The sequence below is a fragment of the Pipistrellus kuhlii genome, unplaced genomic scaffold (genome assembly GCF_014108245.1).
Source record: "Pipistrellus kuhlii isolate mPipKuh1 unplaced genomic scaffold, mPipKuh1.p scaffold_m20_p_17, whole genome shotgun sequence".
Lineage (NCBI taxonomy): Eukaryota > Metazoa > Chordata > Mammalia > Chiroptera > Vespertilionidae > Pipistrellus > Pipistrellus kuhlii.
In genome coordinates, this window is record NW_023425482.1 from 29,626,980 (window position 1) to 29,762,774 (window position 135,795).

General features: G+C 62.4%; 3 protein-coding genes across 6 annotated transcripts; 1 reads left to right on the forward strand and 2 right to left on the reverse strand.

Annotated features, from left to right (window-relative positions):
- Window positions 1-5,885: 5,885 nt before the first annotated feature.
- Window positions 5,886-20,674, reverse strand: NOD2 (nucleotide binding oligomerization domain containing 2). Its single transcript, XM_036441243.2, has 11 exons — window positions 20,174-20,674; window positions 19,215-19,320; window positions 16,307-18,155; window positions 12,725-12,808; window positions 12,454-12,537; window positions 11,302-11,385; window positions 10,327-10,410; window positions 9,692-9,775; window positions 8,774-8,857; window positions 8,241-8,324; window positions 5,886-6,347 (listed from the first exon to the last, which is right to left on the reverse strand). Exons 1-11 carry the CDS (start codon window positions 20,672-20,674, stop codon window positions 6,275-6,277), a joined length of 3,117 nt encoding a protein of 1,038 aa, XP_036297136.1. The 3' UTR covers window positions 5,886-6,274.
- Window positions 20,675-31,313: 10,639 nt separating this feature from the next.
- On the forward strand, window positions 31,314-33,898 carry SNX20 (sorting nexin 20). Of its 2 annotated transcripts, XM_036441213.2 has the most exons (3): window positions 31,314-31,473; window positions 31,931-32,088; window positions 33,053-33,896. In XM_036441213.2, the coding sequence occupies exons 1-3, from the start codon at window positions 31,344-31,346 to the stop codon at window positions 33,713-33,715; spliced, it is 951 nt and encodes a 316-aa protein (XP_036297106.1). In that variant the 5' UTR covers window positions 31,314-31,343; the 3' UTR covers window positions 33,716-33,896. The 2 variants fall into 2 exon arrangements, with proteins under 2 accessions (XP_036297106.1, XP_036297105.1); XM_036441212.2 differs by lacking the exon at window positions 31,314-31,473 and having other exon boundaries at window positions 31,725-32,088; window positions 33,053-33,898.
- Window positions 33,614-93,509, reverse strand: NKD1 (NKD inhibitor of WNT signaling pathway 1). 3 transcript variants are annotated; one of them, XR_006741887.1, is made up of 12 exons: window positions 93,282-93,508; window positions 93,095-93,127; window positions 92,378-92,511; window positions 64,308-64,386; window positions 55,989-56,095; window positions 53,362-53,457; window positions 52,978-53,125; window positions 52,521-52,605; window positions 51,672-51,799; window positions 50,430-51,219; window positions 42,833-42,837; window positions 33,614-33,719 (listed from the first exon to the last, which is right to left on the reverse strand). XR_006741887.1 is itself a non-coding variant. In XM_036441004.2 (11 exons), the coding sequence occupies exons 2-11, from the start codon at window positions 93,304-93,306 to the stop codon at window positions 50,648-50,650; spliced, it is 1,407 nt and encodes a 468-aa protein (XP_036296897.1). In that variant the 5' UTR covers window positions 93,307-93,390; window positions 93,427-93,509; the 3' UTR covers window positions 50,367-50,647. The 3 variants fall into 3 exon arrangements, 2 of the variants coding, with proteins under 2 accessions (XP_036296897.1, XP_045438837.1); XM_036441004.2 differs by lacking the exons at window positions 33,614-33,719; window positions 42,833-42,837 and having other exon boundaries at window positions 50,367-51,219; window positions 93,282-93,390; window positions 93,427-93,509; XM_045582881.1 differs by lacking the exons at window positions 33,614-33,719; window positions 42,833-42,837 and having other exon boundaries at window positions 50,367-51,219.
- Between the last annotated feature and the right edge of the window lie 42,286 nt (window positions 93,510-135,795).

A 135,795-nucleotide genomic window follows, 5' to 3' on the forward strand; every position in this document is an offset into this window, starting at 1 on the left:
AAGGAAATGCTTTTTATAATCAGCCCCAGAGCCTTGCAGCATGCTTTTGCTGCACTGGATAGTCCTGTTAATTAATTCCTTCTCCTTTGACATTCTGAGTACCAATTACAGGAGAAGGTGATTAACGGTGAGGAAGGAAGAGGGGTCTGTGTGTGTGTGTGTGTGTGTGTGTGTGTCTGTGTGTATTTAATCGTGAGAGGGGAAATTTCCCCCGTGGAAAGTGATATCTCGGAAGATCTAAGGGACTTAAACCAATGAGTACACAAAAGAAGTCACACGAGTGATTACTAACAGTCCCAGTCCACAGGCCACCCGTGTCCCTTGACATAAGCACCGAAAATGAAATGGACATCTTTTGAAAAACCTAGGCCTCAATCCACGCTCCTGCCTCCCGAATCCATCCTTATCCTGTTTCCCAAGCTTCATGACCACACTGCATAGACAGCAATGCCATGGGAAGCCACAGTCCTGGCTTGCAGTGTGGCCTTAGGCGTCACCACGCCCCTTGCAGATCCAGGTTCTCCCGGAGGAGTCAGAGGTCACGGTCTGGCTGTCTACGAGAGACATTCTGCTGGGCCCGGCCGGTGTGGCTTAGTGGTTGAGCATCAACCTATGAACCAGGAGGTTGCAATTCGATGCCCATCAGGGCACATGCCTGGGTTTTGTGCTCGATCCTCAGTTGGGGATGTGCAGGAGGCAGCCCATCCATGATTCTCATCATTAATGTTTCTCCTCCTCTCTCTCTCTCTCTCTCTCTCTCTCTCTCTCTCTCTCTCTCTCTCTCTCTCCCTTCCTCTCTGACATCAATAAATATTTTTTTAAAAAGAAGAAGAAAAATTCTGCCTGAAGACCTTTGTTGCCTGACCCAAACAGTGAGGGCAGAGAGGCCGTGGAGTGGGAGAGAAAGATGCTCAGACCCTTTAGACAGGGCCCACACTCCCCCTTCTCCCTTTGCCGCACTCCTCACCCCTCCCTACTGCTCCTCCGGCACACTTCTGTCATTTACACTGGTGACTGGCTTCGAGGCACTTGAGTTTGCCACCCCTGCACCAGGGCATCTCGCGTCCCCAGTGATGGTGGTGCTCGGTGCCACCGCTAAGCTTCCTGCCCACCACAGCGTCAGTCCTCCAGTCCCACGTTCCCTGAACCACATGGTGTCAGGCCTTGGCTCCAGCCGGGAGAGAGTCTTCCCAGCCAGGCCTGATAACGGGCTTATCTCCGTCACCATCTCCTCCCCACTGGGCACGGCTGCCTGGAACTCGGGCTGCAAACATGTCTGAACCGGTGTCCCGCGCCCGGGGAACAGTGAGGCCCGCCAGGGGAGGCGGGGCAGGGCATCCTGGCTCTGTCCTGGGCAGCCCTCGCCAAGCCAGCCTCTCCTTTCCCCGAGGGGAGATCGGGTCCGGAGCGTGGGAAAGACGCTGTCCCCATCGCCCGGGAGCGGAGCGGGAACCTGCTTCTCCGGATGGCAAGCCAGGCTCTCTCGGCCTCTGTGCGCAGGAATCCTGCAAGTGACGTGCCGTCCTCCCTGCCTTCCAAACCCTCCTTGGTCCGGCCAACGGCCGCCGTCTTCGGAGGCTCCTACCACTGCCCAGGCCGGTCCCCAATGTCCTTCAGGACCTTGCCCCTCCCCTGGGACCTGCCAGCCAGGCCGGAGGCTCTGCGTTCGCGGGTGTGCGGGCTGGCCAGGTGCGTGCCCTGATGTCCCGCGTGGGGAGGGAGGCTCCCGAGGACGTGTTGGTGCGATAGTGAGCTGCGGCCTCAACTCAACCCTCAACTCAACGCAGCTCGGAACCGATGCTGCGCCCACACTCCCGGGGGAGTGTGCATCGCGGTGGCATCTGTTTTTGGTGCTGTTGGCGGGCGGAGGAGACACTCAGATTCACTCCCCCCCGCCCCCCAGCTCTAAGATGATGGTGAATATGATTAAAGGCTAAAGCTCTTTTTAAAAATTCTCCATCTTGGCCGGCGTGGCTCAGGGGCTGGGCATCAACCTATGAGCCAGGAGGTCCCGGTTTGATTCCCGCTCAGGGCACGTGCCCGGTTGGAGACTGGATCCCCAGTCTGAGGAGTGCAGGAGGCAGCCGATCCATGATTCTCTCTCATCATGGATGTTTCTGTCTCTCTCTCCTGCTCTCTTCCTCTCTGAAATCAATAAAAATATGTGTTTTATTTTAAAATATATGTTTAAAACACGCTCCTGCTCTGATACCTCCTTTTCTACCTGTAAGAATGGTGCCTCCTCAGCCACCAGGAGGAGTCTGCCTGCCTCTGGGTACGCCACTGGCCCCCAGCACCTTCCTTTCAAGTAACCTCCCCGTCCGAGAACTCTGAGGCGGGCAGTCCTCGCTCCTGCGTCACCTGCGCAGGCCTAGAACGCTGGGCGTGGAGCCGGGTTTTTCAGTTAGGGACCTTCTCCTCTGAGCCCCGACAGCAGTCTCACGCCCGGTTCTCAGGACCCCTTACCTGAGCCCCTCTTCCTCCTGGGTCACACCCTCCAGGCCCACAGACCCCTCTCCCTCTCTATCTGCACCCCGAGGCAGTTCCCCTTGGCGGTGACCTCTCCCACAGGGTCCACGCCTGCTCCGGACTTGAGGTCTTCACCTGCCTACCCCGTAGGTGTTTCTGACTGGACCGTTCCAAACGGAAGTCCCGCCTACTTCCACGTTTGCTTCCTACCTGTGGCCTCCTGTCTCCGGGTCCAACACCTAGGAGCCATCCCCGGTTCTTCCCTTTCCCTCCTCCTCCTCCAGTCCTTTTGTGAACCCTGTGGCCATCTACCGCTGACATCCCTCCCCTCTCCATCCCCACAGAAGCCTCCTGGGAGCCAAGCACCCCTCACCCGGAATAGCTCCCAGCTGGTGTCCCCACTCCTCTCCCCTCACGCCCAGCCCATGCAGCCCAGCCCCTTCCCCACCGCAGGGGCTAAGAGGGCTTCTGTAAATACCACGGGGTCCGCTCTGCCCCGCTGAGGACTCTCCAACAGCCTGCCGTTATCCTAAGACCAAGCCCAAGCTCTTGACCTTGGCCAACCAGGTCCTTCTCGACCGGTCCTACCCACCTCTTCAGCCCCGTCTGGCTACCCTGTGCCCTTAGCTCATCTCAGACACGTGGTATGAGTTTCCTCTGGCTGCTGCAACCGATTGCCTCAAACCCATCGGTGGCTCCATACGGCACAGGTTCCTTCTCTTACCGTGCCAAATGGCTGCAGCCAAGAGGGCGGGAGGGGTGGCCATGCCCCCGTGATGCCAGGGACACGTGTGTCCTGGCCTTTTCCAGCTTCCAGAGCCGCGTTCCTCGGCCCAGGGTCCCTCCCTCCCGCTCCAGGCCCGCAGTGCAGCACCTGGCGCCTGCGGCCTCCCTGCTTTGTCCTCCTGCTCAGACTCCCCGGCCTCTCTCTCTCTCTCTGGCTGCAGCAGGGTCTGTCCGGATCACCCAAGAGGCTCTCCTCATCGCAAGACCTCTGACCTCATCGCATCTTACGGCCCCCTGCGCGTCCCAGGATGAGGACCATCAGGGGCCGTTCCTCAGCCAACCACGCATGCCCAGCTCCTTCCCCAACAGGTCTCTGTGCTGTTGTGCTGCTTATTGCCTGGTCACCCGTTTCCTGCCTCTCCTCACACACACACACACACACATACACACACACACTCAGTTGCCTGCGAGACAGGAGCCATCTCTTTTGTTCACCCACCGATCGTCCATCCCAACATGCCTGGCTGATATGGCTGCAGACTGAAATGAAGGAAGATGCGTTTAGCTCTGCTCTCCCTCTCTGGGCGAGGAGGGGAGGGAGAGACACTCAGATTCACCGTTGTCGCTCAGTGGTTAGAGCACCGGCTCACACACCAAAAGGTCATGGGCTCAATTCCAGGTCAGGGGCCTACACCTCCGTGCCAGGCCCTGGGTGGGGTGTGTGCAGGAGGCAACCAATCGATGTGTCTCTCTCCCACGAGCGTTTCTCTCTCCCTCCCTCCCTCCCCCCCTGCCTCTCTCCGCTCCCTCCACTCCCTCTGAAAAAACAATCCGTGGAAAAAATAGCCTCAGGTGGGGATTAACAACAAAGGAAAAGGGGAAGATGCATTTACGATCCAAGCTGCTGTGTGCGCTGGCCGAGAGGAAGCAGGCCCACCTTCTCTCCCTCTGGGTGTCCGTCAGCAGCAACGGTCTGACGGGAGAGAACCCGCAGGCACACACACACACACACACACACACACGCACATGCATGCACACGCACACACACACTCACACACACACCCCCGCAGGAGCGCACAGGGTGCACCGCTAACGAGCCGGGCACACAGAGCTGTTCAGAGGGGCGGTCTCCCCTCGGAGAGCAGCCACCTGCGCCCGCTCATTAGAGCCGCTAAGAATCCTCCCCACGCGGCCCACCGGGCGGGCCGGCTGAGGACTGCTGTTCCCAGGCCTTCTCCATCCTCCTCCGTTAAAAGGCGCCCGGAGCCACGGGGAGGGCACGGAGGCGGCCTGGGGCCTTGGCCGGGGCCCCGGAGGGTCCAGGCAGCTCAGCAGTCACGCCGGCTCAGACTCTGCCAGCCGGAGCCGGTTGGTTTGGGCGGCAGGGCTGTGTCTAAGGCTCGCTTCCGCCTCCAGCAGTAACTAACTGATCGGTCAGTCAGAAACAGTGCTGCTGTAATCCTCGGCCAGCTGCAGGGACAGGACAAAAAACCCATGGTCACCACGAACACAGCGTGGGGGAAGCCAGAGATTTCTCATGCTTTGTCTTTTTTTAATAAAAGTATAAACTTGGGAGGGTAACACAAAGCGGTCTATAAATAGCTTCCACGAGCAACACTGCTGAGCGTAATGACCCGCTCATGGCACCTGGGGCTTACAGAGGCATGGCCTCCTTCGGAAAACCCAGGGGAGTGCGGCTGGATGAGGAAGGGGCTCCGATGGTGCCCTGTAAACTTTTAATCCGCGACTTTACATCCCGGAGCATTCTGGCAAAAATCAATGGTCTCGCCCAGCCGGGTGGCTCAGCGGTTGAGCACTCCCAGGAACCTAGAGGTCACCAGTTCCATCCCCTGGCAGGGCACGTGTCCCATTGCGCTGTACGCCCAGTAGGGGGCGTGCAAGAGGCAGCCGATGGATGATTTTCTTTCATCATTGATGCTTCTCTCTCTCTCTCTCTCTCTCTCTCTCTCTCTCTCTCTCTCTCTCTGTGTCTCCCTCTTCCTTCCTCTCTGAAATCAATAATATACTTTAAAAACCAATCGTCTCTTAGGAGGATATTTGGGCGTTTGATGTCCGAGTCCAGCTCATAGCTTCCCCCTGAGGATTCTGTCAAAGCTGCATGCAGATGGTGAGTGGATACCGCAGGCTTCTCTGATGAGGAATGGACGTCACAGGCACTAAAAGTCCACGTGTGACACCAGCTGCTGTGTGGGCACAGTCTTCTCGCGAATCTAGACAATCCTGGGGACTCAGTCGCCGTGATGTGCCCCCTCCACTCACGTCTGAAGGACCAGAAAGGAGAGCAGGGCCAGTGGCGGGGGCCGGGGAGTGTGGACAACACTGGTCTCCGCCACCCTCCACCCCGAGGACACGCCATGTGCGGCGTCCATGGTGCGCAGAGGGGCCGGGTGTGGGGCGGCCTGGGTGGTTGACCCTCGGCAGAAAGTTCCTTCCTGCCCGGCCGGCGTGGCTCAGGGATTGAGCATCGACCTATGACCCAGGAGGTCAGGGTTCGATTCCCGGTCAGGGCACAGGCCCGGGTGGCAGGCTCCATCCCCATGGGGGGCGTGCCGGAGGCAGCCGATCCATGGTTCTCTCTCATCACTGACGTTCCTCTCTCCCTCTCTCTTCCTCTCTGTAAAAAAATCAATAAAATATGTTTTTAAAAATAAATAAAAACATTTACCAAAAAAAGAGAGTGTCTCCCTGCACGCCCCCCGCCCTCCATCGTGAGAGGCGTGGAAAGGGGTTTCTCACAGGGACCCAGACCCCACGCCAATAGGCTCCCAGTGGCCTCGTGGGCCCCTGTGCTCTGCACCCGCCGGAGGCCGCCCCGCCACGGAGGGCTGCTCCTCTGTGCAGCGTGACGCGTGGGAAGAACTGGGATGCCCACGCACGCCCTGGACACGTCCACGTGAGGCACTGCTGTCCCCCTGGGCCAGAGCCACGGCCGCTGCCGAGCTGGCCCGGGCAGGCCTGGGCTCCGTCCAGACGGGTGGGTCGGCGGGCGCAGGTGTCACCCAGCCCCCGGCCCCCCTGCTGCTCTCACGCACCCCGAGGGGACCCCCGGGCGGAGCCATCACAGCAGGAGCCGGGCGTCCCTGCGGCCCAGCGCCTCCATGTCCTCTGTGGAGAGGGCGTTTCCGCGGAGCCTGTGGGACGGAGCAGAGAGGGCGGAGTGAGGACGGAGCCGGCCCTGCTCGCCCACGAGGGAAGCGGGACCCCCAAAGCCATGGCCTGGCCCGGGCCCCACTGCGGCCCCCCTTACACCAGCCGCCCGGCGGGCACCCTCTCCCGCTGCCCAGCATCACGCCAGGGCGCGTGCCACAGCCGGCCCTGGAGGTCACATTCAAAGTGCGGCCGCCACTCCCGCCTGTCGCGTTTGCGCCAACGTGAAGTCGGAAAAATCATGTCGAACCGTGGTGATGGGGCAGGGGGGAGCAGGGAGATTCTGTCCATATTTTAAAACTGGGAGATTCCCTCAGAAAAAATCTATACTTCCGCCCTAGCCGGTGTGGCTCCGTGGCTGGAGTGTCAGCACGAGGACTGGAAGGCTCTGGGTTCGATTCCGGTTAAGGGCCCGCCCCTCGGTGGCAGGCTCGATCCCCAGCCCCGGTTGGGACGCGTATGGGAGGCAATCCATCGACATGTCTCTCTCCCATCGATGTTTCTCTCTGTCTCTCCCCCTCTCTTCCGCTCTCTCTAAAAAGCAATGGGGAAAATATCCTCAGGTGAGGACGAACAAACATATCTATACTTCATGTTTTCTCAAAAAAATTTAAAAAAATAAAAATATAAGCTGGTAGGTACCTCTGAACCCCGGGGAAAGTGCCCAGAATGAAGCAGTAGTGGAAGGACGGAGACCACCACCCGCTGCCCGCTGCCCACTGCCCCAGGCCCAGGCCTGCAGTCCTTCACCCGCCTCCTCCCAGGAGCCCAAGGCCCTGCTCTCTCCCCGCAGACTCCCCTCCCTCGAAGCCCAGGTCAAGGCGGCAGCCACCGGGGATATCGAATGGCGAAGCTAAAAATAACGGTTCTCAAAGCGGCCAGTGACGGAGAGCGTGCCTGTCCGCCGTGTCACCCCGGGCCCAGGAGGTCCGGGGGCCGGGGCCCACGCGAGGAGGGCTGCTGGTTGTCTTTCTGTTAAGTCATTGCACAGCCCTCAGGAATGTCATGCTCCGTGTCCGGTGTGTCCGGGGCGAGCAGGCCAGCGTCAGGCTGGTATTTTAAGGGTTCTGATGCAATGTGCTTCCTGTTGGTGCCTGGGAGGGTGGGGAAAGTCAGGGCTGGGGACGTGCTCACTGTGATCTGGGCGGATCTGTTACTGCCTTACAAAGAGTGGCCACTGGCTGGGTCCCACGGGGACTCAGAACAGGCCCCGAGCCCCGTGCCATCACGCCCAGGGACCTGTGAGCTGCCCCGGCCGACACGGGGCAAAATCAGCAGCCTTCCCTCCTGGGGAGCCGGAGTTACCAGCTTTTTAAAACGTGTCTTTTATTTAAAAGAGTGTGCCCACCTGGAGGCTAACGTAAGCGCCCTGAGCATGTTTAAGGCGGGCTGCACTGAGCTGTCATGGTCAGCGTACTCCACGCACTTTTTTAAAAAAATGTATGTTTTTATTGATTTCAGAGGAGAAGAGAGATGAAGAGAGAGACAGAAATGTCAGCGATGAGAGAGGATCATTGATCGGCTGCCTCCTCAAACTGGGGATTGAGGCTGCCACCCAGGCATGGGACCCAACCGGGAATTGAACCCTGACCTCCTGGTTCATAGGTAGATGCTCAACCACTGAGCCACACCAGCCTGACTCCTCTGTTGCTCTTCCCATACTCCTGCCTACAGCACAGCTGTTCCGAATAAATACTCGTGATCTTGGGACGGGAGGGAGGGTGGGGAATGGGTCCCTCTTCAGAGACAGGACGGCATCTCTCCCGGACAAAGAACTACACCCACTGCACCCAGGAAGCCACCGAATGCCACCGCTCTCCCCTTGCCCCACTTTACAGGTTGGAAAACCGAGGCTCAGAGAGGAAGAGGGGCCTTACCAGACTTCCTGGATGGTGGCGTTCCTTTCAAGGGCCTGCAGGAGGGCCTCCGCCCCTCGGCAGGTGACGCTGTTGTTGGACAGCCTGCAGAGGGAGAGGCCGCCGTGAGCTCCCAGGGTGCCCGGCTGTCCCCAGGGGCCTGTCCAGTCACAGGAGGCCCCGGCCCCGCCAGAGGCCCTGCTCCTGACCGCGGGAGCATGCTCACGTCAGCATAAGAAGGACAGGCATCGCCCCGCGGCCTGGCCCGCGAATGGAGCCCCAGACGCCTCAGTGACAGGGACCGGGGGACACACCGTCCCCGGTTAGCATCCCTGCCCTGCCCCGCCTCCCCTCACGGCTCTGTCACCCGGGTTTCCTGGGCCCCTCTGGCCTTGCATTTTGGGGACCTGCCTTTTGGGGAAGCCCCCCGCCCCACTCCCAAGCAATACCAGTGGGTCCCACCAGGCCCCCTGCTGGGAGGCAGCCAGGGGCCCCTGCCCAGGCCTCTGGCTCGGAAGCCCCCCCACGCCGCTCCCGGCCTGCCGGCCCCTTACTTGAGGACCTTCAAGCTCGAGTTTCTCCAGAGCGCTTCGGCGAGAGAACAGACGCCCTCGTCCCCAAGCTGGTTCTCCTCCAGGCTGCGGGGAAGGAGAGAGGGCGCTGCCGAGGCGGGAACGGTCCTCACGGGAGAGGAGGGCGATGGAGAGAGCCGAGGCCCCCCCTCAGAAAGTCCAACCCCCCAAATCCATGCTCACAGGTAAAGTAAGAGCAGAGGAGGCAGGTGTGAGGCTCCCTCCCAGGGACATCTCGGAGAGAGAATTTACCCAAATTCTCCGCATGTCCTAGGGACTCAATATCCATTTCCTCTTTCTTTTCTTTTTTCTTTTTTTTTAAATATATTTTTACTGATTTCAGAGAGGAAGTGAGAAGTATATAGAGAGAAACATCAATGATGAGAGAGAATCATGGACCAGCTGCCTCCTGCACGCCCCACACTGGGGATCAAGCTGGCAACCCGGGCCTGTGCCCTGACCGGGAATCGAACCATGATCTCCTGGTTCATAGGTCGACGCTCAACCACTGAACCACACCGTGCCAGGCCTGTGTGGCTCAGTGGTTGAGCGTCGACCTATGAACCAGGAGGTCACAGTTCAATTCCCAGGTTGCAGGCTCAATCCCCAGAAGTGGGGTGAATGGGCGGCAGCAGGTTGATGGTTCTCTCTTATCACCGATGTTTCTATTCTCTCTCCCTCTCTGAAATCAATAAAAATATATTTAAATGTAAAGGGGGTGAGGGGACACCTCTATGCGGACTCTGTAAGCTTCCTTCGCCAGGACATTGAGAGGGGAGTGCAATCAAGCAATCACTCAGTCATGCGCCTTTGTCTCATCCGCACCCCTGCTTCCCAACGAGGCCGGGGGTGAGGAGAGGCTGATGTCTGCCCCCAGAGCAGGGGCTCCCCCAAACTCACCAGAGTTCCTCCAGGGCCACGTTCTTCTCCAGCATCGAGGCTAAGGCTCGGGCGCCCACACTGCCAATGCGGTTCCCCACCAGGCTGGATGCGATCGGGAACAAGACCAGGTCAGAGCAGGGAGGGGCCTCGGAGACAAGCTAAGCCAGGATGCCTGGCACACACAGCCCCACTTCCTGCTCTGCTCCATTCCAGACACCAATAACCGATTGCTGCATTCTTTTCCATCGAGCCCAGGCAACCAATCGATGTGTCTCTCTCACATCAATGTTTCTCTCTCTCCCTCTCTCTCTCTCTCTCTCTCTCTCTCTCTCTCTCTCTCTCTCTCTCTCTCTCTCTCTCAATGAAAAAAATATCCTCTGGTGAGAATTTTTTTTTTTAAGTATTTAGTCCACCCCAAGATCTTCAACTCACAGATAGGGAAGCAAGACCCTGAGAGGAGAAGGGACCTCGCCAAAGTCACCCAGAAAGACTCCAGTGTCCTGACTCCAAACCCTATGGCATCTCCCTCTCACCCCACTGCCTGGGGGGGTCGGGGGGGAGCAAAATGAAGTCCGAGACCTTCAGAACTGGCCCATCCCTCACCACCCCATCATGCCGGCTCCCCGGACAGCGGGACAGACACAGAGGCTTACCTGAGCCACCTCAAGCTCTGGTGGTCGCCCAGGGCTTCCGCCAGGGCCTGCGCCCCCGTGTCCCCCACCTCGTTGCCCCAGAACCTGAAAGGCCAGCAGAGGCAACAGACAGTGTCAGGGAGGCCGCGCCTTCTGCTCTAGACAGGCTGTGAGTGCTCCAGCGGGTCCTCCCTCCAGGGCCCGCCGAGGGCAGCACCCCCCACCCCCCAATCCCCACCCCCGGTCTCAGAGAGGCTCCGTGGGGCTCCGGCTCCCAGCCAGGCGGCTGTCCCCATGGTCCCGGAGGGATGGCCAAACCTTCCCCTCTGACTTTGTGGCCGCTTCACGCCCGACTTACAGGACGGAGAGGCCCACCCCTCGCATGCCCTCCGGGATGGGGAACTCACTCCCCATGGCTGTGCCATCTTTCAGACATTTAGGTCAGATCAGCTTCCTGGGAGCGGTGCCCACGGGCGCCTGGGCCTGCTGGGGGTGTCGCCTTGGGGGAGCCGTCTCCCCACACACAGGAGGCTCCCCTCGGGGCTGCCCATTCCCTACTTCCCATCCCCGCCCCCAGCCTGTCAGATGCCCCTCCCCTCGCTGGCAGGAACTTTGAAGGACCTGGTCCAGCCGCCAGCTCCCCCATGTCCTTCTCTTCCCAGGTGGGAGCTTTGGGACACGACTGATGCTGGGCGCTGTCCTCAGCGGGCCCCTTAGCTGGTCTGGGAGGGGCCCGGGCCACGGCTGCCTCAGAGCCCCCGTGGTTCCCACATACAGACAGAGGTGAGGAGCAAGGACCCGGACTTCCTGCCACCGTGCGGGCACTGCCCTCCCCCAGCCCTGCCATCCTCCACTTCCTGTTTGCTGGGGGGAAGCAGGTGCCAGGTGGCCACGGGCCGCCCACTGGCTCCCCGCCTCACCCTCCCCAGGAGCTCCCCCTGCCCCACAGCCCTCCCACAACCCCCCCCCCAGCCCCAAGCCCAGAACCCCACCTACCCCAGGAACTGCAGCGAGGAGTTGTCCCTGAGCCCCCGGGCCAGCACCTGAGCCCCCGCCGCTGTGATGCGGTTGTTCCCCAGCCTGGAGGGAAGGAGAGGAGGCTGGGAGGACATGGCGGGGACCGGGGCTGCTGGGACAGTGCAGCCGGGACAGAGGGGCCTGGGCAGACGCCTTGGGCACCTGCCTGCAGGATGTGTGTGCTATCAGTGCTGGTGCTGCCCTGCCTGCAGGATGTGTGTGCTATCCGTGTGGGGCCTGCCCTGCCTGCAGGATGTGTGTGCTATGTGTGCTGGGGCTGCCCTGCCTGCAGGATGTGTGTGCTATGTGTGCTGGGGCTGCCCTGCCTGCAGGATGTGTGTGCTATGTGTGCTGGGGCTGCCCTGCCTGCAGGATGTGTGTGCTATGTGTGCTGGGGCTGCCCTGCCTGCAGGATGTGTGTGCTATGTGTGCTGGGGCTGCCCTGCCTGCAGGATGTGTGTGCTATGTGTGCTGGGGCTGCCCTGCATGCAGGATGTGTGTGCTATGTGTGCTGGGGCTGCCCTGCCTGCAGGATGTGTGTTCTAGGATGTGTGTGCTATGTGTGCTGGGGCTGCCCTGCCTGCAGGATGTGTGTGCTATGTGTGCTGGGGCTGCCCTGCCTGCAGGATGTGTGTGCTATGTGTGCTGGGGCTGCCCTGCCTGCAGGATGTGTGTTCTAGGATGTGTGTGCTATGTGTGCTGGGGCTGCCCTGCCCGCAGGATGTGTGTGCTATGTGTGCTGGGGCTGCCCTGCCCGCAGGATGTGTGTGCTATGTGTGCTGGGGCTGCCCTGCCTGCAGGATGTGTGTTCTGGGATGTGTGTGCGATCCGTGCTGGGGTCTGCCTATGGCTTCTGAGACTCCCTTCCCCACAGCACAGGGACAGGAGAGGCAGGGGTGGGGGGACAGGCACAGGCAGGAGCCCCGGGAGGCAGAGGTCCTGAAAGGTGGATCCCCTCCCCTCCCGGGTAGCCCTCAGCCCAGCAGGTCCAGGGCTGGCTGGCGAGGTCACAGCGTTAGCCAAACCCTCTCCCCTCCCTCTGCGTTCGGCAGGAATCGCCCACCCAGCAGAGGCCAAGCCAGGGAGAAGGGAGCTGGGGGGAGCCAGCGCCCAGGACAGGGGACAGCTCACCTCAGCGCCAGGAAGTTCTGTCGGCACTTCAGGAGCCGCGCCAGGGCCTGGGCACAGCCGTCCGTCAGCTTGTTGTTGAATAAACTGGAAAGTTAGAGAGACATGGAGACCAGACACAGCGAACAGCGACCCCCCTCCTCCCCCCGAAAACCCAGGGCAGCCCGTCCCCCCAGGATGGGAGGCACCCGCACCCTTCAGCCACGCAAACGCCCGCCCAGCCCGTCCCAGCCCGTCCCGGGACCCGGCCCAGCCGCGGCCCAGCCCGACTCACGCCAGCTTCTGCAGCTCCTCACAGCGCAGGGCGTGCTCGGCGAGCGTGCAGACGCCGCGGTCCGAGAGGTTGTTGTCTCGCAGGCTGCAAACACCAAGCAAACCAGCTGGAAACGGAGCTCCGGAAAGGGGGGAATGAACCGGACCTCAACAGGGATGTTCGCTCAGCCCCAAAGCGCCAGCATCTGTGCTTCGGGAAATGCCGCCGCGATGGGGCCCCCAGGAGGCCAGGCCCCCCATCCCTGGTCAGGGCTGATGTCCTGCACGGTGTGGGGGACGGCCCAGGAACTGGGGGCCCAGCGCTCCTGCTGAACAGCACAGGGCCCCTCGGGGAGGCACAGACCATGGGGGAGGCATCCTTTCCAGCGGTGGGCAAGGGAAACGGCCGTCAGAGAGGCCTCCTAGGAGGTTCCGAGGTTGAAAAACAATAATAATCTATATATATAAAAGGCTAAGTGACCGACCATACGACCATACGACCGACCAGCCAGTGCAATATGATGCACACCGGCAATTTAAAAATCCACGTTGACTTGGGCATATAAAGCTCTCGCTGGCGCCCATCGTAAGGGTGTGTTTCGATCTGTCATCGTCGATTGTGAATTTGGTTGACACTTCTATCATAGAGCAAGGGCAAACAGCAATATTAATATTAATTCCTTCTAACTAATTTCCTTTCCAGGTGCAGGAATCCGTGCACTGGGCCACTAGTAATAATAATAAAAGGGAAGGTCAGGGCACAGGCCCCGGTTGCTGGCTCCATCCCCAGTGGGGGGCGTGCAAGAGGCAGCCGATCCATGATTCTCTCTCATCACTGATGTTTCTCTCTCCCTCTCCCTCTCTCCCTTCCTCTCTGAAATTAATACAAATACATTTTTTAAAAGAAAGAAAAAGAAGTCTCTGCTTCGGCCGAGGTGGTGTGGCTCCCCATGTGCCCCAGGAGAGGTGGCCCCTTGATGGGGGCCCAGTAAACCCCCTGGGAGGCCAAGTGTGGAGGATGGTGCTGAGACACAGCGTCCGCTTTCTGAGAGGCTGCGAATGGGAGCAGGACAGCCCCTCCCGAGGCAGGAAGGGAGGCTGGGGCTGGCATCATGCTGGCCGCCAGGCAGGGGCACGCCCTCCGTGCTCACCCGGCCGAGACGGGGGAGGCCCCGGTGCCAGCGCAGTGACCTTCCAAAGGGGAACTCACGCCCTCAGAGGGCAGAGGCAGTGAGGGTGACGCCAGAGCCGCCTCCAGAGCCAGCCTGACATGAGGAACAAAAGCGCAGGCGGCCCAGCGGGCAGGGCTCGGTGGTTGAGCACTGACCTGTGAACCAGGTGGTCACAGTGTGATTCCCGGTCGGGCACAGGCCTGGGCTGTGGGCTCCATCGCCCATGTGGGGCATGCAGGAGGCGGCCGGTCCATGACTCTCTCTCATCATTGGTGTTTCTATCTCTCTCTCCCTTCCTCTCTGACATCAGTAAAAATATGTATAGATATATACGTAGATCCTACATGATAAAGAGCTAATATGCTAATTAGACCGAACAGCAGGTGACTGTCCGGATGACCTTCCAGACAAAGCCAGGGCCGTGAGGGGCTGCGAGGGCCGAGCCCCTTGCATGAATTTGGGGTGTCGGGCCTCTAGCACAGTGTTTCCCACACTTCTGACATATGTGTACCCCTTCTATAATTTCCGTAACGCTGAGTACCCCTCGTACTCATGAGAACGTAGAATTAGGCGCAGCTAAGCACAGTGCAGTGCACATCCCCACCAAACTCCGGTGCAACGCGCACCCCCACCAGACTCTTCCCGTGTCCCTGGGGGGACGCGGACCACACTTTGGGAAACACTGCTCTAGCAGAATATAAAAAGCTCAGGCAGAGTCCCACAGCCACGGGGGCCCCAGCATTCCCGTCTTGCCGGGATTTTACAGTTTCTGATGGGGCACAATCGCCCTTGGTTTGAGCAGCTCCCGACACTGGCACCGACAGTGAACAATGTTGCCAGTGGCGCCCAGGTGGTCAGGGGGCCTCTCGAGTCGTCCACCCACAGACAGGCTGCCAGGAGGGAACGGGGACTCGTAACCACGGAAGGGGGGGGGCGGTGGTTAGGGCTTGTGTCTCCCAGCTCCGCCATTGCCCACGTGAACTCAGTCATGTCACATCACGCCTCTGAGCCCCAGTGCAGACTGATGAGGATGAGAGTGTCCCTGTGATGGTCAGGGGCGGCTGTGCGGGTCCCAGGGGTTGCTCTGGGGCGGGCGGGGCACACCCATCACTGGGCTGTCCTGCGGGTTAGGGCGGGGATCATTGTCCTAGATTTAAACAGAGGCCCGGGCCCAGCAGGAAAGCTATGCAATACATGCAAATTATACGCAAACAGTGTAACGTATGCAAATTAATTATACAAGTGTCTAACCACGTTGCTGTGCACCTGAAATAAACGTAAAAAATAAAACAGCCGGGCCGGCGTGGCTCAGATGAACCAGCGTCGGTCTATGAACCAGGCATCACTGTTCCATTCCCTGTTAGGACACAGGCCCGGGGTGCGGGCTCGGTCCCCGGTGAGGGGCGTGCAACCCATGATCCTCTCCCATCCTTGACGTTTCCATCTCTCTCTCTCTCTCCCTTCCTCTCTGAAACCCATCCTATATAATAAAAGGCTAATATGCAAATAGACCAAATGGTGGGAAGACTGGTTGTTATTAAATGCACTGACCACCAGGGGGCAGATGCCCAACACAGGAGCTGTCCCATGGTGGTCAGAGCGCACCCCAGGGGAGCACTGCTCAGCCAGAAACCAGCTCAAGGCGAGGAGTGCAGCAGCCGTGGCGGGAGCCTCTCTGCCTCCGTGACAGTCAGACATCCCCCCAAGGGCTCCCGGATTGCAAGAGGGCACAGGCTGGGCTGAGGGAACCCCCCATCCCGAATGCACTAATTTCTATTAAAAATATCTTTTAAAATAATAAAATAGCTGAAACCGGTGTGGCTCAGTGGATAGAGCGTCGGCCTGCAGACTCAAGAGTCCCAGGTCCGATTCCAGTCAAGGGCATGTACCTCGGTTGCGGGCACATCCCCAGTGGGGGGCGTGCAGGAGGCAGCTGATGGATGTTTCTCTCTCGTTAGTTTCTAGCTCTCTATCCCTCTTCCTTCCTCTCTGTAAAAAATTCAATAAAACATATATTTTTAAAAAAATAAAATAATAAAATAAACGAAGGCGCAGACTGGGGAAGGGACCCGGCCGGGCTGTACAGAGAGGCTGCAGGCTGGGCCTGGGCCTGATCCCCTGGGCCCCTACAGGGGTCCCCACACCCACACCTGCCCCTGCCCCTGCCCCCTGAACCTGCCCCTGTCCCTGCCCCTGCCCCTGCCCCTGCCCCTGCCCCCGGCCCCTGCCCCCTGCCCCTGCCCCCTGCCCCTGTCCCTGCCCCTGCCCCTGCCCCTGCCCTCTGCCCCTGCCCCTGCCCCTGCCCCCTGCCCCTGTCCCTGCCCCTGCCCCCTGCCCCTGCCCCTGCCCCTGCCCCTGCCCCTGCCCCTGCCCCCGCCCCCGCACAGGGACGCCGCCCTCACCTCACCCCCAGCACCGCCCGCGACACTCACTACAGAGCCTTGCAGACCGCCAGGCAGGGCAGCAGCTGCTCCACGCCCACGTCGCCCACGGCGTTGTGGTCCAGCTGCAGGGCCACGGGCCGCCGCAGGTGGCGCAGCACGAAGGCCAGGGCGGCGCACTCGGCGGGGCCCACGCCGCAGAAGGTCAGCTTGAGGTGGCCCACGTCCAGGCCCCGCGCGGCCCGGCGCGCCAGCCGCTCCTCCCGCAGCTCGTGCAGGCTGCGCACCAGCCAGAGGAAGCCGGGCAGGGCGTGCACGCTCTTGGCCTCGCCGGGCAGGGCGGGCGGGATGGCGCAGAAGTGCCTGCGGAGGCTGCGGGCCAGGCACCGGCGGGCGCAGGCCCGGCGCCGCAGCAGGGCCTTCTGGGACGCCTGGCAGGCGGCCAGCAGGCCCCGGTGCTCCCCGGACAGCAGCCCCGCCAGGAAGGCGGCCGTCATCTGCAGGTTGTGCGGCTCGGCCCGCCGCAGCCAGGCCTCCACGCCGCCCTCCTCCTCCTCCTCTCCCTCCTCCTCCTCCTCCTCCTCGCCCGGCGGGCCCCGCACACACAGCGCAGGCAGCAGCCGGGCCAGCAGCGAGCTGCCTGTCGGCGGGCGGCCGTTAAAGAGGTGCCGGAGCCAGGACGGCCTCACGTCGGCGCCCAGCACCAGGTAGAAGGCGGCGAAGAAGCACTGGAAGGTGATATGCAGGAACTCCAGGGGCGGCGGGCCGGCGGGCGCCACGCTGCTCTTGGCGGGCACCAGGAAGCCGAGGGAGACGTCCGCCCCGTCCACGCCCGCCGCCTGCAGCTGCGCGGCCGAGAACACGTAGCAGCTGGCGCCCAGGCCCCGGAGCGCCAGGCGGCCCAGGTGCAGGAGGGCGGGCAGCCTGGCCCGGAGCAGGCCGGGCCCCGGGCCGTGGGGGGCGGCGTCCGGCGGGCCGGCGCGGAGCAGGAAGTGCTGCAGGATCAGCAGGTACATGTCCGTGGTGGTCCGCGGCGAGCCCCCGGCCTGCAGCAGCAGCTCCCGGTGGCACTTGGACACCATCCAGGCGAAGACGGGCCGGTGGCACAGGCCATGCAGGGCGGAGGCGGCCCGGAGCAGGCGCACCAGGCGGTCGGCCACGCCCGGCTCCCGGTGGCGCTTCCGCAGGTACCGCTCGATGCCGTCCTCGGAGAAGCCGCGGAGGAGGAGCTCGGCCCGCAGGTGCCGGCGGAGGGCGGCGGACACGGCGTCCGGGCGGCTGGTCAGCAGCTTGCGGGCGTCCTTGAGCAGGTTGCCCTGCAGGAGGTTGAAGAGCAGGCTCTGCACGGACGTGGGGTCGGTCGGGGAGCAGTGCCGCTCGGCGGCCGCCTCGTCCGTGAAGCGGTGCGGGAACTCGTCGAAGCCGTCGAAGGTGAGGAGCACGCGGTGGGGGTGGGCGAGGAGGAACTGGAAGACGGCCTGCCGGCCCAGGTCCGGCCAGCAGCAGTGCTCGAAGAGCAGGGCGCGCACGGACAGGGGCCCGGCCAGGCGCTGCAGCTGCCGGCAGCTGAAGGGGAAGACCAGCAGGAACTCCCGGAAGGCCCGCCCCGAGGCCCACAGCAGGTGCAGCCGCTGCAGGAGCGTGGTCTTGCCGCTGCCCGCCTCGCCCACCACCAGCACGGTGTCCGCGTCGGCGTTGCGGGAGGCGCCGGCGCTGAAGAGGGCCTCCAGGCCCAGGGTGGCCGCGCCGGGCCCGCCCGCCTCCGCCCCCAGCTCCAGCGCGGTCTCCGTGTACACGTCCTCCAGGCACAGGCTCTCCGCCCCGTCGTAGGAGCTCAGGAAGCGCGCCTGGGCCGACACCGTGGACCGCAGCTTGGCCGTGAACTTCTGGCACGCGGCGTCTGGAAGGCAGAGGAGGGGGGGAGGCTGACTGGGGGCACCTGGGCGGAGGGAGGGCCGCCTGGGGCACGGCAGCCTCACCGGGGAGGCATCACACGTGGGAGGCAGGAGCCGTGGACTTTGAGGAGGACGGTCCCCAGCGTCCTCACCCTCCGTTACTTCCCCGGGGCCGCTGACTCCTGGGGTGTTTACGTGGATCCGTCCAGACACTTCAGGCCCAGCCCTTCACTCGGCGCTCGGCACAAAACAAGTGCCCAGGAGGCCTGAGCCGGCGCCCTCACGGCCAGTGGCATCGGTAATGAGAGCGGCCGATGAGAAGGAGCACTGGGCTGGGTCAGAAGGCCAGGCCTGCGTTGTGCCCTGGCCTGTGTGGCTCAGGGGTTAGAGCCTAGGCCCAAGCACCAAGTGGTCAGAGGTTCGATTCCTGGTCATGGGCATGTTAGATCCCTGATTGGGTTCATACAGGAGGCCATCAATCGATGTGTCTCTCTCGCATCAATGTTTCTCTCTATCTCTCCCCCTCCCGCCTCTCTCTCTCTCTCTCTCTAAAAAGCAATGGGGAACATATCCTAGGGTAAGGATTAAAAAGAGGAGAAAGAGAAGAAGGAGGAGGAGCTGGGGGGAGAGGGAGGACCTGCATTCAACCCCAAGCAGCCGAGGTGAGTCCCTGCACCACCCAGCTCAGCAGAGTGACTCGGCTCTGGGGGATCTTTCTAAAGGGAAGCAGCAGAAGGCGTGCAGGAAGCAGCTGGACAATGATTCTCTCTCATCACGGATGTTTCCATCTCTCTCTCTCCCTCTCGATTCCTCTCTGAGATCAATAAAGTAATAACAATAAGAGCGAATACTATAATAGTGATATCACCCACATCGATCCTGTGGGTCCCCCCAAGAGCCCGAGGCGAGTGGAGGAGTTACCCCCAAGCGGAGGGAGGACACTGCTTCTTAGGGAGCCCCCCTCCCCCACCCGCCAGGAGGTGGGGTTCACGCTTTGGCTCTCCTCCACGCCCCTGCACGGCTCGGCTCTCCTCGGCGGAGGGGCCCGAGGAGCAGGCGTGTACCTTCGACAGAGAGGGCCAGCGGAGCGGGCAGCGCCTCCGCGTGCTGGAGGAGGAAGGCGGCCAGCCCGTTGGCCTTCACCGCGGCCAGGTCCAGGAGCCGCCGTGCCTGCGGGAAGCGAAAGTCAGGGCGTGGGAGGCCTGCCGACCACGGCCGCGTCACAGCAGCCCTCCCGCCCGCGCGGGGCCAGGAAGGCAGCCGGGCGGCAAGGCGGGTTTCACGGGGGCCACATGGCATCGGCACCGGCATCGGGCGGCCAGCTGCAGGCTTCCGCGCACCCCCCCCACCGGTCCCCTCTCCAACAATGAAGTGTCCACTCGACCCAGACAGCCACTCCAAGAGTGGATAACTCCAAAATAAACAGACAAACAAAATAGGTTAAAAAAAAAAAGTAAATAAACAACAAAGTAAGTCCAGCCCTGGCCGGTGTTGCTCAGTGGTTAGAGCTCACCAAAAGGTTGCGGGTTCGATTTCCAGCTCCGGTCAGGACACATGTGGGAGGCAACCAATCAATGTGTCTCTCTCTCTCCCATTGATGTTTCTCTCCCCCGCCCCCTCTCTCCCTTCCTCTCTGACATCAATAAAAACATTTTTTAGCTGAAACCGGTGTGGCTCAGTGGATAGAGCATTGGCCTGCGGACTGAAAGGTCCCAGGTTCGATTCCGGTCAAGGGCATGTACCTTGGTTGCGGGCACATCCCCAGTAGGGAGTGTACAAGAGGCAGCTGATGGATGATTCTCTCTCATCGATGTTTCTAACTCTCTGTCCCTCTCTCTTCCTCTCTGTGAAAAATCAATAAAAACATTTTTTTAAAAAAAATGCAACAACTTCTACCCGCCTGGCTCCCTTCTCAGGGGAACCCCCGCCCATGGCCCCCCGGGCCCGGCTGCCGGAGACCAGGAAGTCCGGTGACGAGGCCCCCCCTCCCAGAGAAGGCGACCGCGCCCGGAGGGAGCCTCACCCGCTGGGCCGCGGTGAAGATGGGCAGCCGGATCTCGTCACACTCATACGGGCTGACCAGGCCCCGGGCCTGCGCCAGGTCCAGCGCGCCCTCCACGTGGCCGTGGAGCCTGCGGACCAGGGCCGGCCGGTGGCACCGCAGCTCCCGGGCCGGCTGGGGCGCGCGGGGGTCCCAGCGGCCACGCGGCTCAGGGGCCCGGCCGTCGGCCTGCGCCTCCCGCACGGCCGCCAGCAGCTGCTCGCAGCCCCAGGCGCCCTTGCTCCCCACGGTGTCCAGGAGGCGCCGGGCGGCGTGCGAGAGGGGCTGCCCCGGGCCGCGCAGGCCCTCATAGTCCTCCCAGGACAGCACGTCGTGGGCCAGCAGCCGGTCCAGGACCTGCTCGAAGCCCTCCTGGGACCCTGCGCCCAGCAGCCCCACCAGCCGGCTCCTCTGGGCTCGGAAGGCTTCCTGCGGGCACTCCTGCGGGCACTCCTGCGGGCATTCTTGCGTGCACTCCTGCATGCACTCCTGCGGGCACTCCTGCGGGCACTCCTGCGGGCACTCCTGCGGGCACTCCTGCAGGCACTCCTGCATGCACTCCTGCGGGCACTCCTGCAGGCACTCCTGTGTGCACTCCTGCGGGCACTCCTGCGGGCACTCCTGCGTGCACTCCTGCAGGCATTCTTGCGTGCACTCCTGCAGGCACTCCTGTGTGCACTCCTGCGGGCACTCCTGCATGCACTCCTGCGGGCACTCCTGCGTGCACTCCTGCGGGCATTCCTGCGGGCACTCCTGCAGGCACTCCTGCAGGCACTCCTGTGTGCATTTTTGCGTGCACTCCTGCGGGCACTCCTGAGTGCACTCCTGCGGGCACTCCTGCAGGCACTCCTGTGTGCACTCCTGCGGGCACTCCTGCGGGCACTCCTGCGGGCACTCCTGAGTGCACTCCTGCGGGCACTCCTGAGTGCACTCCTGCGGGCACTCCTGTGTGCACTCCTGCGGGCACTCCTGCGGGCACTCCTGCGGGCACTCCTGAGTGCACTCCTGCGGGCACTCCTGCGTGCACTCCTGCGTGCACTCCTGCGGGCACTCCTGCGGGCACTCCTGAGTGCACTCCTGCGGGCACTCCTGAGTGCACTCCTGCGGGCACTCCTGCGTGCACTCCTGCGGGCACTCCTGCGGGCACTCCTGCGGGCACTCCTGAGTGCACTCCTGCGGGCACTCCTGTGTGCACTCCTGCGGGCACTCCTGCGGGCACTCCTGCGGGCACTCCTGAGTGCACTCCTGCGGGCACTCCTGCAGGCACTCCTGTGTGCATTTTTGCGTGCACTCCTGCGGGCACTCCTGCGGGCACTCCTGCGGGCACTCCTGCAGGCACTCCTGCATGCACTCCTGCGGGCACTCCTGCAGGCACTCCTGTGTGCATTTTTGCGTGCACTCCTGCGGGCATTCTTGCGTGCACTCCTGCATGCACTCCTGCGGGCACTCCTGCGGGCACTCCTGCGGGCACTCCTGCGGGCACTCCTGCAGGCACTCCTGCATGCACTCCTGCGGGCACTCCTGCAGGCACTCCTGTGTGCACTCCTGCGGGCACTCCTGCGGGCACTCCTGCGTGCACTCCTGCAGGCATTCTTGCGTGCACTCCTGCAGGCACTCCTGTGTGCACTCCTGCGGGCACTCCTGCATGCACTCCTGCGGGCACTCCTGCGTGCACTCCTGCGGGCATTCCTGCGGGCACTCCTGCAGGCACTCCTGCAGGCACTCCTGTGTGCATTTTTGCGTGCACTCCTGCGGGCACTCCTGAGTGCACTCCTGCGGGCACTCCTGCAGGCACTCCTGTGTGCACTCCTGCGTGCACTCCTGCGGGCACTCCTGCGGGCACTCCTGAGTGCACTCCTGCGGGCACTCCTGAGTGCACTCCTGCGGGCACTCCTGTGTGCACTCCTGCGGGCACTCCTGCGGGCACTCCTGCGGGCACTCCTGAGTGCACTCCTGCGGGCACTCCTGTGTGCACTCCTGCGGGCACTCCTGCGGGCACTCCTGCGGGCACTCCTGAGTGCACTCCTGCGGGCACTCCTGCAGGCACTCCTGTGTGCATTTTTGCGTGCACTCCTGCGGGCACTCCTGCGGGCACTCCTGCGGGCACTCCTGTGGGCATTCCTGTGTGCACTCCTGCGTGCACGGGTCCCGGCCTGGGGAGGAGAGGGGGTCAACAGGCAGGCATGCAGGGCTGGGGCAGGGGCGGGGGCCAGGAAGGGGCCAGTCAGCCCTCTGGAGGCCAAGCCTGCCATGGTCCTGCCCTCGGACACTCCTAGTCCAAGGCCCCCATTGTACAGATGCACAGACTGAGGCCAGAGAAGGCCAGAAAGGGATTGGAGTCGGTGGGAGTTCAATCAGGCTCCCGGACCCATGCTCCATCGGAGCCAGTCATAAGAACAATGGCCCCCGAGGAATCCAGAAATGAATCCTCTCTGAGGCGCGTCCGAGGGCCCCTCCATGCCGGTGGGTTTGGGCCACAGCAGTGCTCCCTGCAATAACGGCTGCTGGCTGAAACCAGGGTGGCTCAGTGGATAGAGCGCCGGCCTGCAGACTCAAGGGTCCCAGGTTCGATTCCCGTCAAGGGCATGTACCTTGATTGCAGGCACATCCCCAGTGGGAGCTGTGCAAGAGGCAGCTGATCGATGTTTCTCTCTCATCGATGTTTCTAACTCTCTATCCCTCTCTCTTCCTCTCTGTAAAAAATCAATAAAATATATATTTTTTAAAAATAATAATAATGGCTGCTGTTTATCAGCACCTACAAGGGACCAGGCGCCCCCACAGGCCATTTCCTGTGGGAATTCCTTCACCCCTTCTATCCCCTCTGGAGCCGGTGCTGTGGGCAGCCCCATTTCACAGACGGCAAAACTGAGGCACGGAGCGGCTGGGCGGCCTGCACAAGGGTTCCAGAAGCATGCCTTTCATTCCCTTAGAGCTGGGGTCCCCAGCCACCCACCCACCCCGTGACCCCACGCCTGTGCAGATAGCCCTCTGCTCCCCCGAGAGGCGGAGCCAGGACACTGCTATGAAGACCCCAAACCCAGCGAAGCAAAAAGTCGGGGTGCAAACAAAGTGGTGCAGGGAGCACGGAGCCCCTCCCTGCTGCCCCGGGGCCTCACTGCCCGCGCCATGAGCATCGCGTGCTGCCACCCCTGTCCCCGGCTGGCCCTGGGCTCAGCCCTCGGCTCTGGGGTCTGGGAGCTGAGCAGAAGTGACTTCTCAGAGATCCGTGCCCTGGGAGGCCCCCGAGCAGCGGAGAGAATCTCAGAGGGCACGGGGTCCTGGGGCGCGGGCTGGTGAAAGCGAGAGCGAAAGGGCAGCACCCTGGGCAAGGGGAGGGGTGCCCAGGCCTTTCTAAATCAGGGGCCTCCCAGGCGCTCAGGCGGCGGGCATGGGGGCCTGTGGGCTGTGGGCTGTGTGTGTGCCCTGTCCCTCTTGGCCCAGGTCGAAGCCCGGGCTGGCACACCTTAGCATCGGAGCCCTGAGAGCACGGTGGGGGTGAATCAGAAACCCGCACGGAGAGGGGCACACGCCTGCCCAGTAAGGGGAGGGGAACCCTCCGGCTAGAAGCCCGTGCCGCCGGCACACGCCCGCTGCGGTAAGGGCACCCCCCATGCAGGGGGTACAGCAAACCGGGACCCCAACCTGCTCTCCCTGGCCACACAGGCGCCCCCGTTCCCCGCGCTGAGCAGAGGTGCGGAGAGGGTGGAGGCGGAGAGGGCACAGCGAGAACAGGAGGCACAGGAAGAGTGTGGGGCTCAGCCCTGGAGCGGCCCTCGGCTGTGGAAACACCAGCCCTCGGACCCGTGCCCAGGGCCGGGGTATAACCACCCCCTCCCTCGGGGAACAGCCCGGAAATGGGGCGGGCGCTCTGCCTCCGACCAGCACCTGGAGGCACGTGGGCAGCTGGGAATTAGCGAAGTTCACAACATGGCACAGGCAGTGCCCGCTTCTCCCCCGGGGTGGACAGCGGCTCTCTCCTCCGCGTCCCGAGAGCCGGGACCACCGCTCCCTCATCAGAGCTCCCTGGGCTTGCCCTGGCCGGTGTGGCTCAGTGGCTAGAGTGTTGACCTGTGGACTGAACGGTCCTGGGATCCATTCTGGTCAAGGGCATGCACCTCAGCTGCAGGCTCCGTCCCCGGCCCTGGTTTGGGCACATGCAGGAGGCAGCCCATCAACGCGTCTCTCTCACACGGCTGTTTCTCTCTGTCATCCCCGTCCCTCTCACTCCACTCTCTAAAAAAGCCAGTGGGGAAATATCCTGGGGTGATAACCACACACACACACACACACACACACACACACACGCACGCACGCATGCATGCAGCTCGGCAGGCGTGGGCAGGGGCAGGGCCCAGCAGCCCGGGCAGGCCCTGAGCAGGAACCGCCGGGCCGGGCGACACAGGGCGGGCAGGTCGAGAGTCACTAGGGGAAACCCCAAAAGGAAAGGGCGGAAGCCAGGGCTGGCCGGCCAGTTGTGCAGAACGAGGTAACGCCGGCAGTTCTGGCAGAGAGCCTTGTGCACCCACGTGGCCCACGTGGCTCGCAGGGAGAGACCCCGGGGACCTGTGACACGCCCACAGACACGCCCACAGCCACCGGGGCGGCGGGCAGGGCCCTTCCCGGACACACCGAGGCTGGGGCAGCGGACAGACGGACACTCGAGCCACACACGTCCAACTAGCGATGGCAGGGCCCTGGGCATGGCGGGGAGGGAGGGGAGAGGAGGCAGGGCTAGGCCATCGCATTTGTCACTCTGCCCTCCTACCAGCAGCCGGAAAGTCCCATCTCTGCCCAGGCCCTGTTCCAGAAACATCCACCGAGCAGGGAGATTCCCGAGGACCCACTCGGCCAGTTCCCTGTCTGCAAGCAGGCATGGCTGTTCCATCTGAACCCTCCAGGAGGGAGGACTGGCCTGGCTGCTGTCCTCACTAAGCAGCTCAGGAAGTCCCTCTCGAGGTCTAGCTTAAGTCTCTCCTGCCCCACTGTAAATGGGGAGAGGGAAACAAACAAACACACAGATCTCTGCTCATCACCTATTTGGTAAAAACTCTCCCCAAATCCCTGCCTCCTGCCCTGTTGCCACCTGCCCGGCGTCCCCGCTGCAGGCTAAACCCAGCTGGGAGTCATCATTGACTCCGCTTCAGAGGAAGGGGCGCTTGGGCGCTGAAACAGGGCCGAGGGGCAGGACAGCCCACCAAGACCCTCCCTAGTCCCCAGGCCCAGGCCCAGGCCCTGCCGCTGCCTCCTTCCCGGAACCGCAGCCGGCCTGGGTCCCTGGGGCCTGGGCAGCTGATCTGCTTCAGGGTGAAACCCCAGCCGCGGGGCCTGGGGGACAGGACAGGGAGGCAGGTCCGGACCTCAGCTGGGTCCCTCCTCCCCGGGGCACTGGCTCGGTCCCTTCCCCTCCCCAGCCATGTCCCCTCCCGGTCCCCCCTTCACCGGCTCCTCTCTAGGACAGTGTCTGCCTCCGCCTGCAAACAGACCCTGACTCCACCCCTTCACGGCCAGTCCCATCTCCCAGGACTCCTGTCTGCTGTCCTGACCAGCCGCTCCAGCCCTTCCCATTGGGTCTCCCCTGTCCTCCCCACAGCAAAATTGCTTTTGACCTCAGGGCGAGCCCCATATGGCCTGGCCCTCAGCCCTCATCCTGCTCGCTCCTCCAAAGGCACGCATCCTCACGGCTCCCCCTCCTGGGCGCCCCCACCTCGAGGCCCCGGGGCGCCCCAACGCTCTGAATTCCCTCCCTGCCCTCCTACCGGCAGCTGAATTTCCTCTCTGTCCGCTTGACTGGGTCCTATTCGGGGAGCCCCCCAGCTCCCTGCTCATCACCTATTTGATAAAAACTGTCCCTAAAACCCTCCTCTCCGCATCACTCTCTCCCTAGCGGAAAGCACTCACAGGCGGGTGGGACAGATGGGGAAACTAAGGCTGGGAGAGAGGGGCGAGGAGCCCCCGTGGGCCCTGAAGCCTGGCCTCCTCATGCCCAGGGCGCCTAAGCCTCAGGACTTCACATCCCAGGCCCCCCCCACACACACACACACACATACACACACACACACATACACACACACACACACACACGTACCCACACACACACACACAGACCCCGCCCCCAGGTCCCCGCCCCTCGCTGCACATCGTGGAGCCCTGTCCCCAAGCCCCCTCTTCTTCAGGAGTCACAGCCCCCCAGGGGGCTCCCCCACCTCCGGATGCCCCCTTTCCAGCTCCCTACCTTCCATTAGATCCGGGGACCCTCCGGGGAAACCGGGGAGCCCGTCCTCTGCCCAGGGGGCGGCCAGACGGGCTCAGGAGCCGGTGTCTGCGTCCTGCGGGCCAGACCCTGGGCGCCCGCCCTCTCCCGGCACCGGGCCTGGAGTACCGCAGCTGGGGCGGGGGGGGGGGGGGCGCCCCGATTCCTCCTCTACGTGGTCGGGGCCACGTCTGGAGGATCTCGAGGCTCCTGCATTCAGCCCTTCCCCGCCCGCCCCGCCTGCCACGCCTCCCTGCACCCCGGCCCGAGCTAGCCACGCCCACCCGCCCGCGCCGACCACGCCCCTCCCGTCCGGAGCCTCCAGCTCCCTCCCTGCCTGCAGCGCTGGCCACCTGGGTGCTGACCCCGGCCCGTGTGTGTGACCCCGTCCGTCCTGGGCCACCTTCCAGCTGGAGGCGACCAGAGTCTCCCAGGACAAGCCCCCCTCCCGTCCTCCCTCTCTCTCTCTCCCTCTCTCCCTCTCTCCCTCTCTCTTCTCTCTCACGCACACGCACACGCACACGCACACGCACGCTGCCTCCAGGTGAATTCCTCGCAGGCAGCACTCCGCAGGTTAGAAGGACTGACGCTGCCCCGTGAAAAGCCGGAGCCTCCTCCATGCCCCGCCATAGGAGGTGGCCTAAGAGAACGGACCGGTGCCTGCCGGCCTGGCTCAGGGGTGGAGCATCCACCTAGGAACCAGGACGTCACGGTTCGATTCCCAGTCAGGGCACAGGCCCGGGCTGCGGGCTCCATCCCCAGTGTGGGGCGTCATTTACTCCCCCCCCAAAAAAGTGTGTGAGTGTTGGGCTTCCCAGCTGTGGGACAGACACCTGGGGCGGTGGGGAGCGGGGGTGCAGTTCCCCATTGCTTGCTCAATGGTGGGGGAGGATCCTGGATGAGCTCATGTTGCAATTCCGGAAGCTGGCATCCAGAGAGGGGCGGTGGCTTCCCCCGGGCACCCCGTGAGTCAGGGCTGAGCTGGAGCCCAGCCCGATCACCACCCTCTGCACCACCCACTCCTGCATGCATTCATTCATTCATTCACCCACTCATGCATTCATTCATTCACTCATTCATCCGCCCAAGGGCTCCTTCCTTCGTGCCCACACCAGGGCACCGAGGCAGGTCCTGCCACAGGAAAAAACCGCCAACAGAGTCCCCGCCATCCTGGTGTGTGTGGGAGACCGGCAATGAGAGAGCAAACACATAAGCCACGTGACGCAGGTCTGGACAGAGGGGCCAGGGGAGGCCACAAAGTGGGGGACCAGCACGCTGCACCCTGAAAGGGAGAGAGGAAGCAAGGGAGGGCACCCTGGCTGAAGGCAGGGCCGGGGGAGGGCCGGGCGTGTCTGAGGACAGAGCAGGCCCACACCCCTCAGTGTGATGCTCAGCGGGGACCCCATGCAGTGTGGGGGGCAGGGCGCAGGCACGGGCGGGGTCCGGAGAAGGAGAAGCCACAGAGGGTCCAGTTTGAATTCCGTAAGAGTAAGGTGACATCCCGCGGCATTTTTTAAAAGTCCAGAAAATCTTTTTTAAAATGCCGAGGGATGCGGGACAAATTGTTAAAAATCAGGACCGTCCCGCCAAAAGCGGAACGTCTGGTCACCTTACGTAAGAGCCCCCGGGACCCCTCAGTGCCCCCTTCTCACCGTCCGGCCCGGGCACTCCAGGGGGTCCCCCCCAGTCCTCACCCCCCATCAGGGCGGCGGGGCCTTGCCTGCCTCGGAGGCACCTGGAGCTCCTCACCCCACCTGGGCTGCCGAGAAGCCAGCTCCTGGCGGCCCCCTGGCCAGCTGGGCTCCCGCTGCCCGGCCAGACGCCCTGCATCCAGGGTTCCCACAGAGCGCCCCTGCCCCCCCCCCCCCCCGGGAGCAGTGACTCCCGCTCTCTGCCGGGGCTGCTGGCTGCGGGTGCGAGGCTGGCAGGATGGCAGAGGAGGGCTGTCCATCGCCCTGGCGTCTTGCAGCTTCAGTCCAGGAAGGAGGGGAGAGCATGCTCAGCCTCCCTCCACACCACGCCGAAGAAAATGATCCGACCAAAAGGTGAGCCACAGCCCGGCACCAAAGGGTCTCGGGTTCGATTCCCGGTCCAGGGAACGTATCTGAGTTGTAGGTTGGACCCCTGGCCCTGGACGGGGCACCTGCAGGAGGCAACTGATGGATGTGTCTCTCTCACATCGATGTTTCACTCTCTCTCCCTCTCCCTCCTTCCCTTCTACTCTCTCTAAAAATAAATGGAAAAATAAATGGAAAGAAATACCCTCAGGTGAGGATTTACAAAACAAAGGGAGCTACGGACTCGAACAGACGCCTCGCCAAAAAGAACAGGAAGGTGGCAACAGCCCTGGCCAGTGTGGCTCAGTGGGTAGAGGACCAAAGGGACCCGGGTTCGATTCCAGCCAAGGTACGTGACCTCCGTTGCAGACTCCTCCCCAGCCCGGGTACCGGTCAGGGCTGGTGCAGAGGCAACCCATCGATGTGTTTTCTCTCACATCGACGTTTCGCCCTGTCTCTCCCCATCCCTCCCACTCTCCCTGAGAATCAATGGGAAAACATCCTTGGGTGAGGATTTTTAAAAAACGGAGTTGTGGGAGCTGAGGTTCGGAGGCCACAGGGTGTCCGGGACCCGGGAGGACAGCCAGGCCACTGGTTTCTGCCCCCCTGCCTGGCGCCCCGCTAGACCCTCCTCGGCAGCCAATGGGCTGGGCGCCCGGAGCAGGCCGCACGGCCTAGTTCCTGTTTTCAAACGGGGAACTGAGCGCGGCCGCGGCCGGAGCCTGAGTGCAGCGCTCAGGGGGCCCATGACCCCGCTCCCGGACCCCTGGACTCCCACAGGGCCAGCAGCCGCAGGTCAGAGGTCAGTGCCCGATCCCAAGCCCAGTGCCCCCCTCCCTCCCCGCCCGGGGCCTGAGCCCGGCAGCCGGGACCCACCCTCAGCACCTGCTGGAGGAAGGGTGGGCCCCAGGAGGGCGGGCGGCCGCCTCGGTGCACCCTGGGACGGCCCAGCGAGCCGCTCCCCAGCCCTCCGCGGCCTCGGTTCCTGTGGAGGTTCCTTCCACAGCCCCTCCCGGACCTGGGGTTCGGCGCCACACCTGTGTTTCCCAAACAGTGGTGCCAGGGAACCCCTGCACCGGCCTGGTCCTCGGCGACTTGTGTACCATGGGGAGTCCGGGGCCCAGCCTCAGACCTGCTGGGCTGGACTCTGGTGCCGGGAGCCAGGGACTGCCCTCTCCAAGCCCTCACCCTCCACCTAGGATGCTCTGGTGGCATCGGGGGCTGTTCCGGCAGCAAAACACCTCCCCAACCCCCTCCCCCCCCCCACACACACACACACACCCGTCCACGCCACAGGAGCACAGGGTGCAGACCGGGCCTGGAGTCGGACAGGCCAGCGTTCACGCCCAGCCCCACCCCGGGCCCCTCCTGCAGACCCAGCCGCTGCACCCTTCGTGTTCTGAGCTCCTGCCCGTGTGTTCTCTGCCCGCCTTTCCGATCCGTCTCGGACGCTGACAGTGCTGCTCCAGCTGCCACCTTGGTTTAGAGCTTTTATTTCTCACTTAGTTCTCGGAGCATCTATCGTATGTCCGATAAAGAGCAGGACTGTTAGACAGTGCGGGGGGGGGGTGGGGGGGGGTCTGGGCGATGCTGCCCATGGACGCCAGCCTCAGGGAGTGCGTTCTGCTTGCATAAAAGAAACTGAGGCACAGAGAAGGCAAGCAACGTGCCAGGCACCGGGCAGCTCCTTCACAGGGTCACCGCCCCCACCGCCCCGTCCCTCCCCGTCCCTCCCCGCCCCCCCACCCCTCCCCGCCCCCCCCGCCCCGCCCCGCCCCGCCCCCCCCCCCCCCCCCGTCCCTCCCCGCCCCCGCCCCAGCAGGTGGAAGGACCCTGCAGACAGACAGGCTACCTTCTGTCCCACCCCATGCCCGCCCGCCACCGCCCGCTCTAAGTCTCGGTTCCTAGCACAAAGCGGGGGATTCCCGCGGAGGGAGGGAGGGAGCGGGCACTGCGGGCTGAGGCCTGGAGGGCTCACAGCTCTGGCTCGGCTGGTGGGGCACACACTCCCCAGCCCTGGGCCCTGGGCCCGCCTCCTCTGCTCCGGGAGTCCGGACAGGCCTGGGGGGGGGGGGGGGGGGGGGGGTGAAGAAGACAGCGGGTGTGAAGAACCTGGGGGACCAGGAAGTGGGGGAAGAAGTGGTGGGTGGCCCCGGCCGGTGTGTCTCAATGGGTTGGAGTGTTGTCCTGGGCATGAAAGGGTTGCAGGTTCGATTCCCGGTCAGGGCACAGGCCTGGGTTGCAGGCTCCATCCCCAGTAGGGGGCATGCAGGAGGCAGCCAATCTGTGATTTTCTCTCATCACTGATATCTCTTTCCCTCTCCCTCTTCCTTCCTCTCTGAAATCAATAAAAATATATTGAAAAAAATAAATTAAATTAAATAAGAAATTCAGAGCATAAACTGGCAACGTAAGGATCCTAACAAGGAAGGACCTGCTCGGCTGTGGGCCCTGGTTTAGCACCGACAGGGAGGCAGGCAGCTGGTGGGCAAGGCGGCCCAGCAGTGGGGACCAGGAGTCAGGTCCCAGGCCTCCCAGGACCCACCAGCGCCCACCCCCACCCCAAAGGCACTCACTATTCTCTCTCTCTCTTTTTTAAATATATTTTTTTGATTTTTTACAGAGAGGAAGAGAGAGGGATAGAGAGTTAGAAACATCGATGAGAGAATCATCCATCAGCTGCCTCCTGCACACCCCCTCCTGGGGATGTGCCCGCAACCAAGGTACATGCCCCTGACTGGAATCGAACCTGGGACCTTTCAGTCCGCAGACCAACAGTCTACCCACTGAACCACACCGGTTTCAGCTCACTGTTCTCTCTGTCCCCCTGGCAGCCCAGAGCATGGCCAGTGCCCAGCAGCCCTGGAGCCCCGAATGGGCGGGACTCACCGCCCCGAGCGAGGCAGGGGCCGGGCAGGAAATGTCCGCCGCTGGCCCTGGCCTCCCCGCTCCAGGACCTGACGGGGACCCGGGTGAGTGGGGGCAGGGGGCGTGGTCGGGGGAACGGAGGTGGGAGGACATCTGAAACACCAGTGGGCACCTCAGCAGATGCCACGCGACAGCCGGGGGCCTCTCTTAGCCGGCTCAGCCCCAAGGAGCCGCGGAGCCGGGCGCGGGCCCACCCGCAGGCGGGAAGAGGAGCGGGCGATTCACGTTGCATTTGCAACCGCAGCCGCTTGGGGAGGAGGGGCCACGTCAGGCCATCCGTCCGTCCGTCCGCCCGCCGGTCCATCCAGGGCAGGATGGGTTCAGCAGGTGGGGCCCAGGGTCGGGCTGATGCCCGGCTGGCCCCGTTCTTGGGGGGACGGGGGCGGGGGAGTCACAGCTCCTCTGGGAGCCCCGTGGCCCATCCCAGGCAGACCCGGCCGCCCCCCAGGCCTGGCCCTGCGTGCACGGGCCCGGTCCTAGGCCGCGGTGCTGTTCTCGCAGCCGCCGCCGGCACCGGCAGCCCGGGCGCCCACTCCGGCATGACCACGCGGGAGCTGCAGGAGTACTGGAGGGGCGAGAAGGGCGACCGCAAGCCCGTGAGGCTGATCTTCGACATCGCCTCGGCCCGCATCGAGGAGGGGACGCCGTGCAGGTTTGTGGTAAGCACCGCTCCCCCTGCCCGGGGTCAGGGGTCGGGGGTCAGGGGCCAAGTCCGCGGGCCTCGGCTTCCCAGCCTGGACGGGCTCACCCACGTTCACGGTTCTGCGGGAGAGGAGGCTGGGGAACGGGGTGCCGCGGGGGCCGGAGATCTGTGGGCCACAGTCCCCCATCCCCACGAGGAACCAGCTCTTATCCCACATCTTCTGGGGTTGGTCATCTGTCCCCTCACACAGAGCAGCCCACCCTGGCCGGTTTTGCTCAGTGGCTAGAGCGTCAGCCCGCCGACCAAAGGGTCCCCATTGGATTCCTGTCAAGGGCAAGTCCCTTGGTTGCAGGCTCCTCTGGACATCCATGTTTCTCCCTCTTCCCCTCCCTCTTCCATGCTGCCTCAGAGATCAGTGGGACCATAGCCTCCGGTTGAAGATGAACGTATTACCAAAAAAAAAAAAAAAAAAAAAATTAAAAAGCCCATTTTCAGGGAGGGCTTTAACTCCCCACATCATTCTTTTCATCGCCAGTCCCCAGGCTCACTCTATCCATTCAGACCCTCCTTGGAATGTGCTCCAATGCTCGCTTGCTCTCTCCATATCTCCACCTCTCTCTCCATCTCTCTCTCTTTCTCCATCTCTTCCCCCCTCCACTTCTCTCTCTCCATCTCTCTCTCTCTCGCTCTCTCCATCTCTCCATCTCTCTCTCTCCATCTCTCCCCCCCTCTCCATTTCTCTCTCCATCTCTCTCTTTCTTCATCTCTCTCTCTCCATCTCTCTCTCTCTCTCCATCCCTCTCTCTCTCTCCATCTCTCTCTCTCTCCATCCCTCTCTCTCTCTCTCCATCTCTCCCCCCCTCCACTTCTCTCTCTCCATTTCTCTCTCCATCTCTCTCTCTCTCCATCTCTCTCTCTCTCCATCTCTCTCTCGCTCGCTCTCTCCATCTCTCCACCTCTCTCTCTCTCCCCCTCCGCAGATGTACCAGGTGGTGGTCATCCAGACGGGCAGCTACGACAGCACGAAGGCGGTGCTGGAGCGGCGCTACTCGGACTTCGAGGCGCTGCAGCGCGGCCTGCTGCGCGCCTTCCCGGAGGAGATGGAGGACGTGGCCTTCCCCGGGAAGCGGCTGCTGGGCAACCTGGCGCCCGCGCTGATCGCCGCGCGCTCGCGGGCGCTGGCCGAGTACCTGCGGCAGCTGGCGGGCCTGCGCTGCGCGCGCCGCTCGCGGGAGCTGCTGGACTTCCTGACGCGGCCCGAGCTGCGCGAGGCCTTCGGCTGCCTGCGCGCCGGCCAGTACGCGCGGGCGCTGGGCGCGCTGGGCCGCGCGGGGCCGCTGCAGGCGCGGCTGACGGCGCACCGGCCGGCCGCCGCCGCCCCCGCGCTCTGCGCCGCGCTGCTCTGCCTGCGCGAGCTCGAGCGCCCCCTGGAGGCCTTCGCGGCGGGCGAGCGCGCGCTGGCGCGGCTGCGGGACGGGCACCGCTACCTGGAGCCGCTGCTGGACGCCATGGTGCGCCTGGCCCGCGCGCTGGGCCGGGACTGCGCGCCCCTGCAGCGGCGCCTGGAGGACTGCCAGCTGCGCAGGCCCGGCCCGCGGGGCCTCACGCTCAAGGAGCTGGCCGTGCGCGAGTACCTGGACTGAGCCGCTGCAAGCTGCAGGCCCGGGGTCCCCGGGGCTGTCCTTGGGGCGCCTCCTGGATGCAACAGCCACGTGGGGCCGCTTAGAGTCCCCCATTTCCCCAGCTGCGTCCAGCGGAGCCCCCGCCCCTGGCCCCCAACTTCTCCTCCTCCCCCCCTCTCCCTGTGTCCCTTAGATGCCAGGCACCCCTGCTCTAAAACCACAAACCCAGCCTAAACTAGTGTGGCTCAGTGGATAGAGCATCAGCCGGCGGACTGAAGGGTCCCAGGTTCGATTCCGGTCAAGGGCATGTGCCTTGGTTGCGGGCACATACCTAGTAGGGGGTGTGCAGGAGGCAGCTGATTGATGTTTCGCTCTCATCGATGTTTCTAGCTCTCTATCCCTCTCCCTTCCTCTCTGTAAAAAAAAATAAAATATATACTTAAAAAAATAAATAAATAAAACCACAAACCCAGCCCCGGCTGGTGTGGCTCAGTGGCGAGCGTGGACCTATGAAAACCGGGAGGTCAGGGTTTGATTCCCGGTCAGGGCATAGGCCCCGGTGGCAGACTCGATCCCCAGGGTGGGGCGTGCAAGAGGCGGCCGGTCCATGATTCTCTCTAATCACTGATGTTTCTATCTCTCTCTCCCTCACCCTTCCTCTCTGACATCAATGAAAATACGTTCTTTAGAAAGAAAGAAAGTCCAGCAGGAGGCGGGGGAGTTTAGTAGAAGATTCGGGCAGCCAGCGGGGTGAGCTAAGAGTGGGCCCCGGATGTCAGGCTTCACGTGGCACCAGCCTGCTGGGTGCAGAGGGACACTGGAGTCTAATGGGGCGCCGGTGGGGGTGGGGATCGCCTAGAATCTGCACTGCGGGGTTGGGGTCTGGGTACGCACCCGTGGCCACGGTTCTTCCACAGGGAGGTCCTGGCACAGTGAGAAGGGGGGCTGGGGCCAGGTACCTGGGAAGTCAGCCTGGGACCAGGCCAGTGGCGAGGGCAGATGCCGAATGTGGGGGTCGTGTACACCTCAAAATATCACATATTCTGTGCATGTGTGAGGTTTTTTGTTTTAAACACACACACACACTAATAACAGGGTGGAGAGGACCTACAAAATCATATCAGGGAATTCCCCATCAGGACCCCAAGGCAGGGGATGGACTTACCCAGGCTTCCTAAGGGGCTGCCCACCCGCCTCTCCGAGGGGCACTCGGTGCCGCCCTCCCGGGTGGTTGGCAGCTGTGGCCCGTTGGTCTCCGGGGCTTCTGGCCACAGGCTTCATCCCTCACAGGCGTCTGAGGGCCTGGAGGACCCACACGCCGTCTCCTCCGGGCCTCTCCCTGCTGCTGGGGAAGCCAAGGACCCACGCACGTCTTAGGTCCTGGAACAAGTCCTTCCGCTCCCCGTGCCGCCTCCTCCAGGGCGCCTTCCGCAGGGCCCACTACAACCCGGCCCGGGAACAGAACCATCAGCCTGTTGGGGAGCTGAGAGCTGCTCAGCGATGCTGAATGTCAGGCCCCACCCCAGACTCACCGAGTTAGAATCCACAGGACAAGCTCCCTCCCCTTCCTCACAGGTGATTCCTGTCTGCACAGGTGAAAGCAGGAGGTAAGCCAGTTCAAATGGGAGGTGCCTGAGGAGCAGCATCCGCTCCACCTGGCTCCTCCCCATCTGTCTTCCTGCCTCCCAGACCCCCCAACACACCCTAAGCCCCTCCCACACACCTAGGTCCCTCCCACACACCTAAGCCGCCCCCACAAACCTAGGCTCCTCCCACACGTATAAGCTCCTCCCACACATAGGCCCCTCCCACACGCCTGCCTCACTGCAGGGCCAGGAGCCTGCAGCTGGTGGCCCAGGCCAGCTCCCTCGCACCTGGCAACCGCGCTGGGCCCTCTCCCCAGAGCCTGGGGGCTCCTCTGGTCAGCAGCCTGCTCCAGCAGCCTCTCCCGCCTGCCCTGTGGTCCCCCGGACGGGATCAGACAGGCCTCCCCTGAGTCACCGTGGGAAAACAGCATCTCAGTGGCCGCCTCATCTAACAGGCCGGACACAGAGGCCCCGAGAGGTTGCGTGACTTGCCCGAGGCCACACAGCCGACAAGGAGCAGACAAGCTATGCACCCTTAGGGTCTCTTCGCCTGTGTCTGTTTACAGGTGGGGGCACGGCGGCTGGAGAGGGGACTCGCTCCCGGTCACAGAGACCAGAGCAGCTGTCCACACCACAGCGCCGTGGCCAGCGGTGGAGCAGACTCAGCGATCCCTCAGCCCAATGACCAGGGAGGGCTTCTCGGAGGAGGAGGCGTGGAAGGGAGCCACGGGGCCGGCAGTGGAGCAGACTCAGCGATCCCTCAGCCCAATGGCCAGGGAGGGCTTCTCGGAGGAGGAGGTGTGGAAGGGAGCCACAGGGCCGGCAGTGGAGCAGACACAGCGATCCCTCAGCCCAATGGCCAGGGAGGGCTTCTCGGATGAGGAGGTGTGGAAGGGAGCCACGGGGCCGGCAGTGGAGCAGACACAGCGATCCCTCAGCCCAATGGCCGGGGAGGGCTTCTCGGAGGAGGAGGTGTGGAAGGGAGCCACGGGGCCGGCAGTGGAGCAGACACAGCGATCCCTCAGCCCAATGACCAGGGAGGGCTTCTCGGAGGAGGAGGTGTGGAAGGGAGCCACAGGGGACGCTCGGGAGGCGGCCACGGGAGCTCGGTGGGCAGAGGGGAAGCAGAAAGGCGAAACTGAGGCGGGAACCTCTCCCAGCCCTGGGGACGCAGGCCGGGCCCTGGAAAGGAGGCGCCCCGGCCCGGCTGAGCCCGCTGAGCGGAAGGAGAGCCGGGTTAACGGACCAGGGAGGGCTTCCTCCTCGGAGCAGCCCAGGAGGAACCAGCGTGAAGCTGTGTCACCCAGCCCCGCTCCCTCACTCTCACTTCCTCCGTCACTTCTGCTTCCCTGGTCTCTGCTCTCTCTCTCCTCCGGGGACAGGACGGCCGCAGCAGCTCCGGCCTCGCAGGCTCCCCCGTCTGCAACCACAGAGGCCCCGTTGGAATCGGGCGAAGCTTTCTTCTGGAGGGGATGCAGGGAGCACCCCGAGTCCCTCCCCGGGCAGGGAGCCCCAGCCCCACAGCACAGCCACCACCAGCGGCTCGGCCAGCCTGCAGCAGGAACGGGCCTCACGCTGCTCTGCCATCTGCTTTGTAGATGCACTAGGCTTCCTTCCTTAGAGCAGTTTTGGGTTCACAGCGGAACGAAGGAAAAGGTGCAGAGGTTTCCCATCGCCCCCACCACCACCACCACATGCACACCCTCCCCCGTGATCAACATCCCCGCCAGAGGGTTGCATCTGATGATGCGATCTCGCAGAGCCCGCAGTTTGCATGGGGTCGCCCTTGCGGTGGAATGCCTCCACCATTCACGTGTGTCGGAGGATGACAGGTTGAAGTGTGGTGACATTGTATCATAGGCCGTCAGCATGTCACTGCCACATAGTATCCTTCCCCACCATGGCCTCTGGCTTCATGGGATCCTTTTGGTCTCCCGGCCCTGCTGGTGTGAGCCGGCCTGTAATGGTCCCGTTTCCTCATTTCAAGCAACAAAGCAGCAAACGCCGCGGCTCGCTGGGCATTGCCTCGCTGCTGGCGAGCTCCGCGGGGTGGCTGGTCCCTTCCGGTCCCTGAAGGCGGCAAAGACGCTTCCTTTCCCCCTTTCCCTCCTGCCCTTCTGCAGGGAGGCGGCATCCAGGAGCTGGATCCGTTCCTGAAGTCTGCAAAGCGGCCGGCAGAGGGCGCTGCCGCCCCGCAGGCTCCGGCGCTCCGCGGGCGGCGGGAGCGGAGGGAGGAACCGTTAGGGGATCAGCTTTTCCCGAAAGAGAAAAGACTTTGCAAGCCCGTTTGTTCGGGGCGGTTTGAAACAGCGCTGGAGGTTAAAAGCTGTGCTGGGAAGGCGCTGATGCTTCGCTGCCTCCTTCACCCCCCCACCCGCCCGCCGGCCGCTGCCAGGGTTTCTGGGGTCCCGGGCGACCAGGACTTGGGGTTCAGGACCTCACCGCCTGCGTGTCCGCTCCCCAGCCTCGTCGCCGCAGCCCAGCCCGGAGGCCCCAGAGGCGGGAGGAGGCTGGTGCCCCTGGGCGCTTAGAAATAGCCCTGCAGCCGCCCCTGGGCGGCCAGCTGGCTCCGGGGCGGGGGCGGGGGGCTCGCTTACCTCCCTCCTCATGGGGGAGGGGTTCTTTCTCCAACAGGAGGGAGGCTCTGGGCGCCACGCCCATCCCCAGACCTCCCCCCTCCCCCCAGCTTCTGAGGACCCAGGTGGTGGGGGGCAGGGGTAGGAGGGGAAGAGGGGACGCCCTCCATCTGCTCCCTGGAGTGGGGGAGGGGACAGGACTCCTTGCCGCACACCTGCACTCGCTTCTACCTTTGCACACCTGAGCCGGTGCAAACTGTGGGTAAAGCCAGGTTGGGACGGCGAGAGGGGGAGGGAGATAACGGAGAAGTACCCCTTGCTTGTTAGGGTGCGAACGGGTGCCACCACCTAGGAAACTGGTTTGGCCACCCTCTCCTGAAGCCGGACGTAGAGGACTCTGTGGGGACCCAGCAGGCCCCGCTTCGGAAGGTCCCCCACCGAGAGACAGGGAGACGCTCACCCCAAAGCCCGGACTAGAACTTCAGAGCAGGACGGTGTCCAACCACGCCCCCCAGCTGGGAACACCCAGCGCCCAGGGACCAGGAGACGGTGAGCGCTGTGGTCAGGGCGCCGGGGGAATAGTATGCAGCCCCGAAAAGGACTTTGCTGGGGAAAGGATGGGTCCCACCCGCGGGCGTGAGCGAAGGGGCAGACGCAGAAAGTGCAGCGGGCAGGACGCCCCCTGATGGCGCTGGGGAGGAGGAGACGCTGGGGTACTGGCTGAGGATGCTTCATCCCGGGGCAAGGAGAAGGAAAACGCAGAGCGGGCCGAAACCAGTGTGGCTCAGTGGATAGGGCGTCGGCCTGCAGACTGAAAGGTCCCAGGTTCCATCCCGGTCAAGGGCATGTACCTGGGTTGCGGGCACATCCCCAGTGGGGGGTGTGCAGGAGGCAGCTGATCAATGATTCTCTCTCATCGATGTTTCTCTCTCTCCCTCTCTCTTCTACTCTGTAAAAAATCAATAAAATATATTTTTAAAAAAAAGGCAGAGCGGGGCCCTGTGACCTCCAGGGAGTGGCTATGTCTGCTGGAGGGCGGGGCTGCGGTGGGAGCGGCGGCAGGAGGCCTCGGGAAGGGAGTGGATCTATTCTCAGTCTCTGGGGAGGGGGTGAGGGCGTCTGTTTGGTGATACTTTGTTGGGTGGCACACTTCCATGCTACGCACTCTCTGTGTGGTGCAAATAGTTGAGATATATTTTATTGATTTCAGAGAGGAAGGGAGAGGGAGAGAGAGAAACGTCAATGATGAGAGAGAATCACGGACCGGCTGCCTCCTGCCCGCCCCACACTGGGGATCCAGCCCGCACCCCTGGCCCGCGCCCTGACCCGGACTGGAACCCTGACCTCCTGCTTCACAGGCCCACGCTCATCCACGGAGCCACGGGCTGGGCCACCAGCTCACTCTTATTGACACATCCAACCGCCTGTCCTGCCCTCGCCCCACGCCTGCCCAGCCCCCGTGGTCCTCAGAACCACCTGACACATCCAACCGCCTGTCCTGCCCACGCCCCACGCCTGCCCAGCCCCCGTGGTCCTCAGAACCACCTAGAACCGTGGTCGGCAAACTGCGGCTCGAGAGCCACACGCGGCTCTTTGGCCCCGTGAGTGTGGCTCTTCCACAAAACACCACGGCCTGGGCGAGTCTGTGTTGAAGAAGTGGCGTTAGAAGAAGTTTAAGTTTTAAAAATGCGGCTCTCCAAAGAAATGTCCATCGTTGTGCTGTTGCTATTTGGCTCTGCGGACGGATGAGTTTGCCGACCACGGGCCTGGGAGAGGGGCTGGCAGGGCGGGGTGGTGGGCGGGTGGCCTCTGTGGCTGTGCAGGACCCGTGCCCTGAGGGTTCATGCTCTGTGGGATTTACGAGGCTTTCAGAACGGCTTCCCCCATTTTTATCTTGCCCCCCCGCCCCCCCTTCGCTTGTCCCCCCCGAGAATTATGTCCGCAGCCTGTCCTGGAGCCGGGCGGAGGGAGGGCACTCAACAAAGAGCTGCTGCCTGTTGACAGCACCCTGCACCCCTTGGGGCAGGCAGGGCGGGCCCTGTGCCTGTGGGGACCCCATTAGGGCCGGCAGAGGGGCAGGAAGGGGAGATTGTGGGGCGGGTGGGGGGGTGAGGCCACAGCACCTGCTGGCCATTCAGCTTCAACAGCCCCTGATGCCTGAGACTCAGGGTCCGGGGTGCCGGTGTCCCCCCCAGGAGTCCCTTCCCCTCCCCGGAGCCCCCGGGGGCGCCTCCCCCACCTCGGGGCTCCTGGCCCATTAAAACCCGGGCTGCGGGCGGGCCCTGAGCAGCCCTCAGACAGCAAGCCCGGAGCCTGGGAGCCGCTCGCTTTGAACGCGGCTGCGGCCGGCTCCCTGCCTGGCGCTGGCCCGCCTTCACAGGCTGAGCCTGCAGCCTGCTCCCCTCGTGCTGTGATCAAAGCCCTGCTTGTTCCCGATGGGCGACAAGAGCCGTCAGAGCGACTAATGAGAGTGCGGCTGCACCGTCCCTCCGCCCGGCGCCGGGAGGACCCGGGCGTCCTGGGCGGGTGGCCGTTAGCATCGGGGCGGGGAGGGCGCGGGGATCAGGGGAGAGGGTGCAGGCAGGGGTGGAGGAGGGGGAGAGGGTGCGGGCAGGGGTGGAGGAGGGGGGAGAGGGTGCAGGCAGGGGTGGAGGAGGGGGGAGAGGGTGCGGGCAGGGGTGGAGGAGGGGGAGAGGGTGCAGGCAGGGGTGGAGGAGGGGGGGAGAGGGTGCGGGCAGGGGTGGAGGAGGGGGGAGAGGGTGCAGGCAGGGGTGGAGGGGGGGTTGGGTGGGCAGGTGGATCATTTGGCGCCAGATGCAGCCCATTAATCAGGAGGAGTCACCTTCTCACTGGCCGATACAGCCCATAGGTCAGGTCTAGCCGTGCCCTCTCTGCCCCACACAGCCCATTGGCCAAAACCAGCCGCCCCCTCACTACTCCACATAGCCCATTGGACAGAACCAGCCACCCCCTCACTACTCCACATAGCCCATTGGACAGAACCAGCCACGCCCTCTCTACCCCACACAGCCCATTGGCCAAAACCAGCCGCCCCCTCACCAGTCCACATAGCCCATTGGACAGAACCAGCCACGCCCTCTCTGCCCCACACAGCCCATTGGACAGGGCCAGCGCCCTCCTCCTCACTGCCAGATGCAGCCCATTGACAGGACCAGCCACCTTCTTGATGCCCCATACAAACCACTGGCCAGGACCACCCGCCCCCTCACTACCCCACACAGCCCATAGGCCAGGACCAGCCTCCACACAGCCCATTGGCCAGGACCAGCCACGCCCTCTCTGCCTCCACACAGCCCATTGGCCAGGACCAGCCACGCCCTCTCTGCCTCCACACAGCCCATTGGCCAAGACCAGCCACTCTTTCACTGCCCCCTCAGTCCACTGGCCTGGAGCAGCCACCCTCTCACTGCCCCACACAGCCCATTGGCCAGGACATGCCGCCCCATCACTGCCCCACACAGCCCATTGGCCAGGACATGCCGCCCCATCACTGCCCGGTGCAGCCATGGGTGAGAACCATCCTCCCTCTCACTGCCACATGCGGACTGGCTTAGACTCACCTCGGGGCATTGGGGTCAACCACAGGGCACAAGTTCAAACACACCCTCCCTCCCCTTCCCGTCTGAATCTTCCGCTGCGGACGTGAACATGGGGAAAAAACAGAGCTGGTTGACCCTCCATGCGGCCCATTCACTCATTCATTTATCCCATCACTAATTCATTCAACCACTCATTCAGTCACTCAATCATTCGTTCACTGAATCATTCATTCGTTCAACTGTTCATTCATTCATTCAGTTATCCATTCATTCAGCTGTTCATTCACTCAATCATGCATCCACAGGTACATACTGAGGGTTGCCTGTGTCCCTGCCCTCCAGGAGCTCACAGGCTACTTGCTGGTGGAGGGAGAGGGGGCGGTAAGAAGGCTCAGGGCTGGTGAGCAGGCAGCAGAGGCAGAACGCAGGGCGCCTGACCCAGCTGTCTCACCACCTAGGATGCCCCCCTCACCCTCCCTCCCCCCCCCCGCCAGGATCGTGCCTGCAGGGGGTTTCCTGAGTCCCTAGGCCTCCAGGCTCCCCCAGCCCCTAAGCCCCTCGCCCAGTGGTCGGCAAACTCATCAGTCCACAGAGCCAACTATCCACAGCACAGCGATGGACATTTCTTTGGAGAGCCACATTTTTTAAACTTACACTTCTTCTAATGCCACGTCTTCAACACAGACTCGCCCAGGCCGTGGTGTTTTTGTGGAAGAGCCACACTCCAGGGGCCAAAGAGCCGCCTGTGGCTTGAGAGCCGCCGTTTGCTGACCACGGCCCTAGGGCCTCACTCTGATGGACCAGGCCCCGGGCTGGCCGGGCCCCAGCTGGCTCAGAGGTGTCCCTGGTGTCCATTTGTTTGTCTTCCCTGTAAGGGCGAGGGCTCCAAGATGGAGGGGACCGTGCCCCCAGGGCTGACCCGCAGCCTGGCCTGGCCCTCAGGGCCGGTCCCAGCCCCTCCTCCCCTCCTCCCGCTCCCGGCCGGCCCGTGTCTTATTCCATAAAAATCGATGTCCGCGCACGGCACGCCCGCACATAAAAGACATGGCATCAATTAGCCTCCTTTGTCTTCTCCCCGCTCCCGTCTCTGCCCCGGCTCCTTCGGAAACCTCTTTTGTGGGGGAAAAGCTCGAGTTTCAGCAATTTGCATTATCCACACACTCCGCTTTGAAGTTCCAAGTTCTGGTAAGAAAAGGACCCACTTATCTGCCCATAAAAAATGTTCAAAGCTTATAAATTCCCCGAAACAGATGTACATTATCACTGGCCCTGCCTGTCTGCGGGGGCAGCAGCCTCCCGGTGCTCGGCCCCGCCCCCGAGCGGCTTGTCTCCACGGAAGCCCCGCTCCCGCTGGTGGGCCCGCCGACTTCAAAGGCCCCGGGCGTCTGTGGGACGCGGGGCTCCGCGTGGGAACACCGGGCCTTCCCAGTCCCCCGCGACCACATCAGTGCCGGGCCTGCCTCCTCCTCTCCCGGCATTCCCCTCTCGGCAGGAAACCGAGGCCTGGTTCTCTGCCTTTGTCCCCTCACGCCTTCCAGCTTCACTCCCACCCCTTCCCCCCATCCAGAAGAGGGCTATTCAGCCGAAACCGGTGTGGCTCAGTGGATAGAGCATTGGCCTACGGACTGAAGGGTCCCGGGTTCGATTCCGGTCAAGGGCATGTGCCTTGGTTGCGGGCACATCCCCAGTAGGGGGTGTGCAGGAGGCAGCTGGTCGGTGTTTCTCTCTCATCGATGTTTCTAACTCTCTGTCCCTCTCCCTTTCTCTCAGTAAAAAGTCAATAAAATGTATTTTTTTTAAAAAAGAAGAAGAATGTTATTCAGCAGCGGGGAGGGTATTCCTAATCCCCGGGACCCCAGCAGTTTGGTGGGCAGGAATGTCATCAGCAACGTCTACCCTGTAGGCACCACTGGGCGCCCGCTGGCCAGGCCCCTGCTGCCAACCCGTTCTCCCCGAAGTGGCCAGACGGTCACGTCCTGTCCTGCCCGCCCTGTTGACCCTCCACCTTCTGGAAGCTTCCCCCAGAATGACGCGCAAACTCGCCCCTGTGGCCCCCAGGGCTCAGTTCGCCTGCCCCCCTCTCCCCGCCCCTTGCTGTCCGAACTCAGCCTCGCTGGCCTCCGAGATGGTCAGGTCATCCGCTGGCCCGCCCACCGCCCGCCTCAGGGCCTTTGCACCAGCTGCTTCCTCTCGCTTTTCACCTGGCTTGTTCCTCCTCATCCACAGAAGTGGTCACAGTTGGTAACAAGGTAATGTTTGTGCGACAGCTCCCGCTCCACACACACGCACACGCACACACACACACACACACCACTGGGCTGAAGGCTCGGTGAAGGCAGGCAGGGAGGGAGGTGTCTGTTTCATTAGTGCCGAGCCGGGCTCCTGACACATAGTAGCTGCTCAGCAAACTCTGGAAAGTGCGAGTGGACGGAGGGGTCTGGGATGAACTCAGGACAGGTGTGGGCCGGGGGGAGGCCAGGGGGTCCGAGCAGACCTCTCTGGGCAGCGAGTGCCAGGTGGGGGTCACCCTGTGCTCTTCCCAGGCCTCCGGCAAACTCTGTTTGGGCAGATCCGGGTCTGCAGGGAATGGGCCGACTCCAGGAACTCACTTACAGGAACTAAAGGGCACAGCACGGATTTGAATGAGATACTCAAACCCTTAGGGAGGGAGGAGGGAGGGAGAGAGGGGAGAGGGAGGGAGGGACAAGGGGAGAGAGAGGGAGGGAGGGAAGGGGGAAAGGAGGAGGGGAGGGAGGATGTTACACACAAAATTCTCCATAGCATCTTGTCTCCACGGAAGCCCCGCTGGAGAAAGGGGAAGAGGGGAGAGAGGGAGGGAAGGAGGAGGGGAGAGAGGGAGGGAGGGAGGAGAGAGGGAAGAGGGAGGGAGGGAAGGGGGAAGGGAGGGCGGGAAAAGGGGTCACATGGGCCGCTCTAGAATATTCTGGCCAGGAATTTCCGAGGCAAATCACAATCAGATGCTGCTGCTGCCTCTCCGGGGCGGAGCCAGAGGAAATGGGGTCAGGTGACTCCGGGTAAGAGGGCCAGGGGCCTCTCCATCTGGCAGGGGTCTGGCCAGGGCACCGGGCCACTCAGAGCCACGGAACCCGGCCTGCACTGGGAGCCCACGGGCGGGCTGCGTCCCAGGGCCCGTCCCTCCTCCTCCAGGGCCCGGCACCCCTGGGCACCCTGGCCTCCGAGCTGTCCCGACTCCCCGAGTCTCCATGAACCCCGTCCACGGGCTGTGCCTGGAGCAGCCGGTGCCCGCCTGGCTCGGGGCCTCGTCGGCAGGTATTTAGCCCTGGAGCACCTGCCTGCGCTGCGCTGGGGCCGGCCAGGCCGTCTTAAGGACCGCGATGACTTTGGGCGGAAACAGATGCTCACCAAACCATCAGGGGCCCCAACACGTACACACGGGCCCCCCTGATTGTCACAGACTCCTCGGAACCCCAATCCGCACTCAGGGCGTGGGCACGGAGCAGAGCAGCGGGAGTTTGGGGCCACTCAGCGGAGCGGTGCCAGCTGAGGGCCGGGGGCACGTGGCCGTGCAGGGCCCGGCTGTGTGCATCCGGGTGCCAGGTGCCGGCCTAGCCGCCTGTCCCCGGGGCAGCTGAGGCCACGGCCTGCGAGAGGGGCCTGAGAGCTGTTCTGGGCTCAGCTCCGGGTGGGAGTGTCCACTCCTTCTCCGCCCCCCGAAGCCTCAGTTCTCCCATCTCAGAGGCGAGGAGCAACTCCCCCGACCACATCCTCAGCTCCCCGGGCCTGTGCCCTGCGCCCCGCACCTCCGCCAGGTTCCCCAGAGCCCAAGGCGGAGGACGAGAGGGCACAGTGAGGGCTCCTGCTCTGAAGCCGAGCCCAGTCCGGGTGGGTTTCCTTCCCTCTGCACAGTAAGAGGCCATGTTTTCTCTATTTTCTGTTCTCAGTTAGCAAGACTGAAAGCTGCCCAGGCTGTGTTGCTCTGTCAAACTTTCACATGAAACATGGCTGCTGCATGATTGCGTGTCACTGTCCATGCCAGCGGTTCCCAATGTGGGGTACACGCCCCCAGGGGGGCAGTTTGATGCTGGAGGGGGGCATTTGGAAAATGAGTTAGGAACAGTGGATTTTTTAATTTCTTATGTTTCCAGGGGCTTCCTATATTGTCTATCAATAGTTCTGCGTTTTGTGTTTGAAACTTCGCTATGTGCTCCTGTCACGTCGCATTATTTTTGAAACCATTTCTTAGTGATGTCTTCTTCAGGACGTCAGCTGTCCTTCCGAGCTTTTATTTCTCCCTTTCGCGGCTGCCGTGCTCTTGGGAAGCCTGTTTAGGCCAAGTTCATGGCCTTTCAGGGGCCCTCCACACCTCTCTGACACCCTGCTCCCTGCGGTTTCCTTTGCCAAAGCGTGTAATCGGCCCGGCTGGGTGGGGAATGCACCCCAGGCCCCAGGAGATGGGAGTGGCCCACGGCAGCCGCCAGCCTCACCCGGACACCCCCGGCCACCTCATGCCTGGCGGCAGGTCAGCGGAAACGGGGCATCCGGGCACCAGTGAGTGCCTGTGGGTGAGGCAGGAGTCCGGTCTCCCCGACAACGGCTCAGGGCCCCGCGCTGGTGCTGAGCTGGGGGCCAGGCCCAGGCTCTAGTGCGGGGCAGGGCGGGGGGACAAAGCATGGGCTCAGAGTCCCCCTGGAGCACTGCTGCCCCCTGTGGTCCCCCCGCATTCCTCTCTCCTCTTCCTTCCACTGCTAATCCCGGGGTGCAGCTTCTTCTGGGGGCCAGGAACGACAGCATCCGAAGGGAAGGCAGTGCTCCTGAGCTCTGCTGGTGGGCACTGAGGCGAGAGCCCCACACGCCTGCAGGGAGGGGAGGGGCCGCCGCCCCGAGTCTGAGCAGCTGTTGGAGAGAAGGGCCCAGGGAGCCAGGTCGCCAAAGACATGAGGTCACAGAGACCAGGCCGAGCTCACACACACACACACACACACGGCCCCGCTCGGGTAAAAATAAAGGCCTGGGCCTGGAAGGGGGATGAGGCCATGGCTGCCACGTTTTCCTCCTTAAAAATAGATCCGAAATAAACATCGCAAAGGCCGCTTCTGGAAAGCTGGGGGAGGTCAGAGTCGCTGGGACACAATGTTTTCTGTTACAAAATTGTGTTTGAAATACTTTTAAAAATAACAAAAGGGGGGGGGGGTAAGGGAGAGATCAATGGGGCAGAGTATTTAGTGGAAATATCCTGTGTGATATTATATTGATAATATTCTGTGTGATATTATAATGATGGATACACGTCGCTATCCATGGGATTTACAACAAACGCCAGCACTGATTATGATGTGTCCATGTAGGTTCATTCTTAGAGAGAAAAAAATGCCACTCTGGCCCTAGCCAGTTTGGCTCAGTGGGTAGAGCATCGGCCTGTGGACAGAGGGTTTCATTCTGGTCAAGGGCCCATGCCCGGGTTGCACGCTTGATCCTCAGTGGGAGGGTGGGGGGGTGCGGGAGGCAGCCCATTGGTGGTTCCCTCTCATCATTGATGTTTCTCTCTCTCTTCTTCTCTGAGATCCATACGAACATATATTGTAGAAATGCACCTCTCCGGGGCTGATGGTGACAGCGGGGAAACTGTGCCTGAGGGGCGAGGGGGGAGGGAGGGTATCAGGCCTCTGTCCCTTCCTCTCCGTTTTGTTACAAACCTAACACAGCTCTGAGAAGAACAAAAACAGCGTCTTTTTAAAAAGCTAACAAACTCCACATGGGGAGATACCGTATCTAAATGCATTTATTCATGTACGTGCTCCAACCGCAGCTTTAGCTCAGTGAATTCTCACCCAGCTCTGTGGGGGAGTCTTTTCTGATCCCCTTTCCTGAAGGGGAAACTGAGGCTCGAGAGGCCCTGGTCCCACGTGGGGCACTCAGAGAGGACTGAATCCAGGCGGCCCGGCCCCGGGTCTGTGCTCCAGCCACCAGGCCACACGGAGCGGCCCCAGAGCAGGGAGTCAGAGGTGCCGGAAGCAGGTCCTTTACACGCACACCTTTTTGGGCTCTTTGGGTCTTTTATCTGCGCACGCCACCATTTCTCAAAGTGGTTTTTAAAGTAAATCTCAGTGGCCAGGAAAGCCTCCTGACAGCCGTGGGGCTGGGGCCGAGGAGCCGCTCCCCAGTCGCCAGGCCACAGGGAGGCTCCCTGTGCGGACCCCATACCTGGTTCGTTGCCATGGTTGCAGCATTTCTGGGCCTGGGGGACCAGGAGCACAGGTCCGCTCAGCATCCTTCCTCTCCTTCTGTGCAGACCCCGCCCCTTGCCACAGGTTGGCCACGTGATCCCAGTGGGCTACGGTGATTGGCCCAGGGATGGGTACCAGCTCTGAGCCCAACCAATCAGCATATTCTCGAGGTCCCCGCCCTCCAGCTCCCCATGGCTTGGCCTAGTGCAGTGGTCGGCAAACCCATCAGTCCACCGAGCCAACTATCAACAGGACAACGATTGAAATTTCTTTGGAGAGCCAAATTTTTTAAACTTAAACGTCTAATGCCACTTCTTCAACATAGACTCTCCGAAGGCCCTGGTATTTTATGGAAGAGCCACACTCAAGGGGCCAAAGAGCCACATGTGGCTCGCGAACCATGGTTTGCAGACTAATAGCCTAGTGTAGGATCCTTTCCTACTTGGTTGTGAGGTCCAGAGAGCTGGCAGCCCCCACACGGTGACAAAACACACTAGGGGGTGGGGGTCTCCCTCCTCCCTCCCCCCTCCTCCCTCCCTGCCTTCCTGGCTTTGGTTACATCGCCATCAGTTTGTGTTGGATACCGACTGTCAGAAGCCTGGATGCAGTGGTTAAGGGACCTTGGGGGAGGACTAGGACCCCAGCTCTGCCACCTGCTGTGTGACCTCAGGTGAGTCACTCAACCTCTCTGAGCTCCAGCTCCCCGCGCTTCGCTGGCTCCTCGGAGGGTTGTCCTGAGGATGAACTGTATTAAGCCATGCCCACGCACACGGTTCACTTGGGGACAAAAACTAAGCCCAGTATTTTCAAAAAGAACTCCTTGCCAACCCCCTGGAGCCCAAATCAGAAGCTGGAAAAGGGGTGGCAGCTGAGCAACCAAGCATCAGACAGGCAGGCAGCTGGGTTCACTCTGCCCTCTCTGCTCCGCCTGGAAGGACCCCGGCCCCCTCCTCACCCCTCCCCCGGCCCTCGCGCCTGCAGGGGAACCCCATCAGCAGCTCCCCCACCCTCCAGCTCCCCATGGCTTCAGCACGACAGGACGCAGGGCAGGCAGGAGAGGGAGGGTCCCTGGCGGCATGGCTCACTGCTCCTCAGGGGGACCCCCTTCCCCAACCCCTGCAGGCTGGGAGTGGCCGCAGTGCTGGCCTCCATCCTGCCCTCTTGCCAGCTTTGCCCGCACTGGGTGGCACCCTCCTTTCTCAAACTCTCCTCAGCGAGCGCCTTGTGAGTGACCCGATGGCTGAGAGCGGCCCCTCCAGGCTTCCATCGGACAAAGGCCGGCCCTTCGGAGCACGCCCCGGGCCAGCTCCGGCCACTGCCCCGCCTCGCTGCTCCCGCGCCCCAGCAGGCCTGTCCAAACCTCTGACCCGGACCACATAAGGGACGCCGAGGACAGGCGAGCGGCTGTTGGCATCGGATGCGGCCCCCGTGTCTGGGCGCGGAGGGTGTGGACCGGGGAAGCAGGGACGCGGGCACACGGGGGCGTACCTGAGAGTGTATATTTATGGAAAGATACATCGGAACGGACGGCGGCGTCTAGCTATGGGTACAGAGAGCCAGCAGGGACCCGCCGGCCGCGTGGATGTCTGCGGAGGGCAGACCTCGAGGTTCCCACGTCTTCCCTCAGCCGGCGACTCCCCGAGGCCCGGCCTGGCCGGCTCCCTCCCGGAGGGTTCCAGAGCGGAAGTCTGTTTCAGGGCAGTCTGAACGGTGTGCGTATCTTTCCGAAGAAGCGAGGAGGAGGAGGAGGAGGAGGAGGAGGAGGAGGAGGAGGAGGAGGAGGAGGAGGAAAGGGAGGAGGATGAGGAGGAGGAGGAGAGGAGGAGGAGGAGAGGAGGAGAGGAGGAGAAGGAGGAAAGGGAGGAGGATGAGGAGGAGAGGAGGAGGAGAAGGAGGAGGAGGAGGAAGGGAGGAAGATGAGGAGGAGGAGGAGGAGGAGGAAAGGGAGGAGGATGAGGAGGAGGAGGAGGAGGAGGAGGAGGAGGAGGAGGAGGAAAGGGAAGAGGAGGAGGAGGAGGAGGAGGAGGAGGAGGAGAAGGAGGAGGAGGAAAGGGAGGAGGATGAGGAAGAGGAGGAGGAGGAGGAAAGGGAACGAGGAGGAGGAGGAGGAGGAGGAGGAGGAAGAGAGGAGGAGGAGGAGGAGGAGGAGAGAGGAGGAGGAAGGAGGAGGAAGGAGGAGGAGGAGAGGAGGAGGAGGAGGAGGAGGAGGGGAGGAGAGGGGAGGAGGAGGAGGGGGAGGGAGGAGGAGGAGGAGAGGAGGAGGAGGAGGAGAGGAGGAGGAGGAGGAGAGGAGGAGGAGGAGAAGGAGGAGGAGGAGGAGAAGGAGGAGGAGAGGAGAAGGAGGAGGAGGAGGAGAGGAGGAGGAGGAGGAGGAGGAGGAGGAGGGAGAGGAGGAGGGGGAGGGGGAGGAGGGGGAGGAAGAGGAGAGAGAGGAGGAGGGAGCAGAGACGTGTCTCTTCGGGAACGATCCCACAGAAAGGGCAGCGGAGGCCTCTGGGTGGACACACACACACACACACAGCGGCTGGGACGGCGCGCGGAGCCCGCTGTCCTCGGAGGTCCTGGGAGCACGTGACCGCCGGGAAGGAAGGGCAGGAGGACGTCGGAATAAACCAAGAGGTAGCAGCTGTGTATCTTCTCGGAGAGTTCGAGGGCTCCGGGAGCCGGGCCGGGCCCAGTGCTCTCTCTCCGGGAGCCATGGGGCGCGGCAGGGCGCTGGCCGGGGGGCTCCGGGCGGAGTGGGGGGTCGGGGGTGGGGGGCAGGGGGCTGGGAAGGGCGTGGGCCTGCGAGAAACCACAGCTGGAACCTGAGGGAGCCTCCGGCGTCTCCGGGCGGCGCCCCGGCCCACAGTCCGCACGGCGTATAAATAAGGGTTAGTTCTGTGTGTCCATGGGCCGTCTGCACGGAGGCGAGCCGGGTATTAGTGGAGTAACAATAATTATTAATAACAACAGCCGTCGGGATAACAATAATTAATAGGATAAGGCTGCCTGGGGGGAGGGCCCTGGTGAGGCAGGGCCGGGCCTAGGTCTGGTAGAAGTGGTGGTAGTGGTGGTGGTGCTCATGGTGGTGGTGGTGCTCGTGTCTCTGCACCGCCTGGCCGGCCTGGCCGTCATGGCCCACCGCGGCCGGCGCGGGCGGCTCCCGCACGTGGTCCCGGACGGGGGCCTGCGGGGCCCGGCCCCCCGGGGGGCCCTCCCTGGCCCGGTGCCGGTGCTTCCGGTGCCCGAGGGGCGCCGGGGCGGGGAGGAGGCCCGGGCCGGCGGCCGGGTGGGCGGCCGGGGACGCCGCGGGCACGGCGGGTCCCGGAGGCGGCTTGCCCCTGGGCCCCCTGGCCGCGTGGCCCACGCCCGCGTTCCTGCCCTGGGCCTTGGGGGACCTCACAAAGTGCCTGCTCCCATCCTGGGCGCCGCGGAGCCGCTGCTGGGCCTCCAGGGCCTTGGCGGGCGGGGCGTCCGGGCCGTGGGCCGGGCCGGGGTCCGCGCCCGGGGGCTTCCGGTGGGGGGCGTGGACGGCTTCTGGCTCATGGGAGCGGGACCGCGTCGGGTTGGAGGCGCGGGGGGGCAGTTCTGACTTCTGGGCCACGGACGGGGAGCCTGGGGACCAAGGCAACAGGTATTCCATGAGCACCTACTATGCGCAGCCCTGCACCGCGCCCCACAAATCACCTCCGCCCTGGTTCGCCAGGACTGTGCAAGGCCGGCTATTCTTGACAGAGAAGCATGGATCGGCTGCCTCCTGCACCATCGGGGATCGAACCCCCAACCCGGGCATGTGCCTGACCGGGACCCGAACCAGGGACCTCTTTGTTCAGGAGTCAATGCTCAGCCACGGAGCCACACCAGCCAGCATCACTTTTTTTTTTTTTAACGTTTTTAATGTCACTGCCCCCAATAACATCCTGAACCTGACCCATCCAAGCTCTGCCTTCCCCCAGCCCAGAGGGGATGGTGACCACTACCCACCTGACTCACCTGCGGCCTGACCACGCCCCCTCATCCCGGCCACGCCTCCTTTCAGCCAGACCACGCCCCCTCAGCCCCCTTACCAGGCCCGAACTGGGACGTGTAGTTCTCTATCCCAGCGAGGTCTAAGTAGTGGTTTCTCCTCTCAATGTTCTCATCCACGCACGGGTGGTAGCAGCCGGGCTGCTCCAGGCGGCTGTCCCCCTGGAACCTGTCACAGGAAGGCGAGTGAGTGGCAGGTGCTGGCGGGTGGGGGCGGGGGGGCGCTGGCGAGGGGAGGGCGGCCCACAGCCTCCTGGGAAGCCACGGACCAAGCCTTTCGGACCCTTTGCTGCTTCCCTCTGGGTCCCGGGGACGGTGGGAGGGACGGAGCGGTCCATGGAAACAGACCCCTGCCTGGCCGCCCTGGCCTTTCTGGCAAAAACAGGCCCAGAGCAGGGGTCAGGGGTCAGTGTGAGCACCTTTGCAAAGCAGCCGACACCAAATGCCAACCCTCTATGGCCTGAAGCGTTTGGATAAAGCGATGTAGGCCTGTACTCAGTTATTTTTTATTTTAAAAAAATTTATTGGTTTCGGAGAGGAAGGGAGAGGGAGAGATAGAAACATCCGTGATGAGAGAGAGAGTCATAGATCAGCTGCCTCCTGCTGCCCCACACTCGGGCCTGTGCCCTGGCCGGGAATGGAACCGTGACCTCCTGACCCATAGGTTGATGTTCAACCACTGAGCCACACTGGCCGGGCAAGACTCAGCTATTTAAAAAAATCAAACGTTGTGAGCCTGTCGTCTGAAACCGCTGCCCCTGGAGGGAGCGCAGACGGAAGCCTCCTGCTGGGACCCCTCAGACGCGGGCACACAGCTGGTGCGTACCGTGCTCCGGTGCCCGGCTGCCCGCCTCCCCCCACCCCGCCCCGCCCCGCCCCGCCCGCCGTACCTGAGCGGGGCCCGCTGCCTCTTGTCCCAGCTGCGCAGCTCCTCCGCCGGCTTGGTCTCCGCTCGGGGCCTGGCGCTCTGCAGGTCTGAGTCCCACCCCCGACCAGCCGGTGAGCAGCTCCGTCCTGCCCCCCACGGCTCCGGGGCCGGCCCCGCAGCTGCCCAACGGCTCGATGGCCAGGCTTCTCCGAGCCAGGACCAAACAGTGGGGTCTCCCAGGGACCCCGCCCCGCCTGCTCAGCGCCTCCCCGCACTGCAGGGCTGGGCTCCACGGCCCGTCCTCCCACCCCAGCACACACAGCCTCCGCCCTGGCTGCCGGCCACACAGCCCTGCGGTGCTCCCTCCAGCCCTCCACCTGGAACCCTTTCCGGATCCCAGCCCCACCCCTTCGAGGGCCCCACCGCCCCGCCTGCCGGCAGGGGAGCTCCCGGCGCCCGCCGCCCTCGCCCGCCCTCACCGGGGTGCTGGAGCAGGAGGCTCCTCCGGCCCAGGCTCCCGTCGGGGGCCACCGAGAGCTTCACCCGCAGCGTCTTGCTGGACGCCGGGGAGTGGTTGACGGAGGAGTCGACCACCTCGTAGATGGTGTGCAGCAGGCTGGTGATGTCCTGGGGGCGGGGGGAGGCGGAAACCACGCCGTCTGAAGCAGGGGGGGCGTGCCTCCCCCCAGCAGCCTCGGGGCTCAGCGCCCGCCTCGCCTCATTCCCACCACCCCGCTCCCTGCACCTCCTGCCTCAGTCCCCCTGGAGGCACACGCCCGGCCTTCGCGGAGGGCACGGGCAGAGTCGCCTGGCCCAGGGCCTGTGCCCTGTGCCCCGGGCCAGAGGGCAGGCGGCACACTCACCTCCCGGGTGACCTTGCCATTGTTGTCGAAGTCGTACAGGGTGAAGGTCCACTCCTGCCGGCTGTCCTCCTCCACGGACACGTCACACTGCAGCTCCTGGACGGACAGAGAGACAGACAGCACGCGGTGCAGTCACCCAGCGGCCGGAGCACCGGGGGGCCAGGCTCAGGGCTGCCCCCACCCCCCTGCAGAGTAAGGACCAGGATGCGGCTGGCCAGGGAGAGCGGCCAGGCCGGTGGGCGGTTTGGCTGGGAGAGATGCCCGCAGGGGGTCAGACGGGCTCCGGGACCTCACAGGTTAAGGGCACACGGGGCAGGGTCTGAGAGGGGCTCTGTGGCCTTGGAAAGACTTAGCGTGGACTGAGGGCTAGAAGCTACCCTTCCCATATGCCTGCACATGCATGCACATGTATGCCCACACGTGTGTACACATGTACGCCTGTGTGCACTCATGTGTGCTCACACCTGCACCGGTGCACACCTATACCTGTGTGCATCACACACACATGCATGCATGTGTGTGCACATAGCCACATACACACCTGCACGCGCGCGCGCACACACACACACACACACACACACACACACACACGAGCATGGTAACTTGGGAAGCTGTGTTGCGGCTCCCGGGGTGGCCCCTGGCCAGAAGGCAGGGAAAGGGTGGGCACAAAGAACTAAAGGTCCTTCAGGCAGCAGCCCGTGTGGCCCCACCGCTGTGTGCCCTCCCCCAGGGCGTGTCTCCCCGAGCCTCAGTTTCCCTGTGTGAGTTACAGAAAACGGCGGTGCCACCCTCACAGCCGTGTTGGAGCAGCCACTGGCCTGCCCTCCACCCTCGGTGCTCATCGTGGCTGTGGGGGGGCAGGTCCCACCTCCCTCCTCCAGCCCCTGGCTTCTGAGTGAGGGCAGCCGGGAGGAAAAGCCAGGGACTGCATGCCCAGGGCGGGGCGAAGGGTGCGGGGGACCCCAGCCTCCACGCCCTCCGGAGGACAAGTCTGAGGGCACCCGGGACTGAGCCTCCGCTGCCCTAGCTGTGAGCCACCCCTTTCCCTTCATTGGCCCCCTCCTTCCCTGCTCCCTGTCATCCAGACCCTGGTCTCACTCTGCTTTGGGGGGCTGGGGACGGTGTGGACCTGGTTGGCACACAGAGCTGTCCAGTGAGCACTGCCACTGGCGGGCAGTGCCCGGGCCGCTGGACACAGAGAGTTCTGGAAGGACGGCTGACTGGGAAGGAGCGTCGGGAAAGGGCCTTGAAGGTCCACAGGTTCTGTGAGAACCGGCAGAGAGGCCGGACCACCCTGCCCACGCCCTGCCCGGCCGGCTCGGCCCCCCAGGCGCAGGCACCGGCCCGGTCGCTAGAGAAAGCATGGCCAGCGCCGCGCCCCCAGCCTCCAGCGCAGGCCGGCTCCCCCGCTCCGCGGCCACGCTGAGCTCAAAGCCACGCTTCCCTCAGTTGTGGCACGTCCGTCTGATGCCTGCCAAGTGCCCGCTCCGCTCTGAGGAAGTGCTTCAGGAGGCACCGCACTCACCCCGCACACGGGCACTCACACACGCACACCTACAGATGGGCACGCACACACCTGCACACACACACACACACACACACACCTACAGACAGGCACGCACACACCTGCACACACACACACACCTTCAGATGGGCACGCACTCACCTATTCACACACACACACACATGTGCACATGCTCACACACATGCAAGCTAACAAATGCATGCGCATACACATACATATATATGCATACGTACCTGTGCATGTGTGCATACATGCTCTCACACATGTGTGTCCACATACACATCTACTCATACACACTCGTGTATTTGCACATGTGTTCACACACATGCGTGCCCACACACTCATGCATGCACTCATAGAGTCTAACTGATTCCCTCTCCCTGGCCCTCTGCTTAGCTCCACAGGTTTGAGGTTCAGAGACAGGTTGGCAGCTATTGCCACCCCCTCCTCCTGGACTTCTGAGGGGAGCGCCCCACATGGACACGGACAGTCCTGCAGGCAGCCTGCCCCGCTCCAGAAACATCCCCGGGCTCACAAGGATACAGGATGTCCAGGCCCGGGCCTTCCCTCTCCTGTCCACGAGGAGCTGAGCGGCCTCCACATCTGGCCAGCCTCAGCGTCCTCCTCCAAAAGCACCACCGAGCCCTGGCCAGTGTGGCTCAGCAGATAGAGCATCGGCCTGTAGACTGAATGGTCCCAGGTTCAATTCCAGTCAAGGGCACGTGCCTGGGTTGCGGGCTCTCTCTCCAGTAGGGAGCGTGCGGGAGGCAGCCAATCCATGATTCTCTCTCATCATGGATGTTTCTCTCTCTCTCTCTCTCTCTCCCTTCCTCTCTGAAATCAATAAAAAATATGGAGGAGGAGGAGGAGGAGGAGGAGGAGGAAGAAGAAGGAGGAGGAAGAGAGGGAGGAGGAGGAAGGGGAGGAGGAGAAGGAAGAGAAAGAGGAGGAGAAGGGGGAGGAGGAGGAGGAGGAGGAGGAGGAGGAGAAGGGGGAGGAGGAAAAGGAGGGGGGGGAGGAGGAGGAGGAGGAGAATTAGAGACGCACCACGGAGGAGAGAAAACCACCCTCCCCAGGCCCAGCGCCCGGAAAGGAAACTTACCTCCAGCTTCAGCTGCTTCTTGGAGCCCGGACAGGATTCGCTCGGCTTCTCCATCCTCTTCTCATCGCCACTGGCCAGCCCGCTGGTCTTCTCGGGGGGCAGGGCCACTGCGGGGGAGGCAGGGAGGATGCAGCTGGGGCTTCGTGCTGGGCCTCCCTGCCCCCGGCCCGCCTGCTGGAGTCCAAGCTGCTCTGCCCCCGGGCTATCCAGTGGCTCCAGGGGCCCCTCCAGGGCACACCCATCCTCTGCCCATCGGGGACAGGCTGTGTCACGGCCTGCAACATCCTTTATGCCCCCCTAACCCCACACACACCACTGGGGGCGGGTGGGGGCCGCGGAGGAGGGAAGGGAAAGGAAGAAGAGAGACAAAGGCCAGCTCCGTCTTCAAAGCGGCAGTTCCCCGCGCGCAGGTCCTGGCTGGAGATGTGAGGGGCCAGGCTTATCGAGACCGAACTCCAAGTTCAAAGGGAAGTAATCAGAAAACCACCTTCAGGTTCAATGGTGCCTTTCAAGTTCCACTTGATAAAACCCAAGAAAAGAAAGCTCTGTCCCGGCTCCCACCGGGGAAGCCCCCTCTCCCCTCCGAGCCGAAACCGCTGTCCTCCGTCAGGTCCCCCCACCTCTCTCCCCTCTCCTCTCCTGGGAGGGGGGCGTCACTCCCACCCGCCCCACGTCACGTCTTCTCTGAAGACCGGGGTGGCCTGGCTTGTCCTCCGTCAGCAGGGCCTCACCCCATCCTGGCTCAGAAAGCCAGCCAGTCGCCCCTGGAGGGGGCCCTTCCCAGCAGGAGCCGGGCACACAGGGGAGCAGGACTGGGAGCTATCTGCCCGGGGCCAGGGGCCCGGGGCCCGGAACAAGGACAGTCAGCGCCCCCTTTGCCCCACCAAAGGTGGCCTCTCACCCTCTCACCGTCCCCATCCAATGGCTGGAGGAGGCAGGTGTCCGAGAACCCACCGGTGAAAGCCTCGCAGACACCAAGGCCAGGGTTAGGGCGGGACTCAGGGGTCATGCTTCTACGACCACATGGACCCTCTGGAACCAAACCAGGCCAAACCAGCACCCGCCCCAGCCATCCCCGGGCAGAACAAATCACCCTCCGCCCACCCACCCATCTACCCATCCATCCATCCATATCTAGCTATCCATCCACTCATCCACCATCCATCTAACCATCATCCATCCTTCATCTATCATCCATCCATCCACCATCCATCCATCTACCCACTATCCAACCATCCATCCATCTATCATCCATTCATCCTTCCTCTGTATCTAGCCATCCACCCACCATCCATCCATCTACCCATCATCCATGTACCATTCATCCATCCATCCTTCCATTCATCCATCATCCACCCACCACCCACCATCCACCCACCATCCATCCATCTACCCATCATCCATCTACCATTCATCCATCCATCATCCACCCACCACCCACCATCCATCCACCCACCACCCACCACTTGGCTCGCGGGTGGGCTGGAGAAGGGAGAGTGGTGCCTCCCACAGGCTGCCAGGGTCCAACCTCAGTGACAAAACCATAATGGAGACGGGCTTTGGCACCAGACTCTGAGCCCCTTCTCTGTCTCGCCCTCCTCCTTGTTCAGCTCAGGGACTTGTTTTCCCAGAGATGACCTCTTGGAGGGCACAACTGCAGGGGGGTCTGCTCGTGCCTCCATGGCAAGGCACAGCCACAGAGACACCGCTCATGTGAAAGAGGGGAAGTGGGCAGAAAGGGGAGAAAAGGGTCAGAGGAGGAGGAAAACAAAGCTTCTCTCTTCCCTCTGGAGAACCCCTGGGTGACGTAGAACAGGACTGGCAAGCTACGCCCCCGTCCGTGAGCCAAAACCTGGCCGCCTCCTGTTTTCATAAATAAAGTTTTATTGGGACACAGTCGCGCGGACACACGTTGTGTATGGCTGCTTCCCTCCAGGATGGCAGAGTGGAGTCATTGCAACAGAGACAGTCCGGTCCACGGAGTCTAACGTCCCCCCCGCCCTCTGCAGAGAAGTCTGTGACGGCGCTGTAGGGGAGCGCAGCCTTCAGCTGCTCCGGGTACCGGGACCTGCAGGGCGCAGGCTGGGTCCCACCTGCTACTCCCCTGCCCCAGGGGAGCCTGGGGCACGCACACCTGCCCACCACGCACACAGCCGTGGAGGGACAGACATGTCAGTGCTGCCTCCCTCGAACCCGCTCTCAGCTCAGAGGAGTCTGGCGCAGCGGTGGTGAGGGCTCCTTTTCTTTTTCTAAATATTTTAAATATGTTTTTATTGATCTCAGAGAGAGGAAGGGAGAGGGAGAGGGAAAAGGAGAGGGAGAGAAACATCTATGAGAGAGAAGCATCACGGATCGGCTGCCTCCTGCTCTGCCCCTCACTAGGGCGTCGAGCCTGCAACCTGGACATATGCCCTGCTTGGGAATTGAACCATGATCTCCTGGTTCATAGGTCGACGCTCACCACTGAGCAACACCGGCCGGGCGGAGCTCCTTTTCTTCCAAAACGGCTCCCCATCCCTCCTCTCTGTCCCTCCTCACTCTGGGCCATGAGGAGAGGAGCTGACTGAGGAGAGGAGAGGAGAGGAGAGGGGCCGCGGTGTTTACCAGACGATGCCGCCCCGCGCTCCCGCGCCTGGCACTGCTCCACCCCGGGCGACTGCCAGATTAAATGCATTACTTGACCATCCTCACCCGCTCCCTTTGATGTTCCCTTTCTCGGGCTCCAGAATACCTTTTGGAGGGAGATCAGACAGCATTAAAACAGAATTACTAATTAATTAAGCAAAGTTAAATTTTAAACACTGTTTGTTGTGTTCGCCAAAAGCCTGGACAGAACAGACTTCTTTCCTCCGCTGAGATCAAAGGCGGCCCCTCCCTCGCCCCTCCCCCCGTTTAAGGAGAGGAGGGGCCGGGAGGACGGAGAGCGAGGAGAGGGCGGGGACGCAGGGACAGAGAGGAGGGACAGGGACATGGCTAGGCTGAGCGGCTGAGCCGGGTGTAAACACTGTCCCTGCACCCGCCCGCGGGCCCCGGGGAAGGAGGCCCCGGCTCGAGGGGGACGGCAGGCCGGAGAGCCACGCCACTTTCCGGGAACTGTTTGCCCTGGCACAGCGGCGACCGGGGAGCAGGATGGCACGGCCGACCCAGCCCGAGGTGCTGACAGCTGGCACCACCCAGCAGCAGGGCGGGAGGACGGCTGTGAGAGGAAACGGCTCTGCCCCACCCCACCCTCCTCAGCAGGCTCGTCCTCCCTCGCCAGCCGCGGGGACAGAGCCTTGTGGGGTCCCTGGGAGCCTGGCTGTGCCCAGCAGGCCGTGCGGGTACAGCTCCGGGTGGTGCGTGCCCGTGCTGGCGGCACCCATCTGCGGACGGTGTGGGACATTCCTGGACAGACGGTGAAAGGTGTCGAGAGGAGGGAGGGCCCCTTCTCCCGATCTGCACAAACGCTATTTGTCCCCAGCGGGATGCTGTCCAAACAGCCCAGCGAGCTGGGCCGGCGTGACTCAGTGGGGAGCGCCGGCCTGAGAACTAGGAGGTCACAGTCTGTTCGATTCCCGGTCAGGACACAAGCCCGGGTTTCGGGCGCAATCCTAAGTAGCCAATCAGTGATTTTTCTCTCATCATGGATGTTCCTCTCTCTCTCTCTCCCTCTCTCTCTCTCTCTCTCTCTCTCGCCCTTCCTCTCTAAAATCAATAAAAAATGTATTTAAAAGCAAGTAAATAAACTCATCCCGTCCAGCACTCGATCCCGTACGGTCTTGGCTCCGGTCTTCTGGTGGCTTCGCAGGGGACAGCCACGTCCAAAGTGTCTGCAGGGCTGCGGCTGCTGGCCACGGGCCCTGGGCTGCCCACGTGGACGGCACGGGCCATACGGGCCCAGAGCAGACAGTCCACCACCACCACCACCACCACCACCAGCACCACCCCCACCACCACCACCACCACCACGGTGTGCTCACTGCACCAAATGCCCAGGCGGACACGGGGAAGGCCACACAGCAAGCACACCACACAGCCTGGCCTGACCGAGCCTGGAACTGGCATGGGAAAGGGAGTGAGGGGAATCCTGCACGTAGGCTAAAATCCAGACCCTGCCCAGCCGGCGTGGCCCAGGGGTTGAGCGTCGATCCATACACCAGGAGGTCAGTTTGTTCGATTCCCGGTCAGGGCACAGGCCTGGGTTGCAGGCTCCATCCCCAGTAGAGAGCGTGCAGGAGGCAGTCCATCAATGATTCTCTCTCCCTCTCCCTTCCGCCCTGAAATCAATAAAAATATCCTGTGTAATAAAAGCCTAATATGCTAAGTGTCCGACCATTCATTAGATCAGTCACTGTGCCGAGCACTGAGCACCAGAGGGCAGTGCTCCAACAGGTAGCTTAGCTTGCTGCTAGGGTCTGGCCGATCGGGACTGGGTGAGACCAGCCTGACACGCCCTGGAGCCCTCCCACTGTCCCTCCCCGGCTCCAATCGTGTACCAGTGGGGTTCCTCAGCGTGGCCTGTGTCCTCTCACGATCTGGGGCCCCTTGGGGGATGTCAAAGAGCATGTTTCTGCCGGATCCCGGCAGGCCAGGACGAGAGGGACCCCATGGTGCACGAATCCATGCACCGAGCCTTTAGTACCTCTATACAATATTTTAAATCTAGACCTGAATGGTACAGCAACGGCCGTTACTGTGACACAATCCAGAACTTTGGAAGAAGCCGCAAATGAGAACACGGGGCAGTGACGACGTGAGCCCCAACAAAGACCGGAAGTGGCCAGGGCACCCCGAGGCGCGGCAGGCCCCTCTGCGGCCCAGGAGCCCGGCGTGCGCTCAGCCAGCCCCACGTCAGAGGTCGCACCGGCCGGGCCTCCTCGCCGGACTCCGCACACTCGACCTTTTTAATGGTCCTCGCGCAGATGATCTGCCACAAATACCTCCATCCCGGGCCGGACCGCCCCAGCCCCCCGCAGCAGCTGTCGGAGGGGAGGCAGATGAGTTTAATATTAGCCGGTGCCAAATATAATGAGGCGGCTAATCTGCTGTGTGTAAAAGGAGAAAGGTATCGCGTGCGCATTCCGGGCCAAACGGTTTCTCGCGTGCTGGGCGGGAGGCTCTCCCCCGGGGAGCGGGGTCCCGGAGACGCCCAGATCCGCCCGGCCGAGGGCTGTGTCCTCTCGCAATCCAGGGCCACGCCATCACACCGGCTCCTCTCGCTAACGCCACGCAGGGTGTGTGGCTGCTCACGTTTGACCAAAGGGGAGACAGATCTTAAGAAGCAAACTCGAGCCCAGCCAGTGTGGCTCAGTGGATAGAGCATCGGCCTGCAGACTGAGGGGTCCCGGGTTCGATTCCGGTCAAGGGCATGTGCCTTGGTTGTGGGCACATCCCCAGTAGGGGATGTGCAGGAGGCAGCTGGTCGATGTTTCTTTCCCATCGATGTTTCTAGCTCTCTATCCCTCTCCCTTCCTCTCTGTAAAAAAAATCAATAAAATATATTAAAAAAAAAAAAAAAAAAAGCAAACTCGACCCCAGCCAGTCTTGCTCAGGGGCTGAGCGCCGACCTAGGTATGACCCAGGAAGTCAGGGTTTGATTCCCAGGCGGGGCACAGGCCCGCGTTGCAGGCTCGATCCCCAGCAGGGGGCGTGCAGGAGGCAGCCGGTCCATGAGATCCATGATTCTCTCTCCTCATGAATGTTGCTCTCCCCTTCTCCCTTCCGCTCTCTCTGAAATCAGTAGAAACTTTTTTTTTTTTTTGAAAGAAAAAAGGCGGAGAGAAGCCCTCCCCACAAACGCTCTCCGGCCTCTTTCTCTCCCCGCAGCATCAGGTGTGTGGCCTCTGGCTGTGACACTGAGATCGGACTGGGAAGGGACATGTGTTTGGGGCGGGAGGGGGACGTGCTGGGGCAGGGAGGAGAGAGAGAGAGAGAGAGAGAGAGAGAGAGAGAGAGAGAGAGAGAGAGAGAGAGAGAGAGGGAACGCCTTCTTTGGGTTACAAATACCACATCCCGCCCACCCTTCCCCACCCCCGCCCGAGCTGAAAGCTGGGATGAAATTCAGATTTAAAACCTCACCCCGAGCCCCTGAAGCCGGGAGCGCCCCCCCTCCTGTGCACCCGGGGACGTGACACCCGCCATCTCCGCCGCGCGGGCCGCGCTGCCTGAAGGGGAGACCGGAGTGGAGCCGCCGTGGGGCTGAGCGGGGCCTCCAGGCCTGCGGGGCGCAGCGGTCGACGGCTCTGAGCGGAGGGAGAGGAGCCAGCGCCCGCCCACCTGCCCCCTCCGCAGGAGACAGCGGGGGGCGCCTCTCTGCCTCAGCTCCCGGGCCCCCACCCTCTGCAGGCGCCCAGTCGGCACCCAAATGAGGACCCCGAGGCCGGAGTCCTGTCCTCGGTTCCTGACCCAGGGCTCGTGCCTGGGTTGCAGGTTTGATCCCCAGTCCCGGTTGGGGTGCGTGTGGGAGGCAACCCATCCGTGTCTATCTCCTCCCTCTCTTTCTCCCCGCCCTCTTCCCCGCTCTCTAAAAATCAATGGGGAAAATATCGTCAGGTGAGGATTAACCAAAAAGAGAAAGGAAGATGGACCCCCAAAACAACACGCACCAGCACAGCTCCCACGCAGGGGGCACCTTCTCCAAAGCAGGCTGTCCTTCGAGCTTGCACGCCAAGGGCCTCACTCTCTGCACAGGCCCCCACCCCCTTCCCCCTTAGCACCTCAGACCACAGGCCACTGGCGCCAGGCTGCACCCTCCATCCTTGTCCCCCGCCCCCGGCGAGGCTGGGAAGTCCGGCAGGTGCTGGAGGGAGGCGTGGGGCTGACCTCTCCCTGGCCTCGCACCCGGGGCAGGGTCAGCCGGTCAGCCGAGGGAGGGCCCCACTCCCCTGAGCCCCCGTGCCGCCCGCCAGACCCCACCGGCCGGGCTCGGACATTTGATGTTGACTTTGTTCTCCCTGCAGTTCAAAGGGAGCTGCAGCCCGCCATGCCCCCAGCCCCAGCCCGGCCTTAATCTCCCCTCCCGCGTGCTCCCAGCTGGCCGCTTACGGCCGCTAAGACGCGGGATTAGGGCCGGCTTCACAGACAACGCGGGAGCGAACGCCCGCCTCTCCCGGGACGGCTAAAGGCTCCTTTTATCTCCTGCCTCAGACGGCCTTTCCTCCTCCCTGCACAGCCCTCCGGCCGCCAAGCTGCCGTGAGCTTGGCCAACGGGAAGACAAAGAGGAGATTCAGGACTCCACGCGCCTCCCTCCGGGCCGGCACGCGGGGGACACCCACCGCTCCCACCCCCACCCGCCCCCACCCGCCCCGGCCAGGTGGGTGCCTCCCGGCGGCCAGACACCGCAGCACCTGCCTCCTGCGGCCACAGCCCGGCCCCCGCCCGGGGGTGGGCGCCCGGGAGCCACAGCCCGCACAGGGCCCAGCCAGAGCAGCCTCTTGCACGGCTGGACTGACTTCTGTGTCCCCTGTTCAATGCCGTCCTCCGCCCTGCGTGTCACAGGAATGTGGACGGCATTCTTGTAAAAGTTACGGCGTCGGTCACAGCCAGCGCTACGGTCCCCTGCGCCATTCTCCCCACCCCCCCGCCCCGCCCCGCCCGAGGCTCCTCCTCCTGTGCCCGGAGCGGCTGCTCCTGTGTCTCGGCCTCTAGCTCCTCGGCAGCACACACGAGGCATCTGCACGTATGCACAGGGACGGGTGTCCCATACAGGATCACCAGCCGTCTGTGGCACGTGGCGTGTTTCTGCTCTAACCGCCTTCTGGCCCGGGCTCCTGTGTGAGCCTTTGTCTGCAGGAAGGGGCCGAACAGCCTGACCAGAACAACCCGGTCCAAACCCTCCTCAGGGTCCTATTCTGTCTTCCACGCAGGCTTCCCCTCCAAGAGAGGAGGCGTGACAGCCGAGAGGAGGGAGGTGAGATGGGGGTGGGGTGGGGAGGGAGAGGCCACATGTGTGTGCTCCAGGGGAGTGGACGAGTGGAGAATGGGGATCAGAGAAGCTCCGGGAGGGAGCACTCCCGGCATGCCTGATGCTGGGTGATGGAGGGTGATGGGGGGGGCATGAGGAGCCACTACACTCACTCCCTACGGAGCAGCTGAGGCCAAACAGCCCATCCGAGCCCCACAGCGCACACACGGCCAGGCCGGGGACCCCCGTGGCCCTGCTCCCCTCGGGGCCTGCACTGTGGGAGCCACACTTCCCTCGTGCTCCCCAGCCCTCCCCCGGGAGCCCTGCCCTCCCCCCGGACCCCGGAGTTCTGGAGGGTGTGCAGGGCGTGTGGTAGACCAGATGGCCCACCCCCTCCACCCCACCCACTGGAGGAAGAAAGCGATGGAGCCGGTACCTTCCAGTCGGAAGTCTTCCTCCTCCTCCTCCTCCTCCTCCTCGCTGAGTATCTCTCTGAAAACCTCGCCCACCAGCTCCTGGGGGAAGGGAAGACAGGGTGTGAAGGGCGCCCGGGGTCAGGTGGCACCTGGCATCGTCGTGAGCGTGTGCCTGCCTGGTGGCGAGGAAGACGCCCCCCCCCCATTGTCGATGGGAATGCGGGCCAATGGGGCAGGCCCGTCCACCTGAAAAGCTGACCATCAGCCCGGCCGGTGTGGCTCAGGGGTTGAGTGTCGACCTAGGAACCAGGAGGTCTCAGTTCGATTCCGGGTCAGGGCACAGGCCCGGGTTGTGGGCTCCATCCCCAGTGGGGGGCGGGCAGGAGGCAGCCGGTCCATGACTCTCTCTCATCACGGATGTTTCTCTCTCCCTCTCCCTTCCTCTCTAACATCAATAAAAGTGTGTGTGTGTGTGTGTGTGTGTGTGTGTGTATACAATATATATATATATATATATATTTTTTTTTTTAGGTTGACCCTCACACTGCTGTGTAGGGGATACGTTTTCTCAGCTGGTCGGGCTGCCCCTCCGGGCTGTCGGGTTGGCCAGGAGCGTGGTCTGTCCTCAGGCTGGGCCAAGGCTGGGGATATCCACACCCCACCTCTGCCCCATGGGGATGCCCACAGAGGCCACGTCTCTGCCCCCGCCCAGCAGGACGACTCCAGATCAAAGGCTAAGACGAGCTGTCACACTGTCTTCTGTACTTACTGGTGCTCTGCCAAGAGGAGTTCTGGGATCAAAAAAGATGATTCTAAACAAAGTGAAACCAGGTCCCTTCCTGCAGGATTCACTATGGCAACAGTCACCGTGGACAACCACGTCACGTGGCCCTCGCGCGGCATCCCTCGACCCTGTCAGACCCCGGGGTTTATTCCTCAGGAGCAGGCCGTGGGGCCCCCTTTGAGAAACCCTGGCCGGGAGCAGTGAGTTTTGGGGGGGATTACACGGCCTCACCGCTCCTGGCGCCCACCAGGGCACAGGCCGAGCTCTGCACCCGCAGAGCAACAAGCGAGAAGCCGAGCCCAGCCTCCCTCCTGAGAAACAAAATGAACAGGAAAGCACCCTCTCCGAGAAAGTCAGGGGAAAGTCCTGCTCTCGGATGCTTAACAGAAACACCAGTGCTGCCCTGGCCGGTCTGGCTCAGTGGATAGAGCGTCAGCCTGCCGACGCAAGGGTCCCAGGTTCGATTAGGGTCAAGGATCTGTACCTTGGTTGAGGGCACATCCCCAGTAGGGAGTGTGCAAGAGGCAGCTGATCGATGTTTCTCTCTCATCGATGTTTTTAACTCTCTGTCCCTCTCTCTTCTTCTCTGTAAAAAATCAATAAAATATATCTATTTTTTAAGAAAAAAAGAAAGACAGACCAGTTCTCCTCTCGATGAACAAAAGTTTAAAATCACTTTTCGGGGTCCCTCCGTCTTATCCACTGGGCTCAGCCGGGGCCCCTCTCCTGTCTGCTGTTGTTGGGAGGGGGGACACAGCTCGCATTTTAGGGTCTGTTTCCCTTTTCTTCTTTCACATCACCCGGGGCCCTGCCTTCTCTTCCCTAAAGGTGGCTGGGAGGTGGCATTGGCTCAGCACCAGCCCTGCCTCCTGGCCCAGGAGGGCTTCCCTCCCTCCGGCCGCCATGGCCGAACCCCCGACCATGTCCTGGGCGTGTGGACTGTCTGTCTGTGTTCACGGAGCCGGACGGACAGGGGAGCGGGAGCTGGTGACAGGACGGGGACTCGCTCAGGGGCAGGCCCTCAGCCGAGCGGGGCCGATCTTTCACGCCCTCCCTGGGCGATGCCGCCTCCCTCCGCCGGAGGCTGGCCACGGGCAGCACTCCCTCCAGGAGCCGGGACTGTCCTCGGGGGCACCTGGACGCACGGCGGCTCCCGGCCCGGCCGAAGGCGCCTGTGAGACAGTCACTCAGCTGGTGTCAGAGCCAGGAGAGAAGGCAGGCCGTCTGGGTCCAGCGCCCACCCCCTTCACCCCCACCCCCCACCCCCGCACGCCCCCTGCCCTACAGGAAGCCATCCCCTGCCCAGCCCCCCATCGCTGGTGCCAGGCCTGCTCCCCTCTGGCCGCCAGGACGGTGAACCCAGCCTCTGCTCCACGTTCTCATCAGAAGCCTCTTGGATCCCCAGACCCCCTGGGCCCCCAGACCCTCTGCCCCCACCCCCCCAGCCTGGTGCTTGGCTGCCTCCCCCGCAGTGGCCGTGCTTGGGGGCCTCTCGGGCCACAGGGCCCAGACCTGCCTCCCTCCCGAACCCCAGCACTGCCCCCCTCGGCCCGCCCGGGGCCCCAGGGAGAGAGAGGCCAGCTCCTTGGCTGGTCTCGGGGTGTGCAGCCAGCACCAGGCCGGCCCACAGCGCAGGCACGATGCCTTATAAGGCCTCGGGGGACGGGAACCACATCAAAGCGGCCTCGGGGAGCGGGCTGGAGTTCAGCCGGCTCCTTCCCCTTTGTCTCCGCGGCTGGCTCCGTCCTCCGGAGCGCACGGCTCCCCCGCCCGCCCCCGGCGCTCTGTCAGCCTCTCTGCGCGCTAAGAGCTACCAGATGTCGGTGCCCGGGTTTCAAAGGAAACTCCGGGTGCCCGCAGAACGGGGCCAGCTCAGCTCGGAGGCCCCAGGAATGCGCAGGGCTGGGCCGGCCAGCGGGGAGCGGAGGCTGCAGGCCGGACCGGCCACCCTGAAACCCTTCCCTTCCCTTCCCTTCCCTTCCCGCTGAGCAGTCGGCCCTGGAGCCGCCCCAGGACATTCCTGGCAGGCTCTCCCCCCCGCCCCGCCCCTCCCGAGCTCTCCCCGCTCCCCTCCACGCAGAGCAGCCGCTGGTCCTGGGGAGCCTCCCGCACCCGGGGGTGCACCCCACTTGTTCTCTGGACTCCAGGGTCTGCCTGGATGTGTGTGGGCCTGGGTGGGGGTGGACGGCAGAGCTTAGCAGGAAGGGCTCCCGCCCTGGGGCCACAGGCAGCCCAGCCAGCAGATTCTGCTTCCGGGGCATCCCCCAGCTAGCAGGCGGCAGCCACACACCCTCCTCCCAACTCCCCCTCGCCCCAGAGCTGGGTCCCGTCTGGGCTGCCACCGTGGGGTCTCTCTCTTTCTCTCTCTCTCTTTCTCTCTAAAATAAAACTCTTGCCATAAGCAATAAGATGGGTGAAACCGTAGGTGTGTGAGGTCCTAGTGGGTTTTTAAAAATAATAATAACACATGCCCTGGCCAGTGTGGCCGGAGCTCCGGCCTGAGCACTGAAGGGTCCCGGGTTCGATTCCTGGTCACGGACACGTATCTGGATTGCAGGTTCCATCCCTCGCCCAGGCCCGGGCACGTGCAGGAGGCAACCCATCGATGTTTCTCTCTCTCTCCTCCTCCTCCTCCCTCCCCTCCACTCTCTCTCTCTCTCTCTCAAAAAAAAAAAAAAAAAATCGGCGGAAACGCCCTTGGGTGGGGATTAAAACACGAGAGCCGCCCACCATCCCCCACGCCGGGTCCTGTGGGTCACGCTCGGGGAGCCAGGCGCTGTGAAGAGTCCAGCAGGTGGGAAGGGGTGGGGAAGGGGCTGTAGGGGGCAGCAGCTGGTGAGGAGGGAGAGACGGCGCTTGAGGCTCCCAGCACCCGATTCCAGAATGTGATCGCTGGGCGCGGAGGAGACCGGCCAGCGCCAAAGGGAAGGGGCCGGGTTGGCGTCACCCAGAACCCTCCAGCTGCCGGGACTTCGGAGCTGGAGGAGCCAGCGCCAGGCAGGCTGTGCGGGGCGGGCGGGCCGGGGGCTGGCGTCACCGGGGTTCCGCGCCCGGTGCTCCGAGCTGCCCGGGCGGGAAGCAGGGTCGGACGAGCTGGTGGCAGTGACCCAGGTCACGGACACAACGGCCCTGAGGTGAGGACACCCTGCCCTCCTTCAGGGAGGGCCTGGCCCGCGCCCGGCCCAGCTCGGCACCCGAGGTCCTGGCCAAGCTCTCCGCGGCCTGGGAGCCGGTGCCCTCCCCAGAGGAGCCCCAGGCCTCCAGAAGGGAGGTGACGGGCTCCTGCCCCAGCCCCTGACCCACACACCCCACCCCGCCCCGCCACTGCCCGCCACACAGCCAGCCGCCACCCGCCGCCTCCCGCACCGCGCGGCCGCGTGGTGATAACAGCAGAGGCCACGGGGGCTGGGACGGGCTCCGATCTCCGAGCAGCCGGCACTGCCTCTGCCAGCGGCTCCTGGCCCGGGCACAGGCCTGGCGCTGCTGCCAGGGTCCAGCGTGTGTGCCCTGCTGAGCAGGGTGGCCGTGAGCCAGACTGCTAGGACAGACAGCGCTGTCATCTGCCCCCCAATGCATGGGATCCCCACAGACAGGGCCACCTGCCTGGCACAGGCGCGCAGTATGCCAACACTGCCCTGGGCCTTCCGAGGACGTGAACCACTAACTCGCCCCCTGTGCTCGAGCCAGTGTGCGCTGCTTTTCTCTTATGAACCGAACCGCTGGAGGAGTCCTGCCCAGTCCGCCTCCTCTCACCCTTCCACCCCTGGCAGCACGTGGGCACAGAGCCCGCGCTCGGAGACGGTCAGGCTGCACATACCGGTAATGGTGTGCCATCCTGTGGACGGCAGTGTGGGCGATGGCAAAGGCTGGGCTGTGAGGTCCGACAGGCCCCGTTCCCGCCCCGCCCCGCCCCACCCTCATCCAGGGTCCTGCCCCCCTAACTCAGTCTCCGTGAGCCTCAGAGTCCCCGTGGGGAAAACAGAGACACCGGGACCTGGGACTGGGTGTCCATGTATTTTATTGCCCAAACTGGGCAGTGAAAGGGGACACGATAACCAGGCGTGGCTCAGTGGGTGAGGGGTGACTCTGGACCAGGAGGTCACGGTTCAATTCCTGGTTGGGGCACAGGCCTGTTTGGGCTCTATCCCGAGAGTGGGATATTTAGGAGGCAGCCCATTCATGATTCTCTCTCATCACTGATATTCCTCCCTCTCTCTCTCTCTCTCTCTCTCTCTCTCTCTCTCTCTCCCTCTCTGAAATTAATAAAAATATATATATATTTAAAAAAACAACTGACTAGGGCTGTCATGGGCCAGTGGCCCTGCCTACAACTTGCCCAACCCCACCTTCCCCCACGGTCAGCTCCTGCCATCCCGTCTCCCTCCCCATCCCTGCCCTCGGTCCCAGGCGCTCCCCTGCTTCTCTCCTGTCCACTTCCTGATGGCTACTCCCACCTCAGCCGTGATGCCCCGCCTCTGTAAGCGTGCCCCCGCTGCCTGTGCAGGCCACGGTCACCCCGGCGCTCAGCAGCACGGTTACTGTGGACCGCCAGCCGCCCCGACGAGGGTGGAGGACTCATCCAGGACAGCGGCCGTCCCAGCTGCCTCCTCACGAGGCCCAGGGAGCGGGCACAGCGTCTAACACAGACGCGGCCAAAACGCACACCACCCCTCCCCTCCTCCCGCAGGCCCTGTGTGTTCACCGCGGATAAGAACGTCCAGAGTGAGCGGGGACCGGGATGGAGCGGGACAGGCGGGCAGGGGTTAGTAGGGGAAGGGCCGCCCTGGGAGACCGGGACTCGCTGAGAGTCCTCTCCGAGCTGGGGACCCCGGGGCCAGCCGCCCGCGAGGCCCCGCCCACGGCGGCCGTGCGCTGGCCGTGGCGGCTGCCACTGACCTAGGGCCAACACGACTGGCCCGGCCGGCTGTCTGCTCCTGCGTCCCCCCTGGCTCCCGCTCAAAACACAGCCCGGCGTCGCCCGCGGCCTCACCAGCTTTGCCTTGAGGCCGAGTCACCGCCCAGAATGCGAACCGGACAGGTGTGAGGCCTCTCCAGCCCAGGCCACGCCGGGCTGTGCCACACGCAGACCAGGCTGCTCCGCCCGGGAGCAGACCGCGGCCCCTGGGGTGCCTGGGCCCCGTCCCACACGGCTGCCTGGCCCCCGGGGCAGCCTCCCACCTGATGTCCTGGTCCAGCCAGGCCCGCAGCCTGAGGCTGGCTTCCCCGGAGAACTCTGCCACCCCGGGCCCTCGGCTCACACCACCCCACGCCCTTGTTTCCACAGGGTCCCTCCCTGCTCCGCAGCCCTCACCGGCTCCCTGCGTCCCACCGCTGGGGCCTGGCCCTCCCTTCCAGGCCTGCTCCTAGGAGACAGGAGCTAATAGGGAGGAGGACCGCGCCGTGCCTCAGTTTCCCTGCCGGGCAGGAGGGAGGAGGCAGGGCAAGGGGGTGTCTGCAAAGGCTTTCTGCTCCGACAAGATTCCAGGGGCCTATGTGGGGTCAGTCCGCCAGGCCCTGACCTCCGTCCTCCTGCCGGCTCAGCCCACCCCGAGGCCCCCGCCCGCGCACAGGACCATGGGCCCGCCTCCCAGGACCGCCGGTCTCAGGGGCGGAAGTGCTGTGGGGAGCAGGGTGGTCATCTGTGGATCCGAATGTGTCCCCCAACCAGGCTGGACCAGCCCTGCACCCTGCTCTCCGGCCCCGCGCCCAGCCCCACAGAGACACGCAGCTCCAACTCAGAAACAGCAAACCGACGCGTACGTGGAGTGAAGGGCGGACACACCGATGCCTGAAGCACCCAGGAAGGACCCCACGGCCTTACCCGCACAGCGGGCTGAGTGCTGACGGCCTTGAGCGCACAGTGGGGCCGCAGGGAGCCAGCAGCATCGCCGAGGGGCCTGGGGCCCAGCGTCCGCCCCGGGCTGCCTGGGGTTTGGGTCTTGGCTCTGTGTGTGATGCTGGGCAAGGCATTCCCCTCCCCCTGCCTCAGTTTCCTCCCCTGCAGCACAGGGCAGCAACACCCACGCCATGGAGGCGGCGGGAGGCCGGGCCTCGGCGACATTCGCACGGCACTGAGGACAGCGCCTGGCTCTGCATGTGTCTGCGTGACGCTCGAGTGAAGTGCACGAAGACTAACAGAGAAGCAGGATGGCCTCCCTCCCCCAAAAGGGATGACCCCGCGGGAATGCCTCTAGCGTGTGTCGGTTTGGCATGCAACAGGCATGAACACGTGGGTGTTTCTGCTTCTCCCGTGGGGCGCCCGCCAGGCCTGCAGGGGGCGCTGTGCTCCGGAGCCTGACTGTGAGCAGCGATCGCACGAGGACAGGGACAGCATCACAGAGCCGGGCGCACAGTGGGGCCGCATCCGATCAACACGCACACTGTGGACAAACGCACTGTTTGCAGTTTCTGAGTTGGAGCTGCGTGTCTCTGTGGGGCTGGGCGCGGGGCCGGAAAGCAGGGTGCAGGGCTGGTCCAGCCTGGTTGGGGGACACATTCGGATCCACAGATGACCGCCCTGCTCCCCACAGCACTTCCGCCCCTGAGGCCGGCGGTCCCGGGAGGCGGCCCGCGGTCCTGTGCGCGGGCGGGGCCTCGGGGTGGGCTGAGCCAGCAGGAGGACGGAGGTCAGGGCCTGGCGGACTGACCCCATCCGATAAACACCCCCCGGAGGACCCGAGAGCCTGCTGGGCGTGTGCGTTCCCCAGCCAGAGGCGGGAGGAAACACGGAACCTGAGGGCGTGTGGATTCACGGCAGCCGTTCCTGCCATCACAGGTTCTCCCCGGAGAGAAGGGAGAGGACTCGGTGCCCGTGATCTCCCGATGCAGCCTGGGGGGAGGAGAGGAGGGAGGCTGAGGCACAGAGACAGGGATGAGGGATGAGGGATGAGGGATGGCCGCCTGCAGTGAGGGCTGGGGGAGGGGGGAGCGCTGGGAGGAGGAGCGGCCGCCTGAGCCGGCGCTTGGAGGCGGGTCTTGGAGGCAGGAGGCCTCTGGAGAGCCAGCCCGGCCTCAGAAGTCAGGCCAGCTTGCAGTTCCCGGCATCCCGGCCCCGAGTCCCCATTCGGCCGGCTGCCCGGGGTGCTCAGCCCCTTCCAGGGCCCGGGATGTGCGTCCAAGGCAGCTTCATCTCAGCTCGGGCCCAGCATTCCTTGGCCGCGGGGACCACGTCTCCGAGCGGCTGACAGAGCCCAGCTGCTGGGCGCCGTCTCCGCTCCCGCCCCGGCCCGGCCAGCCCCGCCGGCTCCCGAGCGGACCAGCCTGAAACTGCCCTTGTCCCAGCCCCGGTCCCAGCTGCAGATTCGGCACAAACGCCAGCGAGGGCCTCGGCCCCTCAGCGCCCGGACGGTGGCCGGCACCACCTGGTCCAAATCCGAATCGCACGGCAGGTCTGCCCGCCCTGGAACAAAATCTCTGGAAAGGCCACGTTTTGAAGGAAAGGGAACAACAACAACATCAACAACAGGAAAACGACCCCTCTCTGTTCTCCAGAGTGGCACCTCCTGAAGGCAGCAGTGTGCCTGACCTGCCGGGGGGCCCGGGAAGGACCCCCCAGGCTGGAAGGTGTGAGGCCGCCACGCTCTTTGGAAAGACTGGAGACGCCACCTGTCAGACCCAGCCGCCCCCGGCCCCGGGGGGAGCAGGTGTCTCCCGGGACAGAGCCGAGCTGGAGCCGCATCCTGGCAGGAGCTCAGGCAGAGGCCCGAGGGGCCCTCAATCGTTTAGCGGAAATCACTTCCGAGGCGTGATTAGCAGACAGCTCCCGATTCTCGATCTGAGGCCCGTGGGCTCTAATGGGCTAATTAGTGGAGACATTCTTGGGCGGGCAATGCTCTCTGGCCTCCAGGAGCATCCCGGGGAGCTCCCCCAATCCAGGCTGGCATCTGGTCCAGCAGCGGCCTCGCTACGGCTGGGCAGAGAGACAGAAGCATCGCTGGGCGGGAAGCACATCTTCCCACCCACTCAGCTCAGGGCGACCGAGCTGGCAGCCTCCCTCTGCACGATCCGCCCCCAATCCTAACCCTAACCCCCCCCCCGCCCCCCTGCACCCCTCCTCCAGGTCCCCCTCCTCCAGCCCCGGAGACTCACAGCCGCGGAGCGGGGCTGCAGAACAGACCAAGAGCATCCCGGATCAGAAAAACCAGCCACCGGCTCTGTGGCAGCCCACTAAGTGCCCAGAGCTACACACCGGCCACAGGGAGTGGGCGCCGGCTGGGCCGCCAGCTCTCCCAACCCAGCTGCTTCCGAGCAAGTAGCCAGGGAGGGGGGCGGGGGGTTCCCACGCAGCAAGGAGGACTCCAAATCTCTGCGAGGAGTTCGAAGAAGACAACACCTTGGCAAAGGCAGAGAGGCCCTCGGGGCACCGGGCAGGAGAGGGGCACACGCACGTGTGTGGTACCCGTGCGGAGTGAATGCAAGAGGCAGTGGCTGCACCCGTCCCGGGACTCGCCGTGCGGCTGGGGCGGCGTTAGGTACCTGAGCCACTCACTCCTTCACTCTCCCCCTTCCACAGCGCGGGCGGTCACAGGGAGGTGGCTGCCCGGATGCGACTACGTTTCCCAGCACCCCTTGCATCATGGGGCCATGGGATGAGGTGCTATGCGCCACCTCGCACCCAGGAATCATAAGGAGGTAGAGATTTTCCATTCTCTCATTCCCCTTTCATCAGCTCCAGGCAGAGAACTCAGAAGCCCTGGCCGATGAGTGAGCCAGAAGATGGAAGGAGCCTGGGCCACGGACTCAGGACCTGAGTGGCAGTCACCTTGCCACCAGGAGGCCTGTTTCAGACAGGTATGTGAGGCACACATACAATCCTAGGCCAGGGGTCGGCAAGCTCATCAGTCCACAGAGCCAGCTACCAACAGGACAACGACTGGAATCTCTTTGGAGAGCCACATTTTTTAAACGTAAACTATGTAGGTAGGTGCGTTGTTATTAACTTAATTAGGGTCCTCCTTAGCTGGCCTTTGCTAAACACTCAAGGGGCCAAAGAGCCGCCTGTGGCTGGTGAGCCGCAGTGTGCCGACCCCTGTGCTAACGTATTCAGCCGCCTTAGTATCAAGATGTATTTGTACGAGAGGCCCGATGCACAGAATCCGTGCCAGAATAGGCTTCCTTCCCCCGGCTGCCGGCTCCGGCTTCCCTCCGGCCCGGCTTTGTCCGGAAGGACGTCTGGTCTCATGAGCATATTCCGCTTTTATTGGTATCGATAACAACCAGGGTTACCCAACCCACATCAGGGGGAGAAAGGAAAACAAAATCATGCCATGAGCCTAGAGAACAAACCCTCCCCCGGAGGACAGCTCAAGGCCAGAGCAATGCAGGAAAGCTCCCTGGCAGCATCGGCCAGCCTGCCTCCTCCACGCAGCCCCCAGAGGCTCCGGGGACAGGTCAGCGCTGAGACCCGGGGTGCTCAGCCATGCCTCCTACCCTGATCAGGACTAAGAACTTATTTCGGGGGGAAAACAGTTATTCACAAGCTGCTGGAGGGGGTGGGCAATTCGTCTCAACTTTGAACAAAAGGCAGGAATAAGCCAAGGAGCTAGCAACCAATCTCGGGAACTCGGAATCTTCCAGAAGCCAGGAGTGGGTTTGGAAAGCTCTGGAGCCAAGGGGAACCCAATGGATGTGGGGGTTGGGGGGGCCATCCTGTGCCACAGGATGTTTACAGCACCCCGACCTCCACCTACCAGGTACCAGTAACAGCCCCCCGCCAGGCTAGCATAACCAGGAATGTCTCCCGAATGCCAGCGCCCTCCCATTTAGCAGCCCTGCTCCACATGGCGCCCCCTGGTGGCCACGCCCACACATACGCCCAGTGTTTGCAGATCTCCCATCCTCTCCTATCTGGACTTTTATGTAAAATGTCCAATCTTTAAATGCTGGCAACTGATGGATTAAAAACAATTACTTTATCCTGTAGGAGCCAGAATCACACGTGCAGGTCCCCAGCTGAGCCCTGGCTCCATGGGAGGGGTGGGGGGGAGACAGGACAGGGCCCGCTCCCCAGCAGGGAGGCCCCGAGCATCCTAAAGGCGGAACTCGGCCCCACAGCCCCGGAAGGAGCCCTCAGACCTGAGACACACACCATGGCGGAGACCCCGAGCACCCCAGTTAGTTCTGGGGGGGACTGTGAACACGGCTGACCCACCCAGATACCCCCCTTGGCAGGAAGGCAGACTTCCCTCCCCAACGTCCGCACCCCCATCAGCCCCGGCTCCTCCCCCAAACCCAACCCCCTTCCGGCTGCCCTGCCCCAGGCCCCAGCCCAGGGGGTCTGGTCTACAAAGCAAATGCTCGTGAGCCCAGCCCCTGGGCGCCGTGCAATCTTTTATGTTTGTTTTAGTTTATTATTTTAATTTTTTTAAAATATATTTTATTGATTTTTTACAGAGAGGAAGGGAGAGGGACAGAGAGCCAGCAACATCAATGAGAGAGGAACATCGACCAGCCGCCTCCCACATACCCCCCACCAAGGACGTTCCCGCAACCAATGTACACGCCCCTGACAGGAATCGAACCCGGGACCTCTCAGTATTCAGGCCGATGCTCCATCCACTGAGCCAAACCGGCCTCGGCTATTATTTTAATTTAAAAAAATATATTTTTTTTTTTCATTGATTTCAGAGAGGAAGGAAGACACACATCCATGATGGGAGAGAATCACAGACCGGCTGCCTCCGGCACACCCCACCGTGGGGGTGGAGCCTGCAAGCCGGGCCTGTGCCCTGACTGGGAATCGAACCCTGACCTCCTGGTTCCTAGGTCGACACTCAACCACGGAGCCACGCCGGTGGGACCACTGCTGCATCTCTTAGAGCTGATGTTCGCCCAGGACTGGTCCCCCGTCTCCGAGCCCCTAGTCAGAGGACGTGTTCTGAGCCAGCTTCCTCCTCTCCCAGCGAGAATCTGGGTTACAGGGGGAGGGCGGGGGGATCTGATAAATCTTAGAATACACTTCTCGGCTGAAGGGGGAGGAACACACACCCTGCGGATGGTGTCAGGAAGGGAGCTCGGGCTGGGAAGGGAGCGGCTCAGAAGTCACTATTGTGCTCAGGCCGCACGGAACCAAGCTGCGAGCAGCCGGCTCTGCTTTTAGAGAATGCCGGGCCCAGGCCGCCGTTCGAGGGGAGGAGAGGTTTCCAAGCCCTCCTGAAATCCCGACGGGAGGAAGTCAGCCCGGGGGTTCGGCCCGGGCCCCGCCGCCTGGAAGCAGCTTGGTTTCGTGTATTTGGTTTTACTGTTGAAACCTGAGGGTCTTTTAAGTTTTTATTTTCACAGGCTCCGAAGGAGAGGGGGAGGGAGCCGTTCGCTCAGCGGTGCCAAAGCGAAGCTGGCACCTCCGCCGGAGGGCCCCTGCCTGCACCCCTGCCTGCACGGCGGGGAGGGCCCCCTGGCCGCTGCTCCCCCAGTGAGGGCCCTCCCCCAAACCCCCCTAACGCCCCCCCCCCCCTCCACCTACGCCAGGCCCGCACGCTGCCTGCTGCTGAACTCGGCCGGATCGGTTCAGGCCCAGCGTGTGTAGGACAGACCCCTGGCCGGGCCTGAGCTTCGGCTGCAGCAGCGGGAGGAACAGAATGGAGACTTTCCAGAAACAGGCCACCAGCCGAGGAACCCTAAATATAGCCCCTTTCCCCCCCCCCCCCGTCCCCTTACCCCCACGAGCTGTGTCAGCTCGGCCAGGACAACGGTGAGGCCCAGCATCGCGCAGAAATGTCAACCAATGCAAACAGACTCTCCCTCCCAAGCCCTGCCTGGGGTGGGCAGCACCCCTTCCGTCGGGAGGGGTGACTCATGCACCCCAGCTTCCCATGCCCACTGGTCAAGCGCTGTCCACCCAGGCCAGGGCCACGGACCCATCTGACAGGCAGGAGCCCCGAGTCCCTGGAGAGGGCGTGGGGAGCAGAGGGAGCACGGGCCGTCCGTCCTGAGTGAGGATCCAGTGTCAAGTCCCAGCGCTCCGGCCCGGGCAGGGGGGCCCAGGGGCTGAGGGTCAATCTATGAGCCGGAAGAGAGCGGTTCTTTTCCCCGTCAGGGCACGTGACCATGTTGTGGGCTCCATTTCCAGTGTGAGGAGCGTGCAGGGGCAGCTGATCCATGATTCCCTCTCATCACTGATGTTTCTCTCTCTCTCTCTCTCCCTCCCTCCCTCGCTACCTCCCTCCTCCCTCCCTCTCCCTTCCTCTCTGACATCAATAAAAATAGACTTAAAAGAAAAACAAAGATCCAGCACTTGATACCCATTACCCGGAAGAAAGGACCTTGTCCCTCAGGGCCTCACTTTTACCTTCTGTAAAATGGGAGCGAGGATGTTTACTTCAAAAAGCTGGGATAATGCCAGGACCGGTTTGGCTCAATGGATAGAGCGTCGGCTTGGGGGCTGAAAGGTCCCGGGTTCGATCCCGGTCAAGGGCATGTACCTTGGTTGCCGGCATATCCCCAGTAGGGGGTGTGCAAGAGGCAGCTGATCGATGACTCTCTCTCATCGATGATTCTAACTCTCTATCTCTCTCCCTTCCTCTCTGTACAAAATCAATAAAATAAAATAAAGGGAAGAAAAAAAAGCTGGGATAAGGCACAAGTAACATTTAGGAATGTCTAGGTATGAATACACATGCAACAACATTCACACATGTATAGGTGAACACACATATGTACACATATATTTGTGTGCGTGTGTGTGTGCGCGCGCGTGTGTTAGAAGGAGACTCCGGGGCCGCGCCCAGATATAGATAGTTGGCAGCTGTCGCTGGTGCAGCGGGGCGGCGCCCCCGTCCCCTCTCCGGCCCCGTGGCTGCGCCGGGCCTGGCCATCTCCACAGGGACCCGGGTACTCACTGAGCCGGAGAAGGCCCCAGGTCACCCGCTGCACAGGAGCTCGCTCCGGGGGCTCAGCGCGGCGCTCAGAGGGTAATCCCGGGTCTCAGGCCCCAAAGGGCTGCAGGGCGGACCGGCTCCCAGCCCTGCGGCAGCCACGCAGGCGGTCCGGGAGGCGGGTTCTGCTCTGACCCAGGAGAGCGCTGCCGGGCTGCAGGGCAGCTGGAGGGGGGCGGGGGGGGGGGGGGGGAGGCCCAGACTCCAAACGGAGCCCCTGGGGCAGGGCGGGGCGGTTACAGGACATCCACCATCCCAGGCAGATGCAGCGCTGGGAAGTCTCCATAGCAACCCTCCACCTGGACAAACCAATGAGCTACCTGGTGGCCACACGGAGGGCAGGGGGGCAGTGGAGGGACAGGGAGAGGGTGGTGCTGAGGGCAGGGGGTTCCCAGAAGGAAGTCACAGAGACCTTTCCACAGCGGCAGGGGAATTCCAGAAAGACTTCTGCCTCCTCCCCCCCAAGAGCAATGTCATTCCTTGTCACAGCGCAGCACCAGCCCCCAGAGGGAGGCCAGCTCCAGTCCCATCTCACAGACGGAGACTGAGGCCTCGCAGGTTAGGAGAGCTGATTAAGGTCACACCAGTGGCAGGTTCCAGAGCCCAGTGTCCCCCTCCCCTGCCCGGCGGTCAGCGCATTCTGGGATCCCTGCCCAGGTCTGCTGGCCGCAGGCTGCGCCCAAGCTGGTGGACAAGAGGAACCTTGGGGTGCTGAGCACCCACACTGAGGGAAGGACCAGTGGGTGCAGAGACTTATTTACTTTTAATAATATGCTTTTATTGATTTCAGAGAGTAAAGGGGGGGGCGAGAGAGAGAGAGAGAGAGAGAGGAAGAGAGGGAGAGAGAGAGAGATCAATGATGAGAGAATCCTAGGTCGGCTGCCTCCTGCACGCCCCACACTGGGGATCAAGCCTGAAACCCAGGCCTGTGCCCTGACCAGGAATCGAACCCTGACCTCCTGGCTCCTAAGTTGACGCTTAACCACTGGGCCACACCAGCCAGGCCACAGAATATTGCTATTTCCCGGGTCCCCACAGCAGACCCGCAAGCCTGTCCAGCCAGATCACACAAGAAGGGGTGGGGCACGTGACCCTGAACGCCCAACCTTCCCCGTGACCCACGGGCCCAGGACAAAGCCCAGGGTGACTCCCAGAGAAGTCCAAGATGGGAGCACCTTAGAGGTGCCTGGGTCCTACCCCCCCCCCCCCCCCCCATTAACAAACAGGATGGCTCAGCCGAGCGCGCAGAGGGGCCTCGTCCAAAGGACAGCAAAGCAGCTTCATTTTGCACGGAGTCCGGGACACGTGCCCCACAGCACCAGGCCGGGAGCTCGGGGTAACCGCCCCCCCCCCCACCCCACCGGGCTGATGCTCCTGCCGGCAGGGAGCTGTCACTCAATCACCACCTGGATAAATCCCTGATGAGCACGGGTGGCGAGCACCTGAGGATGACGGGGACGGGGATGGGGATGGGGACGGGATGGGGACGGGGATGGGGACGGGGACGGGGACGGGGACAGGGACAGGGACGGGGATGGGGAGGAAGGAAGCTGGTTCTGAGCGGGGCCCCGGGAAGCTGCTCGGAGGTGGTGATGTGGACGTTGAATCCTGACGGACTAGCGGGGGGAGAACCGGGCACAGAGTACTGGGAAGAGAATCTCAAGCAGAAGGAACAGCATGTGCAAAGGCCCTGGGGTAGGGGGCGGTGCCCGAAAAAGCCCGAGTGTGAGGAGGAGGTCACCGGGAGGAGAGGCGGGAGAGTGTGGGAAGGCCCCCGCCCCGCCCCGCCCAGCCCCTGAAGGTCTCGGGAAGTCGCTCTGGGGTTACATAGGAGTGCGATTCTGTAAAACCCTAACGGCGCCGTAGGAGCAGCCTGGCTGAACACAGATCAACCCGAGGCCATGGAATCCTCCACGTGCGTTCGGACGGGGGCTTGCCACGAGCAGGGGGGAAAACGAGACTCACTGAGTCCCAGAAACGGCTCTTCATGGAGGGCGGCGAGATGAGCCGCTCCAGGCTCTGAGCTGAGCCTGGACCGCGATGCTCACGTGCCTCGGGGAGGTGCAGGGGGAGGGGGGAAGGTGCTGTGGGAGCGTGTGAGTGACGCCGAGGGGCTGTCGAGCAGGAGGGACCGGTCTCGGGCACTGACACTCCCAAGACCCGCCCCCCGCAGCCCCAAACGCCGCCACGCACTCAGCCCTGGTGCTCCGGGCAGGGCCCCGCTACGCCGCCCACCGGCCTCTCCATCTTCCCCCCCAGGAGGAGCCTCGGAGCGTCTCTCACTCCGTGATCTCCGAGAGGGGATGTGGTGCTGTTACTGGAAGGCGGCCGAGCGCAGTCCCCGTGTCACCAACCGCGGCCAAGGCCGTGAGGGTCTCCTGCAACCCAACTGCCTGTGTCCGGCAGCCGACGGCAGCCCCTCGGCCCGCCCCGCCTCCCTCCCGCTCTCCCGCAGAGGGCGGCCCCGGCGGCCGGACACCCGCAGGGCCGGCCGGGAGGGTGTGCCGTGACCCAGCGAAGCCGCCAGGACCAGCTCTCGGTGCAGAAACCCCCGTCCTGGCACAGGGCCTCCAGCCACATCCACGCTCAGCACACGGCACACGACAGGTCTTACATCCGTCCCAGCAACCCACTGCCCAGATGGAAAACCAGAGGCTCACAGACGTCACGGTCAGTCACTCCAAATCCCGGGAGAGAAGCCCTGCCCTGGTCCGCCAGGCCCCTCTGAGGGTGGAGGCTGCAGGAGAAGGGGAAGACTCAGCAAACCACCGCGCTCCGCACACAGGCCAGCTCCCGCCGGGAGAAAAGCTGGCCCCCCTCGGCGCGGCTCCAGCCCCAGCCCCAGCCCCAGCCCCAGCCGGGGGTTTGCCTGCAGCGCCCAGACCACAGCCAAGGGGAGAGTCTTCACCCGGTACCCAGCACCCAGCACCCAGCACCCAGAGGCAGGTGCCACCAGCACCACCACGTTAGAAGGCCCCGGTCTGTGGCACCAGGAGAAGGTGCCCCAGGGCCCTTCCCATCACCCCATCAACCGACACGCTGGTGACCCGCCGAGCTGCCTCCTTCCACCGGAGCAGAGCCGGGACTCCCAGGAGCTGGTCCGGGAAGCACCCAGAGGGCCTCCCCAGGGCTTCCCGGGGGCCACCTGTGCAGGCACCCCCTCGGACGGCCCTCAGGAGGGGGGTTAGCTGCGCGGTGGTTACAGTGAGAGTGTGGGTTAGGGTTGGGGTGCAGTTAGGATTAGGGTTATGGTTAGGGTTATGGTTAGGGTTATGGCAGGGTCAGGGTTAGCCAGGGGCGCTGCAGTGCCAGGATCTTCTCCATCGGTCCAGAGCTATGCTATTTATTTATTTTTTTTAAAGAACTTTTTATTGTGGTTTTTTTTTACAGAGTGGAAGGGAGAGGGATAGACAGTTAGAAACATCGATGAGAGAGAAACATAGATCAGCTGCCTCCTGCATACCCCCCACTGGGGATGTGCCTGCGACCCAGGTCCACGCCCTTGACCGGAATCGAACCCGGGACTCTTCAGTCCGCAGGCCGACGCTCTATCCACTGAGCCACACCAGTCAGGGCAAGAGCTGTGCTATGTAAATGGACAGCCACGCCGATCCAAATAAAATACATCTGCATTCAGTTCCAAGTGCTCGGAGCCACGGGTGGCTAACAGCTCCCACCCAGGGCGGGGCAGACAGGCAATCCCCCGCCATCACAGGAAGTTGTGCGGGCCCCTTCCTCCGGGCACAGGAGGCGGGGCCTGCAGCCATGGGGGCGGGGCCGGGGGACCATGGCTGTCCGGAAGGCGCCCAGGCCACTGGCAGGTCTAAGGAGCCACAGCCATGGGGCAGGGCATAGGAGGAGACGGGCACCACCTGAGAGCATGGCACAGCCAGGAACTGTGCCAGCTTCTCCACCGGGCCACGCGCTGGATCCAGTCCACAGGCGGGAGTGCATCCCGGCCCCGGCCCTGCCCCCCTTCCCCCTCCCCTCCAGCTTTCCTACCGGGTCCCCATCCGCTGGTATAGAGCGGCTCTGACGAGAGGGCTTTAGGGACAGGGACCCCGGCCTAGCCTATGGCCCGGGAGGCCTCGGTTCGATTCCCGGTCAGGGCACATGCCTGGCAGGTTGGCTCCGTCCCCAGTGCGGGGCGGGCAGGAGGCAGGCTGTTTGGCTGGCCTGCTACCTGCGGCTCCGGGCCCTCTTTGCAAAAATCGGAACTTCTTTAAAAACGCCTCGGGGGACAAATGGTTAAAAATCGGGACTGTCCGCCAAAAGCGGGACGTCCGGTCACCTTAGCTTCGGGGAGCTGGTTAGGGGTGCCCCTCCACGTCTGGCTTGCAGAGGGAGCCCGGTCACGGTGTGGTCTGACCTAGACGCTGCCGCTTTCCCCTCCTGAGAGGTCAAGAGCAGAAAGAGGATGTGAGGAAACTACTGCAGACGAGGGGCAGGGCTTCGATCAGCGTCTCAGGTGAACCGCTGTCTCAGGTGCACCGCTGCCGGCCGACCCTGCAGACATTCGGAGTGCCCTCCTCCTTCCCTCCCTCAGCCTTGCTCCCCGCCGCTCCACCCCTACTCACCTTGGACTTGACTCACTGCCCCTTCGAGACCACCTCTGACACTCCATGTCCCCAGGGCGACCTCTAGTCACCCCTTCATAGGGCCTTGGTTGCTCCATATCCGTCTTTCCAAGCTACGAGCCAAACCACCTAGCCCAGTGGTCGGCAAACTCACCAGTCCACAGAGCCAGATATCAACAGCACAACGACAGAAGATATTTCTTTGGAGAGCCACATTGTGTGGTTTTTTTTGTTGTTGTTTTTTAATATATTTTATTGATTTTGTATAGAGAGGAAGGGAGAGAGATAGAGAGTTAGAAACATCGATGAGAGAAAGTCATCGATCAGCTGCCTCTTGCACACCCCCTACTGGGGATGTGCCCGCAACCAAGGTACATGCCCTTGACCGGGATTGAACCCGGGTCCCTTCAGTCCCCAAGCCGACGCTCTATCCCACATGTGTCAAACACAAGGCCCGCGGGCCAAATCCGTCCCGCCAGGCCTTGCAATGTGGCCCGCACCGCGCTGTCATCACTGCACTCCACTGCGTTTCCATCATAATGACAGTTTATGACTGTTCAGTAAACCATTCGGCCCGCGATTTAGGCTGGATTTTAGATTTTGGCCCCTTCTCTGATTGAGTTCGACACCCCTACTCTATCCATTGAGCTAAACCGGTCTCGGCGTGGAGAGCCACATTGTTTAAACATGAACTTCTAACGCCACTTCTTCCACATAGGCTCGCCCAGGCCGTGGCATTTCGTGGACGAGCCACCCTCAAGGGGCCAAAGAGACGCAGGTTGCTCACGAGCCGCGGTTTGCCGACCACGGATCTAACATGAATTTCCAAATCAAAACCCCAACGTGACATGCCAGCGGATCAAAGACAGAAACATCTTAAGACAGCGCTCTCCCGTGACAAGGATCTGGGCGTGCGGACAGCTGAGCGCTCGGAAGCCTACCGGTGCCAGTCACACGTACAGATCCCGCGCGTGGGAAGAAGGCCAGACCCCATCAGCACCCCAGCAGCGTTCGTAAAATGCCACAAGCATTCCCCCTTGTACACACTCTTAGCGAGCCAGGCCTGGAAGAAAGCTTCCTTAGGCGGACAAGCAGCGGGCATCCATCGCTTCTCACGGTTACTAAGCAGCATGGGAGATGGCAGCCAACGCAATCAGGCAAGAAAAATCAGCGCGAGGCAGACGCGCGTCGGGTCCCACGGAACGCCACGGCCTCTGAGGCAGGAACGGTGTCCTGTCCCTCACAGGGGCCCCCGCACCCCGAGCGCCTCGGAGACGTGTGGGACCAACAGCCACGCCACGAGGTCTGACCCCCGTGAGATGTTCTCAGCGCACCCGGACTTCTCCTCTGGGGCACAGAGATCACCGCGAGGACGGTGCCATCTGCTTTTAAAAACACTTCCTGCGGGAGGGGAAGCACCACGAGAGCGAGGATCACACGCGATTGATCGATCGATCGAGCAAACGTGCGCCTGGCCGAAGGCAGGTCCCCGGTGTCCCGCACAGACGCACAGATGACTTGAAGGGAGTGTCTCTATTCAATAGGGAGCTGCTGGACTACAATGAGGTGACCAGACGTCCCGCTTTTGGAGGGACAGTCCCGACTTTTAACAATTTGTCCCGCGTCCTGCGGCATTTTTAAAAAGTCCCGATTTTTGGGAAGAAAAACACCAAAACGCCTAGGGATGCGGGACAAATTGTTAAAAATTGGACTGTCTGGTCACCTTAGACTCTAATCAACGCTTCCTCCTGCTTCTCAGCTGGGAAACCCGAACCCAAAGGAGGGAGGGCCCTTCCGGCCGATGCCACCCCATGGGGAAGCCCACCCGCTCCCCGGAGTCCCCGAAAGGCGCTGTCCACACACACACACACACACACACACACACACACACACACACGACCACACACACATACACCACACACGGCCACACACACACAGCCACACACACACACACACACAGCCACACACACGGCCACACACACACACACACACGGCCACACACACACAGCCACACACAGCCACACACACACACACAGCCACACACACACACACACACACACACACGGCCACACACACACACACACACACACGGCCACACACACACAGCCACACACACACACACACACACAGCCACACACACACACACAGCCACACACACACACACACACACACACACACACACACACACACACACACACACACACGGCCACACACACAGGCCTCCGCCCATGTGGCTCGCAGGGGGAGCAAAGCGAAGGCGAGACGGCCGGCACGCTGCCCTCTGAGCGAACACCCCGGGGCCACCCTGGCGAGGGCCCGCGGGCACCACCTTCCCGGGTGGAGGGTGACTTCGGCGGCGGCGGCGGCGGCGGCGGCACCTGAGGCTTCGCCGCGAGGCCCCGGCCGGGCCCACGCGGACACGCGGCCCCTCGGCCTCCCGGGAAGCTATCAAAGGGGCACTTATGTCCCGGGCACGCGTGTGTGGAGAAGGCCGTCCTCCGCCCGCCCACCTGGGCCTGGCCGGCCCGGGGCCCGAGCGTGGGGAGGGCTGCTGCCGCCATAAAGGAGCGGGCAGCGGCCCAGCATAAACGGAGCCGGGACATCAAAGGGCGGGCGCGGGCCGACCCAACAACGGGGCCTTCAGCTCGCGCTGGCGCGGATTCCGGGGTATTCCGGGCCCGGCCTCAGTGCTCGCTCATGGAATGGCAGCTATTTTGTTTGTGCGAGTCTGAATTTTTTCCTTCCTCGGGGGGGGCGGGGGGGGGGGAGAGGGCGGGGGGGACCGGGAGGGGGAGTGAGAGCGAGAGGAAGAGAAGGAATGTCTGTGAGAGACAAGAGCCACAAAAAGAACATGTGTGAGTGAGAAGAAAAAAAAAAGGGAGAGGGAAGTCAGAAGTGCCTGCTTTGGAATCCAACAGGCAACCTGAAAACTGCAGAAGTTTCTAAACCAAAGCGCATGGTGAACCCACAGCCAGCGGCGAGCGAGGCGGCAAGGAGCCCCGGACGAGGAGGCTGAGGGGCACCTGACGCCAGAGCCAGGGGGCCTCAGAGGGGCCCGGAGGGTTGCCCCACACCCCCTTCCGGGCACATCTGGTGGACAAGACAAAGGCCCTCTCCCCTTGGGCTCACAGCGGTGCTGGGGCGGGTGAGCTCCCTCTGGGGCTGGCTCGTCACTGCCTCTGGCCCCCTGGCCCTCAGGCCCCCCCCCACCTCCCACCCCTGCCAGCTCCTCGTACCCGTTAGCACCCCCATCCTCCACCCCAGGGCGGCGGGGGTCGCCGATCCCTCCCAACAGCTGGCGGACTGCCCCAGGCACACGACACTCCCCGGTCACCCGCTCTGAGGCGCCTGCTGGTGGCCGGGGCGGCGCCGGCGGCCACCTGCTCACCCCGCACACCTGTCCGGGGGAATGTGCCGAGAGCCACGGAGGCACAGGGCTCTCCAGAGAGACCGGCACCAGGAGAGAGGGCCGGTCCCCGCAGGCTGCGGACACAGGGGGAGCCCACATCCTCTGGAGGCCCAGCCCGACCGCCCCCCATTCCCCCGGCTCTCGTGCCCGCCCTCTGCCGGCCTCCTCGCGGCTCACAGCTCCTCCGAGTGGCTGTCGGACAAGGGGCCCGCTCTCTGGCTTCTTCCTTTAGACCGGAAGCTGCAGGGGGCCAGGGACCACACCTCTCCTGTTCGCTACCGTATGGTCCATGCCCGGCCCGGGGCGGGAATTCACAGTGAGTGACAGTCCGCTGTGGGTGTGACTAATGAGGAGCTGAGAGCCTGCAGGAGGAGGCCTAACCCCACCGCCGCCATCCAGCGCCATCGGGCAGGGGGGGGGGGGCGGCGGCACAGGGATGGTGAGCGAATCTCTCCTCCGCCCATTCATTCATTCATTCATTCAGCGAGCAGTGTGTGCGTGCCCACTGTGTGCGTCCGGGCTCCTGCAGGGAAGATGTGTTACTCAGAAGGCCGTTCTGTCCTCGCTGACGGCTCGGCCTTGCCTTTTCAAGCTGACCGGGGGACAGTTCAGTCCCGGAGCGTGGTGCCTGAGCTTCCTGGGACAAAGAGGCACCCTCTGTCCGCCCACCGCCCACCTTCCCCGCTCACCGCCATCCCCACTGGGAGAGGCGCTCCAAGACACGCAGTGGCCGTCTCGGGTTCGGCTTGTCCCCGGGTCTATCTCAATTTGTACAAAATGCAAATGCATGCCCTGTCCGGAGCGGCTCAGTGGTTGAGCGGCGACCTATGAACCAGGAGGTCAAGGTTTGATTCCCGGTCCGGGCGCAGGCCTGGGTTGCAGGCTCAATCCCCAGTGTGGGGCGTGCAGGAGGCAGCCGATCCATGGTTCTCTCTCCTCATTGATGTTTCTCTCCTTCTCTCTTTCTCTCTCTCCCTCCCTCTCTCTCCCTCTCCCTCTCCCTCTCTCCTTCTCTGACATCAATACAAACATATTTTTTAAAATATATTTTATTGAGTTTCCACAAAGAGGAAGAGAGAGGGATAGAGAGCTAGAAATGTCAATGAGAGAGAAACATCGACCAGCTGCCTCCTGCACACCCCCTCCTGGGGATGTGCCCGCAACCAAGGTACATGCCCTTGACCGGAATCGAACCTGGGACCTTTCAGTCCGCAGGCCGTCACTCTATCCACTGAGCCAAACCGGTTTCGGCCAAACATATTTTTTAAAAAGCAGGGGACTGTTCCCGAGGCCAAGAGACTGGACTGTGCACACGGCCTGCCACGGGGAGCACGGCTCCTCTTAAAGGAGAAGTTTCCAGAGGCAGAAGGACACCCTCCAGGCCGAAGGCTCTCCGAGGGGGGCGGCATCCTGAGGGGCGCGGGCCGCTGGAAACCAGAAGCCACCCCTGGCGCGGTGCCCAGCCCCGGCCGCCCGCCCTCCTCCGGCCGCCCTGGGGGAGAGCAAGCTCCCGGGCGGGGCTGGACACCGGCCGGGGTGCCGGGCAGGGGAGCCCTCCGGGGAGCGCCCCGAGATGCCAGCGAGCGGAGGCCCACATGCCTCTGCCAGCCTCAAAGCAAATCGTCTCTTAATTCCAAAACACCAAATATTTAATTTATGCTTTACCTCAAATGTCAAGTCCACCTCCCGGCACATAGCTTTGGAGCCACGTAAGGAGGCCTAACACTTTCCATATGCCGAAGACATGGGCCTTTTAATTGTGCCAACTGGTATCATTCAAGGGTAATTCCCCGGGAATCCGGCGCGAGGGCAGCAGCTGGGCCGCCTCCAACCTCAGCGCCCAGCCCCTCGGGGGACCCCGGGCCCCAGCCCGGCCTGCGCCCTCCCCATCTCCCCCAAACAGCAGGAGGCACGGGGTGTCCCCGCCTCACACCCCCACACAGCCTGGCAGCCCCTCTGCTCCAGGCAGCCCGGCCTGCCCGGACCCAGCTCCCTGCACGGAAAAGAACAAAAGAGCAGAAAACCGTTTGGCTCAGGGGATAGAGCGTCGGCCTGCGGACTGAAGAGTCCTGGGTTCGATTCTGGTCAAGGGCATGTACCTCGGTTTCGGGCACATCCCCAGCAGGGGGTGTGCAGGAAGCAACCGATTGATGTTTCTCTCTCTATCCCTCTCTCTTCCTCTCTGTAAAAAATCAATAAAATATATATATACTTATTTTTTTTAAGGACAAAAGGGCCACTTGGGCGTGGGGAGGCAGCCGACTCCAATACACACACACACACACACACACACACGAGCACACGCAGCAGGTGTGTGCACACAGGCACACACGCCCTGCTCCTCGGGGCTGCTCCAGCGAGGTCTCTGTGCTGCTAAGCTTTCCTCTTTCACCCCGTCCAGCTCCCACATCCCAAAGGTGCAGCTGCCTGGTGCTGCCTCCTGCGTCCAAGACCATCCGGGACCCCGTTCTGCGCTTATTTTACCCTCCCCGCGGGCACGCTGCTGGGGGCACATGACCGCCCCTTTTAGTGTTCCTCTCGTGGGACGCGTGCACCTCCCGTTCCTCATTATTTCTCTCCCCGGAGCTCACGTTCCCCTGGACGTGACCTTGAACCCACGGAGAGGACACGGAAGCACCTGTGTCCCTCCAAGGGAGTCTACAGTGGTAAGGGACGGGGGGACTCTGCTCTCATAATCTGGGGTCCCCATCTCCACCCCTCCCCGTGTCTCAGTGACCCTCCCGGTTTGTCATCTGCCGGAAGCCGGCCGGGGGTGATTTTCTTAGACCCGTGATTGGCAAACTGTGACTCATGGAGTCACACATGTGGCTCTGTGGTCCCTGGAGTGTGGCTCTTCCACAAAATGCCACGGCCTGGGCGAGTCTATGTTGAAGAAGTGGCGTTAGAAAAAGTTTACGTTTAAAATCTTTGGCTCTCCAAAGAATTCTCAATCATTGTCCTGTTGGTATCTGGCTCTTTGGACCGATGAGTTTGCTGACCACCGTCTTAGACCCATTTTGCAGATGAGCCCACCGAGGTGTATGAAGGTGGCGTGGCTCGTCCGAGCTGACCTGCTCGTGGGGCAGAGCCTGGCCTCGTTTGGTTTGCATTCGGGAAGACGGGCTTGGGTCGGTGCCAGCGGGGGGGCCCCTCTGACACCCCAGGACCTTGCATGTGACCCGGACCTGCCCTGAACGCTTCCTAAGCCACTCAGACGCCATCAGGGAGAATGAGGGCAAGCAGGGGCCCCTCCCGCATCTGTGTACCCCAAAACCTGCCTCACCTTGGGGCTTCCGACGTCCTAGAAGGGGCTCCAGAAAGGGACAGAGTCCCCCCGCTGGCTGCTAACCCCACGGGCTATGGGGAGGGTTAAGATAAGGTGGGCCTCGTGCTCGACACAGACACTTAATAAGCAGTAGTTACCATTGCGGTAATAATCAGAGGAACCAATGAGCCACCACCGTGTCCCCAGCCACTTCGGTGGAAGGCCCGTGAAGGGGCTGGGACAGAGGCCAACCCCAAGGCAGGCCTGGGGCAGCTGGGGGGGGGGGGCACCCCTGCCAGCCCTGGGAGCCACAGACATGGGAGCCCACACCTGCCCCGTCCGGACGACATCACAGGAGAACCTGCAGCCCCGCCCCTGCCTCTGGGAGTCCCAGGGAGAAACCAGACTGTGGGCTGCCCACCGCCGTCCTGGGGGGGGGGGGTCCCGTGTCTCCCAAACTTTGGGCATTCCGTCCCCACAGCCATCATTTTGACCCCTGGCACTTCATTCTTTATCTGGGAGTCACAAGAGCGTCTGTGACATCACAAGTTTGATGTCCTAGCTCTTTTTCTTTAGATAAAAGAAAACAGAACTGTCAGGATTAAGCATATTCCTCCAGGTACCACCTGAAACCACCGTGCAGGCCACCTTGGGCCCCCGTGACCTCTCCCCTCTGTGCACATGACCTCCCCTCTCTGTGCACATGACCTCTCCCTCTGTGCACGTGACCTCTCCCCTCTGTGCATGTGACCTCTCCCCTCTGTGCACGTGACCTCTCCCTCTGTGCACGTGACCTCTCCCCTCTGTGCATGTGACCTCTCCCCTCTGTGCACGTGACCTCTCCCCTCTGGGCACATGACCTCCCCTCTCTGTGCACATGACCTCTCCCTCTGTGCACGTGACCTCTCCCCTCTGTGCACATGACCTCCCCTATCTGTGCACATGACCTCCCCTCTCTGTGCACATGACCTCTCCCCTCTGTGCACGTGACCTCTCCCTCTGTGCATATGACCTCTCCCCTCTGGGCACGTGACCTCCCCTCTCTGTGCACATGACCTCTCCCTCTGTGCACATGACCTCTCCCCTTTGTGCACGTGACCTCTCCCCTCTGTGCACGTGACCTCCCCCCTCTGTGCATGTTCTATGTCCCCCTCTGTGGGCTCAGCAGCTGGGCCTGGGCCCTTGCACAGCCAGGTGTGCGGGTCCCAGTCCCAAGCACAACTTCAAGGAGCAAAGGTCCCCTCCCCTTAATATCTTGAGGGCAGGGCCCACCCCCACCCCCACCCCCACCCCCACCCCCACCCTCCACTCTCCTCCACCCACCACCCAACATGTGTCACGGTCATGGTTCTATGCCTCACATCTTCAAAAGTGCTTTGAACAAACAGTAATGGCCCCTCCGTGTCTCTCTGAGATGGGGGGGCGGGGGGAGCGGTGGCCGTCCCCAGCTGGGGGACAGAACCAGGCCAGGCACCACAATTCCGTGCCTCCACCAAAGCCACCGACTCAAGCCGGGGCCCCTCCCCGCCCGCCCTCGCTTCCCCCCACGGCAACTTTTACTGGCCCGCATTCCTTCTGCCGTGAACGCCACTATTTAATTAAAAACGACAGACTTTTGTTTTCCCCCCGTCCTTCCTCCAGGCCTGGATGCCAAGGAGACCCACCAGACACATGCGGGGAACATTTGTTCCGGCTTTGAAGATAAAAGTCGGCTGAAGGGAGCCTCGATGTATTTCAAGTTTCCCCTGAAGCACGGGGCAGGCTGCCGGCCGTTTAGGGAAAGGGGGTGCGGGGATGGGGGGAGGGGGGGGGCTGCAAAAAAAAAACCACTGTCATTCTGCAGGAATACTTTGTAAAAATAAACAGGCGGGAAAAAACCCAAACTTGATTAATGGAAAGCCACTCGGCTGGCCTGTGTCTCGGGCCACGAATGCGTGTGTGCGTGTGGCTCCGTCGGATCGCTTTCATTGGGCTTTAAAACGAAGATGTGGGTCGTAAACTCGAGATGCTGGGGCGGGGGGCGGGAGGGGGGGAGGCTGGCGGGTCTGTTTTCAAAGAGCCCAGCGACCGCGCCCCACCCGGCACACTCTGGCCGGACCAGGGGTGGCGGCAGCGCCCGTTCCGACCTGCCTGGCCTCGGCGTGCAGACGTGCGGCCGGGAAAGGCCCGGCTCGGTAAGCGGAGGCAGCGGAGGGGGCAGGTGCGAGCTTCTCCCGGAATCAGGGGCGATTCCAGCCGTGCCCGGGAGTCGCCTGTCTCCCCGGGCTCACCTCCCACCCCTAGCCCGGGCCATGGAGCTGCGCCCAGCCCGGTCCCACCATCACCACACACACACACGCACACGCACACACACACTCCACAGGCCCTCCCCAGCCCGCGGACAAGACCAAAGCACTAACCAGACCTGAGACTCAGCCTGTTCCCCTCGAAGTTAAAAAAAAAAAATTAAATGTCACATCAAAAAGTGGATCCGGCTTTGATCTGGGCGCGCCGGAGTGGCACGCAGACCATCTGAGAGCCCGTGTGGCGCTCGGCACTCCGCGGGCCTGTGTGAGCGCCAGTCCCTGGCCGGGCGCGGTGCAGACTCACTCCCCGCACACATACCGCGGGCCAGGAGCCATCCCACTGCGGGACCTCAGGAGGGGCCCCCCAGCGAGCGGCGAATGCGGGAGCTCTCTCTCCTGTCCTCCTGGGCCCGGCTGGGGGCTCCACCGGCTCTCGGCGGCCCCCATGCCCTGCCACCCAGATGGCAGCCTGACCCGCTGGCTCCCGGGCGGACGGGGCTGATGGACGCACAGACACACGGATCCTATTTGGAAGCCAGCTCCGTCCCCGACACCCCTCAGTCTCTGCTCTCGCCCCAGCCCCACCAGTAAGCCCACCTGGGAGTGCTGGTCACTGAGGCAGTCAGAGCAGAACCCCCCGTCCCGCAGCTCAGACCAGCTCCCCATCACCGGCCGGACCTGCCCCACCTGCTCCCTCGGACCTGTCCCAGCCACACAGAGGACTGCCACCCAGCCACCTGTGAGGTTCCCGCCGGCCTGGGGGCAGGGGGGCATGTGGGTGGGGGGCAGGGGCAGCGGGGGAGGGGCTCCGGGCTCAGCGGTGCCCAGAGGGTGCGGATCGCTGGGGAGGGGATGGAGACCCACCAGGAGGCGGAGGAAGGGGGTGTGGGGATCGTACCCGGGTTCCTCTGCCGGCCGTGCCCGCCGCCCGCAGCTGTCGGGGTCCGGAGCCGCCGCCCGGGCAGCGCTGCCACCCGATCCACTCCTCGATGCCCTTCCGGGCCCAGGCGGCGCTCACGGCGAAGCTGTCACCTGGCGGGAGGACACGGTCCCAAAGTTACCGGGAGGCGAGGGCTGGGAGGGGGCTCCGAGCTGGGAAACAACCCGAGAGACCGCCCAGGCAGCCAGAAGGGGGTTCAGAGGAGCCCCGAGAGCAGGGACCCAGAGGGGAGCTGCAAGGGGGGCGGGGGCAGTGCCCTCCCGAGGAGGAAGGGTCTGGGGAACAGAAGCGCCAGCCTCCCGGAGGCCAGGACCGCTGGGACGGGGTGCAGGAGCACGGGGCGGGGGGAGAGGGAGCTGAGGGTCAGGGGAAGGGGTGCACGGGGTGCAGGGGGCGCAGGAGCCACCCCCTGGCAGAGAGGGGACGGGGTTTGGGAGGAAAGGGCTGGGAGGTCTGAAGCGAGGGCGCAGCGAGCGCGGAGGGCGGGGACCGTGAGAGGAGGGAGGGGGCGCGGGACCGCGGGGCGGGGGCGGAGAGGGGGCGCGCAGGCTGCTCCGGGGGACGTTTGCGGGACCGGCGGCCGCAGCTGGGGCGGAGGCGGCCTGGTAATGGGATCCCGCGGGCTAGGCCGTCCCCTCCATCCCCTCCATCCCCCGCCCGCGCCCCGCGCCCTACCTTCCGGGCTCTCCCTGCGCTTGCACACGGCGGCTGCAGGCACATCGCGGGGCGGAAAGAAAGGAGAGGCAGAGAGTTAGCGGCGGGCGGCGGGGGCGGGGGGGGCCGGGGGCCGGGGCGGGGGCGGGGGCGGGGGGCGGGGGCCGGGGCCGGGGCCGGGCCGGCGCGCCGGGGAACAGACACTGACCCGGCTTGGAGTGAAGTTTCCCCATGCTGGGGGCGCGGCGGCGGGGCGCCCTAAGCCATCGCCCGGCCCGCGGGCCCGCGGCTGCCGCCCCGGCCTGGCTCTCCTCCTCCTCCGCCGCCGCCGCCGCCGCCTCCGCCTCCTCCGCCTCCGGGAGCGGCTCCCGAGCCCAGCGGAGCCCGAGGCGGCGCCGGGACCAGCTCCTGCCGCCGACTGACGCCGCCGCGCCGAGCCCCCGGCCCGCCGCCCCCGCGCCGCCCCGCGCGCCCATTGGCCAAGGCGGCGCATCAAAGGCGAGGCGGCCGCCGGGGGCGGGGCGAGGGCGGGGCCAGAGGGGCGGGGCCGTCTGTGGGGCGTGGTCAGCGGCTGGAGCGCGACTAGCGGCGGGGCGGGGCCAGCGGTGGGGGCGTGGTCAGAGAGCTGGGGGCCGGGCGCGGCGAGACCCTGACACAGAGCCCCCTCCTGGCGGCCGTGTGCGCCCCCCAGGCGGGTGCCGGGGCCAGGGACTCGTGCTGGGACCTGGTGGGAGGCTTGGGGACCAGCTCTGTCCTGTCGCTCCAGTCGCTCCGCCCAGCGCCTCCCTCCGCTCCGCGCTCCCTGGAAGCGGCCGGGCGAGACGCGGAGCTGCCATCTGCAGGTGATGGCACCGAGATGGCACCTGTGCATGCCCGGGGCACCTCCAGGCTTGGATCGGGGAGTCCGGGCGCAGCTCCCCCGCGTCCTGGGCCGGCGGTGCGCCCAGCCCGGTGCGCCCAGCCCGGTGCGCCCAGCCCGCTCCCGGCGGGACAAGTGCTGGAGGGATGCGCGGTGCCAGCCCAGCGCTGGGGTGCCCCCGCCCGGAGGCCCATGGGTGCCGCGGGGGTCAGGGCGCGCCGCCAGCCGCGGGTCCGGAAGGGGGTATCCGCTGGGGCTTTGATCTCCCTGGGTTTCCGCTCTCCGCTGCGTCCGCCAGGCCCGAGGGCTGGTTTGTTTTGTCTGGGGAGGTCTCTGCCCCGCGGGAAGTGCGACATCAAGGGGTTCCAGCCCACCTTTGTGGTTCAGGAGAGAGGACGCCTCTCCGCTGGGGCCATCGCAGGCCTAGGGTTAGGCTCGTCCTGGTACCGGACAGCCCGGGGGTGGGGAAAGGAGACCCTGTGCCGGGGCGAGGCCAGCGCTGCCCTGGGCCTGAATCCTCTCCCGGAGCCTCAGTGTCAGCATCTGTGAAATGGGGGCTCGCGTCTTCCCGGTTGCCCACCACTGAGACTGGCCCTATCCAATGGGAAGCTAGGTGAGCCACAGGCGTCATTCTCAATGTGCTAGGTAGCCGCTTTATTTATTTATTTTTTTTAAGTTAAAAGAGCCCAGCCGGTGTGGCTCAGGGGTTGAGCTTGGACCCATGAACCAAGAGGTCGCTGGTTCCATTCCCTGACAGGGCCCAGTTGCAGGCTGGATCCCCCAGTAGGAAGCTTGCAGGAGGCAGCCGATCCATGATGTCTCTCTCTCTCTCTCTCTCTCTCTCTCTCTCTCTCTCTCTCTCTCTCCCTCTCCCTTTAAAATTTTAAAAGAAATTTTTCTTTAAAATTTTAAAAGACATTTTAATGTGCGGGGCATGCAGGGGGGGGTGGTGGCCGATGGATGTGTCTCTCTCATTGATGTTTCTCTCTATTGTTCCACCTTCCTCTCTGTCTAAAATAAATTTTAAAAATATTAAAAATAAATATACCAGCCACTGTTGCCCAGTGGTTGAGCCACACGGTTCAGTTCCCTGTGTGTGTGTGTGGGGGGGGGGGTATTAAAAAGTTAAAAGACACAGAGGATATTAATTTTAATACATTTCACTTAGTCTACTATATTCAAAATTTTGTAGTAGTTTCAACATATAATGAGAGATTTCGCATTCTTTGTTTCATGCTCCATGTTTGAAGTCAGCGTGTGTTCTACACGGAGACTACGTCGCAACAGGCTAACCACGTGGCAGTGACCATGGCCACGTGGCTGGTGGCCACTGTCCCGAACAGCTCGGCGCGGGAGCTCCCACGTGGCCCCAGAGGACTGGGGGAGCTGCCCGGCCACCGGAGTCATAAGCACCCTTCACCCAACGGGGGCTCAGTGCCCTCCTCCACACTTCCTTTTCCTCCACACGCTTTCCTGGTGGGAACGCAGGCCGATCTCAGGAGCAGGCACGTCGCTGTCCATGTTACATGGCAGTTCTTTACCGGTACCTACCACAGGCCAGCCGCTGTCTAAGTCAGTGATTTTCAACTGGTGCACTGCGAGAAGTTTTCAAACACCCACACCTGACTGCTGAGTCAGGGCCCTGACCTCTTTTCCCGGAGGCCAGTGGTTCCCCACCTTCCGATGCACAGCCCTTTCACACAGCTCCTCCTGCTGTGGTGACCCCAACCACAACACGATTTTCGTTGCTACTTCCTAACTGTCATTTTGCTACTGTTATGAATCGTAATGTAAATATCTGTGTTTTCCGATGGTCTTAGGCGGCCCCTGTGAAAGGGGTTCGACGTGCGCGCGCACGCGCACACACACACACACACACACACACACACGCACGCACACACACGCACGCACGTGTGTGGGGCCAGTGGGCGAGGTCTGAAGGCATCCGGCAGGAAGAAGCCAAGGTTGCTGCTAAGCACCCCACAGTGGGCAAGACAGGGCCCCGAAAGGAGGGACCTCCAGCCCCAGGGTCCGCGGTGCCCACGTGAGCAGCCTGGGCTCTGTGAGCGGCCAGGGCAGGACGGCAGGGCAGGTGGCAGGGAGGGGGGCATGTGTCTGGAAGCGGCGTCAGCGGGGGCTGCTGTGTGTCTCTCTCACCCCACCCCCCTGCCGCCCCCCGCGGGCCGGGGCGCGTGGACACGAAAGCCTCGCTCTGCGTGTTCTTTCTCACGGGGCTCAGCGCCGGCTCCTTCCTTAAACCGGCCGCAGCTTTCTTCTTTCGTGAGAGAAAAGGAGCCCCCGCCCCCCGGGAGGCGCTCTCTGTAGTTCAAACAGAGATAAAAGCAGCAACTCAAACTCCGCAGTTACCAGCCTGAGTCTCAGGGAGGTAAATCCCCACTGTCCAGCCAGACACAAAGCTGCCCCCCCTTCAGCCCGGCCCCCCCAGCCCGGCCCCCCCAGCCCGGCCCCCCCAGCCCGGCGCCCCCAGCCCGGCGCCCCCTGCCCGGCCCTCCCAGCCCGGCCCCCCCAGCCCGGCAAGCGCCCAGGCCTGGCTGTGGGGGCATCGGGACACCCCCCCCTTACCCCCCGGCCCTGGGCAGGAAACGGCGATGGGCCTGTGCTGAAGCTTAGCCCAGTCAGGGCTCTGAGCAGCGGCTCCCCGGGGGCCAGTAGCCCACCACCCTCCTGGGGTGGCTCTGTGGTCCCCGCCGGCCTCCGGAGCCACGGCGCACTGTCTTTTCATGTTTTAATAATTTATCGGGCCCACTTCTCGGGCTGAGCACTCACAGTGGCACATCTTTTCCTTTGAAGATCGCCCCTCCTTGGAGGAGGAGAACGGGGAAGGAAGGCGAGGGAGCGATAAGAGAGAGATTAGGGCAGAAACGGTTTCCTGGGGCCTGAGATTCGGCGAGGCTGGCTGAGGTGAAGTCTGTCAGACGCGGAACTGGAGGCTGGGGGGAGTGGAGGGGGGACAGGACAGCACCCCCATGCTTGTCCCTGGGTTAAACCATCCGATCTGGCCCCCTTCAACCCACTGCCAGTAGGAAGCCCTTCTGGCCTTCTAACCTAGGAGCTCTGACCCTCTGAATAGACCAGGTCCCTCCTCCTCTTTCTCCCCTGGGTGCGCCTCTGGCGTCTTGCCTGACCGGCAGCTCCAGATGCAGTGCCCAGCCCTGCCCATAGGAGGCACTCTCCGCAGAACAAGAGAAGCCCGCCCAGCCCTACCCGACCCTTGGGTGTGCAGTGGTCAGCAAGAGAGTGGGCAGCTGCCAAGAATACGATCTGGGGGCCTGGCTGGTACGGCTCAGCGCTTGAGCATTGACCCAAGAGGTCACTGGTTCGATCCCCAGTCGGGTGAGGGCATATGCCGGGTTGGGGGCTCGATCCCCAGTAGGGGTGGGTGGATGCAGGAGGCAGGCCTGACGTTCCTCTCGTCGCTGTTTCTATCTCTCCCTTCCTCTCTCTCTCTAAAAATCAATAAAGTAATATTTTAAGAAGACGAGTGTGGCCTGGCGAATACTAAAGAAAAATGCGCTGTCCAAGCATCCTGGCCCCTCCGGGCCCTGGAGCGCTTCCCTGCACAGCCCCCGCGGCGGCAGAGCTCAGCGGCCTGGTGTGTATGAGGAAGTGCCCTGCACGGGAATGGCACCGGGATTTTGGAGTTGGAGACTGGGAAAGGGAAATAGAGTGTGAGGAGAGAGAAATAAAAATGGGTGATCAGCCAAAACCGGTGCGGCTCAGTGGATAGAGCGTCGGTCTGCGGACTGAAGGGTCCCGGGTTCGATTCCGGTCAAGGGCATGGACCTTGGTTGCAGGCGCATCCCCAGTAGGGGGTGTGCAAGAGGCAGCTGATCGATGATTCTCTCTCATTGATGTTTCTAACTCTCTATCCCTCTCTCTTCCTCTCTGTAAAAAATCAATGAAAATATATTTTAAAAAAATGGGTGATCAGACACCTCCTGCACAGGAGGGCTCCCGTGGCTCCGGGTCTTCTCAAAACAGCAGCTCCTGCACCCCCACCTCCTGCACCCCCGGCTCCTGCACCCCCAGCTCCTGCACCCCCGGCTCCTGCACCCCCACCTCCTGCACCCCCGGCTCCTGCACCCCCGGCTCCTGCACCCCCACCTTCTACACCCCCACCTCCTGCACCCCCGGCTCCTGCACCCCCAGCTCCTGCACCCCCGGCTCCTGCACCCCCACCTCCTGCACCCCCGGCTCCTGCACCCCCAGCTCCTGCACCCCCAGCTCCTGCACCTTCAGGGCAAATGTCCACACAGGAAAACGGCACAGGACGTCTGTGTCATTAGGAAGCTAGCTCTGACTTGCCAACCCCCCAGAAGGGTCAGGGGGACCCAGGCCTTCTCAGACCACACCAAGTTCCTCTTCAGCATTTCCTTCCATAAGCATACGAACATGCATGCACATGCGCACACACATGCACACACACGCACACACACGCACGGCATCTAGCATTTGGACTCTGGCATTTGAATATCAAAAAGCAGAAGGACGTCATGGCAGAGGGAAGGCGGCCACTGAACTGAGGGCACGGAGCCTCGCGAACAACTCGCTGCATTGTCTCCCGTCCTGTCTCGCCGGGGCCGGGGGCAGCGGTTGGCAGGGAGATGGTGCCGGACAGCCCTTCCTGCACAGATGGCAGAGGCCCTACCCGGAGGCCGCGGGTCAGTGGAGCTGGGCCCGGGACTGCCTGGCACCACGTGGGCAAGCTCCCACCCCGCCCCACCCGCCAGGAGAGCTGGGCAGAACGGCCCACCGCAGCCCCTCCCCCAGGTGTCACGGACTCGGCCACGGGGGTGCCAGACGCTTGCTCATGCATCACGTTGGGTGTGAAGTGGGGGGGCTTGGGAAGCAGAGACCTCCCCAGGCCGGGGGTGGGGGTGGGCAGCCAGCTGAAATCCACCAGCAAAGGAGCCATCAGCACCCAGCACGCCGGGGAGGCAGGGGCCCTCTGCCCTGTGCCCCGGGTCCCAGCCGGGCTGACACGCAGCAACGTGGGTGGCCTGTGAGTGGACAGAGGTCGGGCTTCAGGAGCCTCACTCAGAAGCGGATGGATTTCAAACATCTGCAACCCGTGAGAGAGAAAAAAACACCCCACAGGTGTCTGCCGCCCCCTCCAGGCTGGCCTCCTGAATCTCCTTGTCCGGCACTGGCTCCACCTCCCAGGCTCAGGGACCTCCTCGGCTCCAAAAGCTAAATCAGGGTCCCCTCTCCAGAACCCCGTTTCTGGGACACGCCCTCTTCCCCTCACCAAGAGATGGGAGGCTGCTGCCTCCTCAGAGTCACCCGTTACCAATAAACCCAGACGGAGCTCAGTTTCCCCGGGAGCCGGACCCCCGTCCGGGAGAGAGGGGTGGGAATTCCTCCTGGATTTCCCTCTTCACGGAGCCCCAGGAACCGGCGGGCTGACCTGGGTCCCCATCTCCCCAGGAAGTGTCTGCTCAGGGTCTCTGCCAGGGAGGAGCGACAAAGACAGTCTGGGACAGAACTCACGGGGGCTTTCTCAGGTGAATGGAATCACCGATTAAGGGTGGGGGGGTGTGAGGGGGCGGGGAAGCCCTGGTAGGCGTGGCTCAGGGCTTGAGCGTGGACCTATGAACCAGGAGGTCACGGTTCGATTCCCGGTCAGGGCACAGGCCTGGATTGCAGTGGGGGGGTGCGGGAGGCAGCTGATGGATGATTCTCTCTCATCGTTGATGTTTCTCTCTCTCTCCCTCTCCCTTCCTCTCTGAAATCAATACAAATATATATATATATTTTTTAAATATATTTTATTGATTTTTTTACAGAGAGGAAGGAAGAGAGATAGAGAGTTAGAAACATCAATGAGAAAGGAACATCAACCAGCTGTCTTCTGCACACCCCCCACTGGGGACGTGCCCGCGACCAAGGTCCATGGCCCTGGCCGGAATCGAACCCGGGACCCTTCAGCCTGACCCTTCTATCCACTGAGCCAAACCGGTTTCGGCAATACAAATGTTCTTTAATGAATTTATGGAAGGAGTCACACCCTCAGCCGTTCGGAGCAGCCGAGCCCGGCAGCCCGGACGATGGACACAGAGCCGCTGGCACGCTGGAGGTGCCAGGCTGTGCCTCCTTCCGCGGAAACTGGCACGGCACCCATGGACTGAGGCTCAGCGTCCCCCCCGGCCCTCCCTCCACGCTGAGAGACCTGCGGGGAAGGGGGACCAAACTTGGGGGCCAGGCTCCAGCGGACCAGCACCCCCAGCCGGGGGACGGGACGGGCAGGGACGGGACGGGTGACGTCCCCTCGGGAGGGCCCTGGGGCAGGTCCTGGCTCCCCTGCCTCCCCTGAGGGGCTGTGGTCACCCCTGGAGGAAGGGGTGCTGTCTGCGAAGGTGAGCAGGGGCCTGCTTCAGGAAACGGGGTCCCGCTGCCTCTTCCGGGCCCCATGGCTGGGGGCACCAGCCCCCCAGCCCCCCTTCCCATGCCAGTGGGCTCATCCACTTCCAAAGGGACAGCCCCGGAGCCCCGGGGACCGCTTTGCCAGTAGACGTGGCGCTCTTATTGTGTGACACACGCTCTCCGGCCGCCTGGGCTGGCCTCCTGCAGGGAGTGCGGCCCGCCCCCGCCGGACCAAAGGGCTGTGTGTTTGTGGAGGGCAGAGGAAGAGCGTGGAGCTGGCCTTTGAACATGAAGGCCCTTTTGTCTTCCCGCTGAAGTCATCCCTGGCACCAGGCGGAGGCAGCTGGGTGGGGGAGGGCTCCGCGGCTGGGGGAGGCTGGACCCGAGCCAGAGTGGGGGGGGCGGGGACAGCTCTCAGAGGAAAACCCCAAACCTCCCCCCCCGACTCCCGTCAGCCCCGGGGGGGGGGGGTCTCACATGGGCGGCCCCTCCGGAGGTCTTATGTGACCCCGTGATGATTTTATTTTGCTTAAGTACTAACGCAAACATTAAAAGGTTTAAAAATGCATCGGATCTTGCCCTGGCTGGTGTGGCTCAGGGAACAGAGCGCCGGCCTTTGGACTGAAGGGTCCCAGGTTCGATGCTGGTCAAGGGCACAGGCCCAGGTTGCGGGCTCAGTCCCCCAGTAGGGGGCATGTAGGAGGCAGCCGGTCAATAATTCTCTCTCATCACTGATGTTTCTCCCTCTCTCTCCCTTCCTCTCTGACATCAATATTGCATGGCCCTGCCCACTCCTGCTGGTCTTTGGTTGTTATGGCATTATGGCCACAGGCCTTTTAATATATATATATATATGTGTGTGTGTGTGTGTGTGTAATTAGCTCTTAAATATTTCTTAAAGAAGTAGAATGTTTTATTCCTAACTTCTCTTTAAATATCTGGCAATCTCGGGCCTCAATGGAGTGAAGTAACCAGTTTTCTGAACTTTTTTTTTTTTTTTCCATGATCTTCAGGGCGTTGAGTTTTCAGCTCTATCCAGTACCTTTATTTCTCTTTAACAAATCCCGCAAACGACTGGTTTTCTTGGACGTCTCAGATTTTATACCCCTGGGCCCACGACGAGAACCTCACCTCTGCATTGGAAAAGGCAGTGGTTAGTGGGGAGACGGCTGTGCCCATTTTACAGACGGGAAAACTGAGGCACATTCAAGTAACCAGCCCGAGGTCACAGAGAGGTTCATGGCAGGCTCAAGAAATAAGACTTAGAAGACAAAGGGGACTAACATGGATCTACCTCTTTCATTTTATCTTATGGTCCATGTGGCTCTTGGTAAAAATAAATAAATAAATAAAATAAAATAAAAGCAGTGAGGGGCCTTCCCATAGCCTAGGGCCACCTGACGCTAATGCTGGGAGCTTGTTAGGGCCTTTGGCTGTGTCGGCGTTAGGTACCCTTCACAGCAGGCCTTTCAGGTGAGTTAAGCCTTTCCCGGGCTTAGGGGCTCACACAGTGAGGCCGAGAGTTAGACCCAGGTCAGCCCACCTCCAAACGGGGCAAGTGGTTCCTTCTCAGAGCCCCAGGGGTGGTACACAACGTGGGGTCCTCTGCTCAGAGCCCACTCCTCCCAGGCCCGCACCTCCCTCAGCACACATCTATCCCCGCCCCCCATACCTCCCCCTGAAACAGCTGATTGGACCAGGTAGACACCTGACCCAAGCCGGGCCAATCAGACCCTTCCTACTGGCATGGGGCTGGGGTCCAGGGACAAAGGGCCGGGCTGGCGTATATGCACAACTCCAGGGGGCGCCATCCGCATAATGAGCCTGTAAATGGCACCACAGGGCCGGCCAGGAGAGGAACATCGAGGACTGGAGGGGCTCACGGGGGTCTATCTGAGTAAGTGGGTTTGGTAAGGAACCATGGGGAAGATGGCGGGAAAAACAGTGCAGTACCTGAGCTCAGCCCTAGGGGGCGCTGTCCGTGTGGAGAGTACATGGCACAGGTGGGACAAGGAAGAAGGCCCTTCAGAGGGCCTCCGGCTCAAAGGCCTGCGAGGCTGGCCCCTAGGAGGCCGGAGGCGGGAGGGTGCGGTCACTGCTGGCCTCTACCCTGCCAGACCTCCAGTCAAAAGCTTTAACCCAGAAATCCAACTCTTTTACTTGAAATCTCTTTAAATATTATAAACAGATTCTGGTTTAAACACACCACACACACACTCACACACACACCCACAGAAACGCTTTGTATTGTATCCAGAATATAAATTACTTCCAAAGCCTAATTAAAAACAAACTAAACAAAAGGGCTTTGGACCCGTCATTAAAGAGGACACGCAGATGGCAAATGACCAGTGAAAAGATGCTCGGCATCATTAGTCGTTAGGGAAACGCAAATTAAAACCAAAGGAGATGACATTGGCTCCTAGGAGAACGGCTACAGTTTTTGAAACGTGACAGTGCCAAGTGCCGGCGGGCACAGGGAGTGACTGGCACTCTCTGACATGGCTGATGGGGCCCAGGAAGCGGAAGGAAGGAAGGGGGAGGGAGGAGAGAGGAAGCTGGGAAGGGCCTAGAATAGGGGTGGCGACACTTTGCCCTGCCAAGGGCCATTTGGACATCAGTGGGCCATGGCATCATCCTTGGGCCAAACAAAACTACCAACTTAATCTATGAGACGTCTGGGTAACTTGTAACTTCCCTTTTTCCGGAGCCCCTGGGGCACAACCAAATGGGGTGGGCACCAGGACAGATGCCTCAGATTCCTTCGTTATCATGTTAACTGTTCCTGCACTCACCTGAGTACACCTCCATCATTTTACTTTTTATCCAATCCCAGGACTTTCCCACCGCTTGGCTTTCTCCCGCGTCCTTACTCCATCACCAATGGATTTCATGTCACCCACCTATGTCCCTCCTTTGATTTCAGTGTATAAATAGAGAAATGTAACCCGCCATCCTTCGGAGCATTATCTCAATCCGTTGAGGTTCTGCTTCCCGGCATATGTCGACAGTAAGGCTCAAATAAACTCACAAAAAATTTCTTTAAAAAAAACACAAAAAACTACCAGCTTAAAAACCAGCCTGCTGTATCTGGTCAAACACAGAACTAACGCACCCCTAACGGCTTGGCAGGGCCAGACCACATAATGTCCTGGGTCTTATGTGGCCCTCGGGCCAGACTGTAGGGATTCAAGGCCTAGGTCTGAGGTCGGCAAAGCACAGCTCGTGAGCCACATGCGGCTCTTTGGCCCCTTGAGTGCGGCTCCTCCACAAAATACCACGTGCGGACGCGCACACACACAGTGCGGTTGAAACTTCGTGGCCCGTGCACAGAAGTCAGTGTTCGGCCTGGGCGCGTCTATATTGACGGAGTGATGTTAGAACACTCCAGGGGCCAAAGAGCCGCATATGGCTCGCGAGCCGCGGTTTGCTGACCACGGGCCTAGGAGATGGGCCCCCGTGCTGAGCCACGCTGGAGGACACGGCTCTCGCCTCTCTCTGGACCTCCGTTCCCCTGTTTGTCTAGGATTCTTCTCGTTTCAGGATCATGCGTCCCCTTCCCCTCCTGTTTGGTGACAAACAGCTTTGTCCCAATGGCCTTCTTCCACCATCCCAGGCCTCGAAGGCTGTTTGAAAGTGTCACGGCTGGGCTGAAACCGGTGTGGCTCAGTGGATAGAGCGTCAGCCTGCGGACTGAAGGGTCCCGGGTTCCATTCCGGTCAAGGGCATGTACCTTGGTTGCGGGCACATCCCCAGTAGGGAGCGTGCAAGAGAACTGATGGATGACTCTCTCTCATCGATGTTTCTAACTCTCTCTATCTCTCTCCCTTCCTCTCTGTAAAAAAAATCAATAAAATATATTTTTTTTAAAAAAGAAGAAAGAAAAAAGAAAGAAAGAAAGAAAGGAAGGAAGGAAGGAAGGAAGGAAGGAAGGAAGGAAGGAAGGAAGAAAGAAAGAGCAGGAAAGAAAGGAAAGAAAGAAAGAAAGAAAGAAAGAAAGAAAGAAAAGAAAGAAAGAGGAAGGAAAGAAAGAAACGAAAGAAAGAAAGAAAGAAAGAAAGGCAAGAAAGAGAAAGAAGAAAGAAAGAAAGAAAGGCAAAAAGAAGAAAGAAAGAAAGAAAGAAAGAAAGAGAAGGAAAGAAAGAAAGAAAGAAAGAAAGAAAAAAAGAAAGAAAGAAAGAAAGAAAGAGTCACGGCCGGGATGGATGGATAGATAGAGCGACAGCCCGGGGGAGTGGGCCAGAGGAATGCCACAGGGGAGAAAGGGGGTGGCAGAGGGAGAGGTGGCAGTCCGAGGCCCGGCGGGCCCCTGGGGGAGGTGTCCGCGGTGTTCTGGAAAAGGCGAGAGGTGCAGGGGACGGTGAGAACAGACCCAGCGGCACCGGGGCTCTCTGGGCGGTGTGCGTCCGTCAGCCGGTCAGCGGGCTGACTCACAGGAGGCCCTTGAGGAGCCCGGGGTGGAGGGATGGAAGGAGGGGCCGTGCCCCTGCACCCCCTTCTCTGGGATTCCATGGGGCGCACCACAGCCCCAGCGGAGTCCTGTCCTCCCGGGCTGCGGGCTCTGGGGGAGCCCGTGACGGGGAGCAAAGAAGCCTCCACAGACTCCAGCACCGCACGCCCTCCCCGCCCAGGGTCCCCCCCCTGCGGATCCCCCCGCCGAGGCTCCCCCCGCCCAGGCTCCCCCCCTGCGGATCCCCCTGCCGAGGCTCCCCCCGCCCAGGCTCCCCCCCTGCGGATCCCCCTGCCGAGGCTCCCCCCGCCGAGGGTCTCCCCGCCCAGGCTCCCCCCGCCGAGGGTCCCCCCGCCCAGGCTCCCCCCGCCCAGGCTCCCCCCCCCCCGGGTCCCCCCGCCCAGGGTCCCCCCGCCCAGGCTCCCCCGGCCCAGGCTCCCCCCGCCCAGGGTCCCCCCCGCCCAGGGTCCCCCCCCCGGATCCCCCCGCCCAGGCTCCCCCCGCCCAGGGTCCCCCCGCCCAGGCTCCCCCCGCCCAGGCTCCCCCCGCCCAGGGTCTCCCCGCCCAGGGTCCCCCCCTCCAGGATCCCCCGCCCAGGCTCCCCCCCCCCGGCTCCCCCCGCCCAGGCTCCCCCCCGCCCAGGCTCCCCCCGCCGAGGCTCCCCCTGCCCAGGGTCCCCCCGCCGAGGGTCCCCCCGCCCAGGCTCCCCCCGCCCAGGGTCCTTCCGCCCAGGGTCTCCCCGCCCAGGGTCCCTCCCCCCAGGATCCCCCTGCCCAGGGTCCCCCCCCCCATCCCCCTGCCCAGGGTCCCCCGGCCGAGGCTCCCCCCGCCCAGGCTCCCCCCGCCCAGGGTCCCCCCACCCAGGGTCTCCCCACCGGAATCACACAGTCACGGGGGAGCCGTTGGTGGCGGGTGTTGGGGCTCAGGCGGGTTTGGATCGTCTCGTTCAGCCGTTCCTCGCTGCAGAGGGGACACTGAGGCTGGCGGCGTGAGGCCATCCCGTGTCCACGAGTTAGCCGCTGAGCTGGACCAAGGACAATCATTCGATCGAGAATGATCATGACCATGATAACGATCATCATCAATGTTTGTGGAATTAATTCCCTTCTCCTCTCCCTCACCCCGGGAGTGAAGCCCGGGAGTGGGTGCCGGGGCTGAGGGAATTCCCACGCTCGGCCTGAGTCCAAAGACCCCGGGCGGGGGCGGGGGTGGAGGGAGAGAGGAGCCCCTGGGTGCCTCGTGGGTCATCCCACGTGGGCACTGGCTGCTCCGGGCGAGGCTGCGGCTGCGGACAGACGGCCTGAGTGGGTCCCACGTGGCCATTTTTAAGCGGGTTTCTCTCCTCTCCCGCCACCCCCCGCCCCTCAGGCACACAGGTAACAGGAAGCGGCCCCGGCTCCCTCGCCGTCTTTCATCCCCCCCCCCTCTCGGGCGCACGGCAGAATCCGACGATAATTGTCCGGGTGATCTCATTATTGTCAACAAAATCCCAGCCTTGAAGTCTGAAGCCACTGGACCGCTGACACATGAAACACAACAGGAAACCGTGTGCCATGCCGTTCCGTAAACAGGCGAGGCGGGAGGGGCTGGGCAGCCGGCACGCGGGGGGGGGGGGGGGGGGGGCAGGCCGTCGGAAAACGGCCATGCGAGGCCGCCCCTTCGGAAAAGCCTGGTCCGGGACGGACGCCCGTCCTTCCTGTGTGCGCCAGCACGGGCCGGGCAGGAACAGATGGCATCTTCCCCCGGGTGGCTGCGGGGAGTGTACGGTGACGGCGTTTCTAGGGGAAGGGGCACCAGAGGGGGGCACCCTGAGATAAGCACCCGTGGGAGCCCAGGAGGATAAGGGACGGAGCAGGCCCCGGGACTGAGGGTGGCGTCTGGCGGCCACCAGCCGGAGGGCCATGGGGTGTGGGAGGCGCAGAAGGAAAGATGAAGTTCCCCCGAGTGCAGAGCAAGACCTGGGGGGCCTCCGGTCTGCATGGGACGCCCCTGCAGCGTCTGTGCCCGCCCCGCCCAGCCTGCACGCGCCCAGGGGAGGGACGCTCACCCACCTCCACCTGCGAGCCGCCCATCCACGGCATGTCTGGGTGGGGTGTGGGGGGGGGCAATGGTAAGATATGTAGACGTATATTTCCTTTATTGAAAAATGGAAAACAATGTCCGGTTTGGGGAGCAGGTCCTGTGCAGACAGCGGAGCCGGCTCTGGCTCCCGTGGGGAGGCCTGGCTGGGAGGGCCAGGGCGAGGCCCAGGGGCCAGCGGCGGCCGCACACAGCTTCATGGACACGGTTCACACGGAAAGCAAGGCGTCCCACCTCGTGCCTCTTCCTCTGGACTCTTCTGACGTCCATGGGAATTCTCACAAGCTCATGACCGTGCACCATTGGTCACCGATGGGAAATGGGGCTGCAGGGTGTGGCTGGCGGATCCCTACAGCCGAGTTGGTAAGAGCATAAGAGAGACTTCTGTGGCTCCGGGGGATGTTTGTTACGGCAGCACAGCCTCGCCCAGACTGACGGATACAAACCGGAGAATGTGCAATGTATTCCCATCGGCGTCCTCGCCACGACGCTGGAGGTGGGCCTGACTGCTATTATCTCTGCTTCCCAGGTGAGGAAGCAGACGCCAGCGTGTGAGGCCCTTGGCCCAGAGTCAATAAGAGAGAGACCCCCGGAGAGAGCCCAGTTCCCTGGCCTCCTCGGCTCCGAGGGAGGTTGGGGAGGTGGGCATGGGCGTCGGCGAAGGAATGCCCCCAGCCAGTTTGGCATCTTTGTGGGGTAAGCCTTCGTCCTTCCAGAGCGGCCTGCGCGAGTCTGGGAAGAATGTTCCCAGCTAAAAGTAGCTCCCGCAGAGGGTCCCGGCCAAGGTCCAGCTCAGGCTGGCAGGCGCACGGGCAGCCTGGAATGCCTGCTGGCCGGGGCTCCACGCCTCCGCAGACCCGGCCCTTATTTGGGATGGAAAAGGGCACCCGGTTCCCAGTGGGGGTGCGAAGGCACCAGGGGGTTCGAAGGCACGCAGGGGCCGCAGCCTCTCTCCGCGCGGGCGGGGGATCGGAGCCGTCCTGGCACCCGGACCCCGTGCGCAGCGGGGCAGCCAGGCCGGACAGACTCCCACCCCCTGGCGCACTGATTCAGAAGGAAGGCGTTTCTAGGAGGGTTCCAGGGGGCCCGGTGCTTCCCCACGGCCAAAGGGAGCCCCCAAAATGAGAGAGACAGAGGGTCCCACTTCGCTGCTTCTCTGTTGAACGTGGGCTTTTATTTCTCCCCAACTACGGCAGCGGTCGGCAAACTCCTTCATCCACAGAGCCAACTATCAATAGGATTGAAATCTCTTCGGAGAGCCACAATTTTTAAACTTCGAGTTCTTCTAACGCCACTTCTTCAACACAGACTCGCCCAGGCCGTGTGTGGCCAAAGAGCCACCCGTGGCTCGCAAGCCGCGGTTTGCCGACCACGGCCTTAGGTGGTTAGGTTGCCTTCCGCCGCGAGGAGCAGAAACCCCCACTCACAGCACCCTCCCGGGGAGGAGAGCTCCCAGAAGCCTTTGCATGGGCAGGACCGCAGACCCCCAGCCGCGCTGTCAGGGCATGCCTGCCGGTCAGAGAGCGTGAACGCTCCCACTCTGCAGTCCCGACCACGGACCCCCGCGGCAGCCGATGGCAGTCCGCCCGGGAGCCGCGTGGGCGCCCGTCTCTCTCCTCGGTCCTCTTCCGCCTCCGGCTTCTTCCCAGCCCAAACCCTCCGAGGCCGCCCGCCTTCGGGGCCTGTCTCAGCGCATCCCTCTGACCCCCGGGGAGGACGGCCACAATGTGGCAGAGGAGCCACCACGCCCCCTCCAGTGCCCGTGGTAGGCATCACTAATCGATCAAGAGTCTGTGCCCTCACCGGTGTGGCTCAGTGGATAGAGCGTCGGCCTGAGGACTCAAGGGTCCCAGGTTCGATTCCGGTCAAGGGCATGTACAATAGCTTGGTTGCGGGCACATCCCCAGGAGGGGGTGTGCAGGAGGCGGCTGATCGATGTTTCTCTCTCATCGATGTTTCTAACTCTCTATCCCTCTCCCTTCCTCTCTGAAAAAAATCAATAAAATTTTTTTAAAAAAGAGTCTGTGCCCTACTGAGCAAGAAAAAGGCCTCCGATCACACCCCTCGCCCATCCACTCTTTGGCATCGGTGACCCGTACCCATCGGCAGCCCCATCCTTGGTCCCTCACGCCTGGGCTCTGGCATCTCGGGAAGATGGCTCTGCCGTGGCTCCTCCTCTGCGCCCAGGGCGTGGGGTGGTTCTGTGTCCCACCCGCGCTGCGGCCCGATGACCTCTAGCGAGTGGACTGGGCCGCTCTCCGCCGTGGAGAGCAGAGGGGCGTCCGCTGGCGTCCAGAGACTCCCGCAGTGTTTTTAAGGCGCTGTCGGCAGCGGGGCTGCCCTCCCTGATTCGTTTCCATCACGAGGGCCGTGGAGCCGGGCACCGGCCGCTGCGCATCCTCCCGCCGGCCGTGTCGCCGGGCCATCTGGAGGCCATTGCCCGCTTCCTGGAAGGCCCCGGAGCCCGGAGAGGCCTGGCATTTTCCTTCCACTGGGATCCGGCCACCCCACCCAGCCCTCCCAGGCGGAGCCAGCCAACATGAACAGGACTTCCCCTCCCGCTGACCCCCCTGCCCAGTGCCCTGTCCGGGGAGGGCAGCTCTGTCTGTCCCTCCACTGGGGCCTGGACAGCCTCTCTCCCCAGCCTACCCACCCGCCTGCCCTCCTGCCAGGCCGCCCTCCCCACCGGCCCTCCCTCTGCCAACCAGCCGGGACGCATCAGAGGGAGGAGAGAGAGGGAGGGGAGGGGACGGGCCGCCCCTGGCCACCGCGCACTATAAAAGAGAGAGCATTACAGCTGGCCCCCACGGGGAATGGCCTTAATTAGGGTGGCGCCGAGCAGGACGCCATAATTAACTGCGGGTCTGTGTTTCCATCCCAAACACGCACTTCCAGGGTCTGCGATCCAGCTCGCTGTGAGGAGCCCGGCCAGGAGCTCGGCACCGCGGCCGGAGGGGCGGGCGGGCCGCGTGTCTCCCGCTGCCTCCCCCCCAGGCCCACTCGGGGTGAGTCTCTGGAGGTGGGGGCTGCGGGCCGGCCCTCTGGGGGTGCTCCTTATGGGCTCAGGGCTGCGGGCCCTGCCTGGTCCCCGACGCCAGGGGAACTCACAGGGATGGTGTCAGGCACCTCCTGTTTTCCTTGGACAACACCCACAATCCCAATGGCTCTCTTTTCCTCTGGGGAACCCCCCCCCCCCCCCCCCCCGCTCGGCCACCTGTGGCTCTAGGGCTAGGCCTCCATCGAGGCCAGCCAGCCAGAGAGCCCAGCCCCTGGCCACGGGGATTGGCTTCAGAGTTGGTCATGTGATGATGGCGGGCCAATGGGAGTCCGGGTGGACAGACTGGGACATGGGTACTGGGCCTCCACCGGCTGGGGTGCCACGCTGGTCCAATGTCAGCCCGGCGCTGCCGGGCCCACCTTCGCCATCTCTCGGGGAGAGTCTGCCTAAGAATACGGCCACATTGAAGAAAGCATTAAAGAGAAGGTGGCTCGGTGGTTGAGCATCGACCTGTGAACCAGGGGTCTCAGTTCAATTCCTGATCAGGGCACACACCAGGGTGGCGGGCTCCATTCCCAGTGGGGGGCGTGCAGGAGGCAGCGGGTCCACGATTCTCTCTCATCATGGATGTTTCTATCTCTCTCTCCCTCTCCCTCTCCCTGCCTCTCTGACATCAATAAAAATATGTTTTTAAACAGTGGCAGGTGCCAGAGAGAGAGACCTTTAGCCAATGAATGCAGCCAGGCCCGGGGCTCGGGTCACAGGACAGGCAGTGCATGCCCATGTCTGTGTGTGCTGATGTGAACGGTGTGCGCTGTCATGGCAACGTGGGGGTGTAGGGTCCACGGAAACGGGCCACCTGGCTCTCACTCGCCAGGTAGTTCAGCCCCAGCCCGGTGTGAGCCCAGCCGAGCCCCGTGAGGCCCAGACCCTGGGGCCTTCGTGTCCGCCATGGCCAGTCCACCCTGGGCCTGCCCCGTTCTCCTGGTCCATGCCATAGGAGAGCCTCCCGCAGCTCCCTGGGCCCCGTCTTGCTCCGAGGCCACCCCGTCCACTTGGACAAGTTTTAATAACTTGAGTGCCAGGAAGGTGCCCTCCCAGGAAATGCCCAGAGTGCTTTACAAAACTTCCCACGCTTTTCACACTGCCTTCAACTCTGCATGGCCTCTCGCTGAAATACTGTCAAGTTCTCCTCACCAGCCTCACACACACACACCACACACACACCACATACACACATATACATACACATACACCCCCACACACAAACACATACACACGCACTTATACACACCACACATATACACACACATACATACCACACGCATACACACACCACATGCACACACACCACATGCACACATATACATACACATACACCCCACACAAACACATATACACATACACACACACACACACAAGTTAGGAATGACTCACATTCTGGACTCTTGCTTTGTACCTATCTGCTGTGCAACCTTGAGCATGTAGCTTAGCCACTTTGTGCCTTCGTTTTCTTTCTTTTTATTGATTGATTTGAGAGAGAGAAAAAGGGGGAGAGAGAGAGAGAGAGAGAGAGAGAGAGAGAGAGAGAAAGACATCGATGTGTTGTTCCACTTGTGTGTGCATTCAATGGCTGACTCTTGTACCTGCCCTGACAGACACTGAACCAGCAACCTTGGCATCTGGGGCCGACATTCCAACCCCCTGAGCCACCGGCCAGGTGTTTTCTTTGTTTCTAAGGAGAGGGCACGCGCCTCTGTGGGCACTGCTGAGGGTTCCCGAGATGAAGAGCAGAACGCCGCTCACAGCCTAGACGCAGTGATGTCCCTGTCCCGTCCTCGCTGCATCTCAGCTCCCACGCTGTGTCTCATGTTCACGCCCCAGGCTCACGGCAAAGAGGCCAAGGGATCCGGCCAAGGTGACAGCGGCGACGCATGACAGTTCTGGTGGCCGGGCTCCCGGTCCCAAGCTCAGGGCCCGCCCTGCAGGGTCCTGCTGCCTCCCAGCCTTCATCCATGTGAGCCGGGCCCTCAGCTCCCTCTGGTCTGAGCCCTGGTCCTCACGCGGCCGGAGCAGCAGGGTGGCTGCAGACGCCCAGCAGAAGGCAGAGGCACTTCCGGGTCACAGCCATGAAAGGACAGCAGCTTCGTAAAGGGCCCCCAGCGAGGAGAGACCTCCTAGCATGCAAACCCAGAACATAGGATCTAACAGACAGACACACGTGATGAGGTCGGGTAAGAGATACCATCAGCATTGTTGGCAGACACACACGCATTTGGAACAGATGATCGTGACGAGGAGGGCAGGGGGCTACCATCTATGGCAACAAAGGGCTCTTACAAGGCGGAGAGAAAGGGGCAAACCACCCAAAAGAAACGATGGCAGAGAGCGTGAATGGGCCGATTCACGAAAGAAGGAAGGCAGACGGCCACAAACAAATGAAAAGATGCTCCACTCATTAGCGGTCCAGGAAAACGCAAATGAAGCAGACAGTGAGATATCGCAGAGGGGAATCTATTTATTTATTTATTTTTAATATATTTTTATTGATTTTTTTACAGAGAGGAAGAGAGAGAGAGTTAGAAACATCGTTGAGAAAGAATCATCTATCAGCTGCCTCCTGCACACCCCCTACTGGGGATGTGCCCGCAACCAAGGTACATGCCCTTGACCGGAATCGAACCTGGGACCTTTCAGTCTGTAGACCGATGCTCTATCCACTGAGCCAAACCAGTTTCGGCCAATTCATCCATACTGTTGCCTGGGCTGTCGGCAGTGTGTCCTCTTTTCTTTATTCTCAGTAGCCCGCGTAGGAGCATCTCGGCGTATATTCATCCGCTTCTGCCGTCCACAGGCATCTGGGTGGTTTCCGCTCGGAGATGTTACGAATAGCTTCCTGGTCCTTGTCCTTTGATCTGCATTTATGCACCAATTTGTTGTGCATGTTCCTGGGAGTGCAGACTGGGTCATCAAAAAACAATTTTTTTTGTTTGTTTTAAAAGAACAGAGGACGTCTGTGTGGTGGGTGGGAATGGGGCAGGCTTTGCCTGGCTGCAGATCAAAATAAATGATAAAGCTGTGGTGATGAAAGGCACGCAAATGAGCACATCCCCAAGTCCACACACACACACACACACACACACACACAAGCATACACGGGCATGCACACAGTCCTTGTACACACACACACGCACACACACGAGCATACACAGGCATGCACACGGTCCTTGTACACACACACACACACGAGCATACACAGGCATGCACACAGTCCTTGTATACACACACACGCACTCGCACACGGGCATGCACGTGGTTCTCATGCGCGCACACACACGCGCCTGCTCGCACGCACACACACAGGCATGCACATGGTCCTCATGCACACGCGCACACACATACACACACAAGCATACACGGGCATGCACACGGTCCTTGTACACACACACACACACAAGCATACACGGGCATGCACACAGTCCTTGTACACACACACACACACGCACACACACACAAGCATACATGGGCATGCACACAGTCCTTGTACACACACACACACATGCACACAGGCATGCACACGGTCCTCGTGCACACGCACACACACACAAGCATACACGGGCATGCACACGGTCCTTGTACACACACACACACACACACACAGGCGCGCCCTCCCGCCCCTCGCACTGAGCCAGGCAGCTCAGACAACTCCGGCCGGACTTCCAGCGCCGGCAGATAACTGAGCGTCGCGGTCCCTTTCAAGTGGAATCAGAGCGGGGCTGGCCAGTGTTCCGGCCACGGCTGGGGGGGGGGAGGCGAGGGTGAGCCCCAGGCTGCCGCCGGCTTTAAGCAGAACAAAGCGAGCGGATCAGAGGGCGCGCGGTGGAGGCGGCGACGCTGAAGCCAGCTATCGGCTCCGCGGGAGGCTGCGGGCATGCTGCGAGGGCCCCGGGGCGCCTGGACCCCGGACACAGAGACAGAGCCTGGCCAGTGGGCCCGGGACCAGGAAGGGCGGCAGGGCCCTCCTCTTGACGAAATGACAACGTGCCCTCTTCTCTGTCCAGCCCCGAGGGGGCTGGGGGCAGGGCCCAGGCGGCAAGAGCGTCATGAAGGGCTGTCAGTCAAAGCTCCAAAACACCCTCCGCTGCCAGCACCCATCCTGAGCCCCCCCCCCCGCCCCCAGGGCTTACTACCGCCGAAGGGTCCCTGTGACACACCGGACCAGCGTGCCCAGAGGGGCCTGGTGTCGGACGGTGCCCATGGCCCCTCTCAGCATCTGCCCTCCGCCCGTCCCATCCCTGGGGCTCCCTCCCCTGTCCGTGCCCTGCCAGGGCCTTCTAACGGGACACCTGGGCCAGCGAGCAGGTGGTGAGGACCCCCCTGCACCTCCTCAGGGGCGCGGACCCCCTCTCCTCGCAGGGGGCTCCTGACCTCGGAGAGCCACCCGGAGACTCCCCGTCAGAGCGGGAGCCACCACCCCCTTTGGGCAAACCTGGTACCCAACCGGCCTCTGCTTTCGCTAAGTTCGGGGCTCGGTGGGGAGGGCCAGTGGCTGTGCTGGGGACACCCCACTCTGCCGGGGCGGCATCTCCCGGCCGCCGCCCCCGCCCAGCTCCGGCCGGAGCCGCTGGGACCGATGGGGCGGGGCAGCTCCAAAGACAGGTTCCCACACCATGACCGCAGCAGGCTTTGGGCCGAAAGGTCCTGAGGGCCCCGTGCTCCCCACGCTCCCCACGCTCCCCGCCCTCCCCATGCTCCCCCCGCTCTCCCCCCCGTGCTCCCCACGCTCCTCGTGCTCCCCACGCTCCCCACGCTCCCCGTGCTCCCCACGCTCCCCACGCTCCCCACCCGGGGAGCTTTTAAAACAGATTTCGCTGAAACCAGTGTGGCTCAGTGGATAGAGCGTCAGCCTTCGGACTGAAAGGTCCCAGGTTCGATTCCAATCAAAGGCATGTACCTTGGTTGCAGGCACATCCCCAGTAGGGGGTGTGCAAGAGGCAGATGGTCAATGTTTCTAACTCTCTCTCCCCCCCTCTCTTACTCTCTGTAAAAAAAATTAATAAAATATATATATTTTTTAAAAAAAAACAAAACAAAACACAGATTTCGTCCTGCAGGCCCGACCGCTCGCACGGGTTCCCCCAGCCCCGGGCTGCCCGCGCCCCGGTACCTGTGGCCGCGGAGGTGGGCGGAGGGCCGGTAGCCAGGCTCTGCGGGCCCTGTGCCGGTGGACAGTGCCAGGAGCCGGCTGCCTGGGACGGGCTCAGAGGAAGCGGAGCAGGGTCTGACGGGCAGAGAGAACTCCATCGCACACCTGGCACAGGCTGCGGGCTCCAGTCAGGCCCGCCACGGCTTCTGTAATAGATGGCACCAGCCACCCAGCCCGCTGCCCACCGCTGGACCAGCCTCAGGACCAGCCTCAGGGAGAGCCGGAGGGACTGCTCCTAAGGCAGCGATGCCGGGAGGCCTGGAGGCACTGGGCAAGCCCTGAACCTTCCTGGGCCTCAGTTTCCTCACCTGCAACATGGGGGCGGGCCTGTCTCTGCAGCTCTGGTGAGAGGTCAGGAGGTCATACTGGCAACAGCTGCGCAGCACACCGCCTGGGTGGGGACTGGGGGCTGGGGGCTGGGGCTGGGGGCTGGGACTGGGGACTGGGACTGGGGACTGGGGCTGGGGCTGGGGCTGGGGGCTAGGGCTGGGACTGGGGGCTGGGACTGGGGACTGGGGCTGGGGCTGGGGGCTGGGACTGGGGACTGGGGACTGGGGACTGGGACTGGGGACTGGGGCTGGGGCTGGGGCTGGGGGCTGGGGGCTGGGGCTGGGGGCTGGGACTGGGGACTGGGACTGGGGACTGGGGCTGGGGCTGGGGCTGGGGGCTAGGGCTGGGACTGGGGGCTGGGACTGGGGACTGGGGCTGGGGACTGGGACTGGGGACTGGGACTGGGGACTGGGGACTGGGGCTGGGGCTGGGGACTGGGGCTGGGGGCTGGGACTGGGGACTGGGGCTGGGGCTGGGGCTGGGGGCTAGGGCTGGGACTGGGGGCTGGGACTGGGGACTGGGGCTGGGGCTGGGGCTGGGGCTGGGGCTGGGGCTGGGGGCTGGGACTGGGGACTGGGGACTGGGGCTGGGGCTGGGGACTGGGGCTGGGGACTGGGACTGGGGGCTGGGGGACAGCAGTGCAGGGGGGAGGGACCCCGTGGCCTGGGGACCTGGCTGAGCCAGGAAGCCAGCACGGCCCCCGGCCCCCCAGGCCGGCCAGGCCGCCTTTGAGCCTGCCTGCTTTGAAGTCCCAGATGCGCAGAGGAAAGAGGATCCCGGCCCAGCCCCCCGCCGCACCTGGGTAAACACGCCGCCAGCCCGGCCGGCCGGACCCACACCGGCGGCTGGCGGGGCGGCCCCTGGCCGGAGCGGCTGGGCAGCGGCCCCTTCAAAGCGCCGGCCGCCGGGGGAGGCCCTCATCAGCCCGGCTGCCGCCCCGCCATCTGCTCCGCGTTAGCCCTGGGGGCAGGGGGGGGGGCCGGGAGGGAGGGAGGGGCGCCGTCCTCAGGTCCGAGCGAGCGAGGCAGCCATGTCCAGGCTCCTTCCACTGCACCACCCCCTCATCCCTTCATCCCCCCATCCCCCCATCCCTCCATTCCTCCCTCCCCCCATCCTTCCATCCCTCCCTTCCCATCCCTCCATCCCTCCATCTCCCGATCCCCCCATCCTTCCATCCCTCCCTCCCCATCCCTCCATCCCCCATCCCCCCATCCCTTCATCTCCCCATTCCTCCCTCCCCCCATCCTTCCATCCCTCCCTCCCCATCCCTCCATCCCCCATCCCCCCATCCCTTCATCTCCCCATTCCTCCCTCCCCCCATCCTTCCATCCCTCCCTCCCCATCCCTCCATCCCCCCATCCCCCCATCCCTTCATCTCCCCATTCCCCCATCCCTCCATCCCTCCCTCCCCCCATCCCTCCATCCTTCCTTCCCTCCCTCCCTCCCTCCCTCCTTCCTTCCCTCCCTCCCTCCCTCCCTCCCTTCATCCCCTCCATCCCTTCATCCCTTCATCCCTTCATCCCCCCATCCCCCCATCCCTCCATTCCTCCCTCCCCCCATCCTTCCATCCCTCCCTTCCCATCCCTCCATCCCTCCATCTCCCCATCCCCCCATCCTTCCATCCCTCCCTTCCCATCCCTCCATCCCTCCATCTCCCCATCCCCCCATCCCTCCATCCCTCCATCCCTCCATCCCTCCCTCCTTCCTTCCCTCCCTCCCTCCCTCCCTTCATCCCTCCATCCCTTCATCCCTTCATCCCTTCATCCCTTCATCCCTTCATCCCTTCATTCACAAGCAGTCCTGGCGGGCCTGCTCCGTGCCAAGCCCCGTGCCAGGCGGAGGAACACCGTTCCTTCTTCCATTCATTGGCTTAACAAATGCATATTGAGCTCCTCCTGCTATAAGGGAAAGACCCTGGGGATACAAGCCATCCATCCATCCATCCCATCCATCCATCCATCCATCCATCCATCCATCCATCCCATCCATCCATCCATCCATCAAACATGATTTTAAATATGTTTTTATTGGTCTCGAAGAAGAAGAGAGAGGGAGAGAGAAACATCAATGATGAGAGAGAACCGTGGGTCTCCAGGCTGCCTCCTGCACGCCCCCTACTGGAGACGCGGGCCTGTGCCCTGCCCGGGAATGGAACCATGATCTCCTGGTTCCTAGGTCGATGCTCAACCACTGACCCACCCTGGCCGGGCTCTGACGTTCTCCATGATGGCAGCATAGGAAGGTGCCGATCCTCGGGAGGAGCCTCAAAGATCACTAGCCCCTCCGGCCGGCCACTCTGCACAGGGGCGCGGGTTACACCCGGCCGACGCCCGCAGGCGCCAGGACCGAACCGCAGTCTGCACGGCACCTCCGGGATCACCCCCGTCCATGGCCTTTCGAACCCTGGGCCCCACCGTGCGGGCCCCTGACCGGGCCCTTCTGCCGCCCACGTCCCCTGTACACACACCCCCACCGCACCATTCCAAGGGATCCAACCCCTGGCAGGGCAGGAGGCGAGGGGGCGGGGCAGATGGGGGACACCTGCAATACTTGCAACAACGAAGACACATTAAAAATAAAAATAAATAAAATAAAAAATAAATAAAATGAGGGAGGAAAGCACGGGCCCCTCCCTGGCGCTCGCCGCACGCAGCACACAGCGCGGTGCATCTGGTTCCGACTCCATCATTCCTCTGCCAGAGTGTCCCAGCTCTGAGCGTCCCAGCCCCAGCTTCGGGGCCTCCTGGGAGACCCCCAGTCCCCACGTGGCCCCCAGCCTTCCCCCCCCCACACCCCCCCGGCTGAGCCTGCCCCCCGGAAACCCTGGGGCGAGAAGGGCTTGGATCACGGCGTCCCTTCTCGGCTCTGGTCCAAAGCCACCGCCGGCCCCACCTGTCCGGCTCGGTTCGTTTCTTATTTTTAATTTTTTTTTTTTTTTTGATGGAGCGGATCCCCGCCGGTGACTTTCTCCCCAGCATCTCCGCGGCTTTGGAGTGGGCAACAAAGCGCTCTTTGGGGAGCGGCGGGGGGGCCGGGGCACAGCCACTTCAAAGCGGCTGCAAGAGGCAGCGGCCCTGCCATTGTCCTCCCGCGGGCCTGTCCCCCATTGTCCCGCCGCCGCCCTGACAGGCTGCTCAGAGGCCGCCTCACAGCCGCCCCGCTGCCGCTCCCGCCCTTCATCCGCACGCCCGCGGGCTCCAGCCTGGGTCTCTCTCTCTCCTCTCTCTCTCTCTCCCTCTCTCTCCTCTCTCCCTCTCTCTCCCCTCTCTCTCTCTCCCTCTTCTCCGCTCTCTCCTTCTCTCCTCTCACCTCTCCTCTCTCGTCCCTCTCTCTCCTCCTCTCCCTCTCTCTCGCTCCTCTCTCTCTCTCCTCCTCTCTCCCTTCTCTCTCCCCCTCTCTCTCGCCTCTCTCTCCCTCCTCCTCTCCTCCCTCGCTCTCTCGCTCCCTCTCTCTCCCTCCTCTCTCTTCCTTCGCTCCCTCTCTCTCTCGCTTCCCTCTTCTCTCTCTCCCTCTCTCCCTCTCTCTCCCCCTCTCTCTCTCTCCCCCTCTCTCTCTCTCTCTCTCCCTGACCGGGAATCGAACCCGGGACCCTTTAGTCCACAGGCCGGCGCTCTATCCACTGAGCCACACTGGCCGGGGCTGCAGAAAGAAACGGGGGCTTCCGACGGGCTTCCCGGGCCTTCGCGCGTGGGCAATGCCGGCTGGGTGCTGAGGCACAAAGCTCCGCTTCCCCTCTTTCCCAGGACACCCCGGCCCAGCAAACTGCCTCTTCCTGGACACCCCAGAGGCCAGGAGCGGCCGAGGAGGAGCGCGGCGGTAGCTAGCCTGTCCGGACACGATTGACTTTCAAATCAGCCTGTGCGGCAGAGAGGGAGCCGGCATGCAAACGCGGCCTAAACGGCTCTATCATAAATGCTCATTCAACATTTATTCTCCCTCAAATCATCTCGTAAAGCCCTTTCATGCTCGTGGGCAGACGATGTGGCATTAGGAAAAATTGCTTTGACATGCCAAGGGGCTCCAAGATGAACAGAGAGAGAGAGAGAGAGAGAGAGAGAGAGAGAGAGAGGACAAGATAAAGCTTGGGGAGAGGGACTCCAGAGGAATGCAGCCTGCCTTTGAAAGCCGGCCAAGGTCGCTCTGCGCGGCGGCTGGTTGGCATACATGCAAATGCGGTGCGGCCCGGCCCCGGGCTCCCGCCCACCCCGACGAGAGCTCCCGGCACTGGCTCGGGGACCAGGAGAGAGGCCAGACGGGGGCTGAGCCCTGAGCGGGGCGGCCGGGGGCCCTCTTGTCCTGAAGGCAGACGCAGCCCGAGCCAGCGACAAAAAGGTCAGGGTCCGGCACGGTTCGCGGGCCACGTCGAAGAAGCAACGTCTGTATCTTTTTTAAAAAACATATCTTCTTTTTATTGATTTCAGAAAGAAGGGGGAGGGAGAGAGAGAGAGGAACATCCATGAGGAGAGAGAGTCATGGATCGGCTGCCTCCTGCACGCCCCGCCCTGGGGACGGAGCCCGAAGCCTGTGCATGTGCCCTGGTGGGGAATCGAACCGTGACCTCCTGGTTCATAGGTCCATGCTCAGCCACGGAGCCGGCCGGCCAGGCCGCACCTTTTATCAAACATCCTCTGACCGCCCCCACCGCGGGCCTGAACTTGCATCCTGGCCTCGGCCGTGGGTGTGAGCAGAGCAGGGATTCCGACCACCCTGGGCCTTTCCAGCGGAGATAACAAGAGAGCCCACTCAGAGAGGAGGCGGGGACAGTGACGGGGACACGGCTGTGGAGAGCGCGCCTAGCGAAGTGTCCGACGCTGAGTAAGGGCCTGAGAAACGGCTCCTGGTGGGACCTGGTCTCTTAAAGGCCCAGGTCGGAGGCAGGAGAGAGGAAGAGAGACGGGGATGCCACTGGGGACATCGCCAAGACCAGAGCAGTCCCAGGGCCCCAGCCACAGCCACCAACGGGTCAGGCCACGTCCGCTGGGTGGCCCCGCTCGCTGCCCAGCCCCCAGAGGCCGTGTGCATCGATACGGGGTGGGGAGAAGGTATGAGGAATGATGGGCTCTTCCTACTGGAGCGGCTCTGACACGCATCACATTTCACGCCCTGGGCTCCCGCGCTGTCCGGCAGGAGTGACGGAAGGAGGCGACCAGGACCGGACACGCGGGCCCAGGCGGGTGACTGGGTACAAATACCCCCCCCCCCCTTAGCGTCCACCGCCTCTGGGCTCTCCCCTCGCTGCTCCTCCCGCAGTGCAGCTCTGGCCCCAAACGTGCACCTCTCTCTGCGCCCCCAAAAGCCCTAACGTTCATAGAACTGCCCACCTTCAAGGCATCGTGGGGGCCACGCTTGTCACTCAGGTGTGCTTCCCAGGGGCGCGCACACGCACGCACGCAAGCACACCCGTGGCTTGTCAAAGAGTTTCTAGCCGCACACAGTCCGCCTGAGCGTGAGGCGCGGCCCACACCACTTCCTCTCTCCGTGTCCTTCCCTGCGATCCCCCCGTCCGCCTTCCCATCGCCTGCTCAGCCCCGTCAGCAATCACCTGGTCTCCACTTGGAGACAAAGACTCAGAGAGGTTCAGTGACTTGTCTGAGGCCACACAGCCGCGGGCTAGAGGCAGGGCCAGGCCTCCCGCCTCTCCACCCAGTGCTCCTCCCTGAGAATCTGCAGGACCCCCTCCGCTGGCTGAGGACGGGGCCGGGAGCCAGCAGCCGGGAGCTTGGGTGGAGGAGGCCTGGGCCAGGTACAGATCCCGAGGCCAGCTCCCCTCGCCGCCTCCCCCCTAATCCATATTGCGCGGGCCCTTCTCCCTGGCTTGCAGACTGTGCCATTAGTGTGCTCCCTGGCTGTGCGGGATAACACCCTCCCAGAACAGGCGCTTTCTGAACATTTCATCGCTCCCCATGCCTCTCCCCGGCCCCGATAAACGCACGGCCACCTCCTGCGGGATCCTCTGCAGTTCTCTCCGGTGCCGAGAACTCAGACAGAAGTAAAAACAACAACAACAAAACACAACACATGCCTTGCGATTGATGTTGGAAGCGAGAACCAATCACGGATCCAGCTGTGAAGGGAGCCAAGGGGAAGATGTGCATATGGGGGCGGGGAGGGGGGGATGAGGAAAAGGAGGGGAGCCAGGTTCCGGCCCAGGGAGGAGGCGGCGGGCAGCGCCGGCCTCGCTAGAGGGAACCTCCGTGCCATCCTGGCCGCGCGTGGCACGCTCTGCGCTGAGCCCGGCAAAGGCTGTTCTGTCCGCAAAGTCACACGCTTCCCGTGGAGACGCAGAGCGAGAGCCCGGGCCCGCCCGGGTCTGCTGGGGCGCCCTCGCCCCATATCTACAGGGAGGACTCGCACTGTGCGTGGCCCAGAGAGGTTGACCGGCTGTCCAAGGTCACAGAGCCCGACAGAGCCCCTGCCCACAGCTCTGAATTGTCAGCTCTCCCCGGGCGTTCTCCCGCAGGAGCCAGGGGACGTGGGCTGGGCTCAACCAGCCGGGAGCCTTGTCCTGTTAGGGATGCTCTCTGCCACCGCTCCAAGCAAATGCCCTGCTAGAGGGGTCCAGACCGAAGGGCAAATTTGTGGGTGAAATGCCAGGAGGACCGAGGAGGCAGCAGGTCCCAGCAGTCTGGGATTGGCCTCCTTCTTGCAACAGCATGAGGTCTTGTATCAGCCAGAAGAGGCTGATATAAGGAGGAAGAGAAGGAGGAAGAGGAGGAGGAGGAAAGAGGAGGAGGAGGAGGAGAAGGAGAAGGAGGAGAAGGAGGAGGAAGAGGAGGAAGAAGAGGAGGAGGAGAGAGAAGAAAGGGGAGGAGGAAAATAAAGAAGGAATAAAGGGAGGAAGAGGAGCAGGAGGAAGAGGAGGAGGAGGAAGAGGACAGAGAGGAGGAGGAAAATAGAGAACGGAAAAGGGAGGAGGAGAAAAAAAGGAGAAAGAGGGACAGGAAAAGGAGAAAGAGAAGGAGGAAAAGGAGGAGTAGGGAAAGGAGAAGCAGGAGAAAGAAGAGGCAGAGGAAGAGGAAGAGGAGGAAGAGGAAGTAGAGAGAGAGGAGGAGGAAAATAGAGAAGGAAAAAAGGGAAGAGGAAGAGGAGGAGAAGGACACTGGCAGGTCCTGTGGGGCTGCCTGCCACCCCGGCCAGCCTGTGTGTCCCAGGATGCGGGCCTCCCTCACACACCGTGGGAGTCCCCCAGGCGCGGAGGCCCGGCCGGGGGGAGCTCTGTGATGCTGTGATGCTGTGGGAATGGCCCCTGAGGTGGACCCAGAGAGAAAAGAGATTCGTTCCGCCTGCTTATCTGCTAACCTTACAAACGCGGATTAGCAGATCAAAGGCAGATCGGGCACCGCCGAGGGCGACGCTGGCGCAGAGAGCAGAGTGGGCTCCATCCCTCATGGTCACATGAGCTGAAGTCATCGATGGATACACGGCGTTTGAGGCCCTCTAGTTGGGCATGTGGGTCCAGTCCGGCCCGGCCATCCAGCCCGGCAGAGTTAACGAGCTAAAGAGCCCAGTGGGGGTCGGAGCACTGACCCCAGGAGGTGCCAGGGAGAGACCTGGATGGGGAAGGGTCCCGGGGCTGCCCTCGCGGGAGGCCCGGGAGCTCAGGGCGACGGGTGGGTCCTGTCACCTGTCTGTGTCTCCATTTCCTCAGCTGTGACCTCCATGGGGGTCAAGGTCACAAGGTCAGAGCACGAGGTCAGGGTCAAAGCCCGGTCTCCCCAGTCCCTGGGCTGAGATCCTTCCTTCTCTGTGCCTCAGCCTCCTTCCAGGTAGAAGTGTCTGCCGCTGGAACCGGTGTGGCTCAGCGGGTAAAGCGCCGGCCTGCAGACTGAAGGGTCCCAGGTTCGATTCCGGTCAAGGGCATGGGCCTTGGTTGCGGGCACATCCCCAGTGCGGGGTGTGCAGGAGGTAGCTGGTCGATGCTTCTCATCGATGTTTCTAACTCTCTATCCCTCTCTCTTCCTCTGTAAAAAAACCAATAATATATATTTTTAAAATAAAATAAAAGTGTCTGCCTGACCTGAGCAGCCTCGGGGCTGGGTCCTGGGTGATATTATTGACCTTGTGCCAGTCACTGCCCAGCGATCCCAGATCCCATCCTTGGTTAGCCTCACCAGAGCCAGCACCTGCAGGGGGAGGGAGGGAGGGCAGGGAGCTCCCCGCGGGAGGCAGCCACGCAGGGGTCCGCGACGGCCAGCTGCTGTAGGGGGCGGCACCCCAGACAGCTTGGATAGCCGAGACCCCCACCCCACCCCCCGCGGAGGCCTGGCTCGGGCCAGCCCCCTGTGCTGGGCACAGATGGGCTTACCGTACCTGTGGCCACCCAGCAAGGGAGAGTCCTGGGGTGAGGGGTGGCTGCTCTCAAGCCCCCAGCTCCCTCACAGGCTCCTCCGGCTAAAAATAATCCCTCCCGAGCCACGCTCCCGGCCCGGCCCGGCTGCATCAAACACGGGCGCTCAAGTTTCCTCCGTCAATGGCCTCATTCAGAGGCTGCGAGGGGGGGGGGACGGGAGGACTGCACCGCCCGCCTCCGCCAGGGCCCCGTCTCCCCGCTCTGAGCCTCGAGGGCTCCCAGGCAGGGGCTGGAGGGGAGCAGCTCCCAATCCCCCCACCACCACCAGGCCCTTTCTGGATGCCCTTAGTGCAGAGCACATGTGTCAAACACAAGGCCCGCGGGCCAAATCCGTCCCGCCAGGCCTTGCAATGTGGCCCGCATGGCGCTGTCATCACTGCACTCCGCTGCGTTTCCATCACAATGACAGTTTATGACTGTTCAGTAAACCATTCGGCCCGCGATTTAGGCTGGATTTTAGATTTTGGCCCCTTCTCTGATTGAGTTCGACACCCCTAGTGCAGAGAGAACGCCCCGGGCAGAAGGCAGGCAGCACCAGGTGTGAATCCTGCTCCCCCCACAGCCCAGTGTCGGTGTGCACTCAGCTTACAGGGTAAGATGTGCCCAGAGAGGAGGCGGGAGCTGCGGGAAGACACACAGCCAGCTGTCTGGCTCGTCCGCGGAGGCCCTTCGGGCACCGTCCAAGGGCGGCGTGGCTGAAGCCAGTGGTGGGCAGACTCGTCGGTGCACAGAGTCAACTACCAACAGCACAGCAACTGGAATGTCTTCGGAGAGCCAGGTTTTTAAACTTCAACTTCTCCTAACGCCGCTTCTTCAACGCAGACTCACCCGGGCCGTGGTGTTTGTGGAAGAGCCACACTCCAGGGGCCGGAGAGCCGCATGTGGCTCGCGAGCCGTGGTTTGCCGCCGGTTTCAGGGGGTGGGTCACAGCGGAAAGGAATCGTCAGGAGAAGCTCGTCTGAACTGTAACGCCTGAGAAGGATGGGGTCCGGGCCTTCCCACAAAAGCAGCTCCCTCTCTCCTTCCTCTCTCTTTCTCCTTTTCTTTCATTCATTTCTCCTTTATATATATATATATATATATATATATATATATATATATATATATATATATATGTGTGTGTGTGTGTGTGTGTGTGTGTGTGTGTGTGTGTGTGTATATATATATTTTGCCAAAACCGGTTTGGCTCAGCGTCGGCCCACAGACCAAAGGGTCCCAGGTTCGATTCCGGTCAAGGGCATGTACCTTGGTTGCAGGCACATCCCCAGTGGGGGGTATGCAAGAGGCAGCTGATCGATGATTCTCTCTCATCGATGTTTCTAACTCTCTATCCCTCTTCCTTCCTCTCTGTAAAAAATCAATAAAATATATATATTTAAAAATATATGTTTTTATTGATTTCAGAGAGGAAGGGAAAGGGAGAGAAACATCCATGATGAGAGAATTATTGATTGTCTGCCGCCTGCACGCCCCCCACTGGGGACTCAGCCTGCAACTGGGACAGCTGCCCTACCCATCCACGTGCCCCCGGCTGGGGCTGGATGTCCCCCTAAGAGAAGCGCTAGTAGCCGAAACCGGTGTGGCTCAGTGGATAGAGCATCAACCTGCAGACTGAAGGGTCCCAGGTTCAATTCTGGTCAAGGGCATTTTCCTTGGTTGCGGGCACATCCCCAGTGTGTGTGGGGGTGGGGGGGTGCAGGAGGCAGCTGGTTGATGATTCTCATCGATGTTTCTAGCTCTCCATCCCTCTCTCTTCCACTCTGTAAAAAAATCAATAAATATATTTTAAAAAATAAAAAGAGAAGGGCTAGTCCATGTCTGACTTTCAGGGAACAGCTAACGGCTAGAAATCTAGCTCCCAGCCCCAGCTTACAGGGCAGGCCCCCCATGACATCATCCCCACATAGCTGTGACATTGTAACATTGATGTAACATTGTCACATCCTTCCCGTTGTAACATTGTAACATTGGGAGCTGCCTGGGGGCTGCCCTCTTGCTTGTATTATATCATTAGCTGGGGATACACTGTTTCATTCGGCGACCGTTCACCCACGATGAGCCACGTGAAGGGCCCACTGTCCACCCGCCACATGGTCCCCGGTGAGGTATCACCATCACCATCGCCGCAGGGGCCCACCGAGGGTGTCGCCCGCCCGCAGGTCCCACACGGAGGCCGAGGTCAGGGACGGCGGCAGGACTGGGGAGGCGTGGCCTCAAAGCCGTGCCTCCGGCCACCAGCTCCGTGGTCGCCCACGCCGAAGGCAGTCCACGCCCGTGCCTGGCAGCCCTGGTGCCACCCAGCTCCCTCCGGGGCCAGGGACTGGAGTCAGGTGCCCGGCGGTGCTGAGGCTGTGACTGTGGGCCCGGGGGCGTGGGGGGCGGGCGAGCTGGCGCCCAGCCGGGCCCGGCCCCCATGTGGGCCCGGCCTGTGTTTGCTTTGTATCTGGTTCCCGCTGGGCAGCGCCCGCCAGGCTGTGCTTTTTCCGTCTCCCGGGGAACGTTCCTGGAAGCTCATTCTCTGCTTGGCTCGGCAGGCAGCGCGGGGCCTACCTCCGAGGCGGCAGGTAACCGGATAGGGTCTCGGAGCGGCGATTTGCTGAACACGGGGTTTTGTGCACAAAAAACACATGACGGCACTGGGGCTGTCACTCAGGGACACGTGGCCAGCCGGGGTCGGGGTTGTGAGTGTCAGAGCGAGGGATGGGGGTGGGGGTGGGGGACAGAAGAGGGGCACTGAGGGAGGTAGGAGCCTTGACGTGTGTACAGCAAAGGCTACCCCCGAGACTCACCCAGGGCCCCTGGTGAGAGCATGAGCTTGATGTCAGATGGGCCTGGCTGTGTGGCCTCATGAAAGACAGCGAACCTCTCTGAGCCTCAGTTTATAAAATAAACAGCATCAGAGAGCTCGCCTCCTGTGGCTCCCGCAAAATCCATTTTGGGGGGGGGGGGGGGGGGAGGCCATTGCACCTGGTCCCTTTGTATCTCCTCCAGGCCCCTGGTCGGCAAACTGTGGCTCGAGAGCCACATGCGGCTCTCTGGCCCCTGGAGTGTGGCTCTTCCACAAAACACCACGGCCTGGGCCAGTCTATGTTGGAGACGTGGCGTTAGAAGAAGTTGAAGTTTAAACAATGTGGCTCTCCAAAGACATGTCCATCCTTGTCCTGTTGATAGTTGGCTCTGTGGACGGATGAGTTTGCCGACCCCGGCTCCAGGCCTGGTGTGTGGCACACGGTAGGGACTCCGGAGAGATTGGTAGCGTAGGCTGGTCCAAGGCCGTCCCCCCCGGACTCGGAGCACAGGAGGAGCTAAAAGCCCATTTGTTGAGTCGGCTTAATTGTTCACAGCTGTGCCCCTACGTGGAGCCGAGCACGTGGCGTGGGGTACGCACTCAGAGGGGTTTTTGAATGAGTGAAAGCAGAGCGTTTGGCATAGGACACGGGGGACCAGACGTCCCACTTTTGGCGGGACAGTCCCGATTTTTAACAATTTGTCCTGCGTCCTGCAGCGTTTTAAAAAATCGTTTAAAAAAGCGTTTGGGGGGGGCGTGGGGAGCGTTTTGGAAAAAATCGGGACTTTTTTAAAACGTCCTCCATCTGACGGCGCCCCCCCATGGGTGGGGCCGGTGGTGCTCGGTCGCCTTATCTGCAGCTGCAGCCGGGCCGCTGGCCCACGGTGGCGGCCTGGGGAGCAAGATAGGCTGTGGGAGGTCCCCGCAGCGGGCAGGGCTCGGAGAGGAAGCTGTGCCCTGGGCGGAGCCGGAGAGGGGGAGGGGGCACGTGGAAAACCAGTCACTTCTGTATTCATCAGCGCCAAAGCCAGAGACAGCCGGCCCACGTAGCCAGGAGGCGGATGGACCGACGCGGCACCTAGGCACAGCGGGATCCCCCTCAGCCACACCGCGGGACGCACGGCTGGTGCCCGTCGCAGCGTGGACGACCCTCAAAAACAGCGGGTCTCGCCCGCACCCCGTCCCTTCGTCTGAACCCTGAACCCTCTCCCCCCGCCCCGGCCCTCCCCGCAGAGAAGCACAGCTTCGCGTGGTGAAGGCTCCACACACAAGGCAGGGCCTGCCCGGCCGCTGTGGCTCTGTGCCTGAGTGTCGACCTATGAACCAGGGGGGTCAGGGTTCGATTCCCAGTCAGGGCACAGGCCCGGGTTGTGTGCTTCATCCCCAGTGGGGGGCGTGCAGGAGGCAGCCGGTCCGTGATTCTCTCCCATCATGGATGTTTCTCTCTCTCTTCCTCTCCCTCCCTCCATTAAAATAAAGAAAGAAACAAGCAAGTCCTGGGGGAACACCACATCCCAGAGAGTGACATCCTTAAGTCTTACCCCTTGGAGGAGAGAGGCTCTCGGTGGCACCTCCAGGTGATGGGCCTCAGTTTCCCCATCTGCTGCCCGACGCCGTCGAACGGGACGGCCTCTCGGACGAAAGGGAAAGGTGAGCGGGGCCGCCCCACTCCTTATCTCTGCCCTCGCCCGGAGATGGACAGCAAACTCCCGCCAGCAGACGTGTTTGCTCTGGCCGGCGGCGTGTTTGAGGAGAACCGGCCAACGCCGAGACCCAGCCAGGTGTGGCATTGTACCGAGGCCGCGCGGCTGGCTCCTCTGGAAAGGGGGGAGCTGTGGGGGCACCGGGGCCCACGTTCCCCGCAACAGCCGCAGTCCCGCGCCCAGGCCGGCAGCCCCCAGGGGTGGGGCCACACAGTGTCCGCTTAGCCGCAGTCCCCACTGCTCCCTATTGACCCCCAGCCCTGGCTCACCGGCCCGTTTCCTGTCTCTGCCTGACCCACCGGCCTCCGAGTCAGAGAGCTTGTTCTGGTTCTGGTTCTGGATGGTCCGAGCTGGCAGCACCGAGGGCCAGAGACCCTGGATCTCCCACCCGACCCATGCCACACACACACACACACACACACACACACACACACACACGCACCGGCTCCTGGGCACTTTCAGCTCCTCCTTGGAAACCCAGGATGGAGCGGCGGACCGGTGATGCTGGGGGCCTCCAAAGGCGATGCCGCGAGATGATTTTGCTAAACATAAAAACCCGAAGGCCAGGGCATGGGCCGGCGGGTGTGTTTTTGCAAATGCCAGCAAATTGAAAAAAACGTGTGCGCCCACGCGCAGAAGGCAGCCGGGGGGCTAGGGCGTGGCTTTCCTGAAAGAACAAGTTGTTGGCCGAGACCCCCCGTCGGCAAACTGCGGCTTGAGAGCCACAGGCGGCTCTTTGGACCCTTGAGTGTTTAGCAAAGGCCGGCTTAGGAGGGCCCTCATTGAGTTAATAACAATGTGCCCACCTACATAGTTTGCGTTTAAAAAGTTCGGCTCTCCAAAGAAATGTCCATCGCTGTCCTGTTGATATCTGGCTCTGCTGACGGATGAGGGTGCGGCCCCTCGCCACCACCAAGCAGCGGATTGGCGTTGCAGCCACGTGTCCTCTGGGCCACGGCGCCCGCGGGCAGGGAGGCTCCGAGTGCCAGTGACCGGAGAGGCCGCTCGGCAGTTATCTGCAGCCGGTGGAGCCGCCTGGCCAGGGCCAGCGCCAGCCGGTGGCGGGAACTCTAAGCGGCTCGGCAGCAAATGCCAGGCGGTTTGATCTGCTTTTAGAAAGCCACCTCTAAAGGCACCAGGCGACACTTGGCACACCGCGGGAGAGCACAGACTTCCAGGCTGATGTGGAAGGTTCGGTTCTGGGCAAGGGCATGTGCCTGGGTTGTGGGCACATCCCCAGAAGGGGGTGTGCAGGAGGCAGCTGGTCGATGTTTCTCTCCCTTCGATGTCTCCAACTCTCTCTCCCTCCCTCTCTCTTCCTCTCTGTAAAAAACAATAAAAAATATATATTTTTTTTAATTCAATGAACCGGGAATAGAGCAGGACTTCCCGGCAGATCAAGGCTGCCCGCGAGAAGCCCACAGTCGGCCCGCGCTCCGTCGCGAACGCCCGGCAGCTCTCTCCTCCGCTGGGGAACAGGAGGGCTGTGGCTTTGATCGCTTTTGTTCTCGCCGGAGCAGTTCGAACAGAAAAGGGAAGAAAGGGCGCCGGATTTGGAAAAGAAGAAATAAAAGGATCCCTGTTCACATAGGATATGATCTTCTCTGCAGGAAACCTTAAAAAATACACACACACACACACACACACACACACACACACCAAAAAACACCAGAAAACAACTGTCAGGGCTAGTAAATTGAGCCAAGTCGCAGGATATAAAATCAGCAGAAAAATCAGTTGTGCCCAAGCTGGTTTGGCTCGGCAGATAGAGCGTCAGCCTGCAGACTGAAGGGTACCAGGTTTGAGTCTAGTCAAGGGGTCCCTTCCTCTCTGAAATCAATAAAAGTATAAAGAATATTATAAAATATATATATATATATATATATATATATATATATATATTGCTGTATGTATAGAAAAAAAATACATACTTTGCAACGGTTCATTTGTTTTGTGTATTACACACACACACACACACACACACACACACACGCACTCACCTGAGAAACAGATGCTAGCATTCTCTATTTCCGGATGAGAAACTGAAACTTGTTCAAGGTCACCCAGGGTGTTCTTAGCAGCCAAGGTCAAGGCTCACAGCTCCGGGAAGGAAGGGAAAGCTACAGTCGGCCTCTGCCTTGGGGAGGTGACAGCGCCGGCAGGAGGGTGGGGAGAGGTGAGACACGGATCACAGACTCCGCACGGAGCTCAGAGGCCGGGGGTTGTTTCTCTCCGAGGCGCACTCACCCTCCCGGGGTGGATGTGTGCGTCTTGAGCAGGTGCCAAGGGCTTGAGCGAATCCCGTAAACCCAGGCCATAAACCAGGCACGGGGTCTCACACCCGGCGGTACAGGCACCACGGGCCACACCCAGACCCGCCGCCCACCGCTCCCTCCGGCGACGATTGCCGGGGGACCATAAAGGCGGCGCTCTAAGGCGGTCCCACTGTTTTCTCGGCGTCGGGCACTGCCCGCTCTTGTTGCTGTGTGTGACCAGACTACTACGCACTGGGACGGGTTTAAGCTTTTTAAAGACATATTTGACCTCCTCTAAAAAATAGGCAAGGAAAAATGAAAATCAAGACTTAACATTTATTTCATATATATATATATATATATATATATATATATATATATTTTAAACTTTTGCTAAGCTGTTTGTAAGTGAATCTCAGCCATTAGGATAGTGATACTCCAGCATGCATTGCCAAAAACCATCGCGGGTATTTTTCCATGATACCATTATCTTGTCTAACAAAAGCAACACTCATATCCCAATAGCATCGAACAATTAGTTCACATTTAAATCCTCATTTGTTCTAAAAGCCTTTTTTTAATTAATTTTTAAAGGGAGGGAGAGGGAGAGAGGGAAAGGAAGAGGGAGAAGGAGAGGGAGAGAGAAAGAGGAAAAGCAAGAGGGAGAGGGAGAGGGAAACATCAATTGGCTGCCTCCTGCTCGCTCCCTACAAGAGATCAAGCCCCCAGTCTAGGCCTGTGCTCCAACCCAGAATCAAACCCGAGACCCCTCGGTGCACAAGGTGAAACCCAGGCAACTGGGCCCACCCGTCAGGGTTAGAAACCTCTTTCAGAGATGCCTAAACCTGCCGAAACTGGTTTGGCTCAGCAGTAGAGCGTCGGCCTGCGGACTGAAAGGTCCCGGGTTTGATTCCGGTCAGGGGCATGTACCTTGGTTGCAGGCACATCCCCAGTGGGGGGTGTGCAGGAGGCGGCTGATCAATGATTCTCTCTCATTGACGTTTCTAGCTCTCTATCTCTCTCCCTTCCTCTCTGTAAAAAATCAATAAAATATATATTTTTTTAAAAAGATGCCTAAACCAGGGCCAGTGAAAGGCCACACCTGGCATCTGGCTGCTCTGACCTCTGGGCCTCCCTTTTAGCCGAGAACAGTCCCCTCGATCTTGTTTTACTTTTTGTTCCTGAAAATATTTTTATTGGTTTCAGAGAGGAAGGGAGAGGGGGAGGGAGAGAGCGAGAGAGAAGCATCAATGACGAGAGAATCATCAATGGCACGCCCCACACTGGGGATCCAGCCCCTGACCGGGAATCGAACCGTGACCTCCTGGTCCTAGGTCGATGCTCAGCCGCTAGGCCACGCCGGCCGGGCTTGTCTTACTTCTTACATTTCAGGTCATTCCCAGGCCATCTGGCCGCCCCAATGCCTTTGCCATGCTGCCATGCATGTTCACCCGTGTCTCTGAGGCGAAGTGAGATGCCTGCGGCGATGGGGCAGCCGGCCCGCCGGAGGTCCGGAGTGTGGCCCAGACCAGCACCAGCACCAGCACGGCCTGGGGACCGTGATGCCTAGGACAGCAGCCCACTGGGGATGTGCCCGCAACCACGGTACATGCCCCTGACCAGAATCGAACCAGGACCTTTCAGTCCGCAGGCCGACGCTCTATCCACTGAGCCAAACCGGTTTCGGCTGTGCCTCGGTTTCCTCGTCTGTGAAACGGGACGGTATTCAGTGCACCTACACCAAAGGGCTGTGGTGGGGATGGTTGCTACCGTGGCCACGGCAGCATCAGGTATTGAACGCACACTCTGGAAGGCGCCTCCCTGCTGGCGGAAGCGGGGAGGGGAGGGCGGGAGACGGGGAACAGACCAACGAGAGTCCCCTGTATGAACCCTCCACCCCGTGCACCTGAGATCCATCCTTTTCCCAGCTTTTTCTTTTTTGAAGAGAATTCTATTGTAGCTGCTCACGTCCCACACGGCTCCCGTCGGAGGCTGCGGCCCGCTGCCTGGGCCCCGCTCCTGGCCCTCCCCCGGCCGGCCCAGCGGCTCTGTGGGCCAGGCCGGCCGCGGCCCCGGCAGTGCGGGCTCCGGGCGGGCACCGCGGGCAGGCCGGGCACCGCGGGCCGGCTGCCTTATCTCGGCGGGCAGAGCGCCCAGCGTGGGGCCTGACACGGCCTCCGTGGCCGCCCCGCGGGCGGCCGGCTTTCTTCCTGGCCATCTCTGAGCCCGAGATCAGACGCCAGGAAAGATTAAAACAAACATGAATCCAATCAAGGGATTGTGCCGCCCGGGAGCGACAGGAGCCGCCGAATCAAAGCCGCCGCCGCCGCCGCGAACCGCTCCGAGGACCCGAGGACCCGTCGCGCCACGAGGAGGAAAACAGTTATTTATTCCTTTTGATGTCGCCCTCGCAGCCGCTCGCTGTTCGAAGAGAGCAAGGTCAGACCGAGTTATTGTTTTCGCCCGAAACTTTGATGGGGACGCGGAGCTCTGCCGTGTGACCTACTTCCCGCGAGGGCGGCGTGGCTGGGAGAGCTGCAGGCTGCCAGGCCGCTGACTTCCTCCTCCTCCTCCCCCTCCTCCTCCCCCTCTCCCTCCTTCTCCCCCTCCTCCTCCCCCTCTTCCTCCTTCTCCTCCTCCCCCTCCCCCCCTCCCCCTCCCATCCTCCTCCCCTTCTTTCTCCTCCTCCCCCTCCTCCTCCCCCTCTTCCTCCTCCTCTCCCTCCTCCTCCTCCCCCTCCTCCCTCTCCTCCTCCCCCTCCTCCTCCCCTCCCCCCCCTCCCCCTCCCATCCTCCTCCCCTTCTTTCTCCTTCTCCTCCTCCCCCTCCTCCCCCTCCCCTCCTCCTCCCCCTCTTCCTCCCCCTCTCCCTCCCTCTCCCCCTCCTCCTCCCCCTCCTCCTCCCCCTCCTCCTCCCCCTCTCCCTCCTCCTCCCCCTCCCCCTCCTTCTCCTCCTCCCCCTCCTCCCCCTCCTCCCCCCTCCTCCCCCTCCTCCTCCTCCCCCTCTTCTTCCTCCTCCCCTTCCTCCTCCCCCTCTTCCTCCCCCTCCCACTCCTTCTCCTTCTCCTCTCCCTCCTCCTCCTCCTTCTGCTCCTCCTCCTCCTCACCCCCAGGCTGTTGGCACCGGCTTACCTCTGGCACCGGGACCCGCACTGCCCTCGCAGCCCCGGCTCCGTCTGGAAGGTCATCAGGTCTAATTAGCATATTGTGCTTTAATTATTATAGATTTTTGTTTATTTACTAGCAGCCTGGTGCACAAAATTCGTGCACTGGGGGGTGTCCCAGGCTCCCTCAGCCCAGGAGCCCTCGGGGGATGTCCGACTGATGACGTAGGCCCCCCCATCCTCAGTGCTGCCCCGGAGGCTCCCACCGCTGCTGCCTGGCTTACCAGCCTGAGCCCGGCTCGGGGCTTCTGGCTAAGCAGTGCTCCCCCTGCATTGAGCAACTGCCCCCTGGTGGTCAGGGCAAGTCATAGCAACCAGTCATTCTGCAGCTCGGGCCATTTGCATATGAGCCTTTTATGATATGGGATTCTTTTCAGGAAACCAACTGACCTAGAGTGAGTGTCCAGCCCCCTGTTTCTTCCTTGGGCAACCCGAGCCGTGACCACTGGGAGCCCCAGACAGAGCTGGAGGCTCCACCCCCTCTGACCCTCCCAGAACAGGGCTGACCTGACAAAGAGAGCGTGTGCAGGGAAGGGGGGCAGGTCAGTAACCCCTCCCCAGCTCCCGGAGACAGACCTTTACACCTCAGAGGAGGCGGCGGGAAGGGGGGGGACACCCAGGGCAGCCGCCTCGAGCCCTCGCCTCACATGGCCACGGCCCCAGCCTCCTGTCAGCCACGCGTGGTGCAGCGGCCCGGCCATTCCCCAAAAGCCAGGGCGCCCTTGGCCTTCCCGAGGGGAGGAGGAGGGCACCCGGGCACTAATAGCGCTGGCGGCGAGGGGAGGCCGCCCGCCCGCCCGCAATTACGCCAGCGAGGCTTTCATCCCCGCGCCTGGGGGCACGCGGGCACACGGGCAGGCGATGGCTGCATCTCGGCCTTTTCTCGCCTCCTCTGCCTTCTGTTCGGGGGCGGGGGGGGGGGGGGGGGCCGCGGGGTCAGTGCGCCCTCCCCGGCCTCGGTCCCCGTAGAAAACACCCGGAGCCGTAATTTGTCTTAGCGTCCCTTCTGAAAAGGCTGCGAGAAAGACGGAGGACGCTCTCTTCCCTCCGTCTGATCCCGCCGCCCCTTTATCTGGCTTTCATTAGCGCCGCGGCCGCGCCTCTTTGGGGGGGCGGGGGGCGGCGCAGGCAGTTCCCGGCTGTGATGTTGCTGGAGATGAAAAAGCCGCTTTGAAGCCGCCCCAGTCCCACGCGCGCCCCCTCGGTCCCGGCCTCGGCGAGGCCCGCCATCTGGCGAACCGCCGCGGAGACAAAGTAAAGCGATTGAAACAGTCTCTTCAAAGCCGCGGCGCAGATTTGTTGATTCGCCCGTTATCTTTCGTGCGAGGCCCTCGGAAGGCCCCAGCACACCTAGGCAATCTCAGGCGGCCGAGCGGGCCTGCCGGGGGCTCCGAGGGGCTGGGCCCGGCGGGCCTGCGGGCTGGGCTGCAGGCCGCTCGGACGGACAGACGGATGGAGGGACGCTGGATGCAGGCCCAGGGCACGCAACAGTTGGATGCAGTGCCAGGCCCAGAGGACGGCTGGCAGAGAGGCTCCACGGCTCCCGCCCGGGGTCCCAGGACAGGAGGTGGTTGACGCCCAGCAGAAGGATGGACGGGGCGGGCGGGGAGCTGCAGGGCTGCGCGCAGAGGGGCGGCGGGGAGATGAAAGCCCGCTGCCCTAATTGCAACCGACAGCCCATTAGTAACGCCCTGGCAGCTTCCGAGGCAGGATGTGCTTCTCACGGCTCCCGGCGGGGCCAGGCCGGGCAGATGGCTGTCTGCGGCCCCGGAGGCTCTCCCCGGCCGGCTGAGCTGGGACGAGCGGAGATCCCGAAGGGACGGGACCAAAGCCGGTCCTCCATGAGCGCCCGGCACCCGCATGGCTGGGGCCCAGCCCGCTCCGACCTCAGACCGCGCTCCTGCAAAAGGGGCAGAGCCCAGCGGGCGGCGCTCAGGGGCTGAGCATCACCCTAGGAACCAGGAGGTCACGGTTCATTCCCGGTCGGGGCACAGGCCTGGGTTGTGGGCTCCATCCCCAGTAGGGGGCGTGCAGGAGGCAGCCGATCTGTGATTCTCTCATCATGGATGCTTCTCTCGCTCTCCCTCTCCCTCCTCTCTGAAATCAAAAACAACATTTCTGGGGGCAGAGTCTCCCTTCCTGGGCACTTCCTCTCTTC

Coding starts and splice junctions, on each gene's coding strand:
- NOD2 (XM_036441243.2), bottom strand. CDS start 20,674: ATGCAGGAGTGCACGCAAGAATGCCCGCAGGAGTGCCCGCAGGAGTGC. Junction 11,386..12,453: donor CAGAACTTCCTGGCGCTGAG/GTGAGCTGTCCC, acceptor CCTTCCCTCCAG/GCTGGGGAACAACCGCATCA. Junction 10,411..11,301: donor TCCTCGCTGCAGTTCCTGGG/GTAGGTGGGGTT, acceptor CTGGCCTTTCAG/GTTCTGGGGCAACGAGGTGG.
- SNX20 (XM_036441212.2), top strand. CDS start 31,744: ATGGGTTCAGCAGGTGGGGCCCAGGGTCGGGCTGATGCCCGGCTGGCC. Junction 32,089..33,052: donor GGACGCCGTGCAGGTTTGTG/GTAAGCACCGCT, acceptor CCCCCTCCGCAG/ATGTACCAGGTGGTGGTCAT.
- NKD1 (XM_036441004.2), bottom strand. CDS start 93,306: ATGGGGAAACTTCACTCCAAGCCGG. Junction 92,512..93,094: donor GCGCAGGGAGAGCCCGGAAG/GTAGGGCGCGGG, acceptor TCCTCCCGCCAG/GTGACAGCTTCGCCGTGAGC. Junction 53,126..53,361: donor ATGGCAAGGTCACCCGGGAG/GTGAGTGTGCCG, acceptor CCCCGCCCCCAG/GACATCACCAGCCTGCTGCA.